Source organism: Bufo gargarizans, chromosome 3 (genome assembly GCF_014858855.1).
Source record: "Bufo gargarizans isolate SCDJY-AF-19 chromosome 3, ASM1485885v1, whole genome shotgun sequence".
NCBI classification, from domain to species: Eukaryota; Metazoa; Chordata; class Amphibia; order Anura; family Bufonidae; genus Bufo; species Bufo gargarizans.
The window spans coordinates 337,568,150-337,712,328 of NC_058082.1; the positions used below are offsets into that span (position 1 = coordinate 337,568,150).

Genomic DNA, 144,179 nt, shown 5'->3' on the forward strand with positions numbered 1-144,179 from the left:
TCAGTAGCAGGCGGAGTCTCTTGGCGGCGGGTGTTCTGCTTTTGCCCACTGCTCCCTCTTTTGCTACGCTGTTGGCTCGGTCTCACCACTGCCTCTTCCTCCGAACTGTGAAAGTCAGTGGCACGACCTTCATTCCATGTGGGGTCTAGGACCTCATCGTCCCCTGCATCGTCTTCCACCCAGTCTTGATCCCTGACCTCCTGTTCAGTCTGCACACTGCAGAAAGACGCAGCAGTTGGCACCTGTGTTTCGTCATCATCAGAGACATGCTGAGGTGGTATTCCCATGTCCTCATCATCAGGAAACATAAGTGGTTGTGCGTCAGTGCATTCTATGTCTTTCACCGCTGGGGAAGGGCTAGGTGGATGCCCTTGGGAAACCCTGCCAGCGGAGTCTTCAAACAGCATAAGAGACTGCTGCATAACTTGAGGCTGAGACAGTTTCCCTGGTATGCATGGGGGTGATGTGACAGACTGATGGGGTTGGTTTTCAGGCGCCATCTGTGCGCTTTCTGCAGAAGACTGGGTGGGAGATAATGTGAACGTGCTGGATCCACTGTCGGCCACCCAATTGACTAATGCCTGTACCTGCTCAGGCCTTACCATCCTTAGAACGGCATTGGGCCCCACCATAAATCGCTGTAAATTCTGGCGGCTACTGGGACCTGAGGTAGTTGGTACACTAGGACGTGTGGATGTGGCAGAACGGCCACGTCCTCTCCCAGCACCAGAGGGTCCACTAACACCACCACGACCATGTCCACGTCCGCGTCCCTTACTAGATGTTTTTCTCATTGTTATGGTTCACCACAACAACAAATATATTATTTGGCCCAATGTATTGTATTCAAATTCAGCGGGATATAAATTTGAGGCCTAGTATTTAGGCGCTGGGTGACCGGTATGGATTTAGTGACAGAATTAGACTTGGAAATGCACAGAAGCGTGTGTGTGAAGTTATTCTGAATGACCCTATGTGCACCTTCAATATGATCTACCCTTTTAGGGATAGATTTCAAATAGCTCTGATATAGCAGAAACGACTAAATTATGAAATTGCTAAATTGGGAATTGTATTTCAACCCAGAACAAAAAATGTGCTTTGACGGACACTAAATAACTTTCCCAGCCACAACAGGACAGCGGTAACGAGAGATTTAGCGGGATATAAATTTGAGGCCTAGTATTTAGGCGCTGGGTGACAGGTATGGGTTTAGTGACAGAATTAGATTTGGAAATGCACAGTAGCGGGTGTGTGAAGTTATTCTGAATGACCCTATGTGCACCTTGAATATTATATACCCTTTTAGGGATAGATTTCAAATAGCTCTGATATAGCAGAAACCACTAAATTATGAAATTGCTAAATTGGGAATTGTATTTCAACCCAGAACAAGAAATGTGCTTGAACGGACACTAAATAACTCGCCCAGCTACAGCACTAGGGACAGATTTAGCTGGATATAAATTTGAGGCCTAGTATTTAGGCGCTGGGTGACCGGTATGGATTTAGTGACAGAATTAGACTTGGAAATGCACAGAAGCGTGTGTGTGAAGTTATTCTGAATGACCCTATGTGCACCTTGAATATTATATACCCTTTTAGGGATAGATTTCAAATAGCTCTGATATAGCAGAAACCACTAAATTATGAAATTGCTAAATTGGGAATTGTATTTCAACCCAGAACAAGAAATGTGCTTGAACGGACACTAAATAACTCGCCCAGCTACAGCACTAAGGACAGATTTAGCGGGATATAAATTTGAGGCCTAGTATTTAGGCGCTGGGTGACAGGTATGGGTTTAGTGCCAGAATTAGACTTGGAAATACACAGTAGCGGGTGTGTGTGAAGTTATTCTGAATGACCCAATGTGCACCTTGAATATTATATACCCTTTTAGGGATAGATTTCAAATAGCTCTGATATAGCAGAAACCACTAAATTATGAAATTGCTAAATTGGGAATTGTATTTCAACCCAGAACAAGAAATGTGCTTGAACGGACACTAAATAACTCGCCCAGCTACAGCACTAAGGACAGATTTAGCGGGATATAAATTTGAGGCCTAGTATTTAGGCGCTGGGTGACAGGTATGGGTTTAGTGCCAGAATTAGACTTGGAAATACACAGTAGCGGGTGTGTGTGAAGTTATTCTGAATGACCCAATGTGCACCTTGAATATTATATACCCTTTTAGGGATAGATTTCAAATAGCTCTGATATAGCAGAAACCACTAAATTATGAAATTGCTAAATTGGGAATTGTATTTCAACCCAGAACAAGAAATTTGCTTGAACGGACACTAAATAACTCGCCCAGCTACAGCACTAAGGACAGATTTAGCGGGATATAAATTTGAGGCCTAGTATTTAGGCGCTGGGTGACAGGTATGGGTTTAGTGCCAGAATTAGACTTGGAAATACACAGTAGCGGGTGTGTGTGAAGTTATTCTGAATGACCCAATGTGCACCTTGAATATTATATACCCTTTTAGGGATAGATTTCAAATAGCTCTGATATAGCAGAAACCACTAAATTATGAAATTGCTAAATTGGGAATTGTATTTCAACCCAGAACAAGAAATGTGCTTGAACGGACACTAAATAACTCGCCCAGCTACAGCACTAAGGACAGATTTAGCGGGATATAAATTTGAGGCCTAGTATTTAGGCGCTGGGTGACAGGTATGGGTTTAGTGCCAGAATTAGACTTGGAAATACACAGTAGCGGGTGTGTGTGAAGTTATTCTGAATGACCCAATGTGCACCTTGAATATTATATACCCTTTTAGGGATAGATTTCAAATAGCTCTGATATAGCAGAAACCACTAAATTATGAAATTGCTAAATTGGGAATTGTATTTCAACCCAGAACAAGAAATGTGCTTGAACGGACACTAAATAACTCGCCCAGCTACAGCACTAGGGACAGATTTAGCTGGATATAAATTTGAGGCCTAGTAATAAGGCGCTGCGTGACAGGTATGGGTTTAGTGACAGAATTAGACTTGGAAATACACAGTAGCGGGTGTGTGTGAAGTTATTCTGAATGACCCAATGTGCACCTTGAATATTATATACCCTTTTAGGGATAGATTTCAAATAGCTCTGATATAGCAGAAACCACTAAATTATGAAATTGCTAAATTGGGAATTGTATTTCAACCCAGAACAAGAAATGTGCTTGAACGGACACTAAATAACTCGCCCAGCTACAGCACTAGGGACAGATTTAGCTGGATATAAATTTGAGGCCTAGTATTTAGGCGCTGGGTGACCGGTATGGATTTAGTGACAGAATTAGACTGGGATATGGCCAAAAAATAAACAGACTATTGCTGGTTAAATGCACTTGGTGTGACAGCTTCACCCTGATGTAGGCTTTAGCCAAAAAACAACCACACCATTGAGGGTTAAATGCACTTGGTGACAGGCGCAGCTTGCCCCTGATTTAGTATATGGCCAAAAAATGAACAGACTATTGCTGGTTAAATGCACTTGGTGTGACAGCTTCACCCTGATGTAGGCTTTAGCCAAAAAACAACCACACCATTGAGGGTTAAATGCACTTGGTGACAGGCGCAGCTTGCCCCTGATTTTGTATATGGCCAAAAAATGAACAGACTATTGCTGGTTAAATGCACTTGGTGTGACAGCTTCACCCTGATGTAGGCTTTAGCCAAAAAACAACCACACCATTGAGGGTTAAATGCACTTGGTCGCAGCTTGTGCTGGCGCACCACAAGACACAAAATGGCCGCCGATCACCCCAGAAAAATGTGACTGACAAACGGTCTGTGCAGCCTAAAAACAGTGAGCAATTGAGGATCAGCAGCTCAATGATCCACAGCTGCAGATCGATCAGTTAATCAAGTCCTTTGGAGGAGTTAATCTGCCTAATCTCGCCCTACTGTCGCAGCCGCAACCTCTCCCTACGCTAATCAGAGCAGAGTGACGGGCGGCGCTATGTGACTCCAGCTTAAATAGAGGCTGGGTCACATGGTGCTCTGGCCAATCACAGCCATGCCAATAGTAGGCATGGCTGTGATGGCCTCTTGGGGCAAGTAGTATGACGCTTGTTGATTGGCTGCTTTGCAGCCTTTCAAAAAGCGCCAAGAAAGCGTCACAAAAGCGCGAAGAAAGCGACGAACACCGAACCCGAACCCGGACTTTTACGAAAATGTCCGGGTTCGGGTCCGTGTCACGGACACCCCAAAATTCGGTACGAACCCGAACTATACAGTTCGAGTTCGCTCATCCCTAGTTTTGGGGTGTCTTTTTACATATACCCATACTGTGTGTGAGAAATAGCTCTGTAAACTTTATATAAAAAAAAAATAAAAGTTGTCATTTACAGAGATATTTCTCACACACAGTATGGGTATATGTAAAAAGACACCCCAAAACACATTGCCCTACTTCTCTCATTTGGGTGGTAAGTTGTGTGACCGAGCAATAAACCGTTTAATGCAGAATTGTAAAAAGTGGTCTGGTTATTAAGGGGGTTTAAGCTAGGGGGGCTGAGGTGGTTAATATGACTGAAAGCTTTTTTAGACAAATTCTTGGGGTTAGCCAGCTTATATGTTCGGTCTATAATGAGATCCGTTTTTGTGGCATGAAGCAGGGTGGACCTTAAGCGTTGCTGGAGATATTTAGGGAGCTTCACTGGAGAGACATGTTCCGCGATGCCCCAAAACTTCACATAGTTTCTGCGATTCCTGTCTTCCAGGTCCACCATCTTTAGTTTGACCGTCTGTAGTTCATCCACTAAGGTGTTGTGGGCATCCACTAGTTCATTATGGGCTGAGGAAAATTTGCCCATTTTTCCTTCTCACCCAAATTGGTAATGGGCTGTGTAATATCCTTTTATATAGACCGGCGCAGTACCAGCATGGTGTCTTTGAGAAACTATTCAGTGGCTGCTTGATTTTTTGTAGGTATGGCAGTTAGAGCATTATCTGCCACTAAAACATCATCTGATTCAGAGTTAGCAATAAAGGACAAAGTAGTGTCCCACCTCGACTTCTCCTAGGCTGGATTTGAGAAATCTGAGGTAAGTATGGATGAGCTGTGCTGATGACCTTTTGCCGGTGCCTCAGTCTGCGAAAGCAGGGAGGAGGCCGCAGAGCTTCTTGTGGAGGTGTGTGGGGCTTGAAGCAAAGCAGGAAATGAGCTGGTCAGCTCTTTGGTTACATTGACCTGAAAAATATCTGCCACATTAGTGGCTGATCCTTGCATGAGAGACATTGCGTCTGCCATTGCTGGAGGGTGAGTGCGCTCCAAAGAAGTCTGTTAGAAGCTTTGGTGCGTCTTTTTTGCTCCTTCTTGTCATCCCAGGAGGGAGAAGTGTCACTACAGGGGGTTTCATTTGGTTTTTTATGGAAGGGTCATGATGGTTTAGTTCCCCAGCAGGTTGTATTAGAGGAGCGAGTGAATCAAGCAGCCATCACGCTCCAAGGCCAGGCAAACTGATTGACCACATATTTGATGCCCCACAACTGCAAGATGCAAGAACTCAAGAAATATCTACAATACGCACAGTGATTGCATTTGAAGTTCCCTGCTTGGGAAAAACCATGTAGCCATTTACTGGATTAATGTGTTAACCTGGTTCTAACTAAATAATCCCACCGGTCCTGCACCTCTTGAATGCAATAATAGGTTTGGTCAATTCTACCTCTCAATGCTGGATCAGATTGAATTATTTGCCAATTCCTATGTATAGTTGTTCTTACCACAGAGGCAAAGATGCTATGTTGAAACGAAAAGACAAATCTTTAGATTTTCTCCCCCTTTTACAAAGTAGAGAACTGCCTTTCCTTTTCGCAGATCTTATTGGTTAACCTTGCGCCATCAATCTAAATTTCAGTTCCTCTGCTTGTGCCATAAGCCCTTATCAGGGGGTACGATCTCTCCTTGGGGAGAGAGCGCCTTAATCACCATGAGGAGACTAATAGGCCATACATGCTCCTCTGGAATTCTGGGAAGAAAGGGATGCAAAAGTCCTCTTAACAAGCTCTGCCTCTGATGACACCAGATGTTAAGGCAGCTGTCCTAGAAGTCAATGTTCAACCCTTTAAATAGGCCTTAAGACATGACACATGAGATATTAAGTAAGCTAGCACCTCACCTGCAAACAGCTCTTTCGAGGTGATTGCCCCTCATCAGTGTAGAGCAGAGAGTATTGGTTTAACTGGGTGAGAGGCCTAAGTCAGTATTTGGGGGGTACTATCTCTCCTTGGGGACAGAGCGCCTTAATCGGCATGACGAGACTCATAGGCCATACATGCTCCTCTGGAATTCTGGGAATTAGATGCAAATGAGCTCTTAACAAGCTCTGCCTCTAATGCCACCAGATGTAATAAGCCCTTATTATCACTATTAATTCTTATAATTAATTATAATAAAACAGGGAATTTGCTGCTGTTGGTTTTCAACATTTCCCAGTTGCTGTATCGTTCTCCATCATGATACATACATCAAGAAAATCTAATTGGGTAATACGAAAATTGGTTGTGAATCGCAAATTTAAATCATTCTTGTGCAAATAATCCATGAATCCATGAACTCTAATCAGCTTCCCTGTCCCTGCTGAAGAAAAAAATCTAAAAATTTTGAATTTTCACTGCACACATACTTGCTACTTTTGTGTTGGTCTAGCACATAAAATCCCAATAAAATACAGTTAAGTGGAAAAATTTGGAAAGGTTCGAGGGGTATGAATAGTTTTTCAAGGCACTGTAGTACAAATGGTAGTCCATCCACAATAAAGTCAATTCAGTATGTTCCAACATACATCTCACTGCCTGTATTCCACTATCCTGTGTAGTTCTTATATAGAGGCTTTCCACATCTGTGGTAGCTAACTTGTACCTGTCTTGCCAATCTGGTAAATGAATGGCTTGCAAAAAGAAATTTGCACCAATTATCAAATCCCATTTAGTAAAAGTCTTAAAAAACCAATCAACATATGAGAACAGAAGCTCTGTTGTAGAGGCTATGCCTGATACGACTGGATCAAGCAGTCTTGTTAAGAGAGTATATAATTGTTTTTAAGCAATTGCATTGATGTTTTAATTATCCCTTTAAAGCCCATTCCGTAGGCAAGGCCAATATGACTATGAGAGGTTGTGAACCACATAGTTCTCAACCTACAGTACACTGTTTCTAGCAAACCACCCATTCCCTTAAAGGGGTTGTCCGAGTTATGAAAAAAATATATACAGCACTGAAAATCTGATGGGCAGCAATATATAACTAAAAAAATATATATTTCCTCATTTCCCTGGTTCTCTTCTGGCCCTTTGTTTACATGCAATAAAAACAATGTCTGCCCCTCCTCCTGCTCTGCTAAGGGAGTGGATACAAGAGCTGCTCTGAGTGACATGTCTGCCTGCTGGGAGAATCAGCAGCATGTTGTATGTGTAGGACTACAAGTCCCAGCTGGATAATGACACTGCTAAGGGAGTGGATACAAGAGCTGCCCTGAGTGACATGTCTGCCTGCTGGGAGAATCAGCAGCATGTTGTATGTTATAGGACTACAAGTCCCAGCTGTATAATGACACTGCTAAGGGAGTGGATATAAGAGCTGCCCTGAGTGCTGGGAGAATCAGCAGCATGTTGTATGTGTAGGACTACAAGTCCCAGCTGTATTATGACACTGCTAAGGGAGTGGATACAAGTGCTGCTCTGAGTGCTGGGAGAATCAACAGCAACTTGTAAGTGTAGAACTACAAGTCCCAGCTGTATAATGACACTACTAATACACACAGAATCTTCCCCCTACCTTCTTGTGCAATCCTCTCTCTAGTCTGTCAGCTCCTGTGCCCAGAATTGTCACTGCTGCAGCTACACAGTCTGTGCACCTGAAGGGGTTAAGAATCCTAGGAGAGAGCAGACAGCAGTGAAGGGGGGCGTGGCCAGCACAGTGTTTACAGGCTTGTAAACTAACTTTATCAGAGCAGGGAGAGAAGCTGACATCACAGGTCATGTGACCCTCTGTGAAATCTGAGAAACCAGCCACTGGAGATAAAGTGAGTTAATTGGAAAGTTGTTACATTTGCTTAGTTAGGAACATAGAAAGAACAAAAAAATAACTTGGATAACCCCTTTAATTAGCTCAGTCACTCTCCTCTGCAGTTAAGGCCTCATGCACACAACCGTTGTTTTGGTCTGCATCCGAGCCGCAGTATTCAGTGGGGCCCAAAAAGATGCGGACAGCACTGTGTGCTTTCCGTATCCGTTGCTCCGTTCCGTGGTCCGCAAAAAAAATATAACCTGTCCTATTCTTGTCCATTTTGCGAACAAGAATAGGCAGTTATAATAATGGCTGTCCGCTCCATTCCGCAAATTGCGGGACGCACACGGACTCCATCTGTGTTTTGTGGATCCACAATTTGTGAACCGCAAAACACACAACGGCCTAAGCCTCATTCACATGTCAGTGTTTTCCCATCAGTGATTGTGAGCCAAAACCAGGATTGGATCCTCCACAGACATAGGGTATAAGGGAAAGATCTGTTCCTGTTCTGTGTTTAGAGCCGCACCTCGTTTTGGCTCAAAATCACTGATGGAAATTACTGACCGAACACTGATGTGTGAATAAGGCCTCTTTCACACAGGCAAAATTTCCGCGTGGGTGCAATGTGTGAAGTGAACGCATTGCACCCGCACTGAATCAGGACCCATTCATTTCTATGGGCCTGTGCACATGAGCAGTGATTTTTCACGCATCACTTGTGCATTGCGTGAAAATCGCAGCATGCTCTATTATGTGCGTTTTTCAAGCAACACAGGCCCCATAGAAGTGAATAGGGCTGCGTGAAAATTGCAAGCATCCGCAAGCAAGTACGGATGCGGTGCAATTTTCACGCATGGTTGCCAAGAGATGATCGGGATGGGGACCCGATCATTGTTATTTTCCCTTATAACATGGTTATAGGGGAAAATAATAGCATTCTTAATACACAATGCTTAGTAAAATAGGGATGGAGGGGTTAAAAAAAATATATAATAATTTAACTCACCCCATCCACTTGTTTGCGCAGCCCAGCTTCTCTTCTTCTTTGATGATTTGTGAGGAAAAGCTCCAGTGGTGACGTCACTGCGCTCATCACATGGTCTGTCACATGATCCATCACCATGGTGATGGATCATGTGACGGACCATATGATGAGCGCAGTGACGTCACCACAGGTCCTTTTCCTGCTGGGCATCAAAGAAGAAGACAGAAGAGAAGTCGGGCCGCGCAAACAAGTGGATGAGGTGAGGTTAAATTTTTATAATATTTTTTTTTAACCCCTCCATCCGTTGTTTTCCCGCAACGCACCCGCATCTTATCCGGCCCTCACACGCGACGCCCGTGTGAAAGAGGCCTAAGGCTTTACTCTAGTTCAGCTGCTTCCTTCTTATAGACAGGATAATCATCTATGATGTATATGTTTACCAAGGGAAATTGTCTATTCCCTAATTTTCTTTATAAATTACTGCTTTGAATATTGATTGTACCACCAGATTTGTTTTGCAATCACTGCAGTTATCCTTCTCCTTGCCAGTAAGATTAGAAATGTTGCTTGTCCTTCCATGCCCTTCATCAGTGCAGAATGCTGAACTATAACTGTGAAGATGCAGGCAATACCCACTGACTACCTGACTGGCCACGTGCATCTTACGAAGCTTTACAGTGCTGCTATGCCAGCTGCATCAGAATGAATTGGCATGGGGTTATGCACTAGATTCCCTCTCCAGTAATACAGGCCCCCGTCTGGAGCGTTTTCTTTATCTGCTTGGGACATGTACATGGTCATGGAAATGATCCTGTTCGCTTCAGTCAAATACTAAGTGATGCCAAAATGCAGTTCATATTAACTAAGGGTCAAATCATGCAAAAGTAAACTTGATTAATACAGATTTTTCGATCACCAGTCATTATTCATCAATATGATCTCAGATGGCAGCGCAGGGTAAGGAAGAGAACATTTTATTTGGGGATGTTTTCCTGTGCTTTGGTGAATAATGACAACCCGTGTGAATACATCTCATGACCCTATACTGCTGACACTTGAACAATCCTGACATATAATGTTAATTCTACACGTGGGCAGCTGGCTGGCTGGCTGGTGAAACACTATCTGTGTTTGAGGCTACATTTATGAAACCAGGCACAAAAATGGGAAAAGTGATATCCTTCTGCTCAGCAGGTGGGTAACTGCGTGGAGACAGTCTATTCATTCAGCATCTTGATGGCTTTCGATGTGCCCTTCTAAGCCTATAGGATGTTGCATCTATGTGCTTGTAACCTAGCGTTCGGTTCAGCCAACGTGAATTATTTCTAGAGAAACATCTATGACTGCTACAGTTTGATGCGGGTAATGTGAGATCTGCAACCGATGACTGGCCACAGAGGTGACGTGTCCGCATTCTGTCACGTTGGGTTAGATGACACGTTTGTTAACATGTTCTGTACAGGTGTAAAAGTAGGCCTCGCCCCCCCCCCCCCCCCCCTCGTGTAGTGCAGGGTGTTCTCTTTTCTGTTATTTCTTATGAGCTCCATGACGACCCGCTGTTAAACTATGTTACCCACCCACTTTGATCACTTGAATTCTACAGCGCCTGCTGTGTGAACTGGAAGTCAGTCTCAATACAACTCTCATAGGAATGCATAGACATACTGGGCCAGATTTATCATTAGCTCAAGTCAGAATAATGGAGTGAAAAAGTTGCAAATTTTTGCGCAATCGCTTAAACTGCGCACAAATTTGCAACTTTTTTCTGCTCTGCACTATGCTCGCCAGTTTTCTGAAAGTGGGCGTGTTTTCTTATGTAAATGAATCTCTAGACAGATTTACTATTGGGACTATTTAAAAAGTCGCTAAAAAGTCGCAATTTCCAGTGAGGACCATGCTTATCTTATGAGACTTTTTAATAGAACATGCGACTTTTTCATAAAAACGTGCGACTTTTTCATAAAAACGTGCGACTTTTTCGTAAAGCTGCTTACTGACGGATAAACTGCTACCGTCAAACCACATTTATTACAGTCTTAAAGGGCCGATCATAAATCTGACTTGGCTAAAACTGACTTTAGCCATATGTTAAAGTGGAGTGAGCTGTCAGAACAATTATAAATCTGGCCCACTGACTTCTCCTTCAAAAAGCTGTCACAGTAGGATTCGGGTGGTCAAATTTAAGGCTCGCGTGCAGGCAATATATATTGATGAGCTATCCTCCGAATAGGTCATCATTATCTGAACGGCAGGGGTCCGACACCCCTGTCAATCATCTGTTTGAAGAGGAGGTGGTGATCCATGTGAGCACTACTTCCTTTTCATTAGGGCTCATGCACATGACTGTGTGCCGGCCGGGCCTGTGCTGCGGACTGCAATGCACGGGCACCGACTGTAGGGCCGCCGCATGTGAACGTAGGACCCATTCACTTGAATGGAGTCCACGATCTACATCCAAAGGTCTGCACCGCAAAGAAGTACTGCATGCATCCGTTCCGCATCGGACCTTCCGGATTGCGGACCAATTCAAGTCCGGGGCCTGTATATTGCAGACGTGCTGTTTGCGGGCCACAATAAGGGCCCGGCCGGCACGGGGTCTTGTACATGAGTCCTTCCACTGCACATCGTCTCCCTTGACAAAGTGAATTGAGTAAGTAGCGGCAAGATGACAGGCAGTTTAATGAAGAGAAAGTAGCGCTCACGTGGAGCACCGCCTCCTCTTCAAAAAGTTGAATGATGGGGGTGTCGGATGTCGTACCCACTGATCAAATATTGATGACCTATACTGAGTATAGGTCACCAATATATTATATACTGACTATACAATCCCTTTAATGCATATTACAAACGGATGGGAAACTATTTCTCCACAGTGTGCATCTTTAAAGGGGTTTTGGCCTCTATACATGTGGCAAAATAACAAAAGAAGTGATACTTACCCCTTTTCTCCCCTGCCATTTCCAGCGCTGTACTCCATTCCTCCTTGGTTTTTTGTGACTTTTTCAAAAGCTGCAAATCACAAATCTGCCTTATAAATGGTGTAAGCAGAAAACACAGATACGTTTGTACTCCAAACCCAAAAGTGGCGCCACAATCAAAACATCACATTTTGCACAAGTACTGCGTGTTACATCACTTGCAACATTTTTATGCCAAAATACTGGCACATCAGACCTCATGTATATCCTCCTAAGAGCATGGGGGACTATCAGCCCTTTTAGCATGTGAAAGTCAAGCATGCAAAAAAGATTAGAATTGAGCCTAATGGTCCCTTCACAAGGGACTATTTTCAGTACAATTATCGGGAAAGAATGCCCTTGTGGCGCAGATCACCCACGCAAATGCTTGTTCACTGGGTGAATTCATCGTCTATGCTTATACATAAATTCTCATTTCTGGGCAGCAGATTGTGCTTTGCCAACAGGGATCTGATGCCCTGAAGCAAGGAATCTACGGTATATAGGGATGAGTGTTTGCTGTAGCGATCGCTTGTCCCCCATACAGTGGAGGTGATTGCTATATGTAAATGCAGCTCTCCGCTACTTTGAAGAGGAGGCAGTTTTTGGGAAGGAATGGTTCCTTTCCGATAATTCCCCGCTCAGTCGGTGTGTATAAATGGGCCATTAGAAAAACAAACGGATAAAATAAGTAGTAATACATAAAACTGCACTCTTACATTGCACTTTCCATCACTGGAATATAAGATATTATTAATCATTCCTTCGACAGTTGAGGGCTGGCAGGCGATGTGGCCTTTGATTAAGGCCTCTTGCACACGAACGTATGGCTTTTTCAGTGTTTTGCAGTCTGTTTTAAACAGATCCGTTTTTCCATTTTTTGTTTCAGTAGTGTTTCCGTTCTGTTCCATTTTTCTGTTTGGTTTCCGTTTTTTGCGGATCGGAAACGGAAGCATTGCATATACAGTATACAGTAATTACAAAAATTGTGTTGGGCATAAAATTTTCAATAGATGGTTCCGCAAAAACAGAATAGATAAGTTTTTTTACAGCCCCATTGACTTGAATGGAGCCACGGAACGTGATTTGTGGGCAATAATAAGACATGTTCTATCTTTGTACGGAACGGAATCAGTCTAATGCCATGTGCTCCTGAGAAACTAGCAGTGTCCATAATGGGGGCTCACGCTCACACACGGAGCCTGTATTCTGCACTGGATGCCTGAATGGACCATTAAACAGTAAATGCATAAAAAAATTGGGCTGGGCATAAAAACGGAAACGGAATGGATACGGAAGACATATGGAGTAAATTCCGTATGCATTCTGTTTTTTTTATGGAACCATTGATTTGAATGGAGCCATGGAACGTGATTTGCGTGCAATAATAGGACATGTTCTATCTTTGAACGGAAATACGGAAACGGAAAGCATAAGGAGTACCTTCTATTTTTTGAGGGGATCCATTGAAATGAATGGTTCCGTATATGGAACGCCAAAAATGGAAAAAAAACGTTTGTGTGCAGTAGGCCTAATGCCATGTGCTCCTGAGAAACTAGCAGTGCCCATAACGGGGGCTCACGCTCACACACGGAGCCTGTATTCTGCACTGGATGTCTGAAGCTACCCTAAAGAGTGCAGTCTTCATCCTGTATGTGACACAGCCGCACCGTGTGGCCGGGCCCTAATCCTGGATAAGGCCACATGTACACAACCGTATGTGTTTTGCAGTTCTGTATTTTTTTTTTTTGTGGGGCTACAGAACAAACATGCTTATGCGGACAGCACACGGTGTGCTGTCCGCATTTCTTGCGGACCCACTGAACTGAATGGGTCTGCATCCTATCCGCAAAAAAAACAGAACGGACACGGAAACAAACAACGTTCATGTAGCCTAAATGGCACAAGAACCTAATCCTTCACATGTAGCCATCATAGAACATAAGCCTTTTGCACATTTTATGCCATTGAAGTGATTTCCCAGTAAGCACCCTCGCTTGGACACAAATGTCATCAACTTGGGATCACTGGATACGGATGACTTGCTTAGTCTTTGTAGAATGACAAAAGCTGTGGAAAGCTTCTCATTGGTTCCTTGAGGATAATGTGGGTCAGTGATATAGTGAGGAGAGGTGGTGAAATCTGCATCATCAAGATGATAAACATTGTGGTATTACCAGAACAATGAGAAATGTCAATGCTCCATTCTAGTGAACGTCTTATCTCTGAAGTGCTCAGACATTTACAGCAGGAAGGTGGTATACAAGCTGCAAGTACAAGAAATCCCAGCGAGACTTTCCAACTACCTACAGCAGCTGATTGAAAGGTAGTAACTACATGAATAGAATAGGCTGCTTGTATGGCAGACATTGCTATCTGGACATGCTTTAGCTGTGCTGACTTTAGAGAAAATTGCTGTTACCCACAGTGGATTACTCGGTCACATTTTGGTGACTTTCTGAATTCTCTAGCTGGATCTCAACCACCTGGTTTGGTACTGAACCCAGAATGAATGGCATGTCTTAACCTGGACAATATGCACTATCCCTCCTCCTTATTTATAAGGCTATGGCTACATGCACATGACCGCTTGTGTTTTGACATCTGTTGGCCAGCCGTTTTTTTTTTTGCGGACCCATTGAAATGAATGGGTCTGTATCCTACCCGCAAAATAAACAGGACGGACACAGAATCAAAATACGTTTGTGTGCATGAGGCCTATGTCTAAGGTTTTATTTTTCTTACATATCCCCCCTTACCTTGCCTATTTTCTTTTATGCTAGTGCCAATGCTAGTTGAGATGACATTAGCAATAGACACTTGAGATGTTTGGCTGTGCCTTGATTTGTATCTGTAAATCTTGTGATTTTATTTTTTTGCATTGATGTGGTGTAGTTGTTCCATTGTTTTCCTTTTTTTATATATACTCTACTTCAATAAAAACCTACTTAACCAGAAACCATTACTGTTATCCAAACCGACTTGTCTGCATTGGCATCCTGGGCAGTGATGTTCAGTTTGCAGTGTTCACCAGTGAACACATGCGGGCAGCCATCTTTAGTAAGGTAGACTCACCCGTCCGGCGATGCACATGTAAGCCCTTACCTGTGCCTGTGCCATGAGCCGGTCTGAAATCAAATGCAGTCACTGTGAGGCCTTCATCGGGCTGTTCTCGGAACTGCCTGCTCACAGTGACTGCATTTGATTTCAGACCGGCTCCCGGCACAGGTAAGGGCTTACCTGTGCATTGCCAGACTGGTGAGTCTACCTTACTAAAGATGGCAGCCCGCATGTGTTCGCTGGCAATAGTTATACCAGATATGTGCCCTCTCACAGTGATATGTCCAGCTGTGTCCTCTCACAATGATATGCCCAGTGCTGTGCCTCATCACAGTGATATGCCCAGTGCTGTGCCCCTCACACTGATATGCCCTGTGCTGTGCCCCCTCACACTGATATGCCCAGTGCCGTGCCCCCTTCACAGGCAATAAAATAAATAAACTCCACATACTTACCTAGTTCCCCAGCAGCAACACCAATAGCAGTCCACACACTTGAGCTCCCGGCTGGCCCAGACCCGCATTGTAGAGCATAGACAGGGGGCAGGAATAATGGAGCAGGGAGCGGACGGAGGACTCTTGCTTCATCATTACAGGCAGTTGTCTCCGGGAATGTCCCCTCAGATCTGGGATGGTTGAGAGGTATGTGTACATACAGCTCTCATCTCCCTTTGACAATCTGGCAATTATCAGCAATGAACGGTTCATTCCTGATAATCCCCTGTAAGATCATGTAAAAGGACTTTTAGACTGGCAATAGACAGTACATAGCGTTCAGCAGAGCATGCATGTGTGCTAAATGGGGGAAACGCTGCTGCCAGTCACCCTTTTAAACTACACTGAACAAAATATACACGCAACACTTTCGGTTTTGCTCCCATTTTGCATGAGCTGAACTCAAAGATCTGAAACCTTTTCTACATACACAAAAGACCCATTACTCTCAAATATTGTTCACAAATCTCTCTAAATCTGTGTTAGTGAGCACGTCTCCTTTGCCGAGATAATCCATCCCACCTCACAGGTGTGGCATATAAAAGCCCACTCTGAAATGTGCATGGAGGTGAACATGCTGGATGTGGAGGTCCTGGGCTGGTGTGGTTACACGTGGTCTGCGGTTGTGAGGCCGGTTAGATGTACTGCCAAATTCTCTGAAACGCCTTTGGAGACGGCTTATGGTAGAGAAATAAACATTTATTGCACGGGCAACAGCTCTGGTAGACATTCCTGCAGTCAGCATGCCAATTGCACGCTCCCTCAAACGTTGCGACATCTGTGGCATTGTGCTGTGTGATCAAACTGCACATTTCAGAGTGGACTTTTATCGTGGGCAGTCTAAGGCACACCTGTGCAATATCCATGCTGTCCAATCAGCACCTTGATATGCCACACCTGTGAGGTGGGATGTGTTCACTAACACAAATTTAGACAGATTTGTGAACAATATTTGAGAGTAATGGGTCTTTGAGTTCAGCTCATGCAAAATGGGAGCAAAACCGAAAGTGTTGTTTATTTTTTTGTTCAATGTAATTCATGGGAATGATCAGATTGCTTTTGTTGGGTCGGAAAGGAATCTCTTTTGTTTTTATGAGGCAAAATAGTCTACAATCACCCAGAAGATTGTTTCTTGCTTTTCTGTGGATCAATTAGGTCTAGAAAAGGCTGAACTAGATGGATACGAGTCTTTTTAGGCTACTTTCACATTAGCGTTCGGGGCTCCGCTTGTGAGTTCCGTTTGAAGGCTCTCACAAGCGGCCCCGAACGGATCCGTCCAGCCCTAATGCATTCTGAGTGAATCCGCTCAGAATGCATCAGTCTGGCACCGTCTGTCCTCCGCTCTGCTCAGCAGGTGGACACCCGAACGCAGCTTGCAGCGTTCGGGTGTCCGCCTGGCCGTGCGGAGGCAAACGGATCTGTCCAGAGTTACAATGGAAGTCAATGGGGGTGGATCCATTTGAAGGTGACACAATATGGTGCATTTTTCAAACGGATCTGCCCCCATTGACTTTCAATGTAAAGTACAAATGGTACTTAGACTTTTTAAGTGAAATATAATGCAAACGGTTCCGTCTGAACGTATACCATCGTTTGCATTATAGGAGCGGATCCGTCTGTACAAATACCAGACGGATCCGCTCCGAACGCAAGTGTGAAAGTAGCCTTACTTATTAAAAAACATATGAGATAACGACTGCACTACTGAGGTAGGTAGTAAGCAGCTTTAGGGGCCTGTGCCGTTTCTCTTTGAAACAGACAAGGAGATATGGGCTTAGGAATGGCTCCAGGGGAGAAGCTGCTGGATCTTGTAGACTGTACCAATAAAGCCTGTTTCACATCTACATGTCTGTGATGACATCCATGAAAAGATGGTCTGTGAATTCATTAAGATGTCTATGAAGGATCTGTGTTTGGTCCGTGTGTCCATTTTTTGCCCTCCGTGTGTCATCCATATTTCATGTACACTGCTAGGCTGAAAATTAGTTTCCAGAGCATCTCCTAGCAATGGTCCGTGAAAGCCACTGAACACTGATGCCAAACTAGTCTCCGTGGTAAACACATTAAAATAAATGGGTACCTGTGAAAGAGGCCTAACAGATAAAGTGGCAAGATGGCCAGCAGTCTTCTTCTCTGCTCATAGCGGCCAACAATGATAAATCTGGGCTTTGGGGGGTGACAGGCACTGCAGCAATGCATGGATTTATTGATAGATACGTTTGTAGAAGCAAAGGTCCAGCCACGTCACCTGATCATGTTCATGAATCTGAAGATGATGTGTGTGATCGAATTCAATCTTGTACATACAGGCAGATATCTGTTCATCACAAGAAGCTGGAACTGCTGTCCAAGAGTGCGAATGTCAGGGAAAGCTTTCTCTTACACTGGCGACATTTGCCATGGAGACGAAGCTTACCTGATGGTGCTGGTCACACTGAGATACAACCTGATCCTATGCAATGTGAATGCACAATAAACCAACAGAGACACAATGGTCACCGGGATTCCAAGATGGCAGACTCAATGGAGGAAAGAAGTTCACTAGGTTTGCACAGCCATCCGTGTGAGGTCCAATATCACTGCCTATATAACAGCAGTTCATTGTCTGTCTATCTTATATCTATCCTTCTCACATATATCTATCCATCTCATATCTATGTATCTATCTCATATCTATCCTTCTCACATATATCTATCCATCTATCTCATATCTATCCATCTCACATATATCTATGTATCTATCTCATATCTATCCATCTCACATATATCTATCCATCTCATATCTATGTATCTATCCATACATCTCACATATATCTCTCCATCTCATTATCTATCTCACATATATTTATCCATCCGTCTCATATGTATCTATCCATTCATCCAATATCTATCAATCTATCTCATACCTATCTACCTCATATCCATCTCACATATATATATATATCCATCTATCTCATATCTATGTATCTATCCATACATCTCCCTATCCATCTCATTATCTACCTCACATATATCTATCCATTCATCCCATATCCATCAATCTATCTCCCTCATATCCATCTAGCTATATTCATCCATCTAATAGCTATGGGTCTATCCACCTCATATCTAAGAGCTTGGACCTATGTATCTGTGTGTGGATTCCTCGTGTGTCCAGTGACCATGGACTTCAGAACCTGTTGACAGTGCAGATGGCAGGCTTCTACCCGCCAGGGCGAGTGTTCCGGGGACACCGGGGGACGTGTGGAGCATACGTAACCAGTGAGCCCTCGCACTTTGTACACGCCGCCTCCTCCCCGCTATACAGCAGCCGCTTCCCCTGAATCCAGGGCGGATCTCTCCGGTTGCCAGGGGCTGGCGGGGGTCACCCATGGCCATTCCAGGGGTCCCCAGCAGCTCTCGGGTGACCTCTGAGATCTGTCTGGCCTAGCCCCTCCCAGTCGGCTCGGGTTCTGCGGCGCATCCCAGCCGCCACCCCCCTCCATGCTCCTAGCATTGTGAGGCTGGGACTAGGAACCGCGTTGTGTTCCATTCCGGCAGCTGCGATTTGGGGAGAGGAGGGCAGGCGGCATTCCGCGCACAATCATGGCGTGGAGAAGAGGCTGTGCTGCTGGACTGGCGCGCTCTGCCCTCGCCTGGCTGCTCCTCTGCAGGGTGTACGGTGAGTAGAGTTCGGGGAGGGGGCGGGGTTGATCGCTGGAGGGGAGCACGGCTCTGTAGTGAGGCGCCCGGCTTGTGTCACTCATCTCCCACAACTTTTCCATGCCCCGTCATGCTGTCCAGGGCTCACCCCACCCTGTGACCGGTCCCCGGGGACTCGCAGGACGAGCTGTGCCCTGCGGCGGTTGTCACTTGCCGCTGCCTGAGGACCGTTACTTGCTGGGCAGGAAGTCCTTGTCTAATTGAAGAGCCCACATTCCTTCACAAAGTCCGAGGCATCCCTGCCCGCCCCGTCCATGTTTCCATGCCTCGTTCTATTCTTCCTTTTAAACTTTGGAGTTTGGAGAGCGCTCCCCTCCCCCTATGCAGGCAATTGTCTGCCATGGGCTGAGCCTCCCCTCACAACGTCTGTGATACGGGCCTGTTCTCGGTGCGGGCTCCCGTTCTGTGCCAAGGACCGGCCACCTCGCTGTGACCTGGGAGACCATGGCTGATGTCACTGGGAAGGAGGCGGCTGGAACCTGTGTGACAATGGGGATTAACCTTCGCTTTGGTTACCACCTGTGCGTGCATAGCCATTGTCAAGGCTTTCCATCTTCTCCCGGTCTCTGAGGGGAAGGACTCGTATGGCTGCAATGTGAGCCGCACAGGAGAGTGTACGTGGTCCTGTCAGTCATGTATTCCCTCATGGACATGACGTTGGAGTCAGACCTTCATGTTACCATCACCTCTTGTTTCCCCAGAGGGGAAATTACCTCAGCCCCGCGAGCTGTGCTGCATTTACCTCAGTCTTCTGTGTCATATCGTATATCTACATGTGTGTATGTGTATGTGTGTGTGTGTATATATATATATATATATATATATATAGAAAAACAAAGAAATCCAGCGGGAGCATCAACCTGAGTGTGGGTGCACTGTCCAGTACAAGGTAGCGGCAATACCTCAAGTATTATAGAAGCAGAAAGAATCCGGAATGCACTCCAAAATAAACGTGAAACAAGTGATTTATTCACCCATAAAAAGGCACAACTCGTGACGTTTCGGCACACAGAGCCTTTCTTGAGAAAGGCTCTGTGAGCCGAAACGTCGCGAGTTGTGCCTTTTTATGGGTGAATAAATCACTTGTTTCACGTTTATTTTGGAGTGCATTCCGGATTCTTTCTGCATATATATATATATATATATATATATATATATATATATATATATATATATATATATATATTATACATTAGGTGGTGGCTCTCTGGTAGTGACTGAGGCTTATCAGCTGTTTTCTAACTCCAACTCCCCTCATGTCCTGACAGAAAGGGGCTGTCGGGGAATGCTGGGAGTTTAGCTGGAGATCCAGAGGTTGGTTAGGTTGAGCAGTTGGCATTGGCATATTCACCTCATGTTTGTGTGGGTACACTCACTGTCTCACTCTTAAACTTCACTGTTGCATACCCTCCAACACGTGTAACGTTATACAAAAGATTCACCCCAAAACGCAGGCAGCAGCGATGCCCCCCTTACGGTGTCTGCCACACAAGTGCCCTACTTGTCACGTTGTACAATGGGGCTCGGTGAATTCTCCCTCGTTTTGCACACTTTGGTACATTTTACAGGGAAATATTTCAAGCAATTCTTGGATTCTGTCTGCAGACACAGACTTCTAACTTCTGTGGAATTTAGGCTGCCATAAACATGCATGATAAGCCGATGGACATTACTTGGGATTGTGTGATTGCCACAAACTAAAGTGAGAAGCAGTCCCAATTCAGCGTAGCCGGGCATCGCCCGTCCCTGGTGATAGTGTGTACAGTAGGGTGCTGTTTGCAGCGTTACATTAGGCACATTGAGTCGACAACACCTCGGAATCGGATTACATGTTTGCTTGTGAAATCTATTAACAGCCTAGATCCACCTTTCCCTTTAGAAAACCGAGTAAAAAGGCTGGAACATGAGGACAGTAATATCTTCAGTTTCGTGTATGAGGTCCCCCTGATCATGGTAATAATGAGATAAAAAGCCGGCCCACCCCTCGTCTGTGTGCGGCACCAAGGATAAAAGTCACTTCAACTTCACTTCAATGCTATAGAGTAGAATCACAGCCAAGGGATGAGTTGTAATGAAAAGTAGGAAACACTTATGCGTTTTCAGCACAACACGCCCTCTTATTTATAGGTTGACCTTTGGCGGTAGTTTGGGGAGGGATGAAATAAACTACTACTGCTCTATCTTTTTGCGGAACGGACGGATTGCGGACCCCATTCAAGTGAATAGGGTCGCGATCCGCATGCGGCATCCCCACAATGGTGCCCGTGCATTGCGGACCAAAATTTGCGGTCCACAGCATGGGCACGGAGGGCAACGGTCGTGTGAACTAGCCATTATACTGTGTGTCTGTGTCCAACCTTGCATCTACTGAATTGTACTGACATAATGCTGCAGAGACACACAGCATTAGGCCTCCTGCACCCGACCGTATGGTTTTGCAGTCCGTTTTAAACGCATCAGTTTTTTCATATTTATTATTTTTTTTTGTTTCAGTAGTGTTGCCGTTCGTTTTCCCGTTTGGTTTCAATTTGTGGTCCATTTTTGGCGGATCGGAAACGGAAGCATACAATAAGGCTCCATTCGCATGAATGTATTTTCTTTCTGTGTCTGTTCAGTTTTTTTTCCAGACCGTATGTGAAACCATTCATTTCAATGGGTCCGCAAAAAAAAAAACGAAGGTACACCGTGTGAATTCCGTTTCCGTATTTCCGTTCCGCAAAAAAAATAGAACATGTCCTATTATTGTCCGCATTACAGACAAGGATAGTACTGTTCTGTTAGGGGCCAGCTGTTCCGTTCTGCTAAATACGGAATGCCCACAGACGTAATCCGTATTTTTTGCGGACTGCAAAATACATATGGTCATGTGCATGAGGCCTAATGTTTAGGGTCCATTCAGACGTCTGTAGTGTTTTGAGCTCCGCAAATTGCGAACCGCAAAACACTGACGCCGCACATCGCTGGCAGCTGCGGACAAGAATAGGACATGCTCCATTTTTTTTGCGGAGCCGCGGACCGGAAACGCTGATGCGGACAGCACACTATGTGCTGTCCGCATCTCTTCCATCCCCGTTGAAAATGAATGGGTCTGAATCCGTTCCACAACGTTGCAATATGCATCCGGACCATTCTACGGACGTCTGACTGGACCATTAAACAGTAAATGCATAAAAAAATTGGGCTGGGCATAAAAGTTTCAATAGGTGGTTACTCAAAAACGGAACGGATACGGAAGACATATGGAGTAAATTCCGTATGCGTTCTGTTTTTTTTTTTGTGTGGAACCATTGACTTTAATGGAGCCATGGAACGTGATTTGCGTGCAATAATAGGACATGTTCTATCTTTGAACGGAAATACGGAAACGGAAAGCATGGCGGAGTACCTTCTATTTTTTGGGGGGATCCATTGAAATGAATGGTTCCGTATATGGAATGCAAAAAACGGAACGGAAACGGTAGGCCTAATGCCATGTGCTCCTGAGAAACTAGCAGTGCCCATAACGGGGGCTCACGCTCACACACGGAGCCTGTTTTCCGCACTGGATGTCTGAAGCTACCCTAAAGACAACAGAATTTGGTGCAAAATTGCTCAGCTTAGGTCATGCCCCCTTTAAACGAAGCAAGTCGAAAAAAGTGTAGCATGTCTAATTGCGCCACAGTATTTGGCGTTTATAATGCCTGCTGAATGTACGCCATACATGGTAAGAAAAAGGTACAGTTGGGGCTGGCAATTGAGTGCAAGGCAAAGGGCACTGTTTTGGCATACAGGTTTGCCTACTAGTGTCTATGGGCACTTCAGCGTATACCTGGGAAATACACCATAGACCATGGATGCTCAACCTGTGGCCCCTCCAGCTGTTGTAAAACTACAACTCCCACCATGCCCTGCAGTAGGCTAATACCTGTAGGCTGTTCGGGCATGCTGGGAGTTGTAGTTTTGCAACAGCTGGAGGGCCACAGTTTGAGGATGCCTGCCGTAGACCATGGATGCTCAACCTGCGGCCCCTCCAGCTGTTGTAAAACTACAACTCCCACCATGCCCTGCAGTAGGTTGTCCAGGCATGCTGGGATTTGTAGTTTTGCAACAGCTGGAGGGCGCAGACGTATGTGGCGTGAATGGAGGCTGTCTTCTGCATGTAGGCAGGGTAGTAGTATGGGAATATTTTCCACCCTGTTTGTGTGCGGCGCCCGGTCAGCGGTCACTGCCTTGCAGTCTTGGTTAATCATAAATGAGCTCAGGTATGTGAACTGTGATTACCTTCTTCCTGCTTTCACTTAGAGACGCTGGCTGTCAGGCCGCTTGTTTACTCGCTGACATCTTGCTTTGTCAGGTTGTGTACTAGGGCGTTGTGCCACTACATTCAAGAGGTGCACTAGCAATATGGGAGCAGGACTAGACCAACAAAAGACGGGCGCTTCTCATATGCCTTAACACTGCATAGACTCTGATCTCACAAACCGGATGATGGGGGTGCTGCCCCCTCCTGACTTGTCTCTTATAACTAACAATTGTATTTCCTACCATATAACAATTCTGGAGCATCTTCTCTTACAGTTCTATGTTGTGCAGTTCCTCTGTTATTCCTAATATCACTCTGAATAATTTGACACTTGGTTGGTACCAGTCAGGGGTGGGTCCCTGGATACTCTCATATAGTCCAATCAGTGTGGTCTGCCAGTCAGTCTAGACACACTGCCTTGGCAAGGCGAATGATGCCACAAATAGTGGTGGCTCGGACCCTCACCTATCGCTGGAACGGAGCCCATAAAGTGAAGGAGAGCGTACTGCACATGTGCGGTTATTTCTGTGATACTGCTGAAAATAGCTGAGCAGCGCTGGGCTATTTTCGGACGTCCATTGTGCAAGCATGGCCACTATTCCATTCACTTTTATGGGACAGATAGAAATTTTCATCAGTCCAGTCAATGGAGGGTGGCTGGGCAGGCACGGTGTGCTCTCCTTCACTTTGCGGGTTGCATTCTAGAGATAGACATTTAGTGATATATCCTAGCGATATGCCACCAATGTGTCAGTCTATTCATGATTTTCTAGAAGGAATAAAAGAGGAACAGTACAGTTGACAGTTTGGATAAAAGGTGCTCCAGAATTGTTATTTTATGGGGACTATCAGTATTTACTAAAACAGGCGTGCCAGGAGAAAGGATATATGGTAATGATGCATCCTGTCCATATTATAGGACATGTCTCCTGACATAACAATTCTAGATCTTCTTTCCATAGAGCTCTGCATTGTTCCATTCCATATTATTCCTCCTACAAATGTATGAATAAATTGAGAAGAAGGATACCATAACTATCCAGTCAGTGCTGGATAGTGTCACATTATGCAGGGACACACCCTTTTGACAAGGATACTGGTATCACCCAACAGTCAGTTTATTCACACATTTCTCGGAGGAATAATTACAGAACTGCACAATAAGAAAATATTCTCCAGAATTTTAACATTAAAAATATGTAATTGCATATCTGTACATGACCCATAATTTCATACGGACGTGTGATGAGCCCAAAGGCTTGTTCCCTTGACCAGCAGCGTCATGGTTAGGCCTCTTTTAAATGGCCGTGTGCTGGCCAGGCCTGTGCTGCGGACCGCAAATTGGGGTCCCCAATGCGCGGGCACCGACCGTGGGGCAGCCACATGCGGATCGCGGACCCATTCACTTGAATGGGGTCCACGATCCATCCGTTCCGCAAAAAAATAGAGCAAGTTCTAGCATGGAACGGAACAAGCCGTAGTGCTTCCGCGGGGTTCTGTTCTGTGCTTCTCTTCCGCGCTGCATCTCTGGATTTTTGTACGCCACAAAATTGGTGTAAAAAACTTAGTAAGTGTTCCCCATAAGCCTTTCTGAGAGGTGTCACTTTAAAGAATTTAGAAGCCTATTTTCATCACATGGTAAAGCAGCCTAGTGTTCTTCATTCATAGGCCTCGTGCACACTGCCATTGTGCAGACATTACGTGCATTGGGGACTGCAATTTGTGGTCCCAAATGCACGGGCAACATCCGTGCGGCGGCTGGGACAGATCGAGACCCATTCAACTTGAATGGGTCCGTGATCCGTCCACACCGTAAAAAAATAGAACATGTTCTATTTTTTTGCGGTGCAGAGGCACGGACAGAAACACCACGGAAGCATTCAGTAGTGCTTCTGTGGGGTTCCGATCCGTGCTTCCATTTTGCGCCGCTCCGCATCTCTCGGATTGTGGACCCATTCAAGTGAATGGGTCTGCATCTGTGATGCAGGGTGCACACAGTCGGTGCCCGTGTATTGCGGAACCGCTGTATGCGGGTCGCAATATGGCCATGTGCGGGCAACGACTGTGTGCATGAGGCCATAGGCAAACCTTTGGAGGGGGCTGTTCAACTCCAGAGGCTGTGACACTATAACTCTCAGCATAGCATTTCGAAAAAGTCATTTAAAAACAAGGGGGACTTGCACTTTATTCATTACTTCATCTCCAAACAAAAATTGAATAAAAAATGATCAAAAAGTCATACACACCCAAGTGGTATCAATGAAAACTACAGATCGTCCAGCAAAAAAGGAGCCTTCACACAGCTCTGTAGAGATAAAAACATAGAATGTGTTGGCAGATAAGAACCATTTGGCCCATCTAGTCTGCCCAATATACTGAATACTATGGATAGCCCCTGGCCCTATCTTATATGAAGGATAGCCTTATGCCTATCCAATGCATGGTTAAACTCCTTCACTGTATTTGCAGCTACCACTTCTGCAGGAAGGCTATTCCATGCATCCACTACTCTCTCAGTAAAGTAATACTTCCTGATATTACTTTTAAACCTTTGCCCCTCTAATTTAAAACTATGTCCTCTTGTAGCAGTTTTTCTTCTTTTAAATATTCTCTCCTCTTTTACCTAGTTGATTCCCTTTATGTATTTAAAAGTTTCTATCATATCCCCTCTGTCTCGTCTGTCTTCCAAGCTATACATGTTAAGGTCCTTTAATCTTTCCTGGTAGTTTTATCCTGCAATCCATGTACTAGTTTAGTAGCTCTTCTCTGAACTCTCTCCAAAGTATCTATATCCTTCTGGAGATATGGCCTCCAGTACTGCGCACAATACTAGTTATGGGCCTCAGAATATGGTGATGAAAGAAAATAATAATAGTTTTTTTTTTTTAAGTATTAAAACATAAGAAAAACTTCCCAGTTTTATCCTATTTGTAGTTTTTCTTCCAGCTTCCCACTGCATCATATGCAATAATAAATGGTTCTATTACAGGCATTCTCAACCTGCGGCCCTCCAGCTGTTGTAAAACTACAACTCCCACAATGCCCTGCATTACTAGAGTTACGGCTCTAGTAATGCAGGAGGTAAAAACAAAAAATTGCCACCTCAGGAACTACGAGAAGTTTTAATTAGTAGAAAATATTTTCTAATTTCCTGGTGTCTAAACCTTGGGAGAATCTTACGTTCAAGTGCGTCTTATCGTCTTAAAAACAGTCATTTATAAGAAATTGAGGAAAACTGTGCAGTGGGTTTTCCCAGCCACAGTGGCACACGTGTTGGCTGGATTTAGAAGCAAGGACCCCTGCACCTGTTATGCTTTTTTATAGTTGGAACTGTAGCTTTTGGTCTTTGTTGTAACAGTTGCTCTTAGATGTTGGTTGTACGCTTGCACAGTAATAACACACCCTCTGGTGTGCAGTCATTTTCCTAAAAGTCATGACCTGTCATGTGCCAAGACATTTTCTAACTTGTTGTAACATTTCAACAGATGGCCATATAAAGGTTAAAGGTTAGCCATTTCTTGGACATGATGTTAGAAGATCTAGAAGAAGAGGTGGAGTAGGATATGTGATTAGTGCATTGAAGGTATCTGAACCATACCATACACAGGCATGCTTGGTAATATGAGAGCCTATGGGTGACAGATGCCACCGAAATCCTTCTGATGGAAAGTGGAAATGCTGGGTGACACCGGCCTGGGCATCTCAGTTTTTTTGCATGAAAATGAGATTCCAGCTGTTTGATCAGCTGTTGTGTTCTGTGATGTTGACTTCTAATAAGGCTGAAAGGAGAATCCAGCCACAGACATCTGTGACCTGTCCAGTAGGGGGGAGTCCCCCCATCCGCATGGCTGTGAATGGAGCACTCATCACGTGTGGGGCTGAAATAGTTTACAGGTTGTCTCATCAGCCCCTTTAATGACTGTTTAATAACTTTCCTATGCATTTTGTCGTCGCCAATTTAAGATCTGTTTGCTGTAAGTGAATGTGGACATTTACATCTTGAGGCTAGACTCTAGTACAGACCTCAGCCTTTTCACAGCTGACAGACAGCCTGATAACATTGTATCCAGTAGTAATCTATCACCAGACACCTCTGGTGGTGGCATACTGAAATTCATCCTGGTCCTGCCCAGTCCTTTATCCCCGAGATATGCCGAATGAGCGTCACTGGACCATTAAATGGTCGGCTGGTCCTACTGAAATTGGTCGGTTCGGTTGACCTGAATTTACTGTGTGAGCTAAACCAATACATTTAGTCACCACTGCCTTAGTTCGCCCAGAAGATGGGCATCCTGTGCGAGTCCTGCATGTAGACCATGGGCTGAATGTGGGGCAGATCATGAATGCATTTCTCTTCATTGTTGTCTTCAGTTTCTATTTTTATGATGTCTCAATTTTTCTCGTAAGGCAAAAACAAATATTACTTATAGTGCAGCAGCTTGTACCTCCATCTGTAGCGACAAGTACTTGGACTGACTGTAACCATACAGATTGTATTTATACAGTAGGTTCTTCACATCGTCTGGTCCTAATGAATTCTACTTCTCATTGTATCACGTTATGTACGTTTCCTGTTACTTATATAGTGAGGTCACCCTCGCCAGTCCCTGGCAGTACTCCTGCTAGCTGTCATTCAGACTCTCATTCAGCCGACAACTACTCCTCCCAGCCTTCCATAGGGGAGAGGAGAATGAGCCTCTGCTAGACATCTCTGGGTAGGGCATATTGACTGCCCAATCCTTTTTCTTTCTTCTCACGGACAGAAGCTAATGCTTCCTGCCATTATCATGGTGATATAGTGAGCGGTTTCCTTCTTATGGTCAATAGAAAGTATATCAGTTAGTAGGGTACACTGTAATATCATGTATAATAATAGAAAGGTGATACATGGCTCTTCAGATATTTCATCTCCGCAGATGATTAAAATGATTGCCCAGAAAACAGATGGATCATTACTGTTCCTGTTTAAGTCACAAGATATGAAGGCTGGAGGATGAGGAAGAGAATTAATTAGTTACAGGAAACTATAAACTTATGATAGGGGCTACATCTGTTCCATTCTGGAGAAAAAGATCCATATTACATATTGGAGCGCTGCCTCATGTTATTACAGATCCTCAGGAACTATGATTTTATTAAACCTTAAAATTCCCTGGGGATTCAGGTAAATGAATCCTGTATGTGCAGTACTATACTGAAATGGCAAGCATGTTCTACAATCCTGGCGCTCCGTCTGGCCAAGGAAACTTCCTTCCTTATTTCCCGCTCGTTAATTATAACTTGCCATACCGTTAGACATAAGATAAATGACTATTCCTTTTTTCAGTTTTGCTATTGATTTTGCCATTACTGTCTCTTGTGAAAGGGCATTCCACAGTTTAACCACATTTACAGTAAAGGTTCCCCTCCTCATGTTGATGATGGGAATTCCTGTTCTGCCCACAAATAACCTGTGTTATTCTGTTGTACACATCTTGTGATGAAAAGCTCTGTATTGCTATTCCTCATATTCTTAGATTTTATTTCTTCTTCTCCCGTTTTACATCCCAAACCGCTTAACGTACAGACTCTGTTCAAACTGCGTTTCAAAGCTTTTATGGCTAAGAGGTGTTCCGGAGTTGTCATTTTTAATACATTTTAATACACCCCACCTCTAGTATTAGTCAGGCCCCTAAATATTGGGGCATCGACACAATTCTAACATTTTTGGCTCTATACACTACCACAATGCATTTAAAAACAAACAAACAAGATGTGCTTTAAAGAGGACCTTTCACCAGAATAAAACTTCTAAACTAACCATACAGGCATGTAGAGCAGCGCCCAGGGACCCCCCTGCACTTACTGTTATCCCCGGGCGCCGCTCCGTTCTCCTGTTATAGCCTCCGGTATCTTCATAGTTGGGCTCCACCCAGGGGAACCTGCCGTCGGCTCATTCTCCCATGCTGCAGAGCTGGCCAATCGCAGTGCTCAGCTCATAGCCTGAGAGAAAAAAAAGCCTCTCAGGCTATGAGCTGAGCGCTGCGATTGGCCAGCTCTGCAGCATGGGAGAAGGAGACGCCAGCAGGTTCCACTGGGTGGAGCCCAACTATGAAGATACCGGAGGCTATAACAGGAGAACGGAGCGGCGCCCAGGTATAACAGTAAGTGCAGGGGGGTCCCTGGGCGCTGCTCTACATGCCTGTATGGTTAGTTTAGATGTTTTATTCTGGTGAAAGGTCCTCTTTAACCCCTTAAGGACCGGGCTCATTTTCACCTTAAGGACCAGGCCATTTTTTGCAAATCTGACCAGTGTCACTTTAAGTGGTGATAACTTTAAAACGCTTTGACTTATCCAGGCCATTCTGAGATTGTTTTTTCGTCACATATTGTACTTCATGATACTAGTAAAAAAAAGTCAAAAAAATTAATTTTTTTGCATAATAAAATACCTAATTTACCAAAAATTTGGAAAAATTAGCAAATTTCAAAGTTTCAGTTTCTCTACTTCTGTAATACATAGTAATACCCCGAAAAATTGTGATGACTTAACATTCCCCATATGTCTACTTCATGTTTGAATTATTTTGGGAATGATATTTTATTTTTTGGGGATGTTACAAGGCTTAGAAGTTTAGAAGCAAATCTTGAAATTTTTCAGAAATTTACAAAAACCCAATTTTTAGGGACCACTACAGCTCTGAAGTCACTTTGCGAGGCTTACATAATAGAAACCGCCCAAAAATGACCCCATTCTATAAACTACACCCCTCAAGGTATTCAAAACTGATTTTACAAACTCCGTTAACCCTTTAGGTGTTGCACAAGAGTTATTGGCAAATGGGGATGAAATTTGAGAATTTCATTTTTTTGCCTAATTTTCCATTTTAACCCATTTTTTCCACTAACAAAGCAAGGGTTAACAGCCAAACAAGACTGTATCTTTATTGCCCTGACTCTGCTGTTTACAGAAACACCCCATATGTGGCCATAAACTACTGTACGGCCACACAGCGGGGCGTAGAGTGAAAGGTGCGCCGTATGGTTTTTGGAAGCCAGATTTTGCTGGACAGTTTTTTTGACACCATGTCCCATTTGAAGCCCCCTGATGCACCCCTAGAGTAGAAACTCCATAAAAGTGACCCCATCTAAGAAACTACACCCCTCAAGGTATTCAAAACTGATTTTACAAACTCCGTTAACCCTTTAGGTGTTGCACAAGAGTTATTGGCAAATGGGGATGAAATTTGAGAATTTCATTTTTTTGCCTAATTTTCCATTTTAACCCATTTTTTCCACTAACAAAGCAAGGGTTAACAGCCAAACAAGAATGTATCTTTATTGCCCTGACTCTACTGTTTACAGAAACACCCCATATGTGGCCATAAACTACTGTACGGCCACACAGCGGGGCGTAGAGTGAAAGGTGCGCCGTATGGTTTTTGGAAGCCAGATTGTGCTGGACAGTTTTTTTGACACCATGTCCCATTTGAAGCCCCCCTGATGCACCCCTAGAGTAGAAACTCCATAAAAGTGACCCCATCTAAGAAACTACACCCCTCAAGGTATTCAAAACTGATTTTACAAACTTTGTTAACCCTTTAGGTGTTGCACAAGATTCAATGGAAAATAGAGATACAATTTCAAAATTTCACTTTTTTGGCAGATTTTCCATTTTAATATTTTTTTTCCTGTAACAAAGCAAGGGTTAACAGCCAAACAAAACTCATTATTTATGGCCCTGATTCTGTAGTTTACAGAAACACCCCATATGTGGTCGTAAACTACTGTACGGGCACACGGCAGGGCGCAGAAGGAAAGGAATGCCATACGGTTTTTGGAAGGCAGATTTTGCTGGACTGGTTTTTTGACACCATGTCCCATTTGGAGCCCCCCTGATGCCCCCCTAGAGTAGAAACTCCATAAAAGTGACCCCATCTAAGAAACTACACCCCTCAAGGTATTCAAAACTGATTTTACAAACTTTGTTAACCCTTTAGGTGTTGCACAAGATTCAATGGAAAATAGAGATACAATTTCAAAATTTCACTTTTTTGGCAGATTTTCCATTTTAATATTTTTTTTCCTGTAACAAAGCAAGGGTTAACAGCCAAACAAAACTCATTATTTATGGCCCTGATTCTGTAGTTTACAGAAACACCCCATATGTGGTCCTAAACTACTGTACGGGCACACGGCAGGGTGCAGAAGAAAAGGAATGCCATACGGTTTTTGGAAGGCAGATTTTGCTGGACTGGTTTTTTGACACCATGTCCCATTTGAAGCCCCCCTGATGCACCCCTAGAGTAGAAACTCCAAAAAAAGTGACCCCATTTTAGAAAGTACGGAATAGGGTGGCAGTATTGTTGGTACTAGTTTAGGGTACATATGATTTTTGGTTGCTCTATATTACACTTTTTGTGCGGCAAGGTAACAAGAAATAGCTTTTTTGGCATGTTTTTTTTTTTGTTATTTACAACATTCATCTGACAGGTTAGATCACGTGGTAATTTTATAGAGCAGGTTGTCACGGACGCGGCGATACCTAATATGTATACAATTTTTTTTATTTATGTAAGTTTTATACAATAACTTCATTTTGAAAACCAAAAAATTGTTTAGTGTCTCCATAGTCTAAGAGCCATAGTTTTTTCAGTTTTTGGGTGATTATCTTGAGTAGGGTCTAATTTTTTGCGGGGTGAGATGACAGTTTGATTGGCACTATTTTGGGGTGCATATGACTTTTTGATCGCTTGCTATTACACTTTTTGTGACGTAAGATGGCAAAAAATTGCTTTTTTTACACAGTTTTTTTTTTTTTTTTTTTACGGTGGTCACCTGAGGGGTTAGGTCATGTGATATTTATATAGAGCCGGTCGATACGGACGCGGCGATACCTAATATGTATACTTTATTTTTATTTATGTACATTTTACACAATGATTTTATTTTTGAAACCAAAAAAAATCATGTTTTAGTGTTTCCATAGTCTAAGAGCCATAGTTTTTTCAGTTTTTGGGCGATTATCTTGAGTAGGGTCTCATTTTTTGCGGGATGAGATGACGGTTTGATTGGTACTATTTTGGCGTACATGCGACTTTTTTGATCACTTTTATTACCTTTTTTGGGAAGTAAGGTGGGCAAAATTTCAATTTTCTCATAGTTTTTATTTTTTTATTTTTATGGCGTTCACTGTGCGGGGAAAGTAACATGACCATTTTATAGATCAGGTCGTTACGGACGCGGCGATACCTAATATGTGTAGTGTATTTTATTTTTTTAATTTTTATTCAGTGATAAATGTTTTTTTTTTTTATCTTAACTTTTTTCACTTTTTATTTGATTTTTTTGACCCAGACCCACTTGGTTCTTGAAGATCCAGTGGGTCTGATGTCTGTAAAATACAGAACAGAACCTATATAGGTTTCTGCACTGTATTTTACTTACACTGAACAGGTCTATGCTTTCAGCACAGATCTGTTCAGCACCATGGACAGCAGGACGCCTGATCAGGCGTCCTGTTGCCATGGGAACCTTCCCCGTCTGCTCAGTTATGGTCAGAACTTCGCAGACGGGGAAGGGTAAGGACGGGGTTCTGGGGGGGCTGTCTGGGGGCTCTCTCCTTCTCCCATCGGGGGGCTGCAAAGGCACAGCAGCCCCCCGATCGGAGAGGGAGGGAGCTCCCTCTTACTGTTAACCTTTTCCATACAGCGGTCCGTACGGACCGCTGTATGGAAAGGGTTAAACGGCTGACATCGCATCAACGATGTCAGCCGTTTATACCAGGGTGCCAGCAATGTGCTGGCACCCTGGTATACCCACTGTACACCAACGATTATGCAATGGGAGGCGGGCGGGGGATCGCGATCCCGCCTGCCGCACCGCCCGCCTCCCGCAACGCCCCCACTGCATGCGACACCCCCCCCTGCACCACCCGCCGCCATCAAATCGTGCAGGGGTGCAGGGGGGGGTTAACAATATTGATTTCGGGCACTCTGAAGTTTCTGATCCCCGCGGTCCGGGACCGCGGGGATCAGAAACGGCAAAAAGCGCAGCAAACCGCAGGTCTGAATTGACCTGCGGTTTTCTGCGATCGCCGATACGGGGGGGTCAAATGACCCCCCCCCCTGCGTTGTTACGGGATGCCGGCTGAATGATTTCAGCCGAAATCCCGTTCCGATTAACCCCAGCGGCGCCGGAATTAAGATTTTAAGTTAGGACGTACCGGTACGCCCTTGGTCCTTAAGGACTCGGGAAATAGGGCGTACCGGTACGCCCTATGTCCTTAAGGGGTTAACTGCAGACTGTCCGCTTTAATTTGAGGGCATTTACATCCAAATCAGGTGAACGGTGTAGGAATTACAACAGTTTGCATATGTGCCTCCAACTTGTTATTTTCCATTATTAACCATGTTATAATGGAAAACAATAAAATCTACAGAACACCGAACCCGAACTTCAGTAAAGAAGTCTGGGTACCACATTCAGTTTTTTATCACACGCAGGCAAAACGCATTAAAGCGCTTTGCACTCGTGCTGAAAAAACTGAGCAACGCAAACAAAACTGACTAAAATTGTGTGCGCATTCGCACGGGTTTCCTGCAATGCACCCGCAACGCATCCAGACAAAATTTGTGATGCCCGTGTGAAAGGGGCCTAAGGGTTGTTTTACGCGAGCGAGTCCACTGCGGGAATCACTCTCCGTGTGTAGAATGATCCTCCGCGCTGGACTTGCAGGCGCACCACGCATTATACTGATTTATAATGCTATGTGACTCTGCTTGTCATACTGACAGCTTTATGTCACTGATTCTGTAGCAGTAAGATCAAGCAGAGTCACATAGCATTATAAATCAGTATAATGCCATGCGCTCCAGAACAGAGGATCATGCTACACACCGCATGATTCCCGCAGTGGACTCGCTCGTGTGAAACAACCCTAAGTGACCAATTCCAGGATGACTGCAGGGGAGTTCAGCTATCCAGCCATTACTTCAGTTAGTCGGAATAAAACATACTGGCGCATTCCCTAGAATAACCTGAATAAGTCTTGTATTGCCACCACTGAAACTCTCTAGCTTTCTTATAGATTTTTAGGCAATGTTCACATTGGCATTGGGATTCTGTAGTGTTTTAATGGGCACAGCCTGCTGCACTGTGTCCTGTTAGTGGAACACGTCTATCAGCACTTTCCTTTCCTATTAAGAGCCTATATGAGCATTCTATGTCATTTTTTTTATAAAATAAAGGGCAAATGGTTTTCTGGATATCGTGAAGAGCCATTACAAAGAGCAGCTATTCCTGTGGAGGACCTGCCCGATCATTCGTTACACAGATAATCCATTGATTTGAATGGACACTATGTAATACTTACCACTTACCCTGTGGTGGCGCAACTGTTTTGCAGACCGCGCATGGCCAGCACTATAATAGAAATGCCTTTTCCTATCCGTGGATGCGGCCAAGAATAGGACTTGTTTGATTTTTTTTTTGCGGGTCCGGAATGGAACGGGAGTGCAGATGCGGACAACACACGGTGTGCTGTCTGCATCTTTTGCGGCCCCATTGAAAATGAATCGGTCCGCATTTTGTGGACGTGTGAATGGACCCTTAACAAGGACCTGTCAGCTCTCCTGTCTTTATTCACACACACCACTGTGCAGTAGCAGAATCTGCCACAGCGGACCTGACGCAGATATGAACATATTCTAATTACTCACTTGTATTCCCCATGAAATAATTCTGAATCCTTTTTCCATAGAACTGTACTTTGTAGTGTCCCTCTGTTATTCCTTATAGAAATGTCTGAATAAATTGACAACTGGGTACTACCATTCCTTGTGTGAATATGATGTACCCCTATAACATCAACTTGGCCACACTGTGTGCAGGGACATGCCCCTTTGAGTGACAACGACAAGTTGTCAGTTTATTCATACATTTTCAATAGGAAAAACAGAAGAAGGTACAACACAGCATTCTGAAATGAGAAATACGAATATTTACTAAAATAGTCAAGAGAGCTTATAGATCCTCTTTCTTCCCCAGCAACCTGTTTCTGCTTCTTATAGGGGCTGCCAGCAATATCTGATAGGCGGTGGTCCAGCTCCTCGCACCCGCAGTGATCAGCTGTTTCAGCATCGGAACAAAGCAGCTCTATCCATTGTGTAGTAGATATTTCTCATTACTGCAGCAAAGTGAATGGGGCAGTGCGCCATCCGCTGCAAAATGGACGGAGCTATGTAGCCCCGGTGCTGGCATTAACCCGAAATAGCTGATCATTGGGGGTGCCATAAGATATTGCTGGCCAAGTCCGTATATTTCTCCAATTCTGTCTTCTATGTAACGCTAACTATTTTTACCAGTTTGTCCCTTTTTGTAGGGATGGTATTTTTGGAAACTCTTTTTTTACAGTGTGACCCACAAAGATTAAAAATAAAATGTTTATTTGTCCTTTATTTTTCTGCTTAAAAAGCTATTTATAAGTTTGGGGTTGAAATATTTTTAGACGTGCATTACGTTGCAGAATTTGCAAGTGTTATGTGAACTCCTTTTAATGGACGCTGCTTGATCAGCAAGAACTCATTCTGGAATAATGGACTCAAGTTTAGATGCTAGAGTTTAGTCAAGATGTTTGTACTCTTAATTAGAGAGACGGTTTTCTAGTTAGTGCAAAAATGAAGACCCCCTTTCCTTGTGTAACTACAGCAGAACACTAATGATGTACTAAATGAAGATGTAATTCACCCAATTATGGGGAAGATCATTTAGAGCTGTAGTGTGCTAGAAATAAATGCAGAGCCCTGGAAGTGAAGATGGAGTGTCTTGTGAAGACGCATACATCATTTATGTTCTCACAAGCTGATGGGAAACTGAAGGACTCGGTAGCTTCGTCTCTCTCGTATTGCTCTGACAGAAATCAGAGTACAGGGTTATGTAAAAGTAGTAACAGGTTACCGGTTCCTTTACCATCTTGTGTGTGTGCGTGTATATGTATGTATGTGTGTGTGTGTGTATATGTATATGTGTATATATATATATATATATATATATATAATCCAGAAAAAGGACGTCACTCCAGTAAGATGAAAAGAAAAGGATACCTTTTATTCAACCATCCGGTGCAACGTTTCGGCTCTGAATGAGCCTTATATATATATATTTGTGGTCTGGGCTACGGTGAGCGCCCCTAAAATGCTAGAACTAACTACCTCACCTAACTATAAAGGCTAGTGGTGTGCCCTTAGCCATGTATGAGGGTAGGCAAATAAAGTGGGCATACCCTGAGGAGAATTGATTGAAAGAAAAGGGGGACGGGAAGATGGGGCATCAAAAGAAACGCACGCCCTGACGACTGAGAGGCAGCGTTTTTGAAGCCCCTTTGCCCCTCCCACAACTGCAAGCTGAACTTTTCAGCCTGCTGAAATATCGATACCATGCGAAACGTCCGGCCCATATAAAACAGTCCAATCCTATTTATTTATTTTTTTTGAGGGGGGGGGGGACAAGGAAAATTGCGAATCCATGCAGTTTTTATTTTTTTCTGTTACGGCGCTCACCACATAGGACATTTTTAAAATATTGTAATAGTTTGAACTTTTCAGACGTGGCGATATGTGATATATTTATTTATTGTTTATATATTTTATATGAAAAATTGGGAAAGGGGGTGATTTATACTTAATATATTGATGTTTTTTTATTTAATAACTATTTCCTCCCTTAGGGGTAGAACCTGGGATCTTTTAATCACTATTCACCCTGATAGAGATCTATTAGGGTGAAAAGGATCTTACACTCTCCCTGCTGCCCTGTGCATAGTGCACACAGTAGCAGGGAGCTCACCATGGCAGGCAGGGCGTCAGTAGCTTCCTGGCTGCCATGGTAACCGATCGGAGCCCCAGTATTACACTGCTGGGGCTCCGATCGGAACTGCCACCAATGAGGAGGAGGGGAGGGGACCACTGCCACCAATGATTTTAATACTGGGGGGTTGAGGGGAGGGGGCGCCCTTTGCCACCAATGATTGTATAATTAACATTTAATACAGGAAGCGGGTGCTGCACCTGAGGGGTTAACTGCCGCTGATCGCAGCTCCCCGCCAGCACCCGCCTCCTGGATTTGTATTAAACATTTACTTTCATTGGTGGCGCAGTGCGCCTGCCCCTCTCTCCTCATTGGTGGCAGCAGCACAGCAGTCGCTCCTTGTTCTCTGATACTATACTGCGCAATAGCAAAGCCTAGTATCGAAAAAAGGCAAATCCTGGTATCGAGGTCGATACCAGGCAAAAGTATTGATTGGGTATTGAAAATTCAATACCTGAAACAACCCTAATATATATATACACAGTACAGACCAAAGGTTTGGACACACCTTCTCATTCAAAGAGTTTTCTTTATTTTCATGACTATGAAAATTGTAGATTTACACTGAAGGCATCAAAACTATGGAAACAACTGAAAATATGTCATATTCTAGGTTCTTCAAAGTAGCCACCTTTTGCTTTGATTACTGCTTTGCACACTCTTGGCATTCTCTTGACGAGCTTCAAGAGGTAGTCACCTGAAATGGTCTTCCAACAGTCTTGAAGGAGTTCCCAGAGATGCTTAGCACTTGTTGGCCCTTTTGCCTTCACTCTGCGGTCCAGCTCACCTCAAACCATCTCGATTGGGTTCAGGTCCGGTGACTGTGGAGGCCATGTCATCTGGCGCAGCACCCCATCACTCTCCTTCATGGTCAAATAGCCCTTACACAGCCTGGAGGTGTGTTTGGGGTCATTGTCCTGTTGAAAAATAAATTATGGTCCTACTAAACGCAAACAGGATGGAATAGCATGCCACTGCAAGATGCTGTGGTAGACATGTTGGTTCAGTATGCCTTCAATTTGGAATAACTCCCCAGCAGTGTCACCAGCAAAGCACCCCCACACCATCACACCTCCTCCTCCATGCTTCACGGTGGGAACCAGGCATGTAGAGTCCATCCATTCACCTTTTCTGCGTCGCACAAAGACACGGTGGTTGGAACCAAAGATCTCAAATTTGGACTCATCAGACCAAAGCACAGATTTCCACTGGTCTAATGTCCATTCCTTGTGTTCTTTAGCCCAAACAAGTCTCTTCTGCTTGTTGCCTGTCCTTAGCAGTGGTTTCCTAGCAGATATTCTACCATGAAGGCCTGATTCACACAGTCTCCTCTTAACAGTTGCTCTAGAGATGTGTCTGCTGCTAGAACTCTGTGTGGCATTGACCTGGTCTTTAATCTGAGCTGCTGTTAACCTGCGATTTCTGAGGCTGGTGACTCGGATGAACTTATCCTCCGCAGCAGAGGTGACTCTTGGTCTTCCTTTCCTGGGGCGGTCCGCATGTGAGCCAGTTTCTTACTTAGCTGCTTTTTTCTTGCCATAATACAAATTCTAACAGTCTATTCAGTAGGACTATCAGCTGTGTATCCACCTGACTTCTCCACAACGCAACTGATGGTCCCAACCCCATTTATAAGGGAAGAAATCCCACTTATTAAACCTGACAGGGCATACCTGTGAAGTGAAAACCATTTCAGGTGACTACCTCTTGAAGCTCATCAAGAGAATGCAAAGAGTGTGCAAAGCAGTAATCAAATCAAAAGGTGGCTACTTTGAAGAACCTAGAATATGACATATTTTCAGTTGTTTCACACTTTTTTGTTATGTATATAATTCCACATGTGTTAATTCATAGTTTTGATGCCTTCAGTGTGAATCTACGATTGTCATAGTCATGAAAATAAAGAAAACTCTTTGAATGAGAAGGTGTGTCCAAACTTTTGGTCTGTACTGTGTATGTATGTATATGTGTGTGTATATACAGTCATGTGAAAAAATTAGGACACCCTTTGAAAGCATGTGGTTTTTTGTAACATTTTTAATAAAAGGTTATTTCATCTCCGTTTCAACAATACAGAGAGATTAAAGTAATCCAACTAAACAAAGAAAACTGAAGAAAAGTCTTTTCAAGATCTTCTGTAAATGTCATTCTACAAAAATGCCTATTCTAACTGAGGAAAAAGATAGGACACCCTCACATGTATTCCCTCTTAAATTGGCTCAGATCTCACACAGGTATATCACACCAGGTGCACATAATTAGTAGATCGTTACTCTGCATGTTGAATGAGGCTTGCCCTATTTAAACCTCAGACATTTAGTTTGGTGTGCTCCTGACTGTTGAAGTGAGAGTGAGCACCATGGTGAGAGCAAAAGAGCTGTCAGAGGACTTCAGAAAAAAGATTGTAGCAGCCTATGAGTCTGGGAAGGGATTTAAAAAGATCTCAAAAGATTTTGAAATCAGCCATTCCACTGTCCGGAAGATAGTCTACAAGTGGAGGGCTTTCAAAACAACTGCCAACATGCCCAGGACTGGTCGCCCCAGCAAGTTCACCCCAAGAGCAGACCGCAAGATGCTAAAAGAGGTCTCCAAAAACCCTAAAGTGTCATCTCGAGAACTACAGCAGGCTCTGGCTACTGTTGATGTAGAAGTACATGCCTCTACAATCAGAAAGAGACTGTACAAGTTTAACTTGCATGGGAGGTGTGCAAGGAGGAAACCTTTGCTTTCCAAGAGAAACATCGAGGCCAGACTGACATTTGCCAGAGATAAAGTTGACAAAGACCAGGACTTCTGGAATAATGTTCTTTGGACAGATGAGTCCAAAATTGAATTATTTGGACACAACAGCAGAGGACATGTTTGGCGTAAACCAAACACAGCATTCCAAGAAAAGAACCTCATACCAACTGTGAAGCATGGAGGTGGAAGTGTCATGGTTTGGGGCTGCTTTGCTGCAGCAGGACCTGGTCAGCTCACCATCATAGAATCCACGATGAATTCTACTGTGTATCAGAAGGTGCTTGAAGAACATGTGAGACCATCAGTTAGAAAATTAAAGCTGAAGCGGAACTGGACCATGCAACATGACAATGACCCAAAACATACTAGTAAATCAACCAAAGATTGGCTGAAAAAGAAGAAATGGAGAGTCCTGGAATGGCCAAGTCAAAGTCCAGATTTGAATCCCATTGAGATGCTGTGGGGTGACTTGAAAAGGGCTGTACGTGCAAGAAACCCCTCAAACATCTCACAGCTGAAAAAGTTCTGCATTGAGGAGTGGGGTAAAATTTCCTCAGACCGATGTCGAAGACTGGTAGATGGCTACAAGAACCGTCTCACTGCAGTTATTTCAGCCAAAGGAGGTAACACTCGCTATTAGGGGCAAGGGTGTCCTATCTTTTTCCTCAGTTAGAATAGGCATTTTTGTAGAAGATCTTGAAAAGACTTTTCTTCAGTTTTCTTTGTTTAGTCGGATTACTTTAATCTCTCTGTATTGTTGAAACGGAGATGAAATAACCTTTTATTAAAAATGTTACAAAAAACCACATGCTTTCAAAGGGTGTCCTAATTTTTTCACATGACTGTATATATATATATATGTAATTAGGACAGGGCTCGACAAATCCCGGGCGCCAGGTCGCCATGGCGACCAGGAATTTGGTCCTGGCGCCTTGGGTATTTGCCATGGCATGAAAATATAATGCAAAATAGGCCCAGCACTCCAGCAGCCAGACGGGCGCAGTATCTCTTTAAGTTCACAGTAGATGCGGCGTCACGCTTGAGTCCGCGTCTGGTAGGTCCGCCCCTCCCGCTTCCCGCCACAGACAACAGTAAAGAGGATCGCTACTGCCTCAGGCTCACCGCAGTTAAGAGGACCGCTACTCGCACAGTCTGTCCTGGTCCTTCCTTACCGCTTCCCCTGTGTTCTAATGGGCCCCTTACACAGTCCATGTTCCGCTGGCAGTCACAGTCCCTGCTTGCAGCCTAGAGCGCTTCTGTCCGCTGGGTGCTGGTTGATTTGCTAGCTAGCCGTGCACCCAGCAGAGGAACTTGAGCCGGCTGTGCTGCGGGACTATTGTTGCTGCTGGCCTTGCTGTGACCTGACCTGACTGCCGTGACCGCGAACCAGCATCACCCTCCAGACACCAGTCATCCTGCAGAGAGAGTGACTTATCGTCTCCTCCAGGATTCAGTTTGTTTGAAGATCTACTCTGCCTGCCGCTATGCCACACAGTGACAGCAACAGCAAGTGCACAGTAAGTTAGCAGCAGTGTGCACTGAAATGCCAAAGTTCAGAGTTGGGGGCAGACAGCAGGCACAGTCCATATGGAGGGGCTAAGGTGGCACTGGCACAGTTCATAAAGGGGGGCTATGGTGGCTCCTCCTTATGAACTGTGCTTGCTGTCTGCTTATGTGCACCAAGCCACCACTATTTTGAACTGTGCTTGCCGCTGTGCTGCCTATTATATAGTGTGACACCATAGCCGCCTTCCCTCCCATACAGCTTTAGGCTCCATTCACACGTCCGCAAAATGTGTCCGCATCCGTTCCGCAATTTTGCGGAACAGGTGCAGACCCATTCATTCTTTATGGGGACGGAATGGATGCGGACAGCACACAGTGTGCTGTCCGCATCCGAATTTGCGGTCTGCAACTCCGCAAAAAGATAGAGCATGTCCTATTCTTGTCCGTAGCTTGCGGACAAGAATAGGCATTTCTATGGGGGTGACGGGCTGGTGTGTTGCGGACCTGCAATTCGCTGGTCCCCAACACACCACGGACGTGTGAATGCAGCCTTATGAGGTTAAAAAAAAAAAACTGGCTCCTAACCTTTTTAGCTGGCTCCTAGATTCAAAGGAAATTTGTCGAGCCCTGAATTAGGATTTTGTGAAAGGTTCAATATTCTAGGCTCAAAGTGTCACACTCAGTCAGCTAATTAATCCATATCCCCTGAGCAAAGGGTACCTCAAAATTGTGACTTTGGGGTTGTATAAGCTATAAGCCATAATCATCCAAATTATAACAAAGGCTTGAAATATCTCGCTTTGCATGTAATCAGTCTATCTCATATATTAGTTTCACCTTTTAAGTTGTATTACTGAAATAAATGAACTTTGCACAATATTCAAATTTTTCGAGTTTCACGTGTGTGTGTGTATGTATGTGTGTGTGTATATGTGTATGTATGTATGTATATATATATATATATTTATTTATTTTTTGTTAATTTTGAGCATAGGCTAATAAAAGAAACCTCATATAAATTGTAGTTTGCACTTTTAAAAAAACCTGTAAAAAATGGTTTAAATCAAATCAGAGGAGCCTGTGGCGGGTTTATTTATACACAGCAATGGCACCAATTTTCAAGGTTAAGCTCACAGCTTTAGATGACCGTATCAGTTGGTGCATTGCCGTCATGGTGACATTTTGATGCGCACAGCAAATCATTACTGTAATTTAATTAGAGTGCATCTGATGTACAGCCGGCATTGCATCGTCCCCAAGTGATATGTTGCAGATGGAAACTTGCAGTATCTTCTCATTCAGGGTCTAATAGGAATTTCTGTATGTGTGCGTATAGATATACACAGCCGAGTCACAATATTATGACCACTGGCTAACATCCGCAGTAATCGCCATGGTCTGCACGGACAGCAGCTAAATCGGCTGGGAGTGGCTCAGTGAGGTCCTGGTAGGTTGTCACAGGTATCTGGAGTCATGCTGACTGCAGTGCATCCCACAGCTGCTGGAGTGTGGAGGGGGGGGGGTTGTGTTCATATAGCGAACATGACGAATTGGGAATTAGGGGGCCAGGGTACTACTTGGAAGTTTTGGTTATGCTCTTCTAACCAATGTCAGACATTTCTAGCTGTGTGACTTGTTGCATTGTCAGCCTGCTCCAGGGAAGACAATCATGAATGGGTGTATGTGATGTGCAGGATGGATTCCTATCCAAATCAGTTGACAGTGCCTTCCACATGGATGAGTGGGCTCAGAGAATGCCTGACACGCAAATGTCCTGGAGAAGGCAACCTTTTGTCAATCAGTGGAGGTCCTTTTCTGTTGATGCAACTTCTTAAGCAGAGGTGCAGTGACCATCCATCTGCTTTGGAGACCTATATGCAGTAGGGTTCACTGAACTGTTGTTTAAGACATGTGTCTGGTGGCCCCCTGGTTAATTTTGGAGGTGAGATGCTCAACTGCAGCGTTTTGGTCCACTCTCATTCACCCTCACATCAATGGCACACGGTGCTCTGTAGTTTCCACTTTGCTTATTCACAATGGTGCCATTTCTTCACTCACAGTGCACTTTCATCACAGCAGCACATGAACAGTTCACAAACTGCGCAGTCTCAGAAATACTGCCACCTTTGCCCAAAAGCCAATAATCATCTCTTTTTGCAACTCTGATAAATCGCCCCTTTCAACAATGAGGGATATGAGAGCAGACAGTCTATCTCACATCTTATATACCCACCAGGCATCTCATTACATGTGACTTCCTCCATGAGCTTTGAGCTGCCAACATCGAAAGTGGTCATAATAATGTGACTGGACCGTGTACATACAATGCACAGGTGTACATTACAGCCTGAATTGGAGGGCACACATCTTTCTTCTCATTCTCACTTCAGTGTTTTCAATTGCTTTAGGCCTCATGCACATGACCGTGCCGTTTTTTGCGGTCCGCAAACCGCGGATCTGCAAAAAACGGAAGCCGCCAGTGTGCCTTCCGCAATTTGCGGAACGGAACGGGCAGCCCATTGTAGAAATGCCTATTCTTGTCCAAAAAACAGACAAGAATAGGACAATTTTTATTATAAATTTTTTTTTGCAGGGTAACGGACTGTAGCAACGGATGCAGACAGCACACGGAGTGCTGTCCTCATCTTTTGCGGGGCCATTGAAGTGAATGGGTCTGCACCCGAGCCGCAAAAAATGCGTCTCAGATGCGGACCACAACAACAGCCGTGTGTATGAGGCCTTAGTTCTAGCTTGAGATTGTATGGGTATGTTCTCACATAGTGGATATGTGTTACAGACTGGACGAGATTTTATCAAATCTCATTTTCTCACACAAATGCGATCAAAATGGAACCAATGGGCCAGTCACAAAAGACAAAGAAAATAGTATTTCTGCAAACGCCTCTGGTTTCACCATAGTGTGGACCTGTTTAGACAGAGCCCCCACCCCAAGAAGTACAACCGCAATCTCTGACCTGATCCTAGTGAGACCCTAATAAAGACCTAGTGCCAAATCTTGTGCAAGAGGCATAGGATAATGGGGTATACAAACACCACAAGTGTGATACAAAAAGTCAGTTATATACAGATCCCTTCCCCACTAGATATACGGAGAAAAGGGTGTACACAGGCAAACACATGGAACTTGTTATACAGTCCTTTTTTTTGGAACCTGTGTCTTATATAGCCCTACTCTCTGTATGCAGGGATTATCTATTGTTTGCCCCCCTCTTTTCCATTTATCTGGTGGGTAAGGGATCTGTGTATACATATATTTTTGTGGCGTTTGTGTACCCAGTTATCCTCTGCCTGTTGCACTTGATCTAGCAACAGGGTCTTTTAGGGAGTTGCACTTAACTCTTAACACCTAAACAGGGTCAGACTAGGGTTACACCAGAGGTGTTTGAAGGGATACAATTTTTTCCTTTGTCTTTTGTGGCTGGTGCATTGAGGCTGTTTTTATGTTGATTTATTAAAAGTTATGGTTTAAGCAAATGAATGCCTCCCTGGGAGAAAATATCAAGTTTTTCTTGACGATCCAACAGTAGTATCTAAGGGGACCTCAATTCCCCAAAAAGTAGGTGTTGAAAAAAAATTGCTTTATTGACATCTGTAGCATGTCATCTCGTTTAGAAGATTGTTGCTGCGTATTTCCACCCTTTCAATGTAGTAAGTGAAGCTGAGTCCGCAATAAAATCTGCATGTTATACATAAGGATCCACTACTTAATTTATGGAAAAATATAATATAAAATAATTTCTGGTGCTTGTCGATGAGGGGGAAGGGGGTTGTCCGCTTATCCTATATTGATGCCCTATCCTCTGGATTGGTGTCGGCACCCTGCTAATCAACTGTATGAAGAGAACGCAGAGCTCGTACGAATGCTGTGTTCTCCTCAATGTTTACCTGCTCGCCATCAACATTGCAGCATCCTATTCACTTGATATAGGATAAGCGGACAACCCCTTTAAAGGTAATAAAAAGATGAATGAGGGTAAATGTCAGCCTGGCCCCTCAAATCTGATCCTGGATACAATGGGTTATGCTGGCACTTTCAGACTTTGTGTTAGGCCTCTTTCACACTAGTGATACGGATTGTGTCAGGATCTGTTTAGGGAAAACTGATGGTTTTGCACACAAGTTCAATCAGTTTTTTCTGCCATTGCGTTCAGTGTGTGCTTTTTTCCGTCCAGATGGCATGTGTTTTTCACACGTGTGAATGTTGTTGTTGTTTGTCCATCGTTTTCAATGAGGACCCTGACATCTGATAGATAGATCTTTGGCTATTAGTGATGTATCGTTAGCTTGCTAATAAGGCCTATGTTAGCATAAAATGTTTTGTTACATACTGAACAGACAAATACGGATGTTTTTGTTTTAGCATTTGCAGCTTTATGTTTACTAAGTGTTCGTAATTGTCTGGCAACCCTGATGGATCAGGGAACACCATGTATAACGATCATGCGCCAGAGATTCCCACGAGGTGATGTTGATATCCAGGGTCTTTTGCCCCCCATGCGATCGCTTACACTTGGACAGCTCACCATTCAGGAATCTGAATTTCATCTGCTTTGGCACTCAGCTAGGAGTCCTGCATCTTACGGAGTTTACTCTGTATAGTCCTGCGAGTGTTGATAAAAGCATTTTTCTTTGCAGTTGACGACGGGTCATTTTGATGAGCACGGTGAAGGCAATGTTTTTTGAGTAGTAAGGGTAGCAAGGCCCTAATCTCTTCATCGCTTTCATTAAACCATTCCCGCTGTTTCCTGCATGTGGGTCCGAGAGCCTTAAGTGCAGACGAATGTAAGATGTTCCGGAAGCATTCCCAGTCCTTCTCAGCACTTTCCTGCAATTTCAGGTTCGTGAGTTGATTTTCAAGATCTTTTACCAATGAGGCTGTGATATTGGGATTTACCAATGTATTGACATTGATCTTCTTTGTCACAACTCTGTTTCCCTGTGGCCACTTCTTAGGTTTGATGTGGATATTTAGTTTAGAAATGATGAGGTATCACAGAGAAAAATGACTTTTCATATAAAACATAACTTTTACTATCATTAGTTAAAATATTACAACATCTAGATATAATCGTAGGCTAAGTTAGATAGATAGACAAGGCCTTACTTTGGACGTATCCAGGATAGTACAATCCGATATATAGAAAATTGTGGCAACTTACAGTTAGATGACTTTGGACCTGGCCAGACGGTGAACGAGAGATGAAGTCTGGGCCGGGGAGGGGGGGACCAAATCCCTAATACCTCCTTCAATGTACGACCCCACCTCTCGGTGGCAAAGCCCTCGCTGTCGCCTACTATTACCCTGCCTGTAAAGATTGAAGATGTTTGTCCCTTCTTAGCAGCTTGTCCCGACGCGTTTCCCCAGTATCCGTAAAAACTGGTTCATCAGGGGACTGAGGATAAGTAATCAGACCTTGGCAAACTTCAATTCTAGTAGTTGCTAGGTAAAGAATAGGTTGTTGCAGGTTTCACTAAGGGTAATTGCCCATCTGATATTCTGGGGGAAAAAATTATGATATGATAATTATATAGCAGACCTCCTGGTATGGTAAGGTGCACTTGTGCTGGCGTACCACTGATCTAAATACCTGTATTTGGCGCCTTAAATCAAGTTCCAATCAAGTGATCAATCGGACTGATAGACCATTGACTGGCCAGGAGGAGAGACTTCTAACAAGGGGTCTTTGGCTGCTTTCACACTAGCGTTCGGTATTCCGTTCGTGAGCTCCGTTTGAAGGAGCTCACGAGCGGACCCGAACGCAGCCGTCCACCCCTGATGCAGTCTGAATGGAGGCGGATCCGCTCAGACTGCATCAGTCTGGTGGCGTTCAGCCTCCGCTCCGCTCGCCTCCGCACGGACAGGCGGACAGCTGAACGCTGCTTGCAGCGTTCGGGTGTCCGCCTGGCCGTGCGGAGGCGTGCGGATCCGTCCAGACTTACAATGTAAGTCAATGGGGACGGATCCGTTTGAAGATGCCACAATGTGGCTCAATCTTCAAGCGGATCCGTCCCCCATTGACTTTACATTGAAAGTCTGGACGGATCCGTCCCAGGCTATTTCCACACTTAGCTTTTTTTTGCTAAAATAATGCAGACGGATCCGTACTGAACGGAGCCTCCGTCTGCATTATTATGGGCGGATCCGTTCTGAACGGATCCGCCCGAACGCTAGTGTGAAAGTAGCCTTACTTTGATTCCTACCAAATTTTGTTGCTTTGACTGGGTTAAGGATCTTAGTTTCTTCATCCATAAATTAAAGTGACATAAATTATTCAAAACCCATGACAAGGAGGAATGTACCAAATTAGGTATTTCCTTGGAGGATCTGGAGGCAGTTTGGACATTGAGCTCTCTCCTGACCGAAAATGAGTGTACTCCTAGTTTAGGTCGTTTTACACATCTTAGGCCAAAAAGTACTAGAATGCCTCCACCACAGGACACTCCAGCTATTGACCTTTTCAATAGATTAGTGATAGACCAAGAGATTCTTTTTAACACTCTAGCAAAATTGAATGCCAAGCCTGGTTAGTCAGCAAGACTGAGTGCTAAAAAAAGGGGATAATGTTATCATAATTATCGGCACTTTTGATCATGAAAATCAAAAAGTTAGGGGTATCCTAGATAGATATTGGGATGTACTCCTGACTGATCTAGACATCAAGGATGTGCTCCCCCTTAGGCCTGCAATCGCATACAGACATGGACATTCTTTAAAGGACAGATTGGTACACAGTCATTGCCAAAAACCAGTAGGAACCACTACATGGCTTAATCCCAAACCAACAGGAACTTATAAATGTGGAGACTGTGTTTGTTGCCCCTTTATTTTAAAATCAAAAGTGTTCACTAGCATTAGCACAGGGATAACATATACCATACGGGATTTTGCTAATTGTCATACCCAAGAGGTTATTTATCTATGCACCTGTAGCTGTCCCTTAAGTTATGTTGGAAAAACTAAACGCGAACTTAGGAGATGGGTTAGGGAACACCTGGGTGATGTAAGGAATCGCAGAGACAAACCGATTATGCGGCATGTACTTGAGGTACATGAAGGTGATGTGAGTACCCTCAAATTCCAGGTCATCAAAGTCATACGGCAGTCACCAAGGGGTGGCGACTGAGATAACAGAATTCTCCGCAAAGAAGCCCAGTGGATATACCGCCTTAAAACAGTATGTCCCTTGGGACTAAATGAACAGATTTCCTTTGGTTGTTTTTTTAGTCTCCCTCTTTTTCCGTATAATAACCGTATTCTATGGTGATCTTCTCAAATGAATATGTGAGTTCAAGAATAACCTGCATAATAGCGGAACAAAATCGGTTCATTGTGATATATACCGTGAATGGGGGGCCTGTTTTTGGAGATTAATATTTGTCCATAGAGTTTATTTATCATAGATCTAGAACTTATGTATGGGCTATTCCCTCCTTCCCCTTTTTATCATGTGGTCAGCATCGCTAATTGCTTCCTGGATCTCCTCCTACACTCCTGCATGCGTTCCATAGGCAGGAAGTGTCGGGGAGAACGGCGCCTGTTCACTTCCGGTTTTGGGATCACATGTGCGTTCCACAAGCGCCGTGAACGTTGCGCTTTTTTCAATATTCAAGCAGCCATTGGGTTATCCAGGAGGTGGGACAGGTTTAAGACGCCAAATACAGGTATTTAGATCAGTGGTACACCAGCACAAGTGCACCTTACCATACCAGGAGGTTTGTTGTTTAAGTATCATATAATAATTTTTTGCCCCAGAATATCAGATGGCCAATTACCCTTAGTGAAACCTGCAACAACTTATTCTTTACCTAGCAACTACTAGAATTGAAGTTTGCCAAGGTCTGATTACTTATTCTCAGTCCCCTGATGAACCAGTTTTTACGGATACTGGGGAAACGCGTCGGGACAAGCTGCTAAGAAGGGACGAACATCTTCAATCTTTACAGGCAGGGTAATAGTAGGCGACAGCGAGGGCTTAGCCACCGAGAGGTGGGGTCGCCCCCTTCGGGGCGGGTGCTCCGCCTGTAGGCAGGGGTACATTGAGGGACGTATTAGGGATTTGGTTTCCCCCCCCCAGCCCAGACTTCATCTCTCGTTCACTGTCTGGCCAGGTCCACAGTCATCTAACTGTAAGTTGCCTCAATTTTTTATATATCGGATTGTACTATCCTGGATACGTCCAAAGTAAGGCCTTGTCTATCTATCTGACTTAGCCTAAGATTATATCTAGATCGAGTAATATTTTAACTAATGAAAGTAAAAGATATGTTTTTATAAGTCATTTTTCTCTGTGATGCTTTATATTGATACTTTTCTAACCCTATAAATACTACTGTGATTTGTTAGAAATGATGAGTCTATGTTCAGTCAGCCTTCGGCATGGCCTTAGTTACTCTTACATTCTGTATGTCTTTCCTCCGCTCTATGACATAATCAATTAGATGACAGTGCTTGGAGTGTGGGTGCATCCAGGACGTCTTTTTGCGAGTAGGCAGGCGAAAGATGGTTTTAGTAATGACCAAGTCATGAGCAGTACATGTCTTTAATAGTAACAGACCATTGCTGTTACATGTGCTGATTCCGTTTTTGCCAATGACGCCATCCCAGGTGGAGTGATCGGATCCCACTCTCGCATTAAAATCACCAATTGGAATCATTCTGTCAGTGCGCTTCACAGATGAAAGTTGGGCATTGAGATCATTATAAAACTTGTCCTTTACTTTATCTGGATTTGTCATTGTGGGTGCATAGGCACTGATCAGCGTAGCTTGTTTTCCATGTAGTAATGGAAGTCGCAGTGACATGAGCCGATAGTTTACACCCTTAGGAAGATTGGCCAGTTGACGAACAAGATGATTTTTAACCACAAAGCCAACTCCAGACTCACGACGTTGGTCACTGCCACGTCCACACCAAAAGAATGTATAGCTGCCTCCTGTTTCTGTCAGTTGACCTTCTTTTTCTAAGCGAGTTTCACACAGGGCCGTAATGTCGATGTAGAACCTTGCAAGCTCTCGAGCTACCAGAGCTGTTCTTTCTGGGCGATCTGATAATGGGTTGTCTTGAAGCGTACATACATTCAGTTTACCAATAGTAAGTGCTAATATCTTTTGTCTCATCTTGGGTTTTGTATTTCGACCGCATGAAATGGGATTCCCTCCAGTAGCGGTAAGGTGGACAGAGTTTTGAGAGAAGCAACAATGTTTAGGGCACCTTTTCTAGCCCCTTCCTCCTACTACGTAGGTGAGCAGTGTTATCCTAAAGAGGGCTGCTCAGTCACTCAGGTAGACGCCGAAACCAGCTGTTGCTTCGTCAGCTTGAAGACGACCATTAGACCTGAGCCGCCTGTGTGCAGGTCCACGTCCACAGCTCCCAGTGCTTCCATACCTGCTGCTTCATCGTTCGCCTATCACTACAGGACTTTGAACTGGTCAACATTTGCGCAATAATTGGATTTAAGTGAGGGAGAGGTGCACAGAGTCAGCCTCACTCTTTGTTCCCAGATTACATCTTGCTCCAATGGCAGGACAGAAGTTGGGACAATTGGAGTTGGGCTGGGCGCAGTGGTTGACCAGGGCATCTTTTGTGTCTTGCCGTGCTCTTAGCGTACCACATCACTTGCAGATACTGTCTTCATAACCGTTGGTCCTATTTAGTAGCGCTCATCCGCTCTCTTTGCCAGACTCTGTCTTCACCTGCTTGGGATAGATAAATCCCTCTGTTACCGAAGGTCAGTGACCCGACGGCTACTCTCAACCTGGTTTAGCCAGCCTGTCGAAGCTGTTGCCCGGGGTGTGGCCGCTGTGCATGTTACAGCTGCTAGGAGTCTACTGGTAATAGCTGAGTTTCAGGTGGGGACCAAAGGTGTACGAGCTGCCCTGAAAAGAGCATGACATGCCCTCCACCAGAGGTACTACCCCTCCCTAGACACCCCAGACACGTGTGAATAATAACTGAAGAATAACAATCTACATCTCCTGGCAACCATCAGTGAAAAACACTGTATCCAGATGCCTTGTGTTTTACACAAGCCCCCTTCACTTCACGCTTGTATGACAGAGGCCTTACGTATCAGGAAACTACTTCATGCATGTCAGAGAGATGGCTTTAATATAGATTTTGGTTTCTATTCTCAATCGTTTTTTTATTTTTTCAATAATTGAAAAATATGCAGTACAAATCTTGTACTTTATATATTGTGCAGTGTCCACTGCAGAGATTCAGCAATGAGCGATTATATATGATGACTCCTTGTGTCATTAGAGGAGCCTACGGATTTCCATATGGAGCCTGGAATAATGAAGGTCATGTGTAAGCAGCTGTCTCAGCAGTAAGGACTGCAGTGGTATCTCCATCAGATCCGAGAACCCAGCCTTGCTGTCTCAAATGCTTCCAGTCAGCTCCATTAACAGGTATTGAGACTTATCATACGACATGACCACCCTGAGGTCAGATCAGCCGGACAAACTTCTGCAGCCGCTGCGCCTTACTTTCTTCTGAATTTTCAGTCCCTGCCAATTTGTTATTTGTTTCCACAATCCAAGGGCATGAGTTCTGTATGCATAGATTTTGCCTCGGCGGCGAAGCCTCAGCTTGCTGTGCACATAGCTCGGTGAATAGGAGCTCTGAAAGGACTGTAATAAAGGATACAATGCCTTGAACTTATCAGAATGTTTTTGCAGTGATTTGTTTGACCTTGATTTAGAAAGTAAAAGCGTTGGCTTTTGTAAAAAGAGCGTACGGCTCATTTTATTACTTAGAAGTGCCAGTTCATGGTCACCCACATCTCCTAGCAACCCACCCACTTTAGGTGTTCTGTGTTTCTACATACGTGGTTTTGAAACAAATGGGATTCTGCCTCATTTCCCTCTCCACAGCATCGGTATATACCTGCATGTCAGATCATCAGATCTACTTCACTTTCCACTCTAGGTTCTCCTGGGTTACAAAAACATGGCTGCTATCTTCCAAAAAGTGCACCACACTTTTTCCACAGGTTGTACATGGTATTGCAACTTAGTTTAATTTGCTTCAATAGAGCTGAGCTGTAATAGCAGACATAACACATGGGCGTGTGGTGCAGAAAGCAATTTTAATAGACCCTTTTGAAAGCATGCTACCAGAACTATGCAACTCTATCACTATAGCTCCCTAAGGCCCCTTGCAGACGAGCGTGTCCAGATTAGTTCCGGATGCGTTGCGAATGCGTTCAGTGAAAAATTCACGATTTCGCAGGCAAACTCATTCAGTTTTGCCTGCGATCGCGTTCAGTTGTTTAGTTTTTATTGCGCGGGTGCAATGCGTTTTACACGCGCGTGATAAAAAACGGTATGTATACAAACAACATCTCTTAGCATCCATCCGTGAAAAACACGTCGCATCCGCATTTACTTGTGGATGCGATTTTCACGCAGCTCCATTCAGTTCTATGGGGCCAGCATTGTGTGAAAATCGCTAAATATAGAACATGCTGAGATTTTCACGCAACGCACATATGATGCGTGAAAACCAAAGCCCATGTACACAGCATCATTGAAATGAATGGGTCCAGATTCTGTGCAGGCGCAATGTGTTCGTATCACGCATTGCACCCGCGCGGAATACTCACTTGTGTAAAAGGGGCCTAAGAGTCTTAAAACATGGCCTAAGTAAATAACTTCAGGACTATCTGCATGGGGTCATTAGGGTATAACATTTAGATCAGGTTTGCATGAGGCAGAGCCACGCCATTCACAAAACTAGTATGCTGTTTCATGTAGCCCTACGGGAGGGTTGCACAAAATGTGGCCTGGGGGTTACATGCGACCCTCTATAGCAGTGGTGGCGAACCCATGGCACGGGTGCCTGAGGCGGCACTCGGAGCCCTCTCTGTGGGCACCCGCACCCTTAAAAAAGTCTATGGTGTACCAATATGCCTTAGATGTTTTCTGCCATCATCAGCGCAGGGCGCACTATGAACAGCACAGGGAGCGCACTGAATGTAGGCAGGATATTATAGCTAAGTGATAAAGTACATGGAAGATATACTATATTGGACTGTAGTATTCAGGGTAAATTGCCGTGTGGGTACTTTGCGATAAATATATGGGTTGCTTTTTGGGCACTCAGTCTCTAAAAGGTTCACCATTAGGGCTCTAGAGTATTCTCTTTGACCCCCTAACCATCTAGTTATGAATATGCTTGTCTGACTAGTGGCTGCTCACATGTATTTTCTATGACCATACTTGCCAAAATTTCAGTTGGTAAAATCAGGGCAAATAAGCCCCGTCCCAGGAATGCCTGAAAACTGCCGGAAACATCCACTTATGGGTGGTGTTTGTGCTAGCTTCATCCATTTTGGTCTGGCGTGGCACAAATTTGCTGAGGCTGTCTCAGGGACAGTCGGCAACTATGTACCATATATTGGCAGAATAGGGTCTCCCCTAAACTTAATTCGGCAAAGTGGTCATTCATTAGTGTAGCAATACACTGACATAAACTACAATGTATGGTCTCCTTTCTGGAGTCTACTCAAACAAAACAATGGCTGATCTTAGGGAGACCAGCTACAGAAAACACTGTGGAGCCTCATTTAAGAGTCTCAACACAGCAATCCAAAGTGCAAAGCTCCCTGGGAAACAGTAATATGCAAAATAATTGTGGAGCCCCAGTTATGGGTCTTCAACACAGTGAAAGCCAGATATCCGTCAAAGGAAGGAAAACCGAGCAAAGCTTTCACTGTGTTGAAGAACCATAACTGGGGCTCCACAATTATTTTGCATATTACTGTTTCCCAGGGAGCTTTGCACTTTGGACTGCTGTGTCGAGACTCTTAAATGAGGCTCCACAGTGTTTTCTGTAGCTGGTCTCCCTAAGATCAGCCATTGTTTTGTTTGAGTAGACTCCAGAAAGGAGACCATACATTGTAGTTTATGTCAGTGTATTGCTACGCTAATGAATGACCACTTTGCCGAATTAAGTTTAGGGGAGACCCTATTCTGCCAATATATGGTACATAGTTGCCGACTGTCCCTGAGACAGCCTCAGCAAATTTGTGCCACGCCAGACCAAAATGGATGAAGCTAGCACAAACACCACCCATAAGATCAGCCATTGTTTTGTTCGAGTAGTCTCCAAGGCATTGCTCCCAGTTAGCCAGAATCCTATTCCACACTGATGAGGGGCAACACCCTGAAACAGCTGTCGGTGGATGGATAACTGGCTTAGGTCTTCCCCGTCACATACTTAAAGGGACACTGACAGGCCCTATAAACATATTTAGTTATTCCTATGCAGTCCTAGATCTATTAAAGTGTATTCCAATGATATGAGTACCCCCTGTCCGCATTGTAAACCATGTAAAAACAACTTTATATTCATCTGTCAATTACATTTCTTTATGCCCACGGGGCATTTTTTCACATTTCTTTATGCCCAAGGGGTGTTTTTTCTCATACCTTTGTGCCCAGCCGCGCCTCAACTGTCAATTCCTAGCGCCGCCCAGCTCATTATTATTCACTGCGCTGGGCGGCTCTTACATTCCCTGATCCTGTCACCGAGAATTTCTGAAGCGCTGGATATGAGTGCCTTGGAGGAGAGATCGGACACAGGCATTTTCAATTACAGGCTTGGGAGGGTGCCGGCGCATGCGCAGATGGTCCGATTGAGGCCGATGCCCATAAGTATCTATCTGGCATGCGCGGGAACTGACAGGATCGGGGAATGTAAGAGCCGCCCAGCGCAGTGAATAATAATGAGCTGGGCGGCGCTAGGAAATGACAGTTGGGGTGCGGCTGGGCACAAAGGTATGAGAAAAAACGCCCCTTGGGCATAAAGAAATGTGATTGACAGATGAATATAAAGTTGTTTTTACATGGTTTACAATGCGGACAGGGGGTACTCTTATATCATTGGAATACACTTTAATAGATCTATGACTGCATAGGGATAACTAAATATGTTTATAGGGCCTGTCAGTGTCCCTTTAAAGCCTGTAAAAGGTGATCTGGTGATCTCTGTAATGGGGACACCACTTTGCTTGGTTTTCCTTCCTTTGACGGATATCTGGCTTTCACTGTGTTCAAGACCCATAACTGTGGCTCCACAATTATTTTGCATATTATTCTTTCTGGAGTGTGAATGGAAGAGAAGGGGGCCCCTACTTTCCAAACACATTTTCAGGAAGTGGAAACAGCACCTTTCAGATATTTATGGCATATACCATTCTATGCGTTATACGTTTTTTAATTGGTAATAACTCTTTAAAGGGGTTATCCGAGACTAAAAAATGTCTCCCCATATGCCCGGGCCTATCGCACTGAATATAATTACCTAGCTCTTCGCTCCCTGCGCCACTCCTGGTCCCCGCACCGCCACTACTGCTGCTTCTCCCTGTGCGCAGAAGAAAACATCTGGTGTCGGGGGGGGGGGGGGGGAGGGGGGGGAGCAGTCAGGCGGGGACGAGCCTCCCTAGCATTGCGGGTGACGCAATGGGTGTGAATAGTTATTGATAAATCCACAGAGAATCAATGGATGGATGTCTGGTCATTGGGTAAAAAAGCTACACTCTATAGGACACATTTATTAACTAGCTGAAGGGCCCTTTGCTCGGGTATATTTAATCTATTTCATTTAAGGTTTTTGTGTGTCGTTAATAGATATCAACACTATCCACTATAACAGTTACATCTACAGCACCCCACCCCCTTAATAGTGACATCCACAGCCCCTAACCCCTTAACACTGCCCCCCCCCCCACAGTGCCCCGTCCCTTAAAATTGGGCCTCCACAGTAGCCCACCCCCTTAACTTTGACCTTTATAGCAGCCTTCGCCTTTAACAGTCAGTTTCACAGCACACCACCCCCTTGACAGTGACCTGCACAGGGGCCCGCCCCCTTAACAGTGGCCTTTACAGCAATATAGTACATAAGGCCAAAAAAAGACATTTGTCCATCCAGTTCGACCTGTCATCCTGCAAGTTGATCCAGAGGAAGGCAAAAAACCCCTGTGAGGTAGAAGCCAATTTTCCTCACTTTAGGGGAATAAAAATTCCTTCCCGACTCCAATCAGGCAATCAGAATAAATCCCTGGATCAACGATATCTCTCTAGTAGCTATAGCCTGTAATATTATTACGCTCCAGAAATACATCCAGGCCCCTCTTGAATTCCTTTATTGTACACACCATCACCACCTCCTCAGGCAGAGAGTTCCATAGTCTCACTGCTCTTACCGTAAAGAATCCTCTTCTATGTTTGTGTACAAACCTTCTTTCCTCCAGACGCAGAGGATGTCCCCTCGTCACAGTCACCGTCCTGGGAATGAATAGATGACGGGATAGAGCTCCTTAACACTGACCTCCGTAGCAGACCATCCCCTTAACTGTGACCTCCACAGCAGCCTTCCCCTAGGGTGGCCAGAGGTCCAGTTTTGGGTCAGACAGTCCGGGTTTCAGACTCCCTGTCCTCTGTCTGGCGCAGGGCCTGGACGGACAAAAGGTTGTCCTTTTGAACAGCTCACTCTCAACAGCAGCACTGTGCTGTCTGAGTGTGAGCTGCAAGAAGAAAGGTACCGTACCTCCCACCTCTGCAGCTAACAGAAGTTGATTTTTAATTTAATTTTTTCAATCTCTGTCTGCTGAGGAGTGGGAGGGGGCGTGACCTAACCAGAATGGGCGTGGCTTAGCAGGACCTAGAAGTTGATTTTTAACGTCACTTTTTCCATCCCTGTCGGCTGAGGAGTTGGAGAGGGCGTGGCCTAACTGGATCGGGTGCATGTCCTTTTGAATAGCTCACTCTAAGACAGCAGCACTGTTCTGTCTGAGTGTGAGCCGCAGGGAGAAAGTCACCCTCCCTCCCACCTCTGCAGCTGACAGAAGTTGATTTTTATATGGCTGGAGGGCACTCAATTACCTGGGAACACTGATGTAAGGTATAGATTACCACATTTATTATAAAGAACTATCATAAAATTGACATAAAACTAGGCATGCATATGATAATAAAAACATAGACCGCGTGAACAAACAATAACTATAGTGGCCGCGAGTGTTGGTGCGAGCACTATCTCCTAATCGGAATGTGTGCTTAGTCCCAGATGGGCAGTCAGATTTACGGACCAGTCAGAGTCCAGCAACGACACCCTGGTGGGTGTGATATTTTGTTGGTCCGTAAATTTGACCGCACTTAATTTCTATACGCAATATAGTTGTGTATAGATGAACACACAGCCCCAGGGGGCAGAGTACATTACCCCTCTTCTTGTGCTGGGTAGAGATAAGGAATCGTCCTTACTTCGCCGCTCGGACTCACATCGCGTCCCGTGTGGTCTCGAGGTCTGGTACGCAGCGTCTCACGTCACTCAGCGGCACACCACGTGATCCACGCGGCTCGCTATGGAAAGAATGGCTGATGATCTTTTGGGTCCTAAAGTCCAGACCGTGCAATATCGATGGCACACAAATCCAGTCAGCGGAGGTCCAGGGCGCTGCCTTTTGGTATCGGCACCTTAGGGACTTGAAAGAAAATAGCTGTCTTAAACCGGACGCGTTTCAGGGATCAAGCCCCTTTCTCAGCGGTAATGACCAGGGTGTCGTTGCTGGACTCTGACTGCACATCTGGGCCTAAGCCCACGTTCCGATTAGGGGATAGTGTTCGCACCAATACTTGCGGCCACCATTGTTATTTGTCATTTTTATTGTTTGTTCACGCTGTCTATGTTTTTATTATCATATGCATGGTTAGTTTTATGTCAGTTTTATGATAGTTTTTTATTATGTGGTAATCTATACCTTACATCAGTGTTCCCAGATAATTGAGTGCCCTCCAGCCGTATATACATTTTGCATTATACCTTCTGGGTTTGGGTGGACCCGTGGGGTGAGCACCGTTTCCCTTTGGGAGTGTCTGGGGCGAGCCGCTGTTACCTTGTAAAGAAGTTGATTTTTAACTTCATCTTTTCAATCCCTGTTGGCTGAGGAGTGGGAGAGGGCGTGGCCTAACCAGATCGGAGGCGTTTCCTTTTGAACAGCTCACCCTAAGACAGCAGCACTAGAGAGGGCATGGCCTAACCAAATAAGGGGTGTGGCTTAGCAACACCTGGGGGCGGGGTTTAAGTTAGTCTTTTGAGGGTGGACATATTGCTGCAGGGGGCGTGTCTGGGCTTCTTCCTGAAAGAGTCACGCCCCCCTGGGCACCTTACTGGCTCATTTGCATACCAAATAAACTGGATTTTCCAGAGGATAAAAACAAAACACATCTTGAAATAAGGTACTAAGTGCTATTAGGCCATGGCTTTACTTCAATAGTAATTATCCTGGTTGCAGATTTATTTTAAATTGGAGAAGAATGTTGTGATGGCACACTCACATTTGGTTTAATGGACTGTATTTATTAATTTTAATTGGATAATCGATTTACGTAGTTGTATATAATTGATTATATATGTAAAAATGATGTATTAAAAATAGCATAAAAATGGAATTATAAAAAGGAAGTAAATAAAAAGGATTGTGTTGTGTTCAAAGTGTTGAGATAGTCTATTCAGTTGATCCTGGAATTCAAGGTCGTAAGAATTCAGTCGGTTGGAACGTTTTTCGCGGAGTATTGATAGTCTTCAGTACGTATACGGTGACGATATAAATAGAAGACAGTCCAGTATAAATTCAATCACGTGTAAGGCGTGCAAAAGTATATATATAGGTGAAAAAAATTGTATTCAAGAAAAAAGGTATAAATTGGTGCGCATACACTCAATATTAATGTGCACAATAAAAGTAAAAACGAAAAATCAGTGTTGATTATAATGTTGGATTTCAAATAAGGTGGGTAATAGTTAAAACAATGTCAAACGAAGGGAACAGCAAGGAGACCAGGATTTACAAAAACCGAATCCAGTCCAGGATTTATACACAACTCAAACAAATTGAAGGCAACACCCCTTAAAGAAACCAGCATTTAAATCCTCACTCGCTCCTGACACACCACAACTTGACCACTGAGGAAGGGACCAATAGTGTCCCGAAACGCATCTGGTCTGAGGAACGAGTGAGGACTAAAAGGATATCCACCATTTGGAATGAAAAATCATCGGAAAAGAACATATCTGTCCCGGCGATAATCTTTCAAATATCCCGCAGCAAAAGAGATTGGCCAATCAGGAACTCAAACACCGTGTGACGTCGACAAGCATCATCATCACGTGCTACATCACATGGTAAGGCGAGCGATCACGTGGGACGCTACGCAGGTCCTTGCACAAAGGAGTACATCGCAACGGATGAAGAGGGGTAAAGTAAACTCTCCCAACTATTAATTATTCCTCCTCATATGAATATAATTGTTTTACCAAACAGGACGGTTATATGAAAGAGCTATATCAGGCAAACCATTTAATAGATTTTATCTATATATACTATTGGTAAGATATTTGCTCTCCCATTAAGGAGCGGACATTCTAGTACCGGGAAATCCGACAAATAGAAGATTAACCGCTGCAGCTTCGAGATCAGCAAATGTTTGACATTGTTTTAACTATTACCCACCTTATTTGAAATCCAACATTATAATCAACACTGATTTTTCGTTTTTACTTTTATTGTGCACATTAATATTGAGTGTATGCGCACCAATTTATACCTTTTTTCTTGAATACAATTTTTTTCACCTATATATATACTTTTGCACGCCTTACACGTGATTGAATTTATACTGGACTGTCTTCTATTTATATCGTCACCGTATACGTACTGAAGACTATCAATACTCCGCGAAAAACGTTCCAACCGACTGAATTCTTACGACCTTGAATTCCAGGATCAACTGAATAGACTATCTCAACACTTTGAACACAACACAATCCTTTTTATTTACTTCCTTTTTATAATTCCATTTTTATGCTATTTTTAATACATCATTTTTACATATATAATCAATTATATACAACTACGTAAATCGATTATCCAATTAAAATTAATAAATACAGTCCATTAAACCAAATGTGAGTGTGCCATCACAACATTCTTCTCCAATATAACACTTTCTCACGGTTTTTAGGTGTACCGGTGATAGAGCACCTCTATCCATATTGACCGACTGGTGAGCCTCAGTAACACTTCTACTTACAAGATTTATTTTAAAGCTCTCCTACAGCAGTGAAGAAAAATGGCTGGGTTGTTATGGAAACCTGTAAAACTGTGTATGTGGAGGCTGGAGGATCTGCCAAATATGACTTTTTTTGGTTGTTTGTTTCAGTTTTACATAATGAAGCATTTTTGAAAAAAATTATTTTATAGTGTCTCCACATTCTTACATTCTTAAAGCCGATTTTTTTTAGTTTGTTTTGTTTTTTGAGGTGTCTTATGTAGGAGCTCAATTTTTTTTTTTGGTATGAGATGACGGTTTGATTGGTATTATTTTAGGGTGCATATGACTTTTTGATCGCTTGGTATTACACTTTTTGTGATGTAAGGTGACAAAAAAAATTGCTTTTTTGACACGTATATATATTATATATATATATATATATATATATATATATATATATATATATATATATATATATAAAAATTTTTTTTTTTTTTACAGTGTTCATCTGAGGGGTTAGGTCATATATTTTTATAGAGCAGGTCGTTACGGATGTGGAAATACCTAATAATATGTATACTTTTTAAAATGTATTTAATTTATTTAGTTTTACACAATAATATTTATGAAACCAAAAAAATAATCATGTTTTAGTGTCTCCATATTCTGAGAGTCATAGTTTTTTTATGTTTTAGGTGATTGTCTTAGCTAGGGTATCATTTTTTGCGGGATGAGGTGACTGTTAGATTGGTACTATTTTAGGGGTGCATATGACTTTTTGATCGCTTGCTATTACACTTTTTGAGATGTAAGGTGACAAAAAATTGCTTTTTTGACACCGTATTTATTTTCTTTTTTACACCTGAGGGGTTAGGTCATGTGATATTTTTATAGAGCAGGTTGTTGCGAACGCGGTGGTACCTAATATGTGTACTTTTTTATATATTTTTTTGTATTTTTATTTTTATTTTTTACATTCAACACAATAAAAGCAGTTTTGAAACAAAAAAAATCATAGTCTGAGAGCGATATTTTTTTTTTATTTTTTTTTTTTTTTTTTTTTGGGCAATTGTCTTAGGTAGGGGCTCATTTTTTGTGGGATGAGGAGAATGTTAGATTGGTACTATTTTGGGGGGCATATGCCTTTTTGATCTCTTGGTGTTGCACTTCTAGTGATGTAAGGTGACCCAAAAATGTTTATTTTTTTGATGGTGCTCATCTGAGGGGTTAGGTCATATGATGATACTTTTATAGAGCCGGTCGATATGTCTTTTTTTTTTTTTTTTCCCCCCGTATTTTGAAAAAATATTTTTTACCTTTTTAATTTTTTTTTTTTTACTTTTTTTTAACACTTTATTTTTTGTCCCACTCTGGGACTTCAACTTTTGGGGATCTGATCCCCTTTACGGCTACTTTCACACTGGCCTTTCTGGGTCCACTCTTCAGAGCTAGGGTTTTTGCAGGTATCGAAATTTCGATACCCAATCAATACTTTTGTCCTGGTATCGATACGATACCGGGATTTCAATTTTTTCGATACTGGGCTGCATTGCTGCGCAGTCTAGTATCACAGAACATGAGCACACTGCTGTCAACGCGCTCATGTTCTCTCAGCAGCACAGGGGAGAAGGAAGCAGTCTCTCCCTCCCCCCTGTGCTGGCGCTGCCACCGATGAAAGCGCAGAGAGGCGGAGGAGGGGCGGGCCAATGATAGGACTTTTCATGGGCCCGGACTTTAAGTAGCAGGCTATATAGAGCGGCGCCCAGAAATGTCCCAGCACTTACTATTATTTCTGGGTGCCACTCCGTTCGCCCGCTGTGCCCCATTACTGTCTCCTGCTCCATATGCTAATTAATATCCTGAGGGGTTAACTGCCACTGATCTGCTGCCAGTACCCGCCTCCTGTATTAAGGGTTACTTATCATTGGTGGTGCAGTGCTCCCCTCCCACCCCATTAAAATCATTGGTGGCACAGTGCGCCCGTCCCTCTCAACCCCCCCAGTATTAAAATCATTGGTGGCAGTGGCCACAGGGTCCCCTTCCCCTCATTGGTGGCAGTGGCAGCTTCTGATCGGAGCCCCAGCAGTGTAATCCTGGGGCTCCGGTCAGTTACCATGGAAGCCAGGACGCTACTGAAGCCCTGGCTGCCATAGTCGGCTCCCTGCTGCCCTGTGTACAGATCACAGAGCAGCAGGGACAGTGTGAAGTCCTATTCACCCTGATAGAGCTCTATTAGGGTGAATAGGTCAAGGGATGAAAGATCCCAGGTTCTACCCCTAAGGGGGGAAATAGTTATTAAATTAAAAGTATAAAAAAAGTTAAAAAACCCACCAAAATATTAAGTTTAAATCACCCCCTTTCCCAATTTCACATATAAAATATATAAACAATAAATAAATAAACATATCGCCACGTCAGAAAAGTTCAAACTATTAAAATATTTTAAAAAATCAATGCGGTGAACACCGGAACAGAAAAAAAAAAAAAATGCGCGATTCGCCTTTTTTTAAAAAGCGGAATGCACGTGGCTTTTTTTGTTTCTTTTTTCCGCGTGGTATCGAATGGTATCAAGTATCGCAATACTTTTTTATGGTATCGAAATCGAATAAAAAATTTGGTATCGCAACAACCCTAGTCAGATCCGTTTCAGGGCTCTCACAAGCAGTCCAAAACGGATCAGTTCAGCCCCAGTGCATTCTGAATGGATAAGGAAGGCTATCAGTGACTGCCGGACCCCTGCCACTGATCGGGCAGGCGCATCTCTTGCACCCGCCCGATCACCGTGCCGTAAATGTACGGCGCTGGTCCTTAAGTCATGGACATCTGCATCGTACATGTATGGCGCGGGTCCTTAAGGGGTTAACTATGTAACTGGCAATCACTGCTCATCAGTGGAGGAGACCACTGCTATTACATGCAGTGATCTCCACAGTATAGGGAGGAGCGATCACTAATACCATCGCATGTCCCCATGCTGAGTCACTGTTTGCAGGAAGAAGAATGCCGATTACACAGTATGATCTGCTGCCTGCAAACTTTGTTTAGGTGACCGCACCAATGATCCTATTTACCCAACGAATGAGCATTTCAATCGTTCATCAGCTAATCGGCGGCACCTTTGCTCAGGCAGATAATTGCTAATGAGCATTTGTACAAACACCTGTTAGCAATTATCTGCCCGATGTTCGGGCAGTGTAAAGGGGCCTTAAGTTGTGTGACTTAAAGTGGCTCTGTCACCAGGATCAACCCTTTACAACAGGGAACAGCAACCTTCGGCACTCTAGCTGCTGTGAAACTACAGATACCAGCAAGCAAATGCTTGGCTGTTCTTGTAACTACCTTAGAAGTTAATGAAGCACTCTGGGAGTTGTAGTTTCTGAACAGCTGGAGTGCTGCTATACAACCAGACATAAAAATATTCCCCCCCCTTCCCGGAGCCGAAGGCACCGCCACTTCCGGTTTCCGTGACGTGAATGGCATGTGCACAGTATTCATCTTCACTGCTCTGGAGGTGGCCAAAGACGGTGTGTACACACAATATTCTAGCGAGCGTTGTTGTGTTTTTAACGAAAGAGGAGTTAGGGTCCATTCACACGTCTGTTGTTTCTTTCCTGATCTGTTCCGTTTTTTGCGGAACAGATCTGGACCAGATCTGCACATATTCATTTTCAATGGGTCCTGAAAAAAAATCGGACAGGAGCACCAGGGGCGTTGCTAGAGCGGTGCTCAAACAGCATAAGCCCACCTCTTGGTGCTCCAATAGCTCATTTGCATATCAATAAAAGTTCATATTTGTCCTGAGTGCTGCTACCTACAGTAAACAAATTAAAACAAAAAACATTTTAATGAGCAACATCAACCCCTCCAGTCTATATGGCTGGTTGTATAGGGTTGTTCCTGGTGACAAAGCTGCTTTACGTAAATCATATTGGCTATTTAAACAGGTTAGCATTTCTTATTGTTCCCATATGTGACGCGTCTAGCTTTAATCACATGATTTCTACTCATTATTTAAAGCATGGGAAAGGTTAAGCTCATTTTGCCTGGCTATTTCTCCTATACTTGCACAGTAAAATGTCACCACGTTTCCATCTATTTATGTGCACATTACACGCTGCATGTCTATTGTGTTTTTTGCTTGCTGCTGTGCAAAGAAAAGGTAGCATACTTCTCAGGAAGCAATTGTATGCTAAAACAGAGGAATATTGCCATCTAGTGGATAGTATGAGTAGTTCATATTTTAAAATCTTTGATAACCACTAAATAACAGTGAAACAAAGCTTTACTGTGTTGCTTTGACGTTCATTGTGCAGATGCAGGGGCTGGATAGTTTCGTTTTAGCATCATTCCAGGTATAGTTTCTTGTTAAGATTTTCCTCAAGTAACAAACATTTTATTTTGTTTTATTTTATGATAGATGATTTCTCCTTTTCCATTCCCTGTTCTCAGGCACCAGTTCTTGCCTCTATGTAAGATGAATTTTCTCTCCTTTACTAAAGCTGGTCCATACACATTAACTGGTAACGAAATGTGTATTCGGCCAGTGTATAACCCATGGAGTTCTATGGTACTATTTTATATTTTACTTTAATGTGTACCTTAACTTTCAGATAATGTTTCGGAATAAGCTGCCATGTGTGTATACATGAATAATAACACTATATTTGACTACTATATTCCTTGTATCTGACATGTTTTACATGTTTTCTTCTCTACAGGCTCCATCTATAATTCTCAGTTATTCCTGAGCTGTCACATAGTAAACAGAATCTCCTGTCTCTAAGGCCTCATGCACACGACCGTTGTGTGCATCCGTGGCCGTTGTGCCGTTTTCCGTTTTTTTTTTTCGCGGACCCATTGACTTTCAATGGGTCCGTGGAAAAATCGGAAAATGCACCGTTTGGCAGCCGCATCCGTGATCCGTGTTTTCTGGCCATGAAAAAAATAGGACCTGTCCTATTTTTTTCACGGCCAACGGTTCACGGACCCATTCAAGTCAATGGGTCCGTGAAAAATCACGGATGCACACAAGATTGTCATCCGCGTCCGTGATCCGTGTCCGTTTTTTCCTATCATTTCAATGGCAAACTTGACTTAGATTTTTTTTTTTTTTTCATTTTTCATGTCCGTGGATCCTCCAAAAATCAAGGAAGACCCACGGACGAAAAAACGATCACGGACCTACGGACCCCGTTTTTGCGGACCTTAAAAAAAAAAATGGTCATGTGCATGAGGCCTAACTCTCAGGGTATGTTCACACTGAGTTTTTTGTGTGCTGAAAAAATAAAATGTATGCGGAGCTTGGACATATAGGACATTAGAAAGATGAACTGAACGGTATAGATGTGAATAAAGCACTTGGGGTAAGATATAACACTACTGAATCATTTCACTTTGTGAAAACTCAGATCCGACAGTATATTCTAACACAGAGGCGTTCCCATAGTGATGGGGACGCTTCTAGTTAGAATATACAACGAACTGTGTACATGACGGCCCCCTGCTGCCTGGCAGCACCTGATCTCTTACAGGGGGCTGTGATCCGTACAATTAACCCCTCAGGTGCTGCACCTGAAGGGGTTAATTGTGCGTATCATAGCCCCCTGTAAGAGATCCGGGGCTGCCAGGCAGCAGGGGGCAGACCCCCCTCCCTCCCCAGTTTAAATTTCATTGGTGGGCCCCCCCCCCTCCCTTCCTCTATTGTAATAATAACATTGGTGGCACAGTGTGCGCCCCCCTTTCCTCCCTCTATTGTATTAATACGTTGGTGGCACAGTGTGCGGCCTCCCCCAGCCCTCCCTCCCTCTATTGCATTAATTACATTTGTGGCAGTGTGCGGCCTCCCTCCCCCCCCCCCCCCCCGATCATTGGTGGCAGCGGAGTTCCGATCGGAGTCCCAGTTTAATCGCTGGGGCTCCGATCGGTAACCATGGCTACTACAGTCCTGGTTGCCATGGTTACTTAGCAATAGTAGAAGCATCATACTTACCTGCTGGCTGCTGCGATGTCTGTGTCCGGCCGGGAGCTCCTCCTACTGGTAAGTGACAGCAATGCGCCGCACCGCACCTGGTACGGGCCTAGCATATTTTTATCTTTTTATGTGTTTGTCCTGACATACACAAAACATCGAGTCTATGAAAAGGTCTGCTTGACTCGCAGTGCTTAATTTTGTGTAACTTTTGCTTCTAATGACTTGCATATAAGGTTGCATGGCATGCAGTGCGCGCTCAGATTTTGGTAACATAAAGGTTTTTGAGGTGTGCCGTATATGGTTTGATATCATTTTATCCGTGGTCCTTGTTGAGGCATTGATACTGCTCTCTATCGTTGCTGAAGATGCTTGAGGTATGAGCTTTGCACATACATTTTTCGTTTAGGCCACTGCTTATGTGTGAGTCAACTCACCAAGCAATTGCCAGGTTTTCTGCTTTTAGCAAGTATATAAGTTTTGTGGTTGAACTCACTTTTCAAGGTGTACAATCCCGGTACTTTTGTTTTGGGGCACTCCATCTCTGTACGCTCCTGCGAGACATCAGGGCCAGGTGCGAATATGTTTTCACTGCCTGTCCTGTCAGTCAAAGTGGTGGGTGGGGATGCGGCCTAGGAAACAGGGAGCAGAGCCTCTATGGTTCAACAGCACTGCCCTCTTTGCACCAGTGGGCTAATTTACAGGTTAAAAAACAGCTATTTTTCCAACATTACAGCCACCTATGGATATGGTACCAGCATTAAATTCAGCTCACAAGCCATTTCACATGTCAGCTGGATTAATGCTGATATATGGTGACAGACTCCCTTTAAAAGGGTTATCTTGTAATAAACGTTTATTTTAACCCATTAGTGACCACCAATACGCCGTTCTATGGCAGTCACTAAGGGGCCTTAGCCTGGGAGAGCTGGAACTCGGCTCTCACATGAGAGCCGCGCTCCTGCTCTAATATCCTGTACCTGCAGGAGTGCTGATCTGGGCTGTTTAACCCCTTACATGCCGTGGGCAATGGTGCCCGCTGCATTAAGCAATGACAAAGGGAGCAGACTCCCTCTGTCCCCATGCGACTGCGGGGAGCCGATGTGTGTAAAGGGTGGCTGGGGCCTGGTATAGGGCCCAAGCCAGCCTTGAGTGTTTTCCAGCATGCTGTGCGCCTCTGGCACAGCCTGCTGGTCAATGTCAGTATAGCACTGACATTAAAATGCAAAGCACTATAGAGTAATGCATTGTATTTTACAAGCAATCGAAATATTGCCTGTTATAATCCTCTTGTGGGACTATTAAGTGGTAAAAAAAAAACATTAATTTAAAAAAATTCCCCCCCAAAAAATGCCCTTTTTTTCATTGAAAATGCGCTTTTCAATGAAAGAAAATATAGCAAAAATAAAAACTGTTTGGTATCTCCACATCCATCAGCACTTTACAAATAACATGTAAATTATTCCCTACGGTAAACGCTGTAAAAAGAAAATAGCAGCATTGCTAATTTATTCTTAGTCGCCACCGAAAAAACATAATAACAAGTGATCAAAAAGTGTAACTTATCATGTTATTTATACAGAAAAATGAACGCCATTAAATTTATAACGTACATCTGCCATCTCCCTCCCAGAAAAAGTTAATAAAAATTAATCTGAAAGTTATGTGTATCCCAAAATGACACCATTTAGGCTACTTTCACACTAGCGTTCATGGGTCCGTTCGTGAGCTCCGTTTGAAGGAGCTCACGAGCGGACCCAAACGCCCCCGTCCAGCCCTGATGCAGTCTGAATGGAGCGGATCCGCTCAGACTGCATCAGTCTGGCGGCGTTCAGCCTCCGCTCCGCTCGCCTCCGCACGGACAGGCGGACAGCTGAACGCTGCTTGCAGCGTTCAGCTGTCCGCCTGGCCGTGCGGAGGCGAGCGGATCCGTTCAGACTTACAATGTAAGTCAATGGGAACGGATCCGCTTGAAGATGTCACCATATGGCTCAATCTTCAAGCGGATCCGTCCCCCATTGACTTTACATTGAAAGTCTGAACGGATCCGCTCAGGCTGCTTTTACACTTAGAATTTTTTCTAAGTTATTAATGCAGACGGATCCGTACTGAACGGAGCCTCCGTCTGCATTAATATGATCGGATCCGTTCAGAACGGATCCGATCAAGCGCAAGTGTGAAAGTAGCCTAAAAACAACAACTTGTCCCACATAAAACAAGCCCTCATACAACTACATAGACGGAAAAATAAAAGGTTTTGGTCTTGGAAGGCGATGATGAAAAAGGAAGAAAAACTAAAGGGTTAACCTTGTGTTTTCGTTGCCAAGCCCTGCAACTAATGTACTTGCGCTGCACTTTGTCTCATTCTGGAGATCGCAGTAGTGATCACTCTACCAAAACTGAGTTTCTGCTGACATCATGAGAAGGCCTTCCATGATGCCCTCTGTTCCAAACTCCGGCTTAATGGTCTTGACCTGAGTCCCATGTCATTGTGGAATTTAAGACTTTCTGGTAATATTGGGAAAATTATTAGGATTATTATTTGGAAATAATATCTGGAAATATTAGAAGCAGGAAGCAATGGGATGATGGAGGGTGTAGTGGGTGTAGTTTTCAGCCAAGAGAAAGTTGTAGTAGGCATTTACATTCCTGGCAGATCTTACAGCATTAGGCCTCTTTCACACTACAGTTTTTTGCGTTCCGTATACGGTCCGTTTTTTGCGTTCCGTATACGGTCCGTATACGGAACCATTCATTTCAATGGTTCCGCAAAAAAACGGAATGTGTTCCGTCCTGCATTCCGTTTCCGTATTTCCGTTTTTCCGTTCCGTTGAAAAGATAGAACATGTCCTATATTTGGCCGCAAATCACAGTCCATGGCTCCATTCAAGTCAATGGGTCCGCAAAAAAAACGGAACACATACGGAAATGCATCCGTATGTCTTCCGTATCCGTTCCGTTTTTTGCGGAACCATCTATTGAAAATGTTATGCCCAGCCCAATTTTTTATATGAAATTACTGTATACTGTATATGCCATACGGAAAAACGGAACAACGGAACGGAAACGGAACCACAACGGAAGCAAAAACGGAACAACGGATCCGTGAAAAACGGAACGCAAAACACTGAATTCAACATACTGTAGTGTGAAAGAGGCCTTATGGGAAGTGTTGTAGCTATATATCATCAACTCCCATTGCATTGTAAACTGCGGAGCGCAGCGAGAGCATGGCTGTTATATTGACAGGTACACTATTATGCTCGGTTGGAGACTAGACGAGGTTTACACAATGAAACATTTTTTATGGTCCCTCACAACCCCTTTAACACTCTTGTGTGTGAAAAGAGGGGTTCAAAGTCCTGAGAATTTTTATTTTTAAAGGAGCATGGGATTGGTTTGGGCTTTGACGTGGCTTTACCAATTGATATCATTTACAAGCTGTAGTGTAAGGCTTAGGCCTCATGCACACGACCGTTGTGTGCATCCGTGGCCGTTGTGCCGTTTTCCGTTTTTTTTCACGGACCCATTGACTTTCAATGGGTCCGTGGAAAAATCGGAAAATGCACCGTTTGGCAGCCGCATCCGTGATCCGTGTTTCCTGGCCGTGAAAAAAATATGACCTGTCCTATTTTTTTCACGGCCAACGGTTCACGGACCCATTTAAGTCAATGGGTCCGTGAAAAATCACGGATGCACACAAGATTGTCATCCGTGTCCGTGATCCGTGTCCGTTTTTTCCTATCATTTCAATGGCAAACTTGACTTAGATTTTTTTTTTTTTCATTTTTCATGTCCGTGGATCCTCCAAAAAACAAGGAAGACCCACGGACGAAAAAACGGTCACGGATCACAGACCTACGGACCCCGTTTTTGCGGACCTTAAAAAAAAAACGGTCGTGTGCATGAGGCCTTAGTTCACACTTCAGTGATTTGGCCAGTTATTTCCTTCAGTGATTGTGAGCCAAAACCAATAGTGAAGCCCACTCAGAGATCAGGTATAATGGAAAGATCTGCACCTGTTCTGTGTTTTTGATCCACTCTTGGTTTTGGCTTCCAATAACTGATGGAAACACCTGACCAAATAACTGAAGTGTGAATTGGCCTAAGGCCCCTTTCACACGGGCGAGATTTCCGTGCGGGTGCGATGCGTGAGTTGAACGCATTGCACCCGCACTGAATCTGGACCCATTCATTTCTATGGGGCTGTTCACATGAGCGGTGATTTTCACGCATCACTTATGCGTTGCGTGAAAATCGCAGCATGTTCTATATTCTGCGTTTTTCACGTAACGCAGGCCCCATAGAAATGAATGGGGTTGCGTGAAAATCGCAAGCATCCGCAAGCAAGTGCGGATGCGGTGCGATTTTCACGCATGGGTTCTAGGTGACAGTCTATTCACTGTATTATTTTCCCTTATAACATGGTTATAAGGGAAAATAATAGCATTCTGAATACAGAATGCATAGTATAATAGTGCTGGGAGGGTTAAAAAAAATAAAAAAGTTAACTCACCTTATCCCCATGATCGCCTAGTTCCCGGCCGGTCTCTTCTTTAGCTGTGACTAAAGGACCTGTGGTGATGTCAGATCACATGCTCCATCACCATGGTGATGGACCATGTTATTGGAGCATGTGATCTGACATCACCAAAGGTCATTCAGCCCAAGCCCACAGCTAAAGAAGAGACCGACCGGGAACTTACACGATCATGAGGAGAAGGTGAGTTAACGTTTTTATTTTTTTTTAACCCTTCCAGCGCTATTATACTAAGCATTCTGTATTCAGAATGCTATTATTTTCCCTTATAACCATGTTATAAGGGAAAATAATAGAATCTTCAGAACATCAATCCCAAGCCCGAACTTCTGTGAAGAAGTTCGGGTTTGGGTACCAAACATGCGCGATTTTTCTCACGCGAGTGCAAAACGCATGACAATGTTTTGCACTCGCGCGGAAAAATCGCGGGTGTTTCCGCAACGCACCCGCACATTTTTCCGCAACGCCCGTGTGAAACCAGCCTAACACGGGTTTCCATAGAAACACTTTGAAGAATATTATGCTAGAACAGTTTATTTTATAAATCATGACTACAACGAAAGCCTCATGTACTTACATGGGTTTATTCATGGTTTTTCAGGAAGATCACAGTGAATCCCTCCAACAAGTCTTGCGGTACATTTTGTGTTGTTTTACCGTGTATTCGAGGATGCCAGGAGGTTTTTGGCATGTTGATGGCATCAGACTTATAGCTGCTCCCTGTTGGGTGTCCTGACAAAGTCTGTTAATAGCTCAGGAACATTTCTGCAAGTTGTTCCTTGGCAGATTTCTTTCCTATTATTGCTTTGAAATTGAGGTACTTCAATTTACTTAAATTGGTCTGTCACAGTATGAAACGCTAGGGCTTTTTGCCACTTCTTTCAATTATATAAATTATAATCTGCCATGTCCTTACTTTTTGTAATTGAAATTAAAAAAAAATAGTAAAAATCCTCTGCAAAGGCAGAAACCTTGATGATGGTAGAAAGCTGTGTTTTTCACTGATGTTTGCCAGGAGATGAAGACTGCTATTCTTCAGTCTTTCTTCACTTGCGTAAAACTTACATGCAATCTGGATACAATCTGTATAGATAAAACGCACACACACTGAATGTAATCGCAGAAAAATTGACAGAATTGACCCCGTGTGCAAAACCACCAGTTTTTCCCTGAGCCAAAGAAAGAGAACTTCAAATGCCTAGTTCGCTAGGAAAAGTAAAAAAATGAATAAATAAGTAAAGTACAGTACAAAAATAATTTCCATCACATTTAGAACAGGTTTTAATGTTTTTATGAATGTTTAGGTGCACTTAAAGGGGTCTGCGGCAGGTTAAGCCCCATTTAGTGTTACTTTTTTCATTTGAAAACTGCACATTTTTCTTTTTTCTGGTGATTTTTGTAAACTCATTCTCCTACAGTTTTTCAATTAGTTTCAGTGAGGGAAAACAACTATAAAAAAAAATATAAAAAAAAGTTGAGCTAAAATTAATATTATGGATTAGGCCTCATTCACATCACCGGTTCTCTGGCTTCGTTGAGGAGCAGGAGATCGGAAAGGACGGATTCTGCAGAGAACTGAGACCTAACTGAGCGTAACGGAGCCTAAAGACCCCATATACTATAATGGGGTCCGTTTGGTGTCCGCTCAGAACATGATTTTTGATGGAGCCGGAGAACGGAAAGGAGAAACGGTGATGTGAACAAGGCCTTAAAGGGACACTGACAGGCCCAATAACCATAATTAGATGTACATATGCATGCACAGGTCTTCTAATGTGCATTAAAAACATATAAGTATCCCCCCTGTCCACATTATGAATACAGTAAACTCACGTTTTATAACCTGAAGTAATCGCTTTTCTTTCTGCCCAATGGGCGGCGTTTCAGCTCCACTTGCGCCCAGCCAGCCTCAGCCCAACCGCCGTTTTGAAGCGCCGCCCAGCTCATCAATATTCACTTCGCTGGGCGGCTTCTGCAGTCCCCGACCTTCCGAGATCCGGCGCATGCCCAATAGAAAGCTATGGGTGTCGGGCTCATGCGCAGAAGCTGAAAGCGAGTCCGATGCCCATAGCTTTCTATTGGGCATGCGCTGGATCTCGGAAGGTCGGGGACAGCAGAAGCCGCCCAGCGAAGTGAATATTGATGAGCTGGGCGGCGCTTTAAAACGGCGGTTGGGCTGAGGCTGGCTGGGCGCAAGTGGAGCTGAAACCCCGCCCCTTGGGCAGAAAGAACAGCGATTAGTTCAGGTTATAAAATGTGAGTTTACTGTATTCATAATGTGGACAGGGGGGATACTTATATGTTTTTAATGCACATTAGAAGACCTGTGCATGCATATGTACATCTAATTATGGTTATTGGGCCTGACAGTGTCCCTTTAAAGTGTGTTCGGCATGCTAATTATAACCCAACGTTAAGACAATGGCGATGTTATGCTGTATATAATATATATTTGTGTTCGGATCGGCTATCAGAAAGGTGTCCCTAACCTATCTAACCCTATCTTTAACAAGCAGTAGAATTGTGCCGTAACTGCTGCTGTAGGGCAGCCTAAAGGGGGCCACCCCTATATGAAGTGACTGTAAGATGGCGTGGGTGGGTGGGTGAAATCAGCTGACCCGTCATCAGCCTAGGCCTACAGGAGCCTATAAATAGCCTAGTACCCACCCAGCCTGGCCTCACAGGTGCAAGTAAGTAGCCATGTAATCAGCCTCTCCTCTCACAAATACAGCAAAATACTAGTACTTTGCTTAACACTAACAACCTATGACTCTTAACCGCATCTATTTTTGGTCTTTTTACAGGTACATTTGCTGGTCCAGTACATGTGGATCCATATGAAACTGCAGTATGGGGAAAGAACATTACTTTAAAATGCTTAATTGAAGTCAATGAAACAATAACGCAGATCTCTTGGGAGAAAGTCATTGGCAAAAGTGTTCAGACCATAGCTGTTCAGCATCCAATCTATGGAATATCTTTTCAAGAAGCATATGAGAATCGAACATCTTTCAAAAATACATCTCTCCATGATGCCACAATTGTTATAAATGATGTAGACTTTCCTGATGCTGGGGAATACATATGTAAAGCAGTTACTTTTCCTCTTGGAAACGTGCAGTCATTGACTACTGTGACAGTACTTGGTAAGTTGGTACCGCTATGTTGTTACCATTCACATGTAATAGTAAGGGTATGCCCACACGGCACAGAACATATCCATTGCGGATTTAGCTGGAAATTTTACTACCAACCTACAGCAAAATGTATTACCTCTAGTCTTTTGCTGCTTATTTGCCATGGGTTTCTCCCTATGCTCTGCCTTGTCATGAGTAAACTCAGTGAGTTTCATGAGGCTGATCTGTGAAAAATAGCAACGTTTACAGGACACTATCACATTCCCAAAGGAAGATGACTAGCTGCATAGCAGCGCTTCCGGGGCTGCTGTTTTTTGTGCCTGCTAACTTCCCCTGTTTGTCCATTAATGGTGCATTTGTTTTGGCTCCCGATAGCAGTCAGAAGGGCAATCTCCAGCTCTCGGAGTCAGTGACTGGCCACCTAACGCCATCAATAGTGGCCAAACTGGGGAAGCTAGAGTCAGGTATGGAGTTAGCTGTATTTCTCTGAAGACGTGATGTCTTCAGAGAAATACCAAACCAAATCTACATGGATTAGAATTATGAAACAAAAAATAATCAAATGCATGGCTAAAATATAACCTATACCGCTAATATGAATAAACTAATGTGTTGCAGCCAAGGTACATTTTTACATTTTAGCATGAATCGGTGCACAGTTTTTTTGACAAATTAGGCTACTTTCACACTGGTGTTTCTGGGTCCGCTTGTGAGATCCGTTTCAGGGCTCTCACAGACGGCCCAAAATGGATCAGTTTAGCCCCAATGCATTCTGAATGGATAAGGATCCGTACAGAATGCATCAGTTTGCCTCAGTTCAGCCTCCATTCCCCTCTGGAGGCGGACACCAAAACGCTGCTTGTTTTGATGGACACCTGACGATGCGAAGCCAAACGGATCCGTCCTGACTTACAATGTAAGTCAATGGGAACAGATCCGTTTTCACTGACACAATATGATGCAATTGAAAACGGATCCGCCTCCCATTGACATATATATATATATATATATATATATATATATATATATATATATATATATAATTTTTTGGTTCATGGTAATGCAAACGGATCCGTTCTGAATAGATACAAGCGTTTGCATTGTCGGTGCGGATCCGTCTGTGCAGATACAAGACGGATCCGCACCTAACGCAGGTGTGAAAGTAGCCTTATGTTGAACACTTGTAGAAATGTACCGCAAGAATCACATTCCATAACTGCACCATTTAGTGGGCGAAACATATGCAGTTTTTAATAACAGAGCAGCCACCTTGCTTGGCCTCATCACTAGCCAAGTGGTTCCAGAAATCTTATATCATATATAACTGCATTGGGTATGCTTACCAGATACTAACTAGAGCACGGCCTGCCTACTACCTTCGGACACTGAGATAAATACAAATAGTTACCGTATTTATCGGCGTATAACACGCACTTTTTCCCCCTGAAAATAGGGGGCAAATGATGTATGCGTGTTATACGCCGATATAATGTTAAGAAGCCATGCCGCAGCTCCCTTCTCATGCGCCGCCTGCCCCAGCTCCCTCTGTCATGCGGCGCCTGCCCCAGCTCACTCTGTCATGCGCCGCCTGCCTGTTCATTCATAAAGTGAGATAAGCAGGCAGGCTGCGCATGAGGAGGGAGCTGGGGCAGGCGGCGAATCAGGAGGGAGCTGAGACAGGCGGCGCATGACCGAGGGAGATGCCGGTCTGCGCCGTCTTAATGTTATACCTCCGGTACTACAGTAAGTACCGTACAGCGCGTCTACAATTAGATATAGAGATCAGATTGAATGTTTAACAGTTGCGGGGCCCGGTGTATTAGAGTAGAGTCACTGCACCGGGCCCCGCCATGAGTGTCCCACCTCCTCTCTCCACACTGATCCATCTGATGGGGGATCTGTAGATGACACTTATGGGGATCTGTGGATGACATAAGTGTCATCCACAGAGCCCCATAAGTGTCATCCTTTTACATTATTTACCTTATAAGTGGTAATAATATTACGGTAATAGAAAAAAGTTCTGAGCTACCCTTATTTTGCTTCAAAGTTCTTTATTTGAAATTTAAATTTTTTTCCTGAAATTTCCCTCTTAAAATGAAGGTGCGTGTTATACGCCTGTGCGTGTTATACGCCGATAAATACGGTATATACGGCTGGCTCACAGTAATGTTAATATATTTAATGATTATATAAAAACATACACTATTAAAATACTGTATAATGTAATCACATATAATCATACACTGATATTCATACAGTCTCTGTCCCTTTTATCTTAATGTCTTCAAATGCGTGGTTCCACAAATCAATTACTTACTAAAGCCAATATACTGCATACTTTATTTGTGGACTGCAAAACAAATTTAAGGTAGGTGTCCCGAACCATAACTATACCTTACTTGTGAAAATCCGGTCCTCTGGTCCTGAGAAATGTTTTGTTTTATTTTTATGAGAATAAGGTTTTCAGTGCACAATCGCTTCACCAGGAATGTCACATAGGCCTCCCCTCATTAGAGGACAGTATTTTTGCAAGAAAGGTATGGGTGTGTTTTAGGACATGTACCCCACATACTTACCTCAATACTTATTTTTGAGATATTGCAATACTCTACAATGAGTCTTAATTGTTTTATTAATTCTGGGGGTTGTTCACTCTTGGTGTGTTTTATTTCAGTATAGCTGGACCGGCGGTGATGAGCATACCTACCTGATCCCCACCGCTGGCTTCCAGTTCCATCGCTCCCCCTCCGGCACTGAAGGTCCCGGATCTCCCTGTGTCAACTTCCTGTTTTGTGTAGGTCATGTGACTGCTGCTGCAGTGACGGATCATGTCACTGGGTCATGTGACACTACCACAGCTGGTCATTGGCTGCAGCCGCCATGTAACCCAAGTAAAACAGGATACATGTCCCTCTTGTGAAAGGATTGTGGGAACTGTAGTTCTGAGGTATATTTTCCAGCACCACAAGCCATAAGGAGCTGAAGAAATGGTGCAGTGCACCCCAGTTGCTACAGGGAGATAAAAAATTAATAAATAACAACAGTACTGTGAGTTACACAGTTTTATTTCAGCAGTACTGTGTTTTACCATGCAGTGTTTGATATTTTCATATTTCTGGATAACCCCTTTAAATCCCATTTCTGGTATCTCTGTAATTGTACTGACCAGCAGAAAAGAAAAAAGATGTCATATTTCCCTATTAACACACAAAAAAAAAAAAACACGCAATGGGTAAATAATAGTAAAATGTATATTCTTTATTAAATCGAATACAGTAAAAATAAATATCATAAAATAATTGCATCAAAAGCGGTTAAAAAAGGATCCTATATAGCAGCACATGGTAGGTGACACCCACTAACAGTGGTCCGCAAATACCAGAAATATAGCAAAAATAGTCCGCAGATACCAGCCCATAGACCACTGTGCGAAAAAGCAAAGATGAGTCAAGTAGGTAGGAAAGTAAAAATCACATCAATGACAAAGGTCAGTGTAAAAAAACTATGAAGAGGGATCCAGAAAAAGTTCCCGACAATCCTAAAAATCTATCACACTCGCTCTATAATGCCTTATGTATGCACAGGGGTATGGGACCCCATGTAGATGTATGCACAGCAGTGTGCCACCATATCAAACAGGAATGCAAACACTGAATACTGTATAACCAATTTCAAGTGGAACAAGTATAACATTATAAGCATGGTACAGACTGCAGAGTGGTGTGGCCTTCAGTGACTCCCCGATGCACGTTTTGCCAAGCGGTTTCTTCCAGGGGGCGTGATACCTATTTGACTCCTCTTAGTTTTTTCGCACAGTGGTCTATGTGCCCCAGGTATCTGTGGACTTGTTGCTATATTTCTGGTATTTGCGGACCACTGTTAGTGGGTGTCACCTACCATGTGCTGCTATATAGGATCCTTTTTTAACCACTTTGGATGCAATTATTTTATGATATTTATTTTTACTGTATTCGATTTAATAAAGAATATAAAATGTTACTATTTACCCATTGCGTGTTTTTTTTTTTTTTTTTGTTTTGTTAATAGGGTTATATTACCACACTCATAGTTATTACTTCATTTGTAGAGGAGTTTCGACTGTATGTCATATTTCCCACCTAGTGCATGCTGCAATCCCAAAGTCTTTTTATTTATTTTTTATCGTTTTTCCCAAAAAACTAAATAAAACCTCATCAAACAGTTCCCTTCTGAGCCCTACCACATGCCCATACAGAAGCTTACCTCCACATTTATGGAATTTCCGTATCTGATGGGTCCCACCTATGAATTCAAGTAGTAGTGTGAGTCTCAAATAGCATGAGCTCAGCGCAACACTGAAAGGCCATATCTGTGTACAAATTGAAATTTTTATTTTGCACTGTCCGCCGCACATTAATTTCTGCAATATACCTCTGGTGTCAAAATACTCAATCCAACCTATAATACCTTGATGGGTGCAGTTTTGAAGTTTCCAGAATTAGGTCACTCCTCGGTCTTTTCATTTATTTTACCCCAGAACCTCTACAGTTGTCAACACAAGCTGTGCAAATCACCACACTGGGCCTCAAAATGAACATTGTGGTCTTATACGCCGGAGCCCTCTCAGAAATTCTGGCAAAATAATGGGGCCACATGTAGAGTATTTATAAAACCGGGAAGCACAAAAAATCATGTCAGCAAAATCTGACCTCCAAAAACCATGTGGCGCTCCTTCCCTTCTCAGCCTTGACATGTGCCTTTACAGCAATTTACAACCACATGTGGGTGCGTGGTGTAAATTGTGACTTTTTGAGCCTCTTAGTAAATTAGGTGCATCTCACTCCCATGCACATGACAGGGGCCAGACTGGCGTATGGGATCGTCAGTCTTGATAAATGTCAGGAAAACATTAAATTATCACATAAAGTGACTTGTGAGATTTGCTAAATTTGTCTCTCTCCTAGTGAAAACTGTCTGTGTACTTTAAGGGTTTGTTGTTTGGTTTTTAGCTGCCCAGTGTGCCCATACCACAACATCCAGCATGCCATGACTGTTTCACAGCAGTTTGCAGATCAGATATGTAAAGACCCCTTCATTCCTATTTTATTTAATTTTTTTACTTGTATTGGCACTTATCTGCGTTGGGAAAAATAAAATGCCCAATATCTTGACTCTGTAAGAATTGCTGAATGCGGCATTGCGAGTTCCCATTCTGACCTCTGCTCCTCTGACAGGATCGCACAGCATTATAATGATTTACAAGGCTGTGTATTCCTGTGAGACCTGGACTCTATTGAATTACACTGACATAATCAATAAAACATTTATTTTTCCATCTACAGAGATGTGTGAGGGCTCATTTTTTTTCTTGGCCGATCTGTAGTCAAGTGGTACCTTAGAACCGAACTCGAGTTTGGGAATTGTTTTTTACAGTATTAAATCAATTTATGAAGTTGTTACCAGAAGTCTCACGAGACTTCGCAAAGCAATAACTTCGGCTCATCGGAGCCAATACATTCTAATACTGTACATACCCTCTGCTCCGTACAGTATTGGAACAAAGTTTTATGCGAATAGACTTCTGAAGTCGATTCGCTCACCCCTATTAATAACAGATTAATTTAAAAAAAATCTTTTTCTGTTGTCTAAACCTGAGGTGCGTTTTATAGTCCAGAAAATGTTACTTTAATTCTCATTATGTGAAAATGGGGAGTGATGTGAATTTTTATATATATATATATATATATATATATATATATATATATTACATTTATCTTTTTTTTTTTTTTTTTTTTTTTTTTTTTTTTACTTTTGCTTGAATGATCCCCTTAAACTGCAATGAATAGCAAATTTGCTATTTTCTTACGAAGTCCTGCCATCTTCAGGTCTTCATAAGAAGTACAGCAGTAATAGCCTGGAACTGTTCAGAGAGATCCAGGCTATTTGAGAGAACAAATGGCTTCTTCTATTACAGTATCATATTTATGTTTTTATAGTGGAATTTTGTCTTTTTTTTTTTCAGTTGAACCTACTGTGAGTATAAGTAAAGGACCCTACCCACTAATGGATGGAGCAAATGAAACCATAGCAGCCACCTGCACAGCTGCCACAGGAAAACCTGCTGCTGAAATATATTGGGAAGAGTCTCTTGGGAGAGCGGAGGCTACTTCAACAACATTTGCAAATAAAACTGTGACAGTCATAAGTCAATACAAGCTAATCCCAACGAGATTTGCAAGGAGAAGAAACATTACCTGCATCGTAAAGCACCCTGCTTTGGAAAGTGATATCCGGTATCCATTTACATTGGATATACAATGTGAGTAGAATTGTCAACTGGCGTTCTATTATAAAAACATCATCTTTCATGCAGTTGTTTAGGTACATATTAAACTGGGAGAACCTGCAATGCAGTTGTTTTTATTTTCATGGACACATTACTAGCGAGATGCAAATACACTAGTTATATACATATATAAACAGTCCCAAAGGTTTGCTTATAGGGCCATATTATAGGGATTATACCTTCTGATAAGCAGGCAAATGTCGGGAAGGAAAGCTTCCTTCCTGACAATCTTCTGCTCAATTAAGCAGTATAAAGGGGCCTTTATACTCATCTGTCTCCACCTTAGCAGTGCTCACATAACTTTTATTATGGTGGCTTTATTCCCTCTTCCGTGTTCACAATGACAAAGACAAGGGATGTCTGAGCAGACCAGAAATACTGTTATCACAAATGTGAGGATTCGCTCTGGTAGGCAGGGTAAGCGGACGCGGTACAGAGGCAAAAAACAGTTTGTAAAGCAAAACTTTAGTGTTTATTTACACATAAGGTATAGCACAAAACACTTTGCAGTATTGGTGTTTGTTCACACACACAAAAAGTTCATAACGCAAAAAAGTCACCTTATCTCATGGGTGTTAGTTCACACCCTGCTGGCAGTTCTGCCTCGGGAGGCCTTTAGGAGGCCTGTTTCCCCTACATCCGGGTCTCAGCCCTCCAACTCAGATCCCAACACAGAGATCCCCTCTGCTGATCCCAGCTATCTGAGATCCAGTCCGGTGCTTGACCCCACCTGGCCTCCAATCAGTCCAGCAGCACACATTGGGAGGAAAATGCCTGTTTTCCCAGACAATACCCTTCACTGTGTCACACAAAGCACAAGTGGTCTAAAAGATACAAGACTATCCCCAAAGTTTGCCACTCCTAGAACAGTCAAGAATTTTGCAGAACGTGGTGGTGAAAAAAAATTGATGAGCAAACCCTAAGAAAGTTGGTTTTAAATGTGGCAAAGAAACCACATCACATACAACATGCAAAGAACTTTAAGGCTGAGCTGGAGACATGTGGAAGGATTGTTTCAACCCTACTGAAAAGAGCAACTGAACTTCGCCAGAAGTTAAGTAGACAAACCACAATACTTCTAGGAAACTGTTGTATGGAAAGAGGAAACCAAACTAGAGGTCTTTGGGAGTGCATACTGGCATTATGTTTCTAGAAATGAAGCCTATAAAGAAATGTGAACCTACAGTGAAACATGGCCGAGGATCCATAATGTTTTGGGCTGGTTTGCTGGGGCTGGAGGCCTTGAACGTGTTACAGGAGCAATGAAATCAGAGTATTTTAGAGTTAAGTGTGCTCCCAAGTGTAAAGGCCCCTTTACACTCCTGAACTGAGTAGACAATTGTCTGACGATTGTTCCTTCCCAAAGATCGCCTGCTTGTCAGTGAAGGAGACCGCCGCTGCATTTACATAGCTTTAGTGATCACTCCATACAGATTCATTGTTTGCTGGCATAGAGTGTTGTTTAGATGGCACAATCTGCTGCCGGCAAATTATGATTTTGGTGTCCACACGAATGATCTTATTACCAAATTAACGAGTGTTTTGCTCATTTATTGCGTAGTTGGTGGCACCTTTACAGCGGCAGATAAATGCTAACAAGCTTTCCTACCAACACTTGTTAGCGATGACCTGCCTGATGCTCAGGCAATGTAAAGGGGCCATAAAGAGAACTAGATTTGAGTCAAACAAAATGGGTCCTGCAGCAGTATAATGAGCCAACCACACCTTAAAGTATGCAAGGAGGATTTATGGTGGGTTTACATGGCCAGAGGAGCAGCCGATTATTGGGAAAGAAGTGTTCCTTCTCGACAACTGGCTGCTGTTTCTGGGCAGCAGATTGCTATTTAGACAGTAGGATCATCTGGCCAGAAAAGATAATTACTGTAATATGCCTGCACTAATGAGTTTCACCCGATGAACCAGCGTTTGACAGCTGATTGTCAGGAATGAGCGTTCGTAGAAGCGTTCCTCCCCGATAAATGGACTGTGTTAAACTGGTCAGGAATGATACCATATCTCAATCCAATTAAAAATCTTGAGAGAGCGGAAATCTGCTACTGGGAAAAGGAACCTTGCAAACATTCAAGAGCCTGAGAGAATTTTAAAGAGGACCTTTCACCGATTATGACACTGTGAACTAAGTATACAGACATGGAGAGCGGCGCCCCAGGATCTCACTGCACTTACTATTATCCCTGGGAGCCGCTCCGTTCTCCCGCTATGCCCTTCGGTCACTAAGTTATAATAGGCGGAGATTTCAGTCACTAAATTATGGTAAGCGGAGTCTGCCCTTGTTCTGCTGTAGCGCTGGCCAATGGCATCGCAGAGTTCACAGCCATGGTTATAAGGGAAAATAATAGCATTCTTAATACAGAATGCATAGTACAATAGGGCTGGAGGTGTTAAAAAAATAAAAATAAATGTAACTCGCCTTAATCCACTTGTTCGAGCAGCCCGGCTTCTCTTCTGTCTTCATCTTTGCTGTGCACAGGAAAAGGACCTTTGATGACGTCACTGCGCTCATCACATGGTCCAACACATGATCTTTTACTATGGTGATGGATCATGTGACGGACCTTGTGATGAGCGCAGTGACGTCACCACAGGTCCTTTTCCTGTGCACAGCAAAGATGAAGACAGAAGAGAAGCCTGCTGCGCAAACAAGTGGATTAAGGTGAGTTAAATTATTTTTTATTTTTTTTTAACCCCTCAAGCCCTATTGTACTATGTTCTGTATTAAGAATGCTAATATTTTCCCTTTTAACCATGTTATAAGGGAAAATAATAATGATCGGGTCTCCATCCCGATCGTCTCCTAGCAACTTGCTTGCGGATGCTTACGATTTTCACACAGCCCCATTCACTTCTATGGGGCCTGTGTTGCGTGGAAAACACACAAAGAGGAGCATGCTGCGATTTTTCACTCAACGCACAAGTGATGCGTGAAAATCACCGCTCATCTGCACAGCCCCATAGAAATGAATGGGTCCGGATTTAGTGCGGGTGCAATGCATTGCACCCGCGCGGAAATCTCGCCCGTGTGAAAGGGGCTTTAAGCTTCTCTATGTCATATACTATGTTCATTCTTTATTTCTTTTTTTAACATCGGCAGAGTAACTTTTTTGTTGAATGTATTTGGGCACACTATCCTAATGATACTAAATTGGTAAATATCCACTTATTTCTGAAGACAATTACATTTTTAAACTAAGGAGTCAGGGATGCCAATAAAGTTGATGACAACAGTATGGACATAATGGAATAGTTCCACTTTATGAGCCAGAATGGAGCACAACTAAGAAGCAGCTGCACTCGTTCTGGTGGACTCAGGCCTTTCATGGATTACATGTAATACTACATTTCCCCTGTAGTGGTCACTGCATGACAAATGTGTATTATATTATTTGGCCGAGTAAGTACATGATTCTGAGCGTCTGAGCACACAGCCTCTCCATTAAAACTGGAGGAAAACTGCAAGCATGAGTCTTGCCTTGAAACATCATGATTAATAACATCTCCTTGGCTTTTCAGCAGCTGAATAAATTACCTGAAATTGCAATGAATCTGGAAAAGCACTTCATACATCTGAACACAAGAACACAGGCCTTTTGTATAAATGCACTTGTAAAATAGATGCAAGAGCTGTTTGTACGACTAGAGAAGTAATGGCCTTGCATCACTATGTAGTTTCTGCTTAGATTGCGACATTTTAGTATTTTCCATGTAATCAGGTGTTGTCTGATAAATTGCCACCTATGCAAGAAAGCTGGGGCCATGGCTTCCTTATTAGGGGAAATGTTCAAGGTCTTTAAGAAGTGAGCATTCCTTTAGGCTTTTCTGGAGTCAGACAAAATGTATAAATGGAAAAGGCTTGTACACAGATGCTATATTTATACATTCCTAAGTGCGTCGCTGCACTGCTCATCTTTCCATGTGTATTGCCCTAATTCTAGCTGTGCTCTTATAGCAGCAGATGTTGGAACCAGCCTGTGGTTGGGAATGTGCTCCTGTCTTCTGTAGATTCTGTTCATTGAAGCTGCATTTTATGTGGGATGATGGATTGGTTAAAAAATCATCACAGGCGCCTGAGGGTCTTTTTACACTGCATACCAAATGCACACGGCCGTGTTTCACGGCCATGGGCGGTCCGTGGTAACACGGCCTGGATTCCGGCTGCGAGCAGGAGCGCACGGCGTCACTGGTTGCTATGACTCATGGGACTCATGTAGTCCACCTACCTTCCCCTTTTGTGATCCTAGAGCAGGCACTCTCAAACTGCGGCCCCTCCAGCTGTTGTAAAACTACAACTCCCACAATGCCCTGCTGTAGGCTGTTCAGGCATGCTGGGAGTTGTAGTTTTGCAACAGCTGGAGGGCCGCAGTTTGAGGATGCCTGTCCTAGAACAATAGCAGCCCTCTTTACCTGGAATTAGCTGCCGATCCACAACTTCTGCCCCCCCTCCCGCCCCCTCGCAGCCGGAATTCAGGCCGTGTTACCACGGACTGCTCACTGCCGTGAACTACGGCCGTGTGCATTCGGCCTTACCAGTGTATGTTAAATGGACCCATAGGCACCTTTCACCCCACAGAGGCAAAAAAGTGTCCAATCTGTCCAGCATACCCTTATTTTTTTACTGTACGGAATATAGTAGCAGACTGCGCTGTTATACACAGAGGCATCGAGTAAAAAAACAATACCGCACGTTATATATATTTTTTTAATGCACTTATATAGTGCTGCTATATTCCGCATAGCTTTCCAGATCTAAGCTTTCTATGAGTATGGCTTTAGAGTGTGGGAGGAAACCGGAGTACCCGGAGGAAACACAGGAAAAACATACAAACTCCATGCAGATGTTGTCCATGGTCGGATTCAGATTGGGCACTTACGGTTGATGGATGCCACTCCTTAGATGGTCACTGTATGTTCAGTGTGAAAGGGCATTATCTGTTATAAAGTGCAAATTGTCCACCACTGAACATCAAAGCTTGCCCACTGTGCCCTGACAGCCGATATCGAGGGGCGGTGTAAGAATCAGAGCAGTCATGTTGAATTCCAACATGCCTGATTCTTCTGTGGGGTCTGAGCAAAAACCTGAAGTTAATCCGTTATTGCTTCTTTTTTTAGATGCTCCTGAAGTTTCAGTCACTGGCTATGATGGCAATTGGTTTGTGGGCAGAAAAAATGTCCAATTGAAGTGTAATGCTGATGCTAATCCACCTCCTACTGAGATAAAATGGAGCAGGTAAACTCATTTCTGTTCAGTACAGTGGTTTGTTATGGAGAAATGATACTAGTTAAAGGGGTTCTCCGGGATACAGATATTGGTGACTTATCCTTCTGCCTTTACTCTGTACAATATTTAGTTTCCAGAACCATGGCAGCCCAAATCAACTTATCAGGGGAAGTGTCGGAGCCCCACCAGTTTGATATTAATCTATCCTGAGCATAGCTAATCAATATCTGCACCCTGGAGAACCCCTTTAAGAGGCCATGCCAGGATCCATTGCAGAATGTTTGTACACAACTTAGGAATGAAAAGGACATTAGACTCAGTTATACAGTGTCTTATTCTTCAAAATGATGAATCCAGTAATGGCGATTTACTTTGTGTTCCAACTCAATCACCAGTTTACTGTCTGTAACGTGGGCTATTAAACAGCAATCACAACCGACCTTTAGCTAACAGAGGCACATGTGTATATTTTAAAGGGGTATTTTTTTTTTTTTTTGGGGGGGGGGGGGGGGGGTTACTAGGGCACACCTGCAAAGAGAAGCATACTTGCCTGCTTCCTGGAGCTAGCTCCCCGCTCCTTCTCTTACTGGCATTGGCTTCTCCTTTGTGCTCCCAGGATGTAAACTTCCATTTTGACACTGCTGCAGCCAGTCCCCTTCCGTCGTGTGACTATTTCACATGATGCAAAGAGAGCAGGTCACCTTTACGATGTTATACAGTGCTGTGATATTGGTTGACCTGTCCTGAAGATAGGTCATGAATACCAGGTAGGTGGGGATCCGACAGCCCCTTTAAAGGCTGTCTCACTTCAGCAAATTGCATTTATCATGTAGAGAAAGTTAGTACAAGGCTCTTACTAATGTAATGGTATTGTCCATATTGATTCTATTTTTGGCTTCATTCATTTTCCATCACCTTATACACTGCTCATATCAAGAGGTTACGACCACCCTGCAATGCAGTAACAGTGGCCGTGCTTGCAGACTATAGAAAGAAGTGCCAGCTTCTCTGGTGGCTGGGACCACGGGAGTGTGCATAGGCACACATCCACAGCAGCTCCCTTCCTGGCCACCTCTTATTTGAGCTTATGCACTGTAGTGGTGGTCATAACCCCTGGATATGAGTAGTGTGTAATGTGATGGAAAAATGAATGAAGCCAGCAAAGAAGACAATATAGATAATTACAATACATTAGTAAGTGCCTTGTATTAACTATCTCTACATGATAAATGCCATTTGCTGAAGGGAGACAACCCCTTTTAATGTAATTCATTGAAATAAATGCATTAGGGATTGCTGTACACTCTATTATGAGCGTTTTTGTCCATGCTGTGTATACAGACATGACTATCATTGAGGTATAATAGTAGTACCTAATAAAATGTAGCCTTGTACATCTAAGTGATAATAATAGACACATGCAATCTGACTAAGATTCAGTATTTTTTTTTCTAGCCCCTTTTCTGACAAGGGAGTAGTCACTGGTTCTTAGCTCCAATCAGTGTAGAAAGGGGGTGGGGGCAGAAGTTGTGGATCGGCAGCTAATTCCAGATAAAGAGGGCTGCTATTGTTCTAGGACAGGCATCCTCAAACTGCAGCCCTCCAGCTGTCGCAAAACTACAACTCCCAGCATGCCCGAACAGCCTACAAGTATCAGCCTACAGCAGGGCATTGTGGGAGTTGTAGTTTTACAACAGCTGGAGGGGCCTCAGTTTGAGGGTGCCTGTTCTAGGATCACAAAAGGGGAAGGTAGGTGGACTACATGAGTCCCATTGTTGGGCGCCACACCCTGTGAATGCACTCAATAAATGGATTCACAATCTGACGCCTACCGGGCGTGGTTTTGCTCCTGCCAGCTATCACCCAACATTGGGACCCAAGGGGTCCAGCTACCTTCTCCTTTTGTACTGCGTCACCTCCTCTGTTTTATTGGCACTGACTGCACCAACCTACATTTCTGTACCTCAAACGCTCACTAGAGTTGTGCCCAACATCAAGACGTGAGCAAAATATATGCCCCACTGAGGGATTGTGTATCCTATGAGCGCCTCCTGCCATCCATTGCTATTGCTCTAGGATGTGACAGGTCCTCTTATGGAGCTACCTGTAAAATGTGTAATACATATCAATCCCTTTAAATTGTGGCCATTTCTGTCATAGAACCTAAATGCTCACAATTAGACCTAACATCTTATTTTAGTTTAATCAGTCACAAATAAGATTTGAGTCTATCGCTGTAATATATACGAAGGAACGCCAGAGACCTGTTGTTTGCCCTAAGGTGAGTGGCACCAGAGTTGTCTGACAGTCAGTCTCCCTCCATAGGATTCACATTCGGATGATCACTTTCAGAGGGATGGGGTCATAACCAGCGGCTGAAGCAGCCTCCAGATGGTAGTTATCTCATCTTTCTGTTCAGCATTATTCCATTTTACAATCTTCCTGTTCACTGGATACTAATTTGTGGGATCTGTATTTAGAAATGTACGCTAATACAGACTTACTCCCTTACAATGAATCCACATAAACATTCATAGTTCATGTCAAGAAAATAATAACCTTTTTAACGTCTACTAAATGTGCACACTTCTGTGCAGCACCTTAATTCAACATGTTTGTAACTTCTATTAATACAGGTTAGACGGAGTTTGGCCTGATGGCTTATTACCTGTCAATAATACACTACTTTTCAACTACCCTCTAACCCACAATGTTTCTGGGATTTACATGTGCAGAGTGGCCAATGCTCTTGGTTACAAAAGTGACCAAAAGATCATCACTATTTTAGGTGAGTTGCTCTGGATTCTTAATCTATGTGCTCTACTTGTCATTCTATCTTGGTTAAGATGCATGGTATATCGGGGGGCACCATTATACTGAATGCATTCTGTTAACCCGATTTTTATTTGGCACCACTTTCTTACAAGGTTCTTAAATAGGACCTTTTATGGGTCCAGACTTTAGAAACTAAGTATGAGAGTATGTAGGGCATACACCTCGGATCTAATAGCAGTTCTATTTTTTTCTGGGCACCGCTCCATTCACCTGCTGTGGCCCCCGTTGTATTCTCCCGCCTGGTATGCATCGGTACAGGGAGGAGGAGACTGCCCTGTTTCTCAATGGGTGTCTCCTTCTCCCTGGTTGTAGTACTGTCCAATCGCAGCAGAGAGCGTCCCAGCCAGGGAGAAAAAAGCCTCACCTTCTCCCTGACTGTGACGCTCTCTGCTGCGATTGGACAGTACTACAACCAGGGAGAAGGAGACACCCATTGAGAAACAGGGCAGTCTCCTCCTCCCTGTACCGATGCATACCAGGCGGGAGAATACAACAGGGGCCACAGCAGGCGAATGGAGCGGTGCCCAGAAAAAAATAGTACGTGCAGTTAGATCCCCACTGTATGCCCTACATACCCTGATACTTTTTTTTGTATAGTCTGGACCCATGAAAGGTCCTCTTTAAGTAAAAGCAGTCAAGTCTAGTAAGTCAGTCCACACTGCAGTTTCTTCAATGTATAATTGATTGCAGGTACAGTTATGCATAATAACTATCATTTTCTAGCGATATTTCACAATGTAAGTCTTTTCTTAATATTAAAGGGGTTCTCTGAGCCTGTCAAATGTGTATTTCAGCTAACCTGTGTAGCGAAGTAGTTTTAGCAGTATTTACCCATCGATCCCGGTTGGGTTCACATGACCGTCTGGCTGGCTGCATGCTCTGACGTCCTGATCGGATATTTCAGTTTCCCTGGTCCGCTGCATAAGGCCTCATGCACATGATCACTCTGTGTTTTGCGGTCCGCAAATTGCGGATCTGCAAAATGCGGATGCCACTCATGCGTTCCACAATTTGTGGAATGGAATGGCCCATCCATAATAGAAATGCCTATTCTTGTCTTCAAAACAGACAAGAATAGGACATGTTCTATTTTTTATTTTTTTATTTTTTTTTTGTGGGGCCATGGAACGGAACAATGGATGCGGACAAACGCAAAAAGTGCGGCTCGGATACGAACCCATGAGGCCTAAGGAAGGCCTCATGAGGCCATGAGGCCTAAGGAAGAAACAGGAGCACATTCAGTTGGGACATCAGGGGAAGTACCATTAGCCAGTCAAGCAGTTACGTGCCCCTAGTTGGACTCTCAGAACGATGGAGGGGTAAGTACTACTGAAATTGTATTGTCTCCACTGGTTAGCTGAAGGAACCATTTTAGGTACAGGCCCAGAGAAACCTATTAAAATAGGTTTACATCCAGGCATGCAATCTAACAGCTTAACTTCAAGGCTTGGAATAAAGCCAATTAAAATGTAAATTAGCACGTATTAAGGCCTCCCTTAATGTCCTACAGTGGCGTGTATCAGAGGAAAGAAGGATCAGGTATTTTTTATTTCATCGTGCCTTTTCTTTTAATTTTTTTCATTGACGTTAAGGAGATGCCAGAGGTGCTAGCAGCTCAAACTGGCCATGCATTCGAGATTGTGGACATTCATAAAGGCACCTTTTTATGACACATACAATCAAGACAGATGCTGACCAATGGCAAATATTTTCCCAAAAGTTCATCTGCCATTTTCCGTCTTTTTGATTTGGTTTTAATGTATCAAACTGTCTTCCGCAAGCTTCAAGTCGTTCTGAAAATGGCCATCTGAAATCCCTAATGTGTGTCTAGCTTTATTCTAGCTAGAAACGTGTCGGAAAACTATGCTAGGTTATACCAGATAAAGTTGTGTGAGGTGAATTGAAGCCATTTGCTGGGATCCCAAAATGTGATATATAGATGCAGTGATGTGCCATGATATAAGGATATAGAAACTTTCCTAGTATTTAAGGGGTATTTCTATGTGGGCTATGTATAGAATGTTTATAGGATATATCATAAATGGCTAATAAGTGCGGGTCCCACCTCTGCATCTCTCTCAGGACAACAGGACTCCATTCCTGAGAAATAAGCAGTTCTTCACTGACCATTATGACATATCCTATCCATATGCTATGAATGTCTCAGATAGGACAAACCCTTTAATTTGCTGAGTTGACTAGTCATGTAGAGTGTGAAAATAATAATAATTTCTCTTCAGAAAGCAATGTAGGTAGTCAGTTACAAGCCTAGCAACTAATGGGGAATTGGGATCGTGGCTGCCTTCATCTAGTTTGTAGTATTGGATCACCACCTGGTGGACAGTTCTGGGTACTTGATTATTGCTCAGACGCTGGAAATGCCACCATATAATGCAACTATATGAAACTTGCAAACATTTCTGCAGCTGCCCCACTCATCTGTGTTGAACTTTGCTACATGTGAATATGCCCACAAGGGGTGCGTGGTTGAGAAAACCCACTTTCAAATACCCCATAAGAGAATTCTGAGATGACAGAGGGAGATCCTCTAGTCAGGCGGGAGGGGAGAGATGCTACCAACATGGGCAGTGCCTTGTCCTCTGTGACACCGACAACCAGTTGATTTGAATTGACACTGCAATATTTAGTGCAGAGAAATGAATTACTGCAAATAACTGTAAACAAGAATGTTCTATTCATTGACCAGAAAAGAGATCTTGAAATGGTGAGAAAATTCATGATACAATAGTTAAGCTTTATTTTTCTAAGATCTGTGTGGAGTACACCTGTACTATGTAGATCAAGCGCAACCACTGCCATTAGTCTAAATGGACCTCAAGTTGCTCATACACATTAGATTTCGGTGGGACCAGCCAGAAACCTCCCAGCAGCAGATGTCGCCGGAGGGAAGGATTGGGCAGCTGGACTTTAACATGCCTACTACTAGTGGTGTCTGCCAATGGTCCACTCTCCCTATTGAGAACACTCGCAGCCTGAGTGTGCACGTGTATGAGGCTGTCTAATGTGTATGGCCAGCCTTAGTATATGGAAACTATCCCTTCATATAACTCTCTACCAGCTGTAAAAGAGATTCAGCTGAAGTGTTTGGAAGTTTTCCTAATAGGAAAGTGATAATAGATGAAAATAATCTGATATGATTTAATATATGGTAAGATTTAGTTAAGAGGGCTTCATTCTGAGATGAAATTAGCCACACACTGACACATGGATATTAGTGTATATGTCACTGTCTCCTAAAAGTCTGCATTATTTAGCAAGATATTCATGGCTTGTAAGGCAATCCCTCATGTCCTTGAATTACTGTGCAACCTAATAGCATTAGCTGTGAAGAAGTGCAATATGAATATCCACTAGTCACTTTGATGCTATAAAACATGGCACACAATTTTTCTTGTTGTCTTTCAGACTATTTTTAAATTTCAAATAAAAAGATTATAAAGAAAAATCTTGTACATTTTTGACATCCAGAGGCCTTAGATGTATGAAAAATTTATAAATCTCTGCTGGTACGTTTTTGTACCTTACTGCTGCAGCACATTTCAGTATGTAAAGGCTAATGTAAATATACATACAATCTTAAAGGGGGTGTCCATTTTTAACCAAAAGCTTAGAATGGTATGCAATAACAGGCTGAGTAATACCCTACCAATTCTTGTGCCACTGTTAAAAACTGACTATGCAATAGTTTCAGTGGAAATAAAAACTAACCGCTGGTTTGAGCATATTAAGGTGTTACTACTGCATGTACAATAAAATACCTTATTTCTTGCTGTAGTCTTCATTTTTTGTTTCATGGTTTCATTAGCGATAAAATCCACTTTTTATCTTGTGCAAATTAGTGTCCAAGGTGCCCAGAGGGGCATTATTATCTTACTCTGGAGCCCAGTAACTGCCCCCTACAGTGCCCAGCCCACCTTCCTTTAGAGCCCAAGCACGCCTCTTCCAGCATAAGTAACTGCCCACACCCAAATTCTTTGCCGCCGCCCTTTTCACTGATGGTTGCTAGGAGATGTTGTTTGTAAACCTTCACTTTTTTATCACACGCATGAAAAAATGCATCAAAATGCATTCCACCCGCGCGGGAAAAACTGAACGCAATTGTAGAAAAAACTGACTGAAGTTGCTTGCAAAATGGTGTGAGTTTCACTGAACGCATCCGGTGCCAATCCGTCACGCTGGTGTGAAAGAGGCCTAAGGGTGCTATTTTCTATGTACATCCGAGCTGTGGTAACTACCATGGTTCCAATTACAGAGTACAGCCCAGCAATTAGCGGTAACTGAAGTACACTTACTGCAACTTGGCCTCGCATGTAATAGTATCCTAAGGCCCCTTTCACACAGGCGAGTATTCCGCGCGGGTTGAACGCATTGCACCCGCACTGAATCCTGACCCATTCATTTCTATGGGGCTGTTCACATGAGCGGTGATTTTCACACATCACTTATGCGTTGCGTGAAAATCGCAGCATGTTCTATATTCTGCGTTTTCCACGTAACGCAGGCCCCATAGAAATGAATGGGGTTGCGTGAAAATCGCAAGCATCCGCAAGAAAGTGTGGATGTGGTGCGATTTTCACGCATGGGTTCTAGGTGACAGTCTATTCACTGTATTATTTTACCTTATAACATGGTTATAAGGGAAAATAATAGCATTCTGAATACAGAATGCTTAGTATAATAGTTCTGGAAGGGTGAAAAAAAATAAAAAAGTTAACTCGCCTTATCCTCTTGATCGCGTAGTTCCCGGTCGGTCTCTTCTTTAGCTGTGGGCTAAAGGACCTGTGGTGATGATGTCAGATCACATGCTCCAATCACATGGTCCATCACCATGGTGATGGAGCATGTGATCTGACATCACCACAGGTCCTTTAGCCCACAGCTAAAGAAGAGACCGACCGGGAACTACGCGATCAAAAGGATAAGGCGAGTTAACTTTTTTATTATTTTTAACCCTTCCAGCACTATTATACTAAGCATTCTGTATTCAGAATGCTATTATTTTCCCTTATAACCATGTTATAAGGGAAAATAATACAATCTTCAGAACATCAATCCCAAGCCTGAACTTCTGTGAAGAAGTTTGGGTTTGGGTACCAAACATGCGCGATTTTTCTCACGCGAGTGCAAAACGCATGACAATGTTTTGCACTCACGCGGAAAAATCACGCATTTTCCCGCAACGCACACGCCTCTTATCCGGGCAAAAAACATGACACCGTGTGAAAGAGGCCTAAGGCTAGTTTCAGATGAGTGTATTCATTCAAGGAAACAATCTCTGTGTGTGAGCAGTATTTCCCAACCTGAATAATGGTGTATGGTGTTATGAATTCCAGTCTCACTGCCAATCTACTGAACTGTAGTCACCACATTATGTGATAACAATTCGGTGGATTGGCGGTGAGACTGGAATTCACAACATCATAAACCCTTATAATTAGGGATGAGCGAATCGACTTTGGATAAAACATACTTCGTTTGAAGTACAGTATTAGTATTAGAATGTATTAGCTCAGATTAAATGTTTTTTTTTTATAGTAGAAATTAATTTATAAAGTTATTATGCAAAGTCTTGGCTAATCTGAGACAATTCATTCTTATACTGTGCGGTCCATACAGTATTCCAACAAAGTATTATTCTAATAGATTTTGGATGTTTTATTCGCTCAGCCCTAGTTATAATGTTGCACGTTCACTTCGCGGGAGCAATGTTCAGGCCTGGAAATACCTCTCACACATGAAGAGTATTATGTGGAGTGAATATGCCCATCTGAAACTAGTCTAAGGGCTCATGCACACGCCCAGCCGTGGCCGTATTGCGGTCCGCAATACATGGGCACCGGCCATGTGCACCCCTTGAAGTTTGGTGCGGAACAGAGGCATGGAAGCACTCTAGTGCTTCGTAAGGTTTCTGTCCGTACCTCCGCACCGCGAGCGCTCCATACAGTATTAGAATGTATTAGCTCAGCTGAAATGTTTTTTTTTTACTGTAGAAATTAATTTATGAAGTTATTATGCAGCTGCAGACAAGAATAGGACATGTTCTATTTTTTTATTTATAAGTTCGGGGTCGCGGACCGGAAATGCGGATGCGGACAACACACTGTGTGCTACCCGCATCTTTTCCATCCCCATTTAAAATGAATGGGTCCGCATAATTGCGGAATGGATCTGGACCCAAAGTGCGGACGTGTGAATGGACCCCTAGTGTAGATTAGTGTGCCCGATCATAGACCTAGATCTTTAGACCTTGCTCAGGTACTGCTTTGGAACTTATGGCTGAGTAACTAAGCTTTGTTTAACCTCATTTTTTAGGTGCCACCATCATTTTCCCCAAAGATAGATAAACTTTATGCAAAGTTGTACATAACTAAAATGATATATATTTCAGTTTTAGAACTATTTTCATGCAGAGTTGAAGGCATTTAGTTTATCTTTTTGTCTGTATGGATATATTCACGCAGCGGATTTTGCAGAGGTAGTTTCGGCTGTGGCTTTTCATTGAATGGAGCTATACTGGTAACAGACATCCGCCGTGGTGTTTGTCTAGACACTGTACTAAGAAAGGCCACTCGAATGGCAGAGCGGCCTATACCTGAATTTTGGCACTGAATCTGTACCCAAATTCTGGCAGGAATATCTGTTGTTAACATACCCTTATGGAAAATGATCTACTAAATTGTGTTGTAAAAAATGCGCTAACATAGTGTAGTGAAAGAAAATGCAAACGATAAAAATGTGTCGAAATGGTTGTAAAATGCCATGTTTTGCTGAAGCTTTAGTGTGCCTTGCCATGCCATTCTTTCTGTGGGAACCAGGGGAGTAAGTATGAGGGAAAGTCCAAAAGCCACTCTGAATGACCCGAGTACAGATAAGATCAATTAAACCTCATTAGTTTGTTATATCTATTTCTAATGTTACTTACTTTCCATCATCTTTTCTACATTGTCCTAACTGTTTTAACCATACTAATCAGTTTCTGATAATGATAATGGCTGCAAATTCTGACCTAAAAGCTGCCTTCTAAATGGTTTTACTGCACGGAACCAGTCAACTGCACTATTAAAAGCTCAACCATTTAGGAGTGGGATAAAATGCAGGCGTTAGAACTTCGGCTTAGCGACTCCACAGTCCTGTTAAAAAGATGTAATAGGTCATATTTAAAGGGTTAACAGGTACGAGAAAGTTTAGATGGAAGGAAAAGTAGTGCATTATTTTAATCCCAGTTTTGTTTTATTCAGTATAAATAAAATTTAGAACAGGCAGGGGTAAGGGAAGATCCTGTGCACATCAGCGATATCAGTACTGTGCAGCTGAGACTTGTAGTCCCACACAGACTGCGGCAGTTCATCTGTTTTATTTATTCCTTCTGCATCAGGAAGCTCCTTTGACAATTGTCCATATATAGTGACGTCATAGGACCTCCCTTAGAGGTCTGTTTAACGGACAGTGGCATCCGTCCCCCATAGGCTATTAAAGCATCCGTTAAACAGATCCTGCAGGATGGATTATACCAGCCAGTCAGAGGGCAAAAGCATATTCTTTTGGAGGTTTCCTGACGTACACACTAAAAGTAGAAGAAAAACATGATGTGAACCAGACCTTACATTTACAACATAGTTAGGTAAAATAATACAAAGCAGTAAAGATTCAGAACACCTGCAGTGTACATCAGTCTATGATCGCTCCACTTGCTTCCGGAGGCTGCACATAATCGTAGAAAAAGCTGCCCCAGAATTGTTGTGTTATGTATTTACTACAACAGGCGTCTCAGGAGAGGGGACATGTCCTCTTGAAGTATCATTTGTAAATACCTTTAATCATTTCCATACTATATTAGATTAGAAGAAAACAGCAATTTCGTATTAACTACAGAAAATTAAAGAAAACCTTGTTAAAGGGAATCTGTCACCTATTTTGAGCATATAAAACTGTTAACATAGCAATGTGCAATAAAGTACCTTCATTCCAGAATGTGTTTTCTTTCTTTTATTCAACTTTTTATTCAGATGAAAAAGTGATTTTTCTGATATGCTAATTAAGCCTCAAGGTGCCCAGAGGGGCGTTATTACTCTGCTCTAGTGCCCAGTTACACCCCCCTGCAGTGCCCAGCCCGCCTCCTAAGAAATACATTTACTCCCACATCCTGGCCGAACAGCGCGGCCCCCCCCCCCCCCCCTCCACTACGTCATGTAATTTATTCACCCCACCATCCTTGCGTCCTCCTTTCTTGGCATCCGAAATCCCGCGCCGCCGCAGTATCGCTGACTGCCTGCGACTGTACAATACTCCGTCTCCTGAGGCAACAGCGCTCTGATTATGTCACTGGGCTCGGCACATGCCCTGTGACACTATTGAGGCTGTTGCCCTCAGGAGCCGGAGTATCATACAGGCGCAGGCAGTCGACGATACTGCGGCTGCTCAGGATTTCAGAGGCCAAGAAAGGAGGATGCAAGGATGGTGGAGTGAATAGATTACATGATGTAGTGGAGGGGCGGCGCAGTTCGGCCAGGATGTGGGAGTAAATGTATTTCTTAGGAGGCGGGCTGGGCACTGCAGGGGGGTGTAACTTGGCACTAGAGGAGAGTAATAACGCCCCTCTGGGCACCTTGAGGCTTAATCAGCATATCAGAAAAATCGCTTTTTCATCTAAATGAAAAGTTGAATAAAAGAAAGAAAACACATGCAGGAAATGAAGGTACTTTATTGCACATTGCTATGTTAACAGTTTTATATGCTCAAAATAGGTGACAGATTCCCTTTAACTGTGAAATGCTGATCTGTTCAGGATGTGATTATTTCATCACACAGTATTTCACATTCAGGGTGGTTTTATTCTTTTATAGGTGAATACATAATTTGATTTTTAGGCATTCTACTTCAGTTACATTGAATTATGTCTGCTTGTAGAAAATGATCTGCGGGCTCTAGACATCATTTGCAGAAGGATGTCGAGAGCGGTCACTGTTTGAGTTCAGCACCTGCAGAAAAGTCCAACTAAATATAGCAAGAAAAACTCTAGATTTTCTAGTGACACACACTTCAGTGATAGATGTCCTTAAAATACACTGTGGCTTCCAGTACATTCTCTTCATGCCAGAGCTTAGCGTATGGTACCATCATTTAAAGGCAATACGTTACCTATATTTTTCCTGACATTAGGCCTCTTTCAGACGAGTGTATCCTGTGGCATGATTTCCCATTACGGACACTGCTTGATTTGCAGGAGCGCACAGCTTTAGGCCTCATGCACAGGACCGTTGTGTGCATCCGTGGCCGTTGTGCCGTTTTCCGTTTTTTTTTTTTCGCGGACCCATTGACTTTCAATGGGTCCGTGGAAACATCAGAAAATGCACCGTTTGGCATCCGCATCCGTGATCAGTGTTTCCTGGCCGTGAAAAAAAATAGGACCTGTCCTATTTTTTTCACGGCCAACGGTTCACAGACCCATTCAAGTCAATGGGTCCGTGAAAAATCACGGATGCACACAAGATTGTCATCCGCGTCCGTGATCCGGTTCGGTTTTTCCTATCATTTCAATGGCAAACTTGACTTAAGTGATTGGGATGGAGCTGCAATATCGGGCACCACCTATAGACGAGAGAGAAACTATTTCTGGGGGAGGAGGTGGGAGCAGATCCTTTGTTTTAATCTCAACCCCTTTAAAGAGGATCTGTCACTTTCCTGACGAGTCTTTGGTGACAGATCCTCTTTAAGGTGATTTAGATCTAAGCAAATCAAAAACAGGCGGAGGAAAGTGATCATCTGCTTTGTTAAGACTTTATACACAACCTCTTTTTTGAAGGTTAGGACTATGTGCAGTAAAATCATAGGATTACTGCACATGGAGCATTTCACTGTGTAAAAACGAGGTACCTGACAGCCTTGCGACCATGGCAGAACGCCCAACCAGGTTATGTATTTTCGATGGTCAAAAGGTTGCCCACTACCTTGTTTCCCATATGGAGTCATTTCCCCATGATTTGTGTGCAGTTTAGCCCTAATGAACCTGGACAGCAAAGCACAAGCTGTTGGCTGCTATACATGCATGTTCATGTAAATTTGGATCAAATGTCTGTGCTTAAAACACATTGAAGGTTTTCTATCACGTACTGCACAATATACGCGGTGCTGTTGTCTGTTGCAACCAGTTAGTTGCATATGAAATGAAATCTGTAAGTTATTATGGACAATACCAGTGTTCCAGGTTTTGTATATGACCACCATACTACTTTGACGACAGAAGCCATGTTCATTGTCATTATTAACCTTAGTTGCTAGCATATATTGACATTGTTTCCCTTTTGTCTATGTCTACTTCCATTAGATCCTCCTGTTACTACTGCTCTTCCTACAGTTGCAGAGTCCCATTCAACCTTTGATGCAGAGTTAACAACGTCCTCCAGAAAATTTTATATTCCAGCTTCAACCATGGCAACTTTTCAGGATGGCAATTTTGGCACCATTGTTGGCAGCGTAGTTGGAGGTTGTCTTTTCTTGATTCTTTTAATTGTGCTCATTGGCGTGATATACCACAGAAAAAAACAGACGTTCCGTGGTGATTATTTTACCAAGAGCTACATTCCTCCTTCGGATATGCAGAAAGAGTCCCAAATTGATGTTCTGCAGCCTGAAGATCTTGATCCTTTTCCTGACAACCTAAAAAAGGAGGTTGACATTAAAAGTAATGATCATATTTATAATGAATATCTCCATGATGATGACAACTCGGATTGGAACCATATTGTTAACTATAACCGATATCAAGAGCACTTTGATAGACCAGTCAACAATTATGCAGACAAAAATATGCCGGTTGTTTCACGGTACAACCAGAACTTCGACAATGAAGATGACTTGGTTTCCCATGTGGATGGTTCTGTCATATCCAGAAGGGAGTGGTACGTGTAGAGACTCCTGCAAGTGGACTAATGTGCATTCAGCTACATGATTGTCAGATTTACAGTTCTGATTTTGACTTTTTATGTTGCTATCTTTGTTGTTGCCTATTTTACCATATTTTAAAGCCAATCAGTCAAATCATTTCTTGCATCTACACAAATTTGAACTATGTAAATAAATGTAAAGTTTTGAAGAATAGATTTAGTAAAAAAAGCAAATTTCCAGTAAGCAAGACAAACATCGGAGCTGATTTGTAGCATAGCACTAGGGTCAGAAATGTGTTAGAACTGGCAGCAATGTCAGTTTCCCAGGTGAGCGGCACATTGAAATGTCATGTGGGGCGGTTTTGATATGCTTGTGCCGTGTAGGTACGGTAAGTCTTTTTATTAATAGCTACTATAGGTTCATCGGTACAGGAATGCTCAGTGTAGATAATCCTATGATTTTCTGCTATGGCCGGGAAACTAGTAATGATAGGAAACTGCTGCTATCAATGAAATGTACCATATCCAGTAGCCTTTAACAATCCAAACATTTATTGTAAGATGCTTCGCCACATTCGAGGACGCAATTTATTTTTGTAAGGTATTTTTTAGCAATTTTGTACTTTTTCTACAGCTCAGATTAAGTGCTGTATGTTTAGTATTTCACTTGGGAAAATACATGTTTAAACGCTTATGAGCACTGAACTACCAGACCGTGCAGATCAGATTTGTAATATTATTTAATTTTATTTCTTTATTTGCCTTGATGACTGTTTTATAACTAGAATATTAAAAAGGAATATTTTGTGTTAATGTAGCCACCAGACTTTCTATAGATTTTTTTGTATGAGCATGTTTTCATCTATCTTTTTCTTGACCTACTGATAATTTAAAGAACACTGAACACTACTTGCAGTAGTCCTCCTCATTGATATTCCCTAGAAATCTAGTTTATCAGTTTCCTAGCATCAGGTACTTTATTAATATTGCTTTTAAACTGTTGTGGTGGAATCCTGTATGAGGAATAGTTAAAGGGGTTCTCCAGGACTTCAATATTCATCTCTGGTGTTCTGACTCCTGACTCCCCCACCAATCAGCTGTTTGAAAGGGCTGTGGTACTCAGGCAATTGCTGCAGCCCCTTTCTCAGTTTGTCATGTTATGTCCCTCGCTCACTTTTTGCAGCTCCATCCCATTCAAGTGCCATAGCCTGTTCAAACCATTTTATTGGCTGGGAGTCAGACCCCTGCTGATTTGACTTTGACAACCTATCCTATACTGATGATAGGTCATCGATATTTACATCCTAGACAACCCCTTTAAGAACACAAAATTGCAGCATTTTTGTAGACAACCCTGAAGATATTTTCTTTCCTTTACTATATATATATATATATATATATATATATATATATATATTACACACACACTCTTAGTGTGGCTTCTCATTAAAGTAAATTGTAACTCCCCACCCCCAATTGGGAGAGATTTGTCAAACTGGTGTAAAGGGAAACTGGCTTAGCTGTCCATAGCAACCAATCACATTCCACCTTTCATTTTCCATTGCAGCTTTGAAAATTAAAAGGTGAAGTCTGCATGGTTGCTATTGGCAACTAAGCCAGTTTTCCTTTATACCAGGGTTGATAAATCTCCCCCAGTGTGTTATTGTGCTCATTATTCCAGTGCATTTTAGGAAGGGTTTTTACAAATAGATGTTTGATAATTTAGCTCATAGCATAGAATTAACTGCTCTGTGCTTAAGATTTTAATCAGATCTGACGTTAGAAATCAAAATCTGCAATATGGATGTATGCCAGAGATGTTGATTTTTGAGACTGGATTAGGGGAAATAATCCTTAACCTCCTTTAGCAAGTCTTAGTTGCAGGTGCTGGGTTGGATTTGCCAACTAGAGAATCCATTTAGAGATTAGACCTAAGAGTGTTTTCCTTCAGTTGACCAAAAAAGCTTCAGATTAACACTGTATAGGTTAATATGTAATTCACTAAACAAACTCCAGAGTACCACATTTAGGACTGAATTTAAGTGTGAATGAACATGGGACCTTCCCTCAGTGATTTTCCAGTCAATAGTGCCAGTGATTATTATGTGACACTTTGGGAATCAAACATGAAATTTTTTGGACTGTGCTTCCTAAATTTATTGGGGTTATTCTATGACTAATGTAAATATGAAAATCAGCCATCATATAGTACATGACAATCTCTTTCTAACAAAGCTAGAACCAGCTCTGTACCTCTCATGGATCCAGAGATCTCCTAATTCATTGCTCTGCTAGGGAGTGTCTTTCCTGGTACAGCTCAGGAGACGTGTCTATTCTGCTGCACTTCTCCCGATTACTGCTCAGGGGGCAGTAGAAGGATGAAACAGAGCATGTGCGGCCTTCTCAGTGAGCAGGTCAAAGAAGTAATTAATAAAAAATACAACAGGTGGCGCTATACAGGTACATTGTATTGAATACCTCAGTGGGCTATGCTAAATTTTTTGTGACATTCAATTACAGAAGTATTCAGAGCCAAGTGCTGGATTGAAAATTGTAGAATATTTTTCATGGGACAACTCCTTTATGTGGCACATAATGCTTCAGTTTATAGCGATTTCCTTTTGTATAAGCCATGTTGATGGAAATACTGTTGAGTTTAATAGAGCTATAATTAAGGTCTTGTTTACTTTACTTTTAGATATGGAAATTGCATCTAGTGGTTCTCTCTGCGTCCGTTTTATAAGTTCAGAGAACGACGGGAGTTCTAAAGAGTGAGAACTACAAGCAGCGTTCTAGCTCTCAGCTTCCTGTAGCCCTGTGTGTATGATTTAGAGAGGAGTGGGACATTGGGCTTGTTGTATACTTATCCTATCAATGTAAATGTTATTTTGTGGACCACAACACTCGCATTGTTCCTAGAGACTCATTTGCATATATTAAAACATCATTTTTCTCAGTAATGCGGGCACATATGAAGATGGGACCAACACAGATGCCTTCAGCTGCCAAGTGCACATGTCGCAGGTCAGCCAGTTTCATAGGTCCAAATCTGCTAACGGATGCCCTTTAATTGTGGGTAGACTAATTTATGTGGAATGGACATCTGAATCCTTGCCTGCCCACTCCCCAGTGTACTCATTGACGAGGGCTGCCCTTAGAGGTAGACACAAAAAATGGATTTAAACAACACCTATTGCAGTCAATGGATGTCTCATTGGTGGGCACCAGCAATTAAATCATTTATTATCTATTCCTGGAGTGGGAAAAACTGCTTCAAGGGCAAAAAAGTTATATGAAAATCACAATGTATGAGATCTGCCAAGCCTCTTTAGGGCTAGTCCAAATCTATTCATAAAATGTTTTCCTTTTTCTGTTTTATCCCTTCTTTTCCGATTAAGAATATAAAGACTGACTGACTTTCATACCTTCCGCCACCCAGTTTCAACCATTCTGTAGGTCTCATAGACTACAGGAACTCATTACCTTTGTACTAAATGTGATTTAGTTTGGTTAAGGTATAGTTATACCTATGTACATTACATTTCACTCATGTATAGCACACATATAGGGTAATTTTAGAACTTGCTTAGTTGCCCATAGCAACCAATCAGATTCCACCTATACATTTTTGACAGCTCCTTTGGAAAATGAAAGGTGGAATCTGATTGGTTGATATGGGCAGAAAATTCAGTTCTACTTTACAACAGTTTGATAAATAACCCCAATAGTCTTCACTCTGGGCCTGGCTGGTTATTCCCTCCCCTTTATTCTCCCAACCCCTGGGTATTGCTGATTTAGGGCCCAGGCCTTGTATAATGCATCACCTGGAGTTTTCTCTTGTGCTGTTTCATTTAGAAATAATCTGAAAAGTCCTGTCCATGTTCTTGCCTAGAGCTTGTAATCTTTTATGATTTGTCTGTTCTTTATATAGGGATGTTGTATGAGGAACATTTACTATTCTATTTATGCCACTTTTGTGGCTTAATAAATTTGCAGGTTTTGTTGCTCGCCATATTTGCGGTAAAATCTGTGACATTTTCCCCTTCATACCACTTTTTAGAAGTAGCGAGGGCAGGGAGAGGGCATCACTGTAGGTCCACCGCATTTATCTTTATTCACACCAGTTTTCTGCCACTAATAAAGACTGAAATCTATGGCAGTTAGGAGCCTGCAGTAGATTTTAGAATGTCTCACAGCCAGCGGAAACATGCACCAAATCTATGAGAGGCCCTTGCCTCTATATAAATTTGTCACATCCTCCGGTGGCACAGGAGGAATAAAGACTGGCATGGAAGACACCAGTCTTGATAAATGCCCAACTGAATTTAAAGTATGGACCTGCCAGTGGTTCTACTTGGCCAAATGTACATCACCATGGTACTCTATGGTAATTTGTTTGATTAAGTAGAATCACAAGGTGCTGCAGCCATAATACAATATGTTAAAATGTGACCATACATGGTTGTGTTAAACCAGCTTGAGTAGAAGTTGGGTTCAGAGACTGGTAACACAGACTGTAAAGTTAGTCTTATTCCATTACAGCTTTGGCTACAATTTATACACATAATGGTAACTTAAATAAATAGAGGATTAGGACCTCAGTTACTTAGTTACAACTTTGGAAACCAATATGGATAGCCAACACAGAGTATTGTAATTGCTCATGGCAATGCTATTTTCAAGGTTTAGTACTCACTCTCTCTGCCCTTCTCATTCTCTCTCCCTCTCCTCTCTCTCTCTCTCTCTCTCTCTCTCTCTCTCTCTCTCCCCCTCTCCCCTACATAGTCCATCAGATGTTGTTTTACTTGTACATACTGTATGTGTAGCCTTTGCAAGTCTTTGCCAATATATATGAATAAGATGGGCTACAAATAATCTTGGTACTGTTCCTGGATGGATGGTTGTACTTTGTAGAATTATATTGTGTGCTGTGCACTGTAGACTGTACTAGTACATATGCTTTGGGTCCATATTAATAGGCTTATAATTAACACATTTCAGAAAGGATTATTGATTGTTAATGGGATGCAGATGGTCTAAGTGCCTATAAATGAGGGTGCTCTTGCCACTTTGTACATATCATTTTGTGCCATTATCTGAACAATTATACACGATTTCAACGATTGTCAATGCCGTAAAGAGCCCTGGTGCCCAGGAGACCCCAGAATCCACTCTGTCATGTAAGACTACACCTGTATTATAACTAGACTATTACTGATTTTTGCATTGAGGCCTAGGAACTCAATAGAACCTTACTACCAAACCACATTACATACATGGATATCATGAAAAGCTTTTTGTTTTTATTTTTGTTGGTTCCTGCTTCTGAGGAACATGCTGTTCTGCTTAGAAGATCTCTGTTTAGGTACTTTGTTATAATTGCATATGCCAAAGCTTTTTGTATTATGTTCCAGTTGACAGGCACAGAGGATTACGACCTTTTAGGTCTGAAACACCTTAGCAATGCCTTTTTGTTTAATGCTGGATTATTGAAGATGTTTTTTTGTTTTTTTTATGCAAAGGGAACCTCTGTCACCTGGTCTTCTGCGTATACTGTAACAGTACTGCACCGGACCTTGGTGGGATGACCACTACATCATATTTCATATTGGGTTCCAGTTCACAAATATTTATGGGTGTATAAACTGTTGGTTTTAGGGGTTATATAAGGTCAGAAAAACATGGCTTCTCTCTTCCAGAAACAGCACCAACCCTGTCCATGGGCTGTGTCTGGTATTAGAACATTGGCACCCAAACTACTGTACTTTTCCCCAAACACACAAGTGCACACCAGCTCCTAAAAACAACTCTCCATAACCATAATTATACCTGACAGATTGAAGCTTTGTAACCCCAAACAGGACGAAATTTACATTAACCAATACATATTGTACATGAATGCAAATCCCCTTTTTTATTTATTTTTGTAATTTGAAGGTGAATAAAATTCCATCTACATTTCAGAAAAGTAAAAATGATGCCTATTTTATAAACTTCATAAGTATGATAGTGCTGGCACTATAAAAATTCATTATGTTACCTAGTGCATGTACATTGCTTTTAGGATGTGATTTTATAAAATAATCTGAGGGAAATGGATGAGGAAGGAAATTATGAAAATATAGGAATGATTTCCTTCCTTCTTGACCTTGAAGAACAGCTCATTTTAACGTTAGTCTGTCTGGTAAGAGCAAGGTAAAATGCTATTATATTTCTTACATTATTTGCTTCTTTTCTCATTCAATCCACTTGTGTTCCTTCACTGTACAGTGCAAAATGTTTAAGGTGAATGTCAACCCTTAAAAACGCTTAATTTCTTAATATTTTTTATCTTCTGACACAGAACTTCTAATTCTTGCTACCTGCAGCTGTCTTTTAGGAGATGCCTACCTACAATTTATACATTGAACTACATAATGAAATCTTACCTACAATTTATACATTGAACTACATAATGAAATCTTAAAGTACAAAGTTCCTTCTATTGGTGACTGGCCACCGTCCAGATTTTTATCATTTAGGCTCCATTCACACATCCGCAATTTAGTTCCGGAATTTTCGATCCCGAAAAAAATAGAACATGTCCTATTCTTGTCCGCAAAATAGAATAGGCGTTTTCTATTAAGTGCCAGCAACGTGCGGTCCGCAAAATGCGAAACACACATTACCGGTGTCCGTGTTTTACGAATCCACGGATTCGTGGATCCGCAAAACACTTACGGACGTGTGAATGGACCCTTAATCATAGGATTTGGTGCTTTTTAGCAAAGAAAAAGAGTTCGGATTTCTTTAAAGGCATTTTAAGAAATGAAATAGCTCATGACTGCTGGACCTAAAAATGGTAATTGGTCCACTGTTTCTCTAAAGTTTTGAAGCTAAAACCAGTTTTGGATCATAATAGAAGAGATAGTATAAAAGGCAGATTTTACATCTTTTTTATTTTTTATTGCACAACTGGTTTTAGCACCAAAATTGCATCTAAAAACCTCAGTGTGTACCCTAACAATGACTGTACAGAAATTTGGATTTGGCTTTTGGGTTGCGTAGGTCTGCCATTCCCCCTAATGGTACTTAGTGTGTAGGGGGAAGTAGCCAACCTTGTGGGTAATCCAGCCACAATGTATTTACCATTGAACATGTTTAGGACAAATGCATGTCTCGTATTATTTCACATTGTAACCTTCTTGTTATGATTAGTTTCATAGACAATAGAGCCCTTGCATAAATGCATGTGAGAAACTTAAAGTTTTTTTACTGATTGATGCAGCTCCCCTTCTCCAACCCCCAGACAATTAGCAATAGACATCTGTACGTAGATGACGCATCAAAAGGAAATATTCATGTATTATTCTTGTGTGTTATTAGAAACTGAGTCCATTACCAAAATTGTGAGGGATACAGATACTCTCCTAGATTTAGCAGATGTATATTAATGTGTACGGTGGGTAGTGTTAAACGTAAGGTGAGAGATTGAGCTTTGCATAAATATTAGGTGACCTACAATAGATCATAATCTGTTCGCTAGTTAGATTTACTCAAGGTAGTCAGATCTGCCGCATGTTTGGTTATTCAGCAAATGAGCCAAATGTTCTGGGACTGTTTTTGTTTGTGTGTCTTTGTCCAGATAGACTTCCTAGTAGTCATTGGATAGGCCATATTGGTCTAAATAGTTTGAAGTCACCCACGTCAGTCTGCATTACCTCTTTGTGCATTGGCCGCCTCCATCTATTATGTAATGAATTTGCCAAGTTTAGTTCTTTCCTTTCCAATCACAACTACTGTACTGGGAGCAGAGTTAGTTTTAGATATTGTTTGTAGCTTAGATATATTCATTTTATGCTTACTGTTGGATTTTTACTTACTATTACAGCTATGGAGAAAACACATTGTAAACTCTATAGAGTTGTTTCCATGTGTAAGAATATTATACCAGTAGTTTGGTAAATGTTTCCCGTGTCCATTGAAGCATCTGTTTGTAGAACTTACTTTGATGTTGTGGCCTGATTAGCATTTTTGCATATTCTTTTAACAGAGTAAAAATATTTTACTGTCTTCCAGACCTTGTAAATCTTTATCTAACCTGTAAAAAAAAAAATTCCGTTTCTACACCCTTGATACTACTATTGATCCATTACTAGTATCTTCAGATTTCATTAGTGATGTTCATCAATGAGAGTTGGGTGACTGTTGCCTTGGGTAAAACAGAAATAAGTAGCCTGTAATAGTTTAGCCTTGGACTACACATGCTATTGAGTTGAATGAATCTGCAGAAAAGACCCTAACTGCGATCTTAGATGTAAAGGCACAATTATTTGTATTATTATAGTACTTATGGCAACATGTTTTATGCAAGCCCTATTGTAGTGGCATATGTGTTGTAAATGTTAAATGAATGACATTTGGCAATAGCACTAACAATAATGAACATTTTTGTGAGTTCATCATCTGTTTTGATCCATAATAAAGGCTGGCCATTAGGATACATTGATGAGGAATGTCTCTATGACCACCTGGTTCAGAACATGGCATGTTCAGAACAATTTTCTCAAGAAGCAATTGACTGTCTACAAAACTGAATGAAGCCCTCAAAATTTCATGAGGTCAGCCCAATACCAGCCTTCTACTGCAAGAGATCTTCAAGGGAATGACTGAAATTTCTTGAACAGTTTTTATTTTATTTTTATGAAATACTGATTTATGATTAGTAGGTTCACTTTCAGGTCAAAAGACCATTTAGGTACTATTTTTGGAGAGATTTATAAAGACTGGCACTTTCTGCACCGGTCATGATATCCTCCCCGCTGCTGGAGGATGCTCCTAATTTATGATGAGGCACACGCCTCATCATAAATTAGGCGCATTCTTCGGCAGGCCATGCGCCTAAACAGAAGTCTACGACAACTCAGAGCTGCTGTTGATTTCTGGCTTCATTTGCCCTAGAGAACTGGTGTAAATGTAGATAAACTTGTCTTGGCAGTTGGCCATGCCCCTTTTTGTAGAAGTGGCGAGGGCAGCATGAAAAGAGCCATTTGGTACTTGTTGTTTTCAAAAAGGTGCGTTTAAAAAGTCACAAACAGCTTACGACTTTTTAGAGTAACTTTTTTTCTGGCGCAAAGGGGATGATAAATCTCCCCTTTTTTTTATGTAGCCGGCTATATATAGTGTGCTTATAGGTCTGTACTAAGTGGCTTATTTTTCTGCTTTCACATTATCGAATGTATGTATGAGCATAACTATGTGTTAAAATGCTGTCTGCTGCTATCAGGGATGTGAATGATTTTGAAAACCAAAAAAAAAAAAAAATTATGTAAAACTTCTGTTAAAATAGTTGAACAGAAATGTACGATTGTAAAATCTCTTTGAGAACAGTGGTCTTAAGATCTTAATTTTATCTGCAATAACATATTTGGAGCTTAGAAAAGCATTATAATGTGAATTTTTATAAATAAAATATTTTACTTGCGCTTCTGGTAAGTGTTAGGTTGTAATTTTTGAGATTCTGAAGTTTTTTTATGTGTCCAAAGTTAAGTTTACCAATTTTTTATGATTTGCTAGAGTAAACTATGTTTTTATGACAAATAATTTGTTATTCTTGCAACTGTTGGTGCTTGCTGTGATGTTTGCGGTTCAGCAATGTTTATTACTATTATATTGTAAAATATCTTTTTAATAAATGATTGAAATTCCATACTTATATGCAAGTTTATAGAGTAATTCTTTAGCAAAACCAACTAAATAAAAAACAACTAAAACATATCTTGTTAAAGGACACATTGGCAGGGCATTGTGTTACCTCATATTTGCAGATACTTCATGTTCTCTACTTTGTAGCTCAAAGCTTCTTTGATTTAAAGGGAACCTGTCACCCAAAAATCGCCTATTAAGCTGTTTACAGTACCTTATAGTGCTGTATACTCGGTTCTTGATGCACTTTTTGTTCGTTTTCCCGCATGTCTGCTCATTCAGAAATCGTAGTTATATTCAGCTGCTGCCCCGTGCTGCAAGTCAGGCTTGAAGTCACGGGGGCAGCGGCCTCGGCGTCTTACATGGCCCTCTCCCCGCCCCCTGCCTCTGTTACTGACAGCCGAACTCCGAATCCGGGACCGCGCTCAACGGCCGCATGCGCAGTAAAGGGCGGCAGGAGCGCGGTCCCGGCTGCCGCGCGTACTACGCGCCGTCTTACTTTCGCCGCACTGCGCATGCGCCCGACATCCTGTATCAAACGCGCCCGCGCCCGGCATCTGGGCGCGGGCGCGTTTGATACAGGATGTCGGGCGCATGCGCAGTGCGGCGAAAGTAAGACGGCGCGTAGTACGCGCGGCAGCCGGGACCGCGCTCCTGCCGCCCTTTACTGCGCATGCGGCCGTTGAGCGCGGTCCCGGATTCGGAGTTCGGCTGTCAGTAACAGAGGCAGGGGGCGGGGAGAGGGCCATGTAAGACGCCGAGGCCGCTGCCCCCGTGACTTCAAGCCTGACTTGCAGCACGGGGCAGCAGCTGAATATAACTACGATTTCTGAATGAGCAGACATGCGGGAAAACGAACAAAAAGTGCATCAAGAACCGAGTATACAGCACTATAAGGTACTGTAAACAGCTTAATAGGCGATTTTTGGGTGACAGGTTCCCTTTAAGCAAAGATACCTCTGTCACTCCATTGCACCCTCTTCACTATTGTGAAGTGCTGCTGCTTGCTTTTGCAGCCAGGAGCCCTACAATTGCCTCCAGGTCTGTCAGTTATAGAAGTCTACTAGGCTACCTGTGAGTAAAATATTTATAGGCAGACATCACAGCTTTAAATAAGGCTAATTTTACACAACGGTTTGGATTTCAGTTTGTGAGATCCATGGGCTCTCACAAGCGGTCCAAAACGGATCAGTTTTGCCCTAATGCATTCTGAATGGAAAAGGATCCGCTCAGAATGCATCAGTTTGCCTCCGTTCAATCACCATTCCACTCTGAAGGCGGACAGCAAAACGCTGCTTGCAGCGTTTGTCTGTCCGCGATGTGGTGCGGAACAAGAAATTGTCCTGGCACACAATGTAAGTCAATGGGGACTGATCCGTTTTCTCGTACACAATAGAAAACGGATCCGTCCTCCATTGACTTTCAATGGTGTTCATGACTAGAGATGAGCGAATTTCATATTTTCAAATTCGTTCACACTTCATTTGGTGGTAAAAGGTGAATTTAACTGTTTGCTGAAAATGACATGACCTAATTCTGCAGGTTATTTATGTAATAATTACAATGCTTTACTACTTTAAAAAAAAAAAAACTTGAAAAAAAAATATGAAAAACTGACATCCATAATTTGTTTTTATATATTTCCATCTAATAGAGCTTAATGAAAGCTTTTTGTTCACTTTTCATTCAATTTGTAAGGTGTGGCGAGGTGACAACACAAAGTTAAATCAGCCATTTTTATTTTTTTCCTATTGGTGTCCCAAATATTTATATATTTTAATAGTTTAGACATAGCAGTACCAATTATGTTTATTGAATTGTTTGTTTTTATATGTAAAATTGGGAAATGAGGTAATTTGAATTTTTAATGTTTTTTTATTTTTAAAAAACAGTTTTTTCACTGTAGGTTTTACTACATTTAGGGGACTTATACATGTGATTTTCTGCTTACTTGCACTAAAGATTCTAATAAACTAGTACTGCTGTCTGTGGTATTTTGAGAGGCATTCTATTATGCATTGCCTCAAAAATCTTACTATGGCAGGCCTAGGAGCCTTCACAAGACCCCAGGCTGACATGGTAACCAATCTAAACTCTGTGTTTTCACTGTAGGGGCTCAGATCTAACCCCTCAGATGCCACGGTCGCTATTGACCATGGGATCTGAGGGGGTTAAATTTACTAGGATCGGAGTTAGGCTACTTTCACACTAGCGTTCGTCGGTCCGCTCGTGAGCTCCGTTTGACGGAGCTCACGAGCGGACCCGAACGCCTCCGTCCAGCCCTGATGCAGTCTGAATGGATGCGGATCCGCTCAGACTGCATCAGTCTGGCGGCGTTCAGCCTCCGCTCCGCTCGCCTCCGCACGGACAGGCGGACAGCTGAACGCTGCTTGCAGCGTTCGGGTGTCCGCCTGGCTGTGCGGAGGCGTGCGGATCCGTTCAGACTTACAATGTAAGTCAATGGGAACGGATCCGCTTGAAGATGTCACCATATGGCTCAATCTTCAAGCGGATCCGTCCCCCATTGACTTTACATTGAAAGTCTGAACGGATCCGCTCAGGCTACTTGCGCACTTGCGAATTTTTTTAAAGTTATTAATGCAGACGGATCCGTACTGAACGGAGCCTCCGTCTGCATTAATATGATCGTATCCGTTCAGAACGGATCCGATCAAGCGCAAGTGTGAAAGTAGCCTTACGCAGTACACACCAGCTTGCTGTATATGGGGATGTGTACCTGTGAGACTGGTCAGAGTGCTATTGCTGACCCCTGTCCGCTGCTGAAAGCACCAACCATATGCACATTAGTATCAGAACAGCATAGAGCAATGGAAGAAGGTGGTCTTGTCTGATGAAAAACATTTTCTTTTACTTCATGTGGATTGTCAGGTGTGTGTGCATTGATTCCCCTGGTAAGAGATGGCACCTGAATGCAGTATAGGAAGGTCAATCCAGCAGAGGAAGTGTAGTACTGTGAACAAAGTATTCCTTGGATCCTGGCATTTTAAGTGACTGTTACTTTGATGTTTACTGCCTACCTAAATATTGTTGCAAAGTGCACTAGCCTTTAAAAGCAAAATAATGCATCCCACCACACTGCAACCAATTGCCCAGAAATGGTTTGAGGAACATGAGAAATGGTTCAATAGGTTGTTTTGACCTTCAAATTACCCATATTACAATCTAATAGAGAATCTGTGGAATGTGCTGGGAAAACATGTTTGATCCATGGGGGCTCACTTTGCAACTTATGTGTTGGTGCCAAATACTACAAGACACCATCATATGTCTTGGAGTTAATGCCTCGATGGGTCAGAGCTCTTTTAGCATCACAAGGGGAACCTACAAAATATTAGGCAGGTAGTGTTAATGCTATGAGTGATCAGCTTTTATAGTACAAAATCTGCACAGAACGTACCATAGATTTTTATTTTATTTTTTCAAAAGGCCAATATCTTACACACTCTTACTTGGTGCTAACATCATCCTTCCCACCTAGCTTTCCCAAGACCCCCAACCAGTCATCACACAAGGTTCGCAGGATGGTGGAATAGGAGAGCAGTGATAACTTTTCTAACAAATTAAGGGAGCAAGTTCCTCAAGAGAAAAGGATTCTTCATACTAGTCCTTTTACCCAATGAAAGGGTAAAAGGTTTTATACATTTCTATTTATAGTGCAGAAACGTTTATTTTCTTGTCTGCAAGACACTGAAAATGGAAGCAGCATCTTTGATTATCCACCATATCTCCAATAATTGTTTCATGACCCCAGTCTCTGTAATGCATTCTGCTATGTTCTTATTTACTTGGCTAAGCAGTGATAATATCTTCTGAAATCATTCATAGATATTATTCTATCCTTGTCAGTGTATGTTGGAAAGTCCAGTTGTCAATGGCATTAGTCACATCACGACGAGTTTTGTCTGAGCGTAAAGGGCGGATTCGTTTTGTTGCAGATTAGATGCTGTCCCATTCATTTCTTTGGGGCCCTCTTCTTCCATTAGCAAAAAAATGAAACATGTCCTATACTTGTCAGTGTAAATCAGGACATGGCCCTATTAATGTCTATGGATCAGCAATAAGCTCACTGAAGATTGTGCATATTGACAAGTGCTGGTCTTCCCTTACTACTGTTACTGGGGATGCTTTTCAGTACAGGCCGGTTTGACTGTTTTTGTTCATATCCCTCCCCAGAGATTAAAAATGCTTTATTTTTATACTGTTTTAAACAAATATTTGTTGTCTTGTGTTTTATTTTATTTTTTCTATTTTTGTATATACAGTAAAATAAAGGAGTTTTAACTTTGGAGGGAGGACCACTTGTGGTTTGCACTTGTAGCAGCATTCTATTATGTTGGATACTTTGTGCCCTTTATAAGGTTTTCAGAGACCTTTGGAATACATTTTCTTATACTGTATTTCTGTCTTCTCATGTAATTTGTAATCTTTAACCCCCTTAATGACTGTCGATGCATATTTTTATGACAGTCATTAACAGGCCTGATTCTACGCTGCCTTTTTATGACACCTTTACACGAGGAGAACAGGAGTTCGGCTTTTGCATGACAGGCGAGCTCCTTCTCTAATGGCCTTGATCGATAGAAGCGCAAATCTGGACCATTAATTCTCTTAGATACAGTGTTGGTCCGTCTTTCAGGCATCAGCACCCTTCGAATTAAATCGTGGGGGTGCCAATGTCTGTACACTGCAACCAGGGGCCTAATACAGGCAACCAGGACTGCCTGCAGTGTATGTCTATCAGGCAATGCCGGAGGCACATCCTGATAGTGTCTGTCAGTATACCACTGACAGTACATAGTACACTGCACTATATGAGTAATAAAGTGTACTCGTGGACAATCAAAGGATTGCAAGTCAAAGTGGTGAAAAAAATTATTAAAGTTTTATTAAATAAAAAAAATACTTTTTTTCTTTAACCGCTTCAGGACTGCCGCACGCAGGATTGCGTCCTGGAGGCGGCCCCGCTATTCCTCCTGGACGCGCCGGCGCATCATCTCGCGAGAGGCGAGATTTCCTGTGAACTGCCAGGCTGTAGATGCAATTTTTTTTTTAACCCCAAAAAGGTATATTAGAAGCTGTTTTGATAACAGCCTCTAATATATCTGCTACCTGGTCCTCTGGTGGTCCCTTTTGCTTGGATCGACCACCAGAGGACACAGGCAGCTCTGTAATAAGTAGCACCAGTCACTACACTACACCCCCCCCCCCGTCACTTATTAACCCCTGATCACCCCCCTGTCATTGATCACCCCCCTGTAATGCTCCATTCAGACGTACGCATGTGTTTTGCGGATCCACAAAACACATACGGACGTCTGAATGGAGCCTTACAGGGGGGTGATCACCCCATATAGACTCCCTGATCACCCCCTGTCATTGATCACCCCCCTGTAAGGCTCCATTCAGACGTCCGTATGTGTTTTGCGCATCCATGGATCCGCAAAACATGGACACCGGCAATGTGCTTTCTGCATTTTGCGGATCCGCACATTGACAGAACTATATAGAAAATGCCTTTTCTGCAATTGCGGACAAGAATAGGACATGTACTATAGGCTCTACAAAAAATGCAGTGTTCGCCCGATCAGACCTGATCTTGTGGGCACACTTGCGTTCAGCCCTGCCCCACCACAGTGACAGAAATCTTTTTTTTCTGATCACTGCAAAAACACTGTAAAATCGCTGCAGCGCTATAAAGATCACTTTTGAGGGGCATGGCGAGTTCGTAGAAGATTTTTCTTTTTTCTTACTAAGTCTCATATTCCACTAACTTGTGACAAAAAATAAAATCTCACATGAACTCACCATACCCCTCACGGAATCCAAATGCGTAAAATTTTTTAGACATTTATATTCCAGACTTCTTCTCACGCTTTAGGGCCCCTAAAATGCCAGGCCAGTATAAATACCCCACAAATTACCCCATTTCGGAAGGTAGACATCCCAAGGTATTTGCTGAGGGGCATATTGAGTCCATGAAAGATTTTTTTTTTGTCACAAGTTAGCGGAAAGGGAGACTTTGTGAGAAAAAAACAAAAAAAAATCATTTTCGGCTAACTTGTGCCAAAAAAAAAAAATCTTCTATGAACTCGCCATGCCCCTCACGGAATACCTTGGGGTGTCTTCTTTCCAAAATGGGGTCACATGTGGGGTATTTATACTGCCCTGGCATTTTAGGGGCCCTAAAGCGTGAGAAGTCTGGAATACAAATGCCTAAAAATGCCCTCCTAAAAGGTACTCATTGGAAAAAGTGTCACACATACTACATGTGTGACACTTTTTCGCAGCCAAGATGCGCAAAGAGGCCCAAATTCCAATGAGTACTTTCAGGATTTCACAGGGCATTTTTACGAATTTGGATTCCAAACTACTTCTCACGCTTTAGGGCCCCTAAAATGCCAGGGCAGTATAAATATCCCACATGTGACCCTATTTTGGAAAGAAGACACCCCAAGGTATTCCGTGAGGGGTATGGTTAGTTCATGTAAAATTTTATTTTTTGTCACAAGTTAGTGGACTTTATTTTTATTTATTTTTTACAATCATTTTCCGCTAACTTGTGACAAAAAATAAAAACTTCCATGAACTCACTATGCCCATCAGCGAATACCTTAGGGTGTCTACTTTCCGAAATGGGGTAATTTGTGGGGTGTTTCTACTGTCTGGGCATTGCATAACCTCAGGAAACATGACAGGTGCTCAGAAAGTCAGAGCTGCTTCAAAATGCGGAAATTCACATTTTTGCACCATAGATTGCAAACGCTATAACTTTTACCCAAACGAATAAATATACACTTATAGAATTTTTTTTTTAAATCAAAGACATGTAGAACAATACATTTAGAGAAAAATGTATATAGAAATGTAGTTTTAATTGAAAAATTTTACAACCGAAAGTGAAAAATTTTGATTAATATAAAAAAAAGTAAAAATGTCAGCAGCAATGAAATACCACCAAATGAAAGCTCTATTAGTGAGAAGAAAAGGAGGTAAAATTTATTTGGGTGCTAAGTTGTATGACCGAGCAATAAACCATAAAAGTACTGTAGTGCAGAATTGTAAAAAGTGGTCTGGTCATTAAGGGGGTTTAAGCTAGGGGAGCTGAGGTGGTTAAAAAAAAAAATTTCAATGTAAAAATAACAACCTATCCACATATTTGGTATCACCATGTCCATATTGACCTGCACTATACAATTATCATGTAATTTATCTCACATGGTGAAAGCCATAAAAAAAGAAAAATTGCTGTTTTTTTTGAATATTCATGTATCCCCAAAATGGTACCATTGAAAACGCCTATTCATCCCACAAAAATCAAACCCTCGCACATCTCTGTACAATGAAAAATAAAAAAGTTTTCGGTCTTGGGACGCGGCAATGCAGAAACATTTTCTTTATAAAAAAAGCTTTTTATTGTGCAAAAGTAGCAAAACATTAAAAAAAACTACCATATTTTTCACCCTATGCTTTTGCCCATAAGACACACCTAGGTTTTAGAGGAGAAAAATAGAATAAAAATATATTTCGCAAGACCTTAGATCAGACCCCAATGTTAATCAGACATCAGCTCAGACCCCCAATGTTAATTATACCTCAGATCAGACCCCCCAGTCTTAATCAGATCCCCAGACCTCCAATGTTAATAAGATCCCTAAAAAGACCTCAGATCAGACATTCAATGTTAACAAGACCCCCAATCAGACAACAGATCAGACCCACATGTTAACAAGACCTCAAATCAGACCTCAGATCAGACCCCCATGTTAATCAGACCTCAGATCTTAGGAGCTGCTGCTCCTAAGATCTAGTGCTCGACCTGCGGTGCTGTGCTGTGATGTTGCACAGCGTGAGGTCACAGAGCATGCCTACGTCCTCACGCTGTGCACAAGTCACAGCACTGCATGTGGCAGACGAAAACCAAGAAGCGATGAGTACAGAGCCAGCACAGGGAGCGATGCATTCACTGCTCCCCGGTACTACTGTAGTAGTGACCGCTTCCATAGTGAAGAACTCATTAGTATTCACTCCATAAGACGCACTGACATTTTTTCGCCACTTTGTGGGTAGGGGGGTAAGCAGAGCAATCTTGTACAGACCCGGATCAGCACCTCCCAATAAAACACACACCCCGACACGTGTTTCGCGTCAGCTTCTTCAGGCGAGAGGATATATTTCATTTAATGTGTGTGTGTCGTTGAAAGATATAAACAGTATCCCCCATAACAGTGACCTCTACAGTTCCCTGCTGACTTAACAGTGACCTCCACAGCAGCTGCAGCTCCACTGCAGCTGAATTCCACAGCCCCTCACCCCTTAACACTGACCCCCCCACAGTGCCCCACCTCCTTAAAATGTGACGTCCACAACAGCCCATTCCCCATTAACTTTGACCTTCATAGCAGCCAGCCCCTTTAACAGTCGGTTTCACAGCACCCCACTCCCTAGACATTGACCTCCTTAGGAGCCTGCCCCCTTAACTGAGACCTCCACAGCACCCGTCCCTTTAATGTTGACTGCCACAGTACCCCGTTCCCTTAACAGTGACCTCCACAGTACCCCGCTCCCTTAACAGTGACCTCCACAGTACCCCGCTCCCTTAACAGTGACCTCACAGTACCCTGCTGACTTAACAGTAACCTCCACAGCAGCGGCCCCTTTAATAGTGGCCCCTGCCCCTTAACAGTGACCTCCACAGCGCCCTGCCCCTTTAAGACTAGGGCTACATGACGACATGTGTCACTCGACATTTTGTCGTACTAATGTCACACAATATTTTTTTTTTATAATGTTAGGCTATGGTGTTGCACTTGGATGCAAGATGGATGCATGTAGCAGTGTAGTTGTGCCCTATGTGTCGTGCGACTTATTGTTGTTGTGCAGCCCTAGCCTAAAGCTGACCTACAGAAGTGAAGAATAATGGCTGGGTTGATATGGAAACCTGGAGGAAAACTGTGTGTATGTGGAGACTAAGGACCTGTGAGCTTCTATTGGCCGATAAGGGACATGTGACTGCGTGTATGGCAGTTGGGATATGAGTAAAAGACTTAGAGGCTTCTATTGGCTAATGCAGGTCATTTTTGGGGAATATCTCAAGAACTGTATGTCCTCGAGAGCTGAGACTCCGTCTAAAACCTTCCTGGACACCTGATGTACCTATGTGCCAATTTGGTGACGATCGGTCCAGTCGTTTGGTTGCGCATAAAGAACAGACAAACAGACAGAAATGTATTTTTATATATATATATATATATATAAGATGTGGCTATGTATATGGCTACATCGACTGAAAAATAGCTCTTGGAAGGGATGCAAAGCAATAGTATCTGGGGGGCGGAGCTCGGGTGCTAACAAGTCCAGACGCACATCCTCTAGGCTCTGTCAGCGCTGTCTACAAACAACCGTTTGATACAGTAAACAGACCTAAAACCTCCCGAAAAGGACATACTGTAACTGGTCCCCAGGATTCATTTAACACCAAATTCATTGAGGTAGGTGACCTCTGGAAGCTGCGACCTAGAGCGAGGCTGAAAGCCGTGGACAAAATTTGTGGCCGCCAGCGAACACCCACGGAAGCTTTTTTTCAGCATTGCTTTAAATTGGCATTTCATTTACCTTTGGAAGTTGCGGCCTAAAGCAGCAGACTATATTTATGGCCACTGATTGGAGACTATTGAAACTATCACGATTGCACTGCAATCCACCATTTATAATGCCCGAGCTCTCATTTAGAAGGCATGCCTGAGCTACCCATACCCTTGGCTACATGAGAAAAAAGCTAAACCTAAGCCCCTACTAGATCTTCAACCACAGTCCTGCCAAAAACGACTCATCTTCCGTCTGCAATGGTGGAAGATAGGCCTGGAGAGGAAAGGGAAAACAAACTACAACTTCTTTGCTAAAACAGAAATCAAAAGAGTCAAACTCCAACAGGCTTCAAGAGAATACCAGATCCTTGCCACTACGCACAGCATCCTAGCATTCTCCAAGATCCCCTACAGATAATATAGAGTCCATGCAGCAACCCACTAGGAGTTATACCCACTTGTTTTGCTCTGAAACAGATCTTACAAGAAAGAAAACAACCATGTCTCGCACGACTAAATCATCTACCCTTTCTACAGCTTCTCGGAAAGACAAAGGAACTACAACTAGATCTATATCACAACGAAGTAAGCAAGCCCGCCATTAACCGAAACCTATGAAAATTGAGGGAAAATCCCCACTTTCTAGCCCGGCCAAGCAAAAACAAAAGCTCCAAACTCCAGATGAGGAGGACCAACTTTAAGATTCCTCTGCTAAGGACTCTCAACCTGCTACTCATACCAACGCATTTGCAGACTTCCAAACCACAGATAAAGAAATGTCTGTGCAAACAATCAAAGATATGTTAGAGGCATTTAGAAACACTCTGAATAACAACTTAAAAAAAAACATGGCTCCCTTTCAGTCTTCAGTTCAACAAGTGGAAGAAAGGGTCTACCATATTGAAATCAAAATGTGCTCTTTTGCGACCTCTTACAATTACCTAGTTGATGCTCACAACTCCTTAGAAGATGAAGTGGAAATCTTAAGGGCCAAAGTAGTAGATCTAGAGGACCGTAGCCATAGAAACAATATTAAATTCAGACGCATCCCAGAAACCATCACTAATATATCATTGCCCCAATATGGACCTGATAAAGATCCTGATTCTAGACATACAGGACTATGAGTTGGCCATTGATAGGGCACATAGAGTCCCAAAACCTAAAAATATTTCTGCAGAACTTCCTAGCGACACGCTTGTAAGCTTTCCATTTTTTTTATATTAAAGAAAAGATGCTGGCAGCAATGAGGAAACCACATCACCTCCCTACTCCATATACTGAAATTGAACTCTTTGCCGATCTCTCTACGATCACCCTCCAAAAAAGACGCAAATATGCTACCTTCACTCAGGGACTGAGAAACCTCAATATCTCATACAGATGGGGCTTCCCTGTCAAGATTCTGCTTACCTATCACGGAACCTCTCATATGGTGTCCCCTCCTGAAGCAGGCATGGATCTCCTGAAGAAATGGAACCTATGCTTGGTACCCTCTTCCCCACAAAAACAAGGCCCGCCTTCTAAGCTTGTGAAGGAATGGTCCTGACAGACTCTATTATATGTTTTTTCTCCCTTGCCCATTCTTTGAGTTGAGTATTTGTGGGCTTAAGTTAAATTACAACTTGAATGTTTATGTTGATTTTCTCTCACCACCTGTTTGGTTCTTAATTTAGAACCTAAAAGAGTACTCGTACAATATACGTGATGGTAGAGTTTCTATCTAAAGGTTTTATTTGTAGTTTTACCTTTGTTTTACTGCTTACGGTCATATACTTCCGTCTCCCTTCTTATAAGGTCACTATTATACCACACTACTATAGTCTGGGCTCAATCTCATACTACGTCTATACTATTGCACTTGTTTCTGAACATGTTCACTATTCTCATAGACTTACCTTTAAATACTTGGAAGGTTGTCAGATGCTTAATCCTTATAATATCCATATTACTACATGATATCTTATGTCTGGACCATCACCATGGGGATTAATATGTTTAATATGAATGTCAGAGGTCTTAACTCCCCATTCAAACTTAACTTGATGTGGAGAGAAATTAAATCTCATGACGCAGAGATTGCTCTCATACAGGAGACTCATGTCTCGCATAATAACCCCCCTAAAATCCAGAATCCAAGTTTTACTCTTGTAATTCACTCTTCCTACCCTAGCAAGAAGAGAGGAGTATTAATTGCATTAAAAGAAATTCTCTAGGTGTGTCTATACATGATAAGTGGGTTGATAAAGGCAGCAGATTTATTATTGTAGTTTGTACTGTAAATAACATTCTCTACACCTTGGCAAATGTGTACTCTCCCCAATCCAGAAAGATCTCTTTGCTTCAGAAGGTTATGAAGAAGATTAATACAATGAAAAGGGGTTCTCTGATCATAGCAGGCGACTTCAACACTACTTTAGACAATACATTAGATACTACAACTACTTCTAGAAGAACAGAGATGTCCTTCTCCAAAATAGTGATCTCACACAATTTATATGATATTTGGCATCTCCAACATGCATCTGAGAGAGACTATACATTTTTCTCTCCCCATAATAAAACCTATTCAAGAATAGATTTTTTTCTTGTGGGAAAAGACATTATAGACAGAGCCAAAAAATCCACCATTGGAAACATCCTTTGGTCTGACCATGGCCCTATTACTTTGACAATTAACAAAATGTATCCTTCTGACTCAGACTACATTTGGAGAGTAAATGCAATACCTCATCTCTAATAATAAACATGCCACTAAAATAGACAGACCTGAAAGAATACTTTAAATAAATGATACCCCAGACATCAGTCCATTTACACTATGGAACGCTCACAAAGCGCATATTAGAGGTACTTTTATATGATTAGGCTCCACAATAAAAAAAAAGCTAGATCCCTGAAAATAGACACTACTATACAAAAATTTTTACATTTGGAAACCAAACATAAACAGTCTATATCTTTTGAAATCTCCTAACAACTCAATAAAGAGAGGCTACACCTAAGCAATTTGCTCGTACAAAAACATTTAAAAAATATACGACGGTCCAAAATAAGCTACTATTCACTTGATAATAAAGCATCCCTCCTTATAGCCAATAGACTAAAATCTCAAGCTAATAAAGCGAAGATAACCTATATAGAGGACCCCATAGAGAGATCGCAAATACATTCAAAGAATACTATAAGCATCTTTATAACCTAGAAGCAGACCCTGCAATTAATCCTGTCTCTTAAAATAACATCAATGCTTTCCTGAGAAAAGTAAAGCTGCCTACTCTTTCTCCGGAACAGTTCGATAAATTAGATTGGAGAAATCTTCCAATATCGGATATAGAAATAACTAGGGTAATTATGACCGCTCCGCTAAATAAATCCACCGGACCTGATGGTCTGATAAACAAATATTATAGGAAATGTGCACATATCCTACATCCATATCTCAAAAAGGTCTTTCATAAAGCAATGGCGTTAGGTAATATTGTAATACCTAAACAAAATAAATCACTCAGTGAAACCAAAAACTATAGACCAAATTCTCTCCTCAATGGAGATGTAAAATTATATGCAAAAATACTTGCTACAAGACTGAATTCCATACTGCCCTCCCTTATCCACCCTGACCAAGCCAGTTTCATCAAAGGAAGACAGGGACCGGATAATACCCGGTCGAATGGTCTATATTATTCAGCATAGTGAATTAAACCACACCCCAACATTACTAGTTACAATCGATGTGGAAAAAGCCTTTGACCGGGTTAATTGGAAATACGCTTTTTCAGCCTTGAAGAAATTTGATGTCACCGCAAGTTCTGTGAGAAGGTCTGGCAGACGTCCTTCTCTACCTCTTGCATGACGTTCTTTGTTTTGGTTTCACTTTGTCATCTCCTTTCCTTCTCCCAGGTGTCACCTATTTAGACTAATCGTCTCCCTTTATATTCCCTCCCATACTGCCTCACTTTGCGGTTTATACTACTTCCTGGATCAAGTGTTCACTGCTGGAGGCGGCTGCTGCTGTTTGCTCAGATAAGTCTTTTCATGTATTGTGTTTCCTTGCTGGCTTGATTCTAGGTGACCCTGACTCCGTCCGTATTAAGTGCAGGGAGCCGGTGGTCGTGTCCCCTCACTATTATAGGGTTTTCAGGTGTCACATAGTCTTAGGTACGTGGGCATGCAATCGTCTACCATTGAGACCCTTGCATGGGCATAGCAGTCAGGGAGAGCTCTTAAGGTTTTATAGGGCTCACCTATATGCTCCTTAGTTTGGCCAGTCGGACGTTTATTCATAAGTTCCAGCTATCTGCAACATCATCCGTGACATTTGGATTCAGGGGCAGCATACTTTCCGCCATAAAAGCTCCATATTACCTTCCATAGCAAAGGTTTTAGTCAATAGTACCCTGTCTGATGATTTCTAGCTATCTAATGGTACTCGACAGGGATGTCCTTTCTCCCCACTCCTGTTTGCCTTAGCTATAGAACCCTTTGCTGCAATGATCCGGTAATCCCCTGACAAACACAGTGTTTATATAGGTCAGATAGAATCAAAACTCACCTTGTTTGCTGATGATATTATACTGACATTCACTAACCCCCTGAGATCGATGGAAGCCTTTTTCCACATAGCACAAGCATATAGCTCTGTTTCACATTACAAAATAAACAACGATAAGTCCCAAGCCCTCCCTAGCTCAATACAACCACAACTACTTCAAAAGCTAAAAGGACAATATTCTTTGGATTGGCAAGCTGAGGTAGTTACTTATTTAGGTATAAAACTGTCCTCTCCGATATCTCTATATGACCATAACTTCCCTGACCTCCTTAACGATATGGCCAAATCAATGTCTGAACTTTCCAAGACAGCTACCTCACGGATTGGTAAAATTGCTGCATACAAAATGCTCATACTCCCCAAATTTCTATATCTGTTTAGATCTCTACCCATTTATGTCCCTAACTCCTTTCTTACAGCGGCAACTAGGAAATTGAAAAATGTCATATGGGAAAATCCCCAGAGTCACTGCTAATATCATGAATCTACATCCCAAGGCTGGGGGCCTTGGTCTCTACAAATCGTCAGTTTTAGACCAGCTTACAGCTTGGTGGAGAAATGATACTAATACAATTTGGGTGTGTATTGAAAAACACCTCACACAAACTAAGACCCTTAAAACCTGCCTACTGGCCCCACTATGGGAGAGTCCTGTAAAATCCTCAGATATGCTTACCATTCAAACCTCCCAAAAGATATGGGAAACCTTTATCAGATCTAAAGATATAAAGTTGTTTTGGTCAGGGAAAGATATTCCTGTAGAGTCCTTAGAAGACAATTTATCAGGCATAGACCTATCCTCATGCAAAAGAATTAGGTATCGCTAATCTTAAACATTTATGTGATTCTCACAACTCTATCCACTTCCCATATCTTCATAGGAAATGGAATATACCACATAAAGATTTTCATAAATCCCTTATCCTTAGAGAATATGTACAAAATCATGTCCTTCCTAGGGCTCCTGAGGATGCCGGAGATGCAAACCCACTGGGATATATACTACAGAAACCCCAAACCATTTCTCTGTTTTTCACTATGCTTCAGAATAAACTGAACTTTAAATCAACCAAACATACAGAGAACTGGGAAAAGGAGTTAAATATGCGTTTTTCTGACTCACAGTGAAGTAACTCATTTAGGCTCACTAACAAATCATTTAGATGCATAACACATCGAGAAGCAATATTTAAAACTTGTTATAACTGGTATTTTACTCCTGCCAAGCTTAATCCCATATATCCTACCTGCTCGGATTAGTGTTGAAGGAACTGTTGACAACAAGGTACACTAAAACACATACTATGGGAATGCAAAAAAGTGGAACCTCTATGGAAGGCAGCCTAGAGGATAATAAATATTTTAACTTCCAGTACGTGGGTTTTGTCTCCAGCTCTAGCCCTACTATTATTCAACCTGAATTTAATCCTGATACACTACAGATTTATAGTGGCACATATACTAATGGCCAGGAAATTGATCACACGTCACTGGAAGGAACCAGGACTCCCACACATTAATGAAGTAATACACTTGGTTAATAATATTTGTGGCTTTGAAAAAATAATAGCGTATCAAAATTTTACCTTATATAAGTTTAGCCTATTATGGAACGCGTGAATCAATAGCCCTTACTTTATTGAATAAGATTACGACCCTAAAGACATATGACCAGCAAGGAGTATATGTCCGATGTTGTTACTAGTTACCCTTTGCTTTCCCTTGAAGCTTTTCCTTGTTCTCCCTCCCCTTCTCTTTCCATTCCTACTGTGCGATGGTAGTATAAAACTGATTATATTGTTTCATGGTTTAAGTGGACCATGAGAATCTCTGAACTAGAGAATGGCACTTTTTGCGATTGTACTCTTTCTTACCTTTAATAAAGTATTGATTCACCTTTCTACTTATCCCCAACTTGTGCTGTCACATATAAACGACCTTGAGTACATGGACTGTACAATGCGTTATTCTTATGGCCTAATAAATGTAGATGATTTCAGTTACTATGTAGGATCTACTGTTGAGCTATATTTATATACCTATGTAATCCATATGTACTATTAACGCTTTTATGTACTGTTGTACCTGGTTTTACCTGTTTAAATAAAAAAAGTAAAAAATTATTGTATCTCAAAGCAATAGCACCTGATAGACCGCATTGCCTGTAATAAAGTCCATCCAGTTTCCATGACGGTGTCTGTTATTTTAGAAAAATCTGCAGAACCCAAACCCAAAATAAAAAGTGTGATGAAATGGTTAGGTGTGACTTACACCCTTTAATTTGTTACTTTCTAGATTATCCGTTAAAAGACACATCATCCTTGGTAGCAGCTGGGGCAATAATAGGAGCTGTCCTAGCTCTTTTCTTTATAACAGTTTTCATGGTGATTCTAATAACTCCTGGAAAGGAAAGAGCATACCTTCATACCATGTAAGTATTAATCAGAGAAAGCTATATGTACATCACTATAATATTTAATAGTGTGGTGATTACAAACAGTGAAATGTGTGGTAAAGTCCCAGAAGAGGGGTATATCTCACCCAGATTCCTCAACTGGGTGAGGTAAGTAAGATCCAGAATGGCGCTGGCTTCAGCAAGCATAGTTGCTAGAGCTATTTTTATTTATTTGTTGTATGGGCTGGATTTTATTTGGATTGGAAAGGTAGGTTTGGTAATGGGACCTTTCCAATCCACCCTATTCCAGGGAAGGTTTTCCCCTAGCATGAGGGATCCCCAGGTGTAATCCACCTGGGATCGTTAGTGGAAAGTAAAAGCCCATCCCAGACTGTCAGTCTGGGAAGAGAGGACTTGGAAACAGAGGCCTAGTGAGGCTCTGGGTGGACTCAGCCAGGAGGGCTGAGGGGCCACAAGGCTACATGTAGCCAAATCTCTTCCGTATGGACTTGGATTTGATGTCCGGAACTGCTAGGGCTTGGAGCCTGAGATACTGTGTTCAACCTGTACTTAGAGGTGAGTCAGGGAACACTACCGTGTATTAGTTAGAGCCCAGATGGGCAGGTGTTTATTTGATGCTGTTTTTGTGTGTGCTGGTGCCAAAATAAAGGACCATTTTGGACTTTAATCCGCTGTCTGTGAAGAAGTCTGTGACTGCGACCCCCTGAGAGAGAGCGATCCCTTACAATAGAAACATTAAAAGTTACTGAGTTTCTTTTAAGACTCCTGGGAAGTAAGTGTTGTTTAAAATGTAACTTTATTTCCGGATCCTTGGTGAAAAATGATGTCAGTAATGAAATACAAAAAAAAAAGCAGATGACATACATAATAATATGTACATTATACGAATTATCATGACTGTGGTGTGGAGCTTTCATGCCCGAAGTAAAATGTAATTTTTTGGGAATCCTGCACTTTTTTTTTTACAATGTCTAGCTTTAGTTTCTTTTTTTTCTTTCCAGGAATATAAGTGGCTTTCTTATTATTTAAACTTGGAGCTTCCTATTTTTTCACTTTGTGTTTTACAGGAGTTTTCCCAGAAACCAGTGGGACATATCCACCCATCTTAATTAGCCCTAACTTGCCTGCATAATAAAGTTTCCAATATGCTTACATCTGTAAAGAATAAATCAAGGCAACTGGGCGTACTGTAGATTTCTTGAAATCTACAGTACGTCCAGTTGCCTTGATTTATTCTTTACAGATATACCATGACCTGGATAAATGAGAACCTTCACAGACAATATTCTTACCATTTCAAAGTTGTGTCGATTGGCAATTCTGTTACCCAGTCACGTGACGCACCTCTCTTCAGTAATTCTGCATCCTCCAACATCACATCCTTCAGTCTGAATACTTGGTTGCCTGTCTGGTCTATGTACAGAAACGTTACTTTCACACCCCAGGATGAGGGAGGTGCTGTGGACAGAACCAGAAGTATTTGTCTCCCAAGCACATGTACAGATGAGGTAAATTCACAAGTTTCCACATGCACCAGGAAGAGGAATAGTTTGTCCCCCATCCACAGCACCTAACCTAACCCATCCTAGCCCCCGAAAGTGGCATGCCCATTCATAGACCAAACCTGACACAAGGCATTCAGACTAAGAGACTTGAAAAGAGGCACATGATGTGAAAGGGTTCCAGAGCAGCTGATCCACCCAACTTCAAGACAGTAAGTATATTGGAAATGTCATATATTCCCTGCCCTTCCTTCCCCCAACTCCCCTACCTCCCCCTCCATCAACCCCACCACCCCAGGGACAAAAAAAAAAGGTATTGTATTTGAAATGTGAGATTCTTTTTTATATACATTTATAAATAAAAAAGAACCCTGGTTCTGTTGTAAAAAAAAAAAAGAAATTTGGAAAAAGAAAAGTATATTGGAAATTTTCTCCTAAAGGCAAGTTACAATTAATTAATGCAGGTTGATTGGTCCCACTGAGTCCCCAAGAACCCCTCTTATGTAGTTTATTCAATTATTACTATTTACCCCAAAAATTAATCCTCTAATTCTCCTATGCACAGGTATGCCAAATTACACAAGTACAGAGTGAAATGTACATTGTCAACATAGTGGCAAAAAAATCTATTTTCTGTACTGTAGTTCATAGCAGTGTATACACTGTCTTGAAAAAGTGTTCATACCACTTGATCTTGTCCACATTTCTTCACGTTACAACCACAAACTTAAATGTATTTTATTGGAATTTTATGTGATAGACCAACACAAATGTATGAAGTGAAAAAAAAAAAAAAGATACATAGTTTTAAATTTTTTAAATAAATATAAATCTTAAAAGCGTGGTGGGCATGTGTATTCAGCCCCTTGTACTCTGATACCCCTAAATAAAATCCAGTGCCTTCAGAAGTCACTTAATTATTAAATAGTGTCCACCTGTGTGTAATTTATTCTCAGAATAACGACGGCTGTTCTGTGAAGACCTTAGTGAACATTAGTGAGCAAATAGCATGATGAAAACCAAAGAACACACCAGCCAGCTCAGGAATAAAGTTGTGTAGAAGTGTAAAGCAGGGTTAGGTTACAAAAATATCCCAAGCTCTAAACACCTTACAGAGCACTGTTCAATCCATCATCTGAAAATGGAAGGAGTATGGCTCAACTGCAAACCTACTAAGACATGGCCGTCCACCTAAACTGACAGCCAAGGCAAGGTGAGCACTAATTAGAGAAACAACCAAGAGGCCCATGGTCAGTTTGGAGGAGCCACAGAGATCCACAGCTCAGGAGGGATAATCTGTCCACAGGACATCTATTAGTTGTGTACACCACAAATCTGTCCGTTATGAAAGAGTGGCAAAAAGAAAGCCATTTTTGAGAGCAAGCAAGAGGAAATCCTGTTTGAAGGTTGCCACAAGCCATGGATGGGACACAGCAAATATGTGGTAGAATGTACTCTGGTCACATGAGACCAACAAACAGATATAACACTGACTATGCTGGCAAGACATGAATAAAGATATTAAAAGCTGAGACTTTTGCCAATATATTCCAGTCATGGATATATCGGAGCCCATCATGCACCACGTCACGGTTCTCAGCATGGCAAGGGGTCCTAACCGCTGCTCTAACTATGGTGTGAACACGGTCTGGCGGTGATATAATTCAACTCGCAGCATAGTCAGTGTTATATCTGTTTGGTGCATTCTCTCTGTGTGTTTCATATGATTGCTACATTTTTTGTGTAGTTTGCTCTTGTGGTGCATGTGGACCGCGCCGACGTCCTCCATTGTATGCATAATTTGCTGGGGTTAGTCGATTACTGCGGTCCACATGCGGTTGGGCTGCTCCCCCAATAAAAGACACGCCACAGTGTCAGGGGTTTAGCAGCTCCTCCAGAATTGCCACTATATATTTTATATTTTTTTGTTTTTCTCTTTCTGCCTTGTTAGATTTGAGTGTGTTTGCCTTCACTTGGCATTCAAACACTCTTTTGCACCTGGTAACCTCCATCACATGGTCTGGTGTGGGTGTGACTCGCGGCCTGGCTTCATTCACATAGTACTACCGCAGTATACATGCTGGGCATTTGTGGGAAGCTTGGCTGCGAGTTGAATTATATCACCGCCAGACCGTGTTCACACCATAGTTAGAGCAGCGGTTAGGACCCCTTGCCATGCTGAGAACCGTGACGTGGTGCATGATGGGCTCCGATATATCCATGACTGGAATATATTGGCAAAAGTCTCAGCTTTTAATACCTTTATTCATGTCTTGCCAGCATAGTCAGTGTTATATCTGTTTGGTGCATTCTCTCTGTGTGTTTCATATGATTGCTACATTTTTTGTGTAGTTTGCTCTTGTGGTGCATGTGGACCGCGCCGACATCCTCCATTGTATGCATAATTTGCTGGGGTTAGTCGATTACTGCGGTCCACATGCGGTTGGGCTGCTCCCCCAATAAAAGACACGCCACAGTGTCAGGGGTTTAGCAGCTCCTCCAGAATTGCCACTATATATTTTATATTTTTTTGTTTTTCTCTTTCTGCCTTGTTAGATTTGAGTGTGTTGCCTTCACTTGGCATTCAAACACTCTTTTGCACCTGGTAACCTCCATCACATGGTCTGGTGTGGGTGTGACTCGCGGCCTGGCTTCATTCACATAGTACTACCGCAGTATACATGCTGGGCATTTGTGGGAAGCTTGGCTGCGAGTTGAATTATATCACCGCCAGACCGTGTTCACACCATAGTTAGAGCAGCGGTTAGGACCCCTTGCCATGCTGAGAACCGTGACGTGGTGCATGATGGGCTCCGATATATCCATGACTGGAATATATTGGCAAAAGTCTCAGCTTTTAATACCTTTATTCATGTCTTGCCAGCATAGTCAGTGTTATATCTGTTTGGTGCATTCTCTCTGTGTGTTTCATATGATTGCTACATTTTTTGTGTAGTTTGCTCTTGTGGTGCATGTGGACCGCGCCGACGTCCTCCATTGTATGCATAATTTGCTGGGGTTAGTCGATTACTGCGGTCCACATGCGGTTGGGCTGCTCCCCCAATAAAAGACACGCCACAGTGTCAGGGGTTTAGCAGCTCCTCCAGAATTGCCACTATATATTTTATATTTTTTTGCTTTTCTCTTTCTGCCTTGTTAGATTTGAGTGTGTCTGCCTTCACTTGGCATTCAAACACTCTTTTGCACCTGGTAACCTCCATCACATGGTCTGGTGTGGGTGTGACTCGCGGCCTGGCTTCATTCACATAGTACTACCGCAGTATACATGCTGGGCATTTGTGGGAAGCTTGGCTGCGAGTTGAATTATATCACCGCCAGACCGTGTTCACACCATAGTTAGAGCAGCGGTTAGGACCCCTTGCCATGCTGAGAACCGTGACGTGGTGCATGATGGGCTCCGATATATCCATGACTGGAATATATTGGCAAAAGTCTCAGCTTTTAATACCTTTATTCATGTCTTGCCAGCATAGTCAGTGTTATATCTGTTTGGTGCATTCTCTCTGTGTGTTTCATATGATTGCTACATTTTTTGTGTAGTTTGCTCTTGTGGTGCATGTGGACCGCGCCGACGTCCTCCATTGTATGCATAATTTGCTGGGGTTAGTCGATTACTGCGGTCCACATGCGGTTGGGCTGCTCCCCCAATAAAAGACACGCCACAGTGTCAGGGGTTTAGCACCTCCAGAATTGCCACTATATATTTTATATTTTTTTGTTTTTCTCTTTCTCACATGAGACCAAGTTGAACTTTTTTAGCCTAAATGCAAAACGCTATGTGTGGAGGAAAATAAAGGAAAACTAACACTACACATCACCCTGAACACACCATCCCCAGGGTGAAACATGGTGGTGGCAGCATCATGCTTTGGGGATGCTTTTCTTTTGCAGGCTCAGTGAAGCTGGTCAGAGTTGATGGGGAGATGGATGGAGCTAAATACAGGGCACTCCTGGAGGAAAAACTGTTATAGGCTGCAAAAAACTTGAGACTGTGGTGGTGGTTCACCTTCTAGCAGGAAAACGACCCTAAACATACAGCCAGAGCTACAATGGAATTGTTTAGATCAAAGTATATTCATGTGTTAGAATGGCTCAGTCAAAGTCCAGACCTAAATCCCATTGAGAATTTGTGGCAAGAGTTGACAATTGCTTTTCACAGAGGCTTTCCATCCAATCTGACTGAGCATGAGATATTTTGCAAAGAAGACTGCGCAAAAATGTCAGCCTCTAGATGTGCAAAGCTGGTAGAGACGTACCCCAAAAGACTTGCAGCTGTAATTGACATGAAAAGTGGTCCTACAAAGTATTGACTAAGGGGGGGCTGAATACAAATGCACTCCACACTTTATAGATTTTTATTTATTCAAAATTTTGAAAACCATGTATCATTTTCTTTTCACTTTGCACATACTTGATACTTTGTGTTTGTAAAAATGTGAAAAATTTCAAGGGTTATAAATAGAGTTGAGCGAACACCTGGATGTTCGGGTTCGAGAAGTTCGGCCGAACATCCCGGAAATGTTCGGGTTCGGGATCCGAACCCGACCCGAACTTCGTCCCGAACCCCATTGAAGTCAATGGGGACCCGAACTTTTCGGCACTAAAAAGGCTGTAAAACAGCCCAGGAAAGAGCTAGAGGGCTGCAAAAGGCAGCAACATGTAGGTAAATCCCCTGCAAACAAATGTGGATAGGGAAATGAATTAAAATAAAAATTAAATAAATAAAAATGAACCAAAATCAATTGGAGAGAGGTCCCATAGCAGAGAATCTGGCTTCACGTCACCCACCACTGTAAGAGTCCATTTTCATAAATTTAGGCCCAGCACCCAGGCAGAGGAGAGAGGTCCCGTAACAGAGAATCTGGCTTCATGTCAGCAGAGAATTAGTCTGCATGTCATAGCAGAGAATGAGGCTTCACGTCAGCCACCACTGCAACAGTCCATTGGCATATATTTAGGCCCAGCACCCAGGCAGAGGAGAGAGGTCCCGTAACAGAGGATCTGGCTTCATGTCAGCAGAGAATTAGTCTGCATGTCATAGCAGAGAATCAGGCTTCACGTCAGCCACCACTGCAACAGTCCATTGGCATATATTTAGGCCCAGCACACACACAGGCAGAGGAGGGAGGTCCCGTAACAGAGAATCTGGCTTCATGTCAGCAGAGAATCAGTCTGCATGTCATAGCAGAGAATGAGGCTTCACGTCAGCCACCACTGCAACAGTCCATTGGCATATATTTAGGCCCAGCACACACACAGGCAGAGGAGAGAGGTCCCGTAACAGAGAATCTGTCTTCATGTCAGCAGAGAATCAGTCTGCATGTCATAGCAGAGAATGAGGCTTCACGTCAGCCACCACTGCAACAGTCCATTGGCATATATTTAGGTCCAGCACCCAGGCAGAGGAGGGAGGTCCCGTAACAGAGAATCTGTCTTCATGTCAGCAGAGAATCAGTCTGCATGTCATAGCAGAGAATGAGGCTTCACGTCAGCCACCACTGCAACAGTCCATTGGCATATATTTAGGCCCAGCACACACACAGGCAGAGGAGGGAGGTCCCGTAACAGAGAATCTGGCTTCATGTCAGCAGAGAATCAGTCTGCATGTCATAGCAGAGAATGAGGCTTCACGTCAGCCACCACTGCAACAGTCCATTGGCATATATTTAGGCCCAGCAAACACACAGGCAGAGGAGAGAGGTCCCGTAACAGAGAATCTGGCTTCATGTCAGCAGAGAATCAGTCTGCATGTCATAGCAGAGAATGAGGCTTCACGTCACCCACCACTGTAAGAGTCCATTGGCATATATTTAGGCCCAGCACACACACAGGCAGAGGAGAGAGGTCCCGTAACAGAGAATCTGGCTTCATGTCAGCAGAGAATGAGTCTGCATGTCATAGCAAAGAATGAGGCTTCACGTCAGCCACCACTGCAACAGTCCATTGGCATATATTTAGGCCCAGCACACAGGCAGAGGAGGGAGGTCTCGTAACAGAGAATCTGGCTTCATGTCAGCAGAGAATCAGTCTGCATGTCATAACAGAGAATGAGGCTTCACGTCAGCCACCACTGCAACAGTCCATTGGCATATATTTAGGCCCAGCACCCAGGCAGAGGAGGGAGGTCCCGTAACAGAGAATCTGTCTTCATGTCAGCAGAGAATCAGTCTGCATGTCATAGCAGAGAATGAGGCTTCACGTCAGCCACCACTGCAACAGTCCATTGGCATATATTTAGGCCCAGCACACAGGCAGAGGAGAGAGGTCCCGTAACAGAGAATCTGGCTTCATGTCAGCAGAGAATTAGTCTGCATGTCATAGCAGAGAATGAGGCTTCACGTCAGCCACCACTGCAACAGTCCATTGGCATATATTTAGGCCCAGCACACACACAGGCAGAGGAGAGAGGTCCCGTAACAGAGAATCCGTCTTCATGTCAGCAGAGAATTAGTCTGCATGTCATAGCAGAGAATGAGGCTTCACGTCAGCCACCACTGCAACAGTCCATTGGCATATATTTAGGCCCAGCACCCAGGCAGAGGAGGGAGGTCCCGTAACAGAGAATCTGTCTTCATGTCAGCAGAGAATTAGTCTGCATGTCATAGCAGAGAATGAGGCTTCACGTCAGCCACCACTGCAACAGTCCATTGGCATATATTTAGGCCCAGCACACACACAGGCAGAGGAGAGAGGTCCCGTAACAGAGAATCTGTCTTCATGTCAGCAGAGAATCAGTCTGCATGTCATAGCAGAGAATGAGGCTTCACGTCAGCCACCACTGCAACAGTCCATTGGCATATATTTAGGCCCAGCACACACAGGCAGAGGAGAGAGGTCCCGTAACAGAGAATCTGTCTTCATGTCAGCAGAGAATCAGTCTGCATGTCATAGCAGAGAATGAGGCTTCACGTCAGCCACCACTGCAACAGTCCATTGGCATATATTTAGGCCCAGCACACACACAGGCAGAGGAGAGAGGTCCCGTAACAGAGAATCTGTCTTCATGTCAGCAGAGAATCAGTCTGCATGTCATAGCAGAGAATGAGGCTTCACGTCAGCCACCACTGCAACAGTCCATTGGCATATATTTAGGCCCAGCACCCAGGCAGAGGAGAGAGGTCCCGTAACAGACAATCTGGCTTCATGTCAGCAGAGAATCAGTCTGCATGTCATAGCAGAGAATGAGGCTTCACGTCAGCCACCACTGCAACAGTCCATTGGCATATATTTAGGCCCAGCACACACACAGGCAGAGGAGAGAGGTCCCATAACAGAGAATCTGTCTTCATGTCAGCAGAGAATCAGTCTGCATGTCATAGCAGAGAATGAGGCTTCACGTCAGCCACCACTGCAACAGTCCATTGGCATATATTTAGGCCCAGCACACACACAGGCAGAGGAGAGAGGTCCCGTAACAGAGAATCTGGCTTCATGTCAGCAGAGAATCAGTCTGCATGTCATAGCAGAGAATGAGGCTTCACGTCAGCCACCACTGCAACAGTCCATTGGCATATATTTAGGCCCAGCACACACACAGGCAGAGGAGAGAGGTCCCGTAACAGAGAATCTGGCTTCATGTCAGCAGAGAATCAGTCTGTATGTCATAGCAGAGAATGAGGCTTCACGTCAGCCACCACTGCAACAGTCCATTGGCATATATTTAGGCCCAGCACACACACAGGCAGAGGAGAGAGGTCCCGTAACAGAGAATCTGTCTTCATGTCAGCAGAGAATTAGTCTGCATGTCATAGCAGAGAATGAGGCTTCACGTCAGCCACCACTGCAACAGTCCATTGGCATATATTTAGGCCCAGCACACAGGCAGAGGAGAGAGGTCCCGTAACAGACAATCTGGCTTCATGTCAGCAGAGAATCATTCTGCATGTCATAGCAGAGAATCAGGCTTCACGTCACCCAACATTGGAACAGTCCATTGGCATATATTTAGGCCCCGGCACCCAGACACAGGAGAGGTTCATTCAACTTTGGGTAGCCTCGCAATATAATGGTAAAATTAAAATAAAAATAGGATTGAATGAGGAAGTGCCCTGGAGTCCAATAATATATGGTTAAGGGGAGGTAGTTAATGTCTAATCTGGACAAGGGACGGACAGATCCTGTGGGATCCATGCCTGGTTCATTTTTATGAACGTCAGCTTGTCCACATTGGCTGTAGACAGGCGGCTGCGTTTGTCTGTAATGACGCCCCCTGCCGTGCTGAATACACGTTCAGACAAAACGCTGGCCGCCGGGCAGGCCAGCACCTCCAAGGCATAAAAGGCTAGCTCTGGCCACGTGGACAATTTAGAGACCCAGAAGTTGAATGGGGCCGAACCATCAGTCAGTACGTGGAGGGGTGTGCACACGTACTGTTCCACCATGTTAGTGAAATGTTGCCTCCTGCTAACACGTTGCGTATCAGGTGGTGGTGCAGTTAGCTGTGGCGTGTTGACAAAAGTTTTCCACATCTCTGCCATGCTAACCCTGCCCTCAAAGGAGCTGGCATTGACACAGCTGCCTTGGCGACCTCTTGCTCCTCCTCTGCCTTGGCCTTGGGCTTCCACTTGTTCCCCTGTGACATTTGGGAATGCTCTCAGTAGCGCGTCTACCAACGTGCGCTTGTACTCGCGCATCTTCCTATCACGCTCCAGTGCAGGAAGTAAGGTGGGCACATTGTCTTTGTAGCGTGGATCCAGCAGGGTGGCAACCCAGTAGTCCGCACAGGTTAAAATGTGGGCAACTCTGCTGTCGTTGCGCAGGCACTGCAGCATGTAGTCGCTCATGTGTGCCAGGCTGCCCAGGGGTAAGGACAAGCTGTCCTCTGTGGGAGGCGTATCGTCATCGTCCTGCCTTTCCCCCCAGCCACGCACCAGTGATGGACCCGAGCTGCGTTGGGTGCCACCCCGCTGTGACCATGCTTCATCCTCATCCTCCTCCACCTCCTCCTCATCCTCGTCTTCCTCGTCCTCCAGTAGTGGGCCCTGTCTGGCCACATTTGTACCTGGCCTCTGCTGTTGCCAAAAACCTCCCTCTGAGTCACTTCGAAGAGACTGGCCTGAAAGTGCTAAAAATGACCCCTCTTCCTCCTCCTCCTCCTCCTCCTCCTGGGCCACCTCCTCTTGCATCATCGCCCTAAGTGTTTTCTCAAGGAGACATAGAAGTGGTATTGTAACGCTGATAACGGCGTCATCGCCACTGGCCATGTTGGTGGAGTACTCGAAACAGCGCAACAGGGCACACAGGTCTCGCATGGAGGCCCAGTCATTGGTGGTGAAGTGGTGCTGTTCTGTAGTGCGACTGACCCGTGCGTGCTGCAGCTGAAACTCCACTATGGCCTGCTGCTGCTCGCACAGTCTGTCCAGCATGTGCAAGGTGGAGTTCCACCTGGTGGGCACGTCGCATATGAGGCGGTGAGCGGGAAGGCCGAAGTTACGCTGTAGCGCAGACAGGCGAGCAGCAGCAGGATGTGAACGCCGGAAGCGCGAACAGACGGCCCGCACTTTATGCAGCAGCTCTGACATGTCGGGGTAGTTGTGAATGAACTTCTGCACCACCAAATTCAGCACATGCGCCAAGCAAGGGATGTGCGTCAAATTGGCTAGTCCCAGAGCTGCAACGAGATTTCGCCCATTATCGCACACCACCAGGCCGGGCTTGAGGCTCACCGGCAGCAACCACTCGTCGGTCTGTTGTTCTATACCCCGCCACAACTCCTGTGCGGTGTGGGGCCTGTCCCGCAAACATATGAGTTTCAGAATGGCCTGCTGACGTTTACCCCGGGCTGTGCTGAAGTTGGTGGTGAAGGTGTGTGGCTGACTGGATGAGCAGGTGGAAGAAGAGGAGGAGGAAGCCGAGAAGGAGGAGGTGGCAACAGGAGGCAAAGAATGTTGCCCTGCGATCCTTGGCGGCGGAAGGACGTGCGCCAAACAGCTCTCCGCCTGGGGCCCAGCTGCCACTACATTTACCCAGTGTGCAGTTAGGGAGATATAGCGTCCCTGGCCGTGCTTACTGGTCCACGTATCTGTGGTTAGGTGGACCTTGCCACAGATGGCGTTGCGCAGTGCACACTTGATTTTATCGGATACTTGGTTGTGCAGGGAAGGCACGGCTCTCTTGGAGAAGTAGTGGCGGCTGGGAACAACATACTGTGGGACAGCAAGCGACATGAGCTGTTTGAAGCTGTCTGTGTCCACCAGCCTAAATGACAGCATTTCATAGGCCAGTAGTTTAGAAATGCTGGCATTCAGGGCCAGGGATCGAGGGTGGCTAGGTGGGAATTTACGCTTTCTCTCAAATGTTTGTGAGATGGAGAGCTGAACGCTGCCGTGTGACATGGTTGAGACGCTTGGTGACGGAGGTGGTGGTGGTGGTGTTGGTGGTACATCCCCTGTTTGCTGGGCGGCAGGTGCCAACGTTCCTCCAGAGGCGGAGGAAGAGGCCGAGGCGGCAGCAGCAGAAGAGGCCGAGGCGGCAGCAGCAGAAGAGGTAGCAGGGGGAGCCTGAGTGACTTCCTTGGTTTTAAGGTGTTTACTCCACTGCAGTTCATGCTTTGCATGCAGGTGCCTGGTCATGCAGGTTGTGCTCAGGTTCAGAACGTTAATGCCTCGCTTAAGGCTCTGATGGCACAGCGTGCAAACCACTCGGGTCTTGTCGTCAGCACATTGTTTGAAGAAGTGCCATGCCAGGGAACTCCTTGAAGCTGCCTTTGGGGTGCTCGGTCCCAGATGGCGGCGGGCAGTAGCAGGCGGAGTCTCTTGGCGGCGGGTGTTCTGCTTTTGCCCACTGCTCCCTCTTTTGCTACGCTGTTGGCTCGGTCTCACCACTGCCTCTTCCTCCGAACTGTGAAAGTCAGTGGCACGACCTTCATTCCATGTGGGGTCTAGGACCTCATCATCCCCTGCATCGTCTTCCACCCAGTCTTGATCCCTGACCTCCTGTTCAGTCTGCACACTGCAGAAAGACGCAGCAGTTGGCACCTGTGTTTCGTCATCATCAGAGACATGCTGAGGTGGTATTCCCATGTCCTCATCATCAGGAAACATAAGTGGTTGTGCGTCAGTGCATTCTATAGCTTTCACCGCTGGGGAAGGGCTAGGTGGATGCCCTTGGGAAACCCTGCCAGCGGAGTCTTCAAACAGCATAAGAGACTGCTGCATAACTTGAGGCTGAGACAGTTTCCCTGGTATGCATGGGGGTGATGTGACAGACTGATGGGGTTGGTTTTCAGGCGCCATCTGTGCGCTTTCTGCAGAAGACTGGGTGGGAGATAATGTGAACGTGCTGGATCCACTGTCGGCCACCCAATTGACTAATGCCTGTACCTGCTCAGGCCTTACCATCCTTAGAACGGCATTGGGCCCCACCATATATCGCTGTAAATTCTGGCGGCTACTGGGACCTGAGGTAGTTGGTACACTAGGACGTGTGGATGTGGCAGAACGGCGACGTCCTCTCCCAGCACCAGAGGGTCCACTAACACCACCACGACTATGTCCACGTCCGCGTCCCTTACTAGATGTTTTTCTCATTGTTATGGTTCACCACAACAACAAAAATATTATTTGGCCCAATGTATTGTATTCAAATTCAGCGGGATATAAATTTGAGGCCTAGTATTTAGGCGCTGGGTGACCGGTATGGATTTACTAACAGAATTAGACTTGGAAATACACAGTAGCGGGTGTGTGTGAAGTTATTCTGAATGACCCAATGTGCACCTTGAATATTATATACCCTTTTAGGGATAGATTTCAAATAGCTCTGATATAGCAGAAACCACTAAATTATGAAATTGCTAAATTGGGAATTGTATTTCAACCCAGAACAAAAAATGTGCTTTGACGGACACTAAATAACTTTCCCAGCCACAACAGGACAGCGGTAACGAGAGATTTAGCAGGATATAAATTTGAGGCCTAGTATTTAGGCGCTGGGTGACAGGTATGGGTTTAGTGACAGAATTAGACTTGGAAATACACAGTAGCGGGTGTGTGTGAAGTTATTCTGAATGACCCAATGTGCACCTTGAATATTATATACCCTTTTAGGGATAGATTTCAAATAGCTCTGATATAGCAGGAACCACTAAATTATGAAATTGCTAAATTGGGAATTGTACTTCAACCCAGAACAAAAAATGTGCTTTGACGGACACTAAATAACTTTCCCAGCCACAACAGGACAGCGGTAACGAGAGATTTAGCAGGATATAAATTTGAGGCCTAGTATTTAGGCGCTGGGTGACAGGTATGGGTTTAGTGACAGAATTAGACTTGGAAATACACAGTAGCGGGTGTGTGTGAAGTTATTCTGAATGACCCAATGTGCACCTTGAATATTATATACCCTTTTAGGGATAGATTTCAAATAGCTCTGATATAGCAGGAACCACTAAATTATGAAATTGCTAAATTGGGAATTGTATTTCAACCCAGAACAAAAAATGTGCTTTGACGGACACTAAATAACTTTCCCAGCCACAACAGGACAGCGGTAACGAGAGATTTAGCAGGATATAAATTTGAGGCCTAGTATTTAGGCGCTGGGTGACAGGTATGGGTTTAGTGACAGAATTAGACTTGGAAATACACAGTAGCGGGTGTGTGTGAAGTTATTCTGAATGACCCAATGTGCACCTTGAATATTATATACCCTTTTAGGGATAGATTTCAAATAGCTCTGATATAGCAGGAACCACTAAATTATGAAATTGCTAAATTGGGAATTGTACTTCAACCCAGAACAAAAAATGTGCTTTGACGGACACTAAATAACTTTCCCAGCCACAACAGGACAGCGGTAACGAGAGATTTAGCAGGATATAAATTTGAGGCCTAGTATTTAGGCGCTGGGTGACAGGTATGGGTTTAGTGACAGAATTAGACTTGGAAATACACAGTAGCGGGTGTGTGTGAAGTTATTCTGAATGACCCAATGTGCACCTTGAATATTATATACCCTTTTAGGGATAGATTTCAAATAGCTCTGATATAGCAGGAACCACTAAATTATGAAATTGCTAAATTGGGAATTGTATTTCAACCCAGAACAAAAAATGTGCTTTGACGGACACTAAATAACTTTCCCAGCCACAACAGGACAGCGGTAACGAGAGATTTAGCAGGATATAAATTTGAGGCCTAGTATTTAGGCGCTGGGTGACAGGTATGGGTTTAGTGACAGAATTAGACTTGGAAATACACAGTAGCGGGTGTGTGTGAAGTTATTCTGAATGACCCAATGTGCACCTTGAATATTATATACCCTTTTAGGGATAGATTTCAAATAGCTCTGATATAGCAGAAACCACTAAATTATGAAATTGCTAAATTGGGAATTGTATTTCAACCCATAACAAAAAATGTGCTTTGACGGACACTAAATAACTTTCCCAGCCACAACAGGACAGCGGTAACGAGAGATTTAGCAGGATATAAATTTGAGGCCTAGTATTTAGGCGCTGGGTGACAGGTATGGGTTTAGTGACAGAATTAGACTTGGAAATACACAGTAGCGGGTGTGTGTGAAGTTATTCTGAATGACCCAATGTGCACCTTGAATATTATATACCCTTTTAGGGATAGATTTCAAATAGCTCTGATATAGCAGGAACCACTAAATTATGAAATTGCTAAATTGGGAATTGTACTTCAACCCAGAACAAAAAATGTGCTTTGACGGACACTAAATAACTTTCCCAGCCACAACAGGACAGCGGTAACGAGAGATTTAGCAGGATATAAATTTGAGGCCTAGTATTTAGGCGCTGGGTGACAGGTATGGGTTTAGTGACAGAATTAGACTTGGAAATACACAGTAGCGGGTGTGTGTGAAGTTATTCTGAATGACCCAATGTGCACCTTGAATATTATATACCCTTTTAGGGATAGATTTCAAATAGCTCTGATATAGCAGGAACCACTAAATTATGAAATTGCTAAATTGGGAATTGTACTTCAACCCAGAACAAAAAATGTGCTTTGACGGACACTAAATAACTTTCCCAGCCACAACAGGACAGCGGTAACGAGAGATTTAGCAGGATATAAATTTGAGGCCTAGTATTTAGGCGCTGGGTGACAGGTATGGGTTTAGTGACAGAATTAGACTTGGAAATACACAGTAGCGGGTGTGTGTGAAGTTATTCTGAATGACCCAATGTGCACCTTGAATATTATATACCCTTTTAGGGATAGATTTCAAATAGCTCTGATATAGCAGGAACCACTAAATTATGAAATTGCTAAATTGGGAATTGTACTTCAACCCAGAACAAAAAATGTGCTTTGACGGACACTAAATAACTTTCCCAGCCACAACAGGACAGCGGTAACGAGAGATTTAGCAGGATATAAATTTGAGGCCTAGTATTTAGGCGCTGGGTGACAGGTATGGGTTTAGTGACAGAATTAGACTTGGAAATACACAGTAGCGGGTGTGTGTGAAATTATTCTGAATGACCCAATGTGCACCTTGAATATTATATACCCTTTTAGGGATAGATTTCAAATAGCTCTGATATAGCAGGAACCACTAAATTATGAAATTGCTAAATTGGGAATTGTACTTCAACCCAGAACAAAAAATGTGCTTTGACGGACACTAAATAACTTTCCCAGCCACAACAGGACAGCGGTAACGAGAGATTTAGCAGGATATAAATTTGAGGCCTAGTATTTAGGCGCTGGGTGACAGGTATGGGTTTAGTGACAGAATTAGACTTGGAAATACACAGTAGCGGGTGTGTGTGAAGTTATTCTGAATGACCCAATGTGCACCTTGAATATTATATACCCTTTTAGGGATAGATTTCAAATAGCTCTGATATAGCAGGAACCACTAAATTATGAAATTGCTAAATTGGGAATTGTACTTCAACCCAGAACAAAAAATGTGCTTTGACGGACACTAAATAACTTTCCCAGCCACAACAGGACAGCGGTAACGAGAGATTTAGCAGGATATAAATTTGAGGCCTAGTATTTAGGCGCTGGGTGACAGGTATGGGTTTAGTGACAGACTTAGACTTGGAAATACACAGTAGCGGGTGTGTGTGAAGTTATTCTGAATGACCCAATGTGCACCTTGAATATTATATACCCTTTTAGGGATAGATTTCAAATAGCTCTGATATAGCAGAAACCACTAAATTATGAAATTGCTAAATTGGGAATTGTACTTCAACCCAGAACAAAAAATGTGCTTTGACGGACACTAAATAACTTTCCCAACCACAACAGGACAGCGGTAACGAGAGATTTAGCAGGATATAAATTTGAGGCCTAGTATTTAGGCGCTGGGTGACAGGTATGGGTTTAGTGACAGAATTAGACTTGGAAATACACAGTAGCGGGTGTGTGTGAAGTTATTCTGAATGACCCAATGTGCACCTTGAATATTATATACCCTTTTAGGGATAGATTTCAAATAGCTCTGATATAGCAGGAACCACTAAATTATGAAATTGCTAAATTGGGAATTGTACTTCAACCCAGAACAAAAAATGTGCTTTGACGGACACTAAATAACTTTCCCAGCCACAACAGGACAGCGGTAACGAGAGATTTAGCGGGATATAAATTTGAGGCCTAGTATTTAGGCGCTGGGTGACCGGTATGGATTTAGTGACAGAATTAGACTGGGATATGGCCAAAAAATAACCACACTATTGCTGGTTAAATGCACTTGGTGACGGGTGCAGCTTGCCCCTGATGTAGTATATGGCCAAAAAATGAACAGACTATTGCTGGTTAAATGCACTTGGTGTCACAGCTTGACGAACCACACTACTGAGGGTTAAATGCACTTGGTGACGGGCGCAGCTTGCCCCTGATTTAGTATATGGCCAAAAAATGAACAGACTATTGCTGGTTAAATGCACTTGGTGTGATAGCTTGACCAACCACACTACTGAGGGTTAAATGCACTTGGTGACGGGCGCAGCTTGCCCCTGATGTAGTATATGGCCAAAAAATGAACAGACTATTGCTGGTTAAATGCACTTGGTGTCACAGCTTGACCAACCACACTACTGAGGGTTAAATGCACTTGGTGACGGGCGCAGCTTGCCCCTGATGTAGTATATGGCCAAAAAATAAACAGACTATTGCTGGTTAAATGCACTTGGTGTGACAGCTTCACCCTGATGTAGGCTTTAGCCAAAAAACAACCACACCATTGAGGGTTAAATGCACTTGGTCGCAGCTTGGATGCACTTGGTCGCAGCACCGCACAAGACACAAAATGGCCGCCGATCACCCCAGAAAAAAGTGACTGACAAACGGTCTGGGCAGCCTAAAAACAGTGAGTGAGCATTTGAATTTCAGCAGCTCAATGATGCACAGCTGCAGATCGATCGATTAATCAAGTGAAGTCCTTTGGAGGAGTTAATCTGCCTAATCTCGCCCTACTGTCGCATCCGCAACCTCTCCCTACGCTAATCAGAGCAGAGTGACGGGCGGCGCTATGTGACTCCAGCTTAAATAGAGGCTGGGTCACATGGTGCTCTGGCCAATCACAGCCATGCCAATAGTAGGCATGGCTGTGACGGCCTCTTGGGGCAAGTAGTATGACGCTTGTTGATTGGCTGCTTTGCAGCCTTTCAAAAAGCGCCAAGAAAGCGTCACAAAAGCGCCAAGAAAGCGACGAACACCGAACCCGAACCCGGACTTTTACGAAAATGTCCGGGTTCGGGTCCGTGTCACGGACACCCCAAAATTCGGTACGAACCCGAACTATACAGTTCGAGTTCGCTCATCCCTAGTTATA

General features: G+C 43.1%; 1 protein-coding gene across 1 annotated transcript; it reads left to right on the forward strand.

The window, feature by feature from the left end:
- Positions 1-18,826: 18,826 nt before the first annotated feature.
- NECTIN3 (nectin cell adhesion molecule 3) lies at positions 18,827-104,433 on the forward strand. Its single transcript, XM_044287452.1, has 6 exons — positions 18,827-19,185; positions 73,994-74,335; positions 80,331-80,627; positions 85,782-85,899; positions 88,527-88,678; positions 99,071-104,433. The coding sequence occupies exons 1-6, from the start codon at positions 19,110-19,112 to the stop codon at positions 99,652-99,654; spliced, it is 1,569 nt and encodes a 522-aa protein (XP_044143387.1). The 5' UTR covers positions 18,827-19,109; the 3' UTR covers positions 99,655-104,433.
- Positions 104,434-144,179: the final 39,746 nt, after the last annotated feature.

Bases quoted from the DNA above. Each gene is read 5' to 3' on its own strand.
- NECTIN3 (XM_044287452.1), top strand. From the start codon at position 19,110: ATGGCGTGGAGAAGAGGCTGTGCTGCTGGACTGGCGCGCTCTGCCCTC. The intron at 80,628-85,781 runs GTGAGTAGAATT...TTCTTTTTTTAG, and splicing joins ATTTACATTGGATATACAAT to ATGCTCCTGAAGTTTCAGTC. The intron at 85,900-88,526 runs GTAAACTCATTT...CTATTAATACAG, and splicing joins ACTGAGATAAAATGGAGCAG to GTTAGACGGAGTTTGGCCTG.